The following is a 135691-nucleotide window of genomic DNA, read 5'->3' as shown; positions in this document are numbered from 1 at the left end:
ACAATACAAGATGTAAGCAAGATGTAAGTAACAATACGACATAACATTAAGGAGCAGTTTTAGTTTTTTATGCTTATGTGTTGCTAAGAAGACACCCCAGAAGATGGGTCACTCAGGTATAGTTCCATCATTGTTCAAAGTCAAAGAATAACTTCATGATGTTAGTTGTAATAAATAAATATATTTTAAAATCAAGTACATTTCTCTGGCATTTATAGTTTTCGACTGTACCGAAACGTACCGAACCGTGGCTCCACTGTATCGTACCGAACCCAACCGTGAATTTTGTGAACCGTTACACCCCTAGTGGTAACATATAATTGGATAGATGCCATTTCAAGTTACTCGCGTGTTACTTTACATTTGTTTAGTTCCAAGATCCTGGATGTGTGGTCTATTGAAAAACACAGCCTCATTTCCGCAACACATCATTCGATTGTACAGATCACCTAAAAAGTGTTTAAAATGGCATGGTGTTTCAACCCGAGGTGGAAGAAAATACTGAAAATCTGTCATTCTGCAGACATTGTAGGAAAGGTTGTCATTTTTTGGGGCTTTTATCAAATTACCTGCTTGTTCATCAGTGCAACAAATGTAAAAAGTTAGTCTGGAGCCCTGTTCAGCATTGTAATTCAAGTGGTCTGAGGGTAAACTAGACCTCCTTGCACCTCCGCATTGGCCAATCACAAGTTATTTCAGAGAGAGTAAGTGTTGAGTTAAAAATAAATAACTTTTTTTCATGTTCGTGACATCTTCTACAGATGTAGACATCAAATGTGCATGTAAAATCAAGCAGATTTAAAACACTTTCACCCAAAAGCTCTTTATTTTGAGTGTGCAATCGGATGATCTACTTACCCATCAATCCTAAAGCCAATCCAGCAAACGATATACCCATTGCACGCCCTCTCTCCTTGTCTTCTTTGTACTCATCAGCCAGCATACTCATTCCTGAAAAACAAAAGTAATACTACTAATAATAATAATAATATCATTAGTCGGTTAATGGGATCGATTTTTTTTTCTCTTCAAATCTTTTTGAACATGAACATGAACACTAAAGCCCTAATTAAATCACTGATCTGGCCAGCAGCAGTAAAATGAAGCTAGATGAAAAGGCAAACACTTCCAAGGAACAAGTGAAGATTAGATTAATAACACCCAAGAAATACGTTTCTGTCTTTGTGGGGAAAAACAATGTGTTAAATTTTGACATTTTTGACTCTGTAGAAAGAATCAAATGTTTCTATCCATTGAAAAACTAAATACAAGACGCCCAGGGTCAATTTCATCAAGGCCCCCCAAAATATCTGGTTCAGAAGTTTATTTACCTTCTTGACCTGTTACATTGATAAGCAGCATTGTATTTAATATACTTTAATTCTATGACAGCAATCTTAGCTAACATTACTGGTTCTCAAGTCTATGACAGCAATGTTAGCTGATGTTCCTGTCATAAATATGTCAGTAATGTTACTTTTTGAACAACGTTAGCGAACGGTACTGCTTCCAAGTCTTTGCTAACATTGCTGGTTCTTAAGTCTGCCAGTAATGTCAGCTTTTTCACTTTCATATATACCAGCAACTGGTTAAATTAATCTTTCGCCCCTATACCCAGGTCGGGCGACCGATTCGCACGTCAGGACCGCTACGGGCCTCCACCAGAGTTTCCTCTTGCGTCGCCCTGCCCAGGCGTGGTTCACCATCTTTCGGGTCCTATCGCACAAACTCACTCTCCACCTCTGCGACGGTGCGGGCGAGATGGGCCGGTGGTGCGCCCGACCCCACGGGGCCGGTATCCCACCTCACCGGGGCTTCACCCTCGCCGCAGACCCCTGACGCCTTTTACTTGAGCCGATCCCCGGCCTGGTGACGCGGCTGGGCCGCACTGAGTACAGTCCGCCCCCGTCGACAGTCGCGCCGGGAGCAGGGGCCCCCGTCCCTCCCCACAGGGAGAGAGGGCGCAGCGAGTACTTAGTCCACGGCCCCGGGAAGTGGCGAGGTCCGAACGGGGAGCCATGTATGTAAAGCACCCATCCGGAGCCGTGAGCCTTTCCAAGCCGACCTAGAGCCGGTCGCAGCGCACCGCCACGGAGGATATTCGCCCGTCTTGAAACACGGACCAAGGAGTCTAACGCACACGCAAATCAGAGGGTGAAGCAAACCCCGTGGCACAATGAAAGTGAGGGCCAGCGCGCCAGGTGAGGTGGGATCCCGACCCTGCGGGGTTGAGCGCACCACCGGCCCGTCTCGCCCGCACCGTCGGGGAGGTGAAGCGTGAGTTCCTGCGGTAGGACCCGAAAGATGGTGAACTACGCCTGGGCAGGGTCAAGCCAGAGAAAACTCTGGTGGAGGCCCGTGGCGGTCCTGACGTGCAAATCTGTCGTCCGACCTAAGGTATAGGGGCGAAAGACAAATTTAACCAGTTGTTGGTTCCCTCCGAAGTTTCCTTCAGGATAGCTGGTGCTCACAGTTTTCCCCACTGCATTCACATGGATTTAGTGTATAGCAGTGGTGGGCCGTGCATTTTATACCTGGGCCTTCACTGCTGTCCTGCAGCTGAAATACCATCTTACACCCTCGTGATGGCGCCACAGCTATTATTCGTTTCTAGGGCTGTAACTACTTGTCAGAATGCCCATTTTTTGATTGGCTGAGCTGCACCACGTGATCGGTTCACGATAGTCACGCGCTCGCCCACTGACCAATCACAGCACACACTGAAGAGCCGCACATGGAAACTGAGCTGCACGTAATGCTGACGTACTTGTAGGCCAGTTTGAAGGCTCTGACACGTCAAAGAATACGCCCAACATGTAAACTAAAGATCTGATTGGTTGAACACTATGACAATCAACAATATCGTCCCCCTTCACTTAAACTGCAAAGGGATTCACTTGTCAGTCTGCAGGCCTGGGGCCTCTCTTCTTACCTAGAGAGGTGGAATCTGATTGGATAAAAGCTCTACTTAAAACAAGCTGCACTGGAAGCAGAGCAACTGAGGAAGACAGTAGCTGTGCAATGAGAAAATAAGATAAAAAAATATTTTTATGAATTATAATACATGTAGTGTATTTCAGAAAAATTATAAAATTATAAAATAGCTATAACTTTGTGATTCTGTTTAGGCCAGCAGAGAAGGCCTTGCAGGCCCTGACGGCCCACCACTGCTGTATAGAAAGTGTTGAATCATAACTCTCGCATTGCCTGAAGGCAACGTGGTTGAGGAAGTCCTCAGCCTTCTTTGTTATGCTGTCACTCATGATTACACCCCCCTCTCAGTTGATGCCACGCCCCTGAATCTGAAAATATTAAATCTGAAACTGAAAAATACAAGACCTCAAATATCGAAATATATGTGAAAGTGAAAAATGAATAAAAAAATGTATTTGAAAAAATTCCAGAACTGAATAAAAATTACATTCAACCCAAATAAACTTTTCATTCACTTATTTTTATTTTGAATACATTGCTGTATTTTCCAATGTTCAAGACCACAACTTGAACTTTCAGGGTCAAATTCTTTTTTTCAAATGGTCAAAACTATTGACCTGCATTTGGCTCCATACATTTGTGGGGGCGTGTTATGTCACATAAAAGACGCCAGAACTCTGCACAGCTGTATATAATACAACTCAGGGTTTTACAAATCACTGCTGTATCATCTTTGTCCTTGAAGTGTTCACACAGTTTTTTACATGCAGAGCTGTTGTCTGAATGCCCTCTAATGCAATACTTACAGGTAGTCGCAAAGAAGATTATGCAGAAACCAGCACACACTGGGATGTGATATCCAATCCTGTAAAATATACAGTGCATAAGTAGGGCAAAGTGAGTCATGTATTTTGGAGCTTGATAAAAGTCTGCGTATTTCCCACAGATCAAAGTCACTCACCTGTCAGTAAGTGGCCCCATAAAGGGGTTAATGATGAGCTGTATGGTGGACTTGGAGGCCAACAGCAGTCCTACTTTGATGTTGACTTCATCCAGATGAGCATCTGCATAAGAGCAACTTGACTTGGGGAATTTCTGGGCCTCGGTAGAATCAATGGAGAGAGCTGGGGTCTGGTGCGGAGGTGCAGATGTGGAGCCCAAAATCACTGATCTATTATTCAGTGACTGGTTGACGGGAGGATTCACTGTTAAGTCGGTGCTGTTCCCAGGAGTGATGGTGGGAGCCTGGCCAATCATGTACAGGTAACTTGGAAGGATGGGTACTGTCAACAAATAAATACACAACAAAATCTTCAACTCGCGGTTTGATACCTTCAGCAGCATTCCCAACAAATGACATGCAGCGTTGTTATCTCTGCCAGGCATAAACCTTGGGTGAGGTTCTATATTCGGTTGTGTGTTTGACTGTGTGAGTCTGATTGTCCGTTGGTGGACCTCCGTGTCTGTCCACGGCTAATCTTGCATTCTACTGTGGCAAACTCCATAATATTTGGAGGCCGCATTATGGCTGCATGCTCAAGGACCTCTCGTGGTTTTGGTGACTTTGGAACTTTTTCAAAACACCCCTTATTAAAAGCTACCTGTTGGCTAACCGCTAACGGTACTCCCAGTGCACACACTGCTGTACCTCGCCGCCACTCAGCCACTGCTTAGCGGGCTTTACAGTTGGGTAAGTTTATTGTATGAAGTGTATTGTACGACGACTTCAGGTCAGTGGGTGCCTTGTCGCAGATCAGCACCTGCAAGCACAAGCACCTGCAATGCAATAAAATAATCTACAAAGTAACAAATTTGAATCAATTTGGGTTGGGAGGGTGGGGGTCATAACATTATAAAGGTACCTGAGCTACCATTTCAGTGGCTGACATCATGGCAGCAAGATTTAGTGAGCAACAGGCCCTTGATCTGTACTTCCAAGATGAGGAGGTTGATAGTGATTTGGAGGATGTGTCAGAGCAGGAAGACAACGTGGAAGAAAGCTCTGATTACTGACTGATTATTGACGAGTTTATAATAAGCATTTTATTATGTAATGTTTTGTATTCTAAGTGGTAAGTGTTGAATTAATATTGATAATTATGATTTCTTATGAGATAGCAGTTAGGACAGCGTTTAATGGTTGCAATGATTAAACATGATTATATTATGAATTCCAACAGTTCCAGAATGGTCATGCCATTTTCAAATTCAACACAATATATTTAAATCATTATGGCTTTTATGTTTTTATGTCTTATGTAAAACAGGACATGATAATGTGTATTAGTAGATGTTTTTGTCCAAAAACGAATGTTGTAAAACTTAAAAAGTTCAAAGTTCAAAGTTTGCTTTATTGTCAATTCCACAATGTACTGAACATACAGGGGAGTTGAAAAGACGTTTCTCTCTAGTCCAACATAAACATATAAAGTGAATACAGTGCAATAGATTAAAAAACATTAAAAAACATTTAGACAATAAATATATATAATAAGAGAAAAAAACAAAAAAAGCTATCAATCTGTATTTAGCAGCAGTTGGACATGGGGAGTCTTAAAAGAGAGGAGGGAGAGATTCCAGAGAGTTCAGCTTCCTAACAGCCTGGTGGACGAAGCTGTTTGAGAGTCTGGTGGTGCGAGCACGGAGGCTCCGGTATCTTCTCCCAGAGGGCAGGAGGCTGAAGAGACTGTGTGAGGGGTGGCTGGAGTCGCGCACAATCATGGTCACTTTGCGGGTGAGGCGAGTGTCATATATGTCCTGCAGGGAGGGGAGTGAGGCACCAATGATCCTTCCAGCTGTGTTCACTATGCGCTGCAGGGCTTTCCTGTTGTAGTCAGTGCAGCTTCCGCCCCACACAGTGATGCAGTTTGTCAGGATGCTCTCAATGGTGCCTCGGTAAAAGGTGCACATGATGGGTGGTGGTGTTCTTGCCTTCTTCAGTTTGCGGAGAAAGTAGAGGCGCCTCTGGGCTTTCTTTGCCAGTGATGTTGTGTTGGCTGTCCACGAGAGGTCCTCACTGATGTCCACCCCCAGGAATTTGGTGCTGCTCACTCTCTCTATGTCAGCACCATTGATGGTCAGTGGTGGGTGTTGAGTGTGGCCTCTCCGGAAGTCAACAATAATCTCCTTGGTCTTGCTGCTATTCAGAAGGAGGTTGTTGTCTCTGCACCACGTGGTCAGAAGGCTGACAAAAATACACTCTCCCTGCTCTCTGAAACATTTATTAAGGATTAATCATACATTTATGAATGAGACATAAGCTATTTAGACATTCTAAATGTATCTGTAGTTTAAAATGAGGTATCGACACTTACTATGAGGGAATTCTTGATCTGGGTCAAAATTGACCTGAACCATACTGTGAAGGTATCAAATATAAACAGTATGTAAGGGTTAAAAGAAATCAGTTTGACGATGCGTTGGTCGTTGCAGACACACCTGACGGAGATCTTCACTCTGCTGAAGGCACCTTTCTTGTTCATGACCATGACCCGTTTTCCCTAGTTTGAAGTAAATTGTTAAGTTCATGCAGGCAAGTCCCCTTTTATCCATCAACACATTATTCTACATCAATTTACAGGTATAGCAAGCTTCAAAATAATATAAATTATTCAGAATAAGCCATTGTAGTGGGAAAATACTATATCCTTTACCTATTTATTGAACTAAAGGTAGTCACATTTAAATATGTTGAATCAAAGAATACTGGAATTAACTCAAACTGAAAAACATATTTAATTTAAGTAAAAACAATTGTATATTTAGCAAATTGTAAAAGTATCAACAATAGTATTCATGCAGATAAATGGTCCCTGTTGGTGTTATACCATTATATTGTATCATATTTTTAGCACCGCATCTCCTCACTGATACAATAATGTTTATACATGACATTTTGCATGTACCACCAAAATATGGAAAAGTAACTTCAGCTGTCAGATAGATGTAGAGGACTGGAGGAGAAGAGAAAAAAAGACAAAAGACAAAACAACAAAATTGATCTGTATCGGCCGTTATGGCTCATCGACAATTGGCAGTTGATATCGCAGTCATAAAAACAATCGGGGGCATCTCTAAAAGTTATAACATTATGTTTTATGCTGATCTGATCAGTGATTCAAAACAATGATAGCTCAGTGAAAGTGGAAATTAAAACTAAAACATACAGTATTTTTATCGCAGTTTCAGGGAAAATTGAGGTTTCAAGTTAAGAGTTTTATTTCAAATCTGCCACAGCACAAACATTTTTAACACATTAAAATCATGTTGTTTAGTATACAGGAAATCAAATATTTTTTACATAAAGAAACAACAATGGCATTTTGTAAACAAGCTGGAATTAAAAGGTTACATTTCTGAAAACGAATGAATTTTGGTGATGATTAAATATTCAACGTAACGGACAATAATATTCATACATATTGTTTGGTAGCATTTTTTTACACTGACATTCTTGTCTACTAAGGACATGAGAAAATCATTTGTAAAGGAATGCAAAAGGGTTAAGTGTTGAGATGTATTGCACAACTGTATGTCTGAACCTACCAACCACTGACAGTAGCATATTATCCAGGAACAAGGTGAAGAAGACAACAACCAGGATCATCTTCTTCAGCTGGGCCTCCTGTCTCAGCCAGGTTCGTAAGTCTAGGTTAGACAACAAACAGTATTTGTCATTGTATTCCAGCTTCAAATTCCAATTCACTGTTGACATCTGCTTAACATGAAAGAGTAATTTATATAAATATGTCGTGTAATAATGTCCAGCGTGAATAAAGGTTCAAAAATCTGTCAGGTAATCGTTATCGGTAATCGGTTTTTAGTTTTCTTTGGCATCAAAGTAATCCAGTGATAACTTTCTTTACATCCATGAATACATTGCAAACAGGAACTGCTTTTAAAGTCTTTCCTTTATTTCTTCCATCTAACACCCACACTCGATTTCTAGATAGAGATTTCAACAGTCAAATCTCTGTTAAAATAGGGTTAAGATACACAGTTCAAAATATATATTTTACAATGTTTAAATCAATTTCCCATCAAATTTTCACAAATAGGAAAGAAACAATAAATCTTCAAGGGGAAAAATAATGTACTTATTTATTTATGTAAGTAGAATACATCACAGACAACAATTTCAATAATAAAGCCTAGAAAGAAAAGTATAAGAGAATATAGTTGCTCAAACTTACCCATATTTTCAGTTTTCACAAAAGGTAGAGAACAAGAGTTTAGTGTGTGACAAGCTTGCGATGTGTACAGTCGGACAGCAAACTGAGATATGGAAAGGTTACACCTTATCCTGTTGCATAGGTAATTGCATTATTAAAAAAAACCATTGGCATTAAAGCTTGACTGACCTGTTTAACCATTGGCATTAAAGCTTGACTGACCTGTTTAAACATTGGCATTAAAGCTTGACTGACCTGTTTCACTGTGTTTTAAAGATAGATCTTGACTTAGGCTTAGACAATAACAATAATGATTAACAATATTACTATAATGTGTTGGGGAAAAAACTAAGGAATGTTCTGCGTCTCCAAAGATCTGTGTCCTCATGTGAAACTTTGTGTGAACTTCGTTTCACACTAAGTGTCTCAGCTGGGTTTGTGATTAGGTATCACAGCTGCCGACTTGATGAGCATTTCATCTGTTTGTCCTAAAGAAGATATAATAAACCTGTTCAGCATGACAGTGTTTACGCAAGGCTGATTTGCAACCATGACTTTTCCTGATTAGGATGAGATGACCTTAGACGGATCGAATTATCAAAGAAACGGGTCCAAACAACGTTCCAGACTTTATGGAAATCATTCTGTGCCAACGCACTTGTGTGTTATCCTTAGTGTCCAGACCTTATGCAAATCATTCTGTTTCAATGCACTTGTGGGTTTTCCTCAGCATATATAGCAGAGACTCAGAGACAGACCTTTGAGCAGTTACTTGATGCATTAACTTGTATGTGTTCAACCCTGTCTCCTTCTTGCGAGAATAAATGTCCTGTGTAATGATTTTTACATCGGTATCGAGTACATTTTTGTAACATAATGATTAGAACCACAGCAAGATTCATATAGCAGTGGTGCGATGATGGAACAAATAACAGACAATGTCCCTCAGACATACGAGAAAGGATAGGGATGGAGAGGAGGTGAGGCATGGACTGTAGATAGGAAGTGGACGTAGTTATCATGACGTCACCTTTTGGTTTGTGGACTGGAGTTTTGAAGGCGCCAGTTCGGCATTTTGGCCATCACAATCTTGGACTTTGGCCGTTGCCATCTTCGTTTTTTGCAACCAGTGAACGGAAGTGACCATATATGGTCTGCGGAGGAGTTGCGTAGAGACAATCACAAGGCTGGTTTCCCTAACGCATACCACACTTTATGGTCTTTTTGACTCTAAATGGGACCATCATTTACTAAATGAACACCATTCTCTATTACAGACTAATTATAACTTGCGGTTGAGACCAACATGTCTTGTTCACAATGTTTAAAAAAACATAAAACATTTATGATAACTGTCAAGTTCAAGTTTGTTTTGCCTGGCTGTTTGTCTGAATTTATTTGTAGAATGTAAAAGAAGAACGTTTCCGTTTTCTCACACAACCTCTCTGGTATCAAAAATCATCAGATCATTTGTGAATCGTGTTGCTGCAGAGGCAGTGGGGAGAGTGTATTTCTGCTGGGTTCTACTTGCTTGCATATTCTAGGCGAAATAGTGGAACCTCTTCTTCATGAAGCGCTGTCATTTAGCAGGTGTTTTTCTGGAAATGGTCACTGCTCAATCCACTCCAAGTAAGTTAACCATACCGGTAGGGACAGTCACTCCTCCAGGATAACGACCTCTCGCAGCTATTGGTCCCCTGGGAGTTCTCTATATCAGCCATGGCTTGGTGGGGGCAGGGCACTAAGGTAACGCCGAGACCCTTCACCCCCTCCAAGGGCGGTTCTACTGGCGCAGCTGTCAACAAGGTGTGGTGCTACACATGGGCTGCGGTCGAAAAGTATTTTTGCAAAAGAAAGTTCCTAACTGAGTGAAATGACCCGGAAGTATCTAAGTGGTCGCTATGATAAGAGCTGTTCGAATTTCTCTAAATGTTAAGGAAAGGTGCTTCAATGCTTCCTTTCATAGCTCCTTTGGCATGGGAAACACCGGACCTTCCTTTACGAAAGGAAAGAAGATAATGCCGCCCCACAATTCCCTGCGGAGGCAACATTTACAGTGACGCACCATTCGGCCGTCCATGAAAACCGATGATATGCCTATTTTGCTCAGGTTTAACAATTATTTTCATACGGTCATAAACTAATGGGATTAATGTCGATGAATATGAATAGACAGTGTCAACCATTTTGTTTAGTTTTGTATGTATTTATTAGGGGTGCAACGGTTCACAAAATTCACGGTTGGGTTGGGTACGATACAGTGGAGCCACGGTTCTGTACGTTTCGGTACAGTAGAAAACTATAAATGCCAGAGAAATGGACTTGATTTTAAAATATATTTATTTATTACAACTAACATCATAAAGTTATTCTTTGACTTTGAACAATGATGGAACTATACCTGAGTGACCCATCTTCTGATGTGTCTCCTTAGCAACACATAAGCATAAAAAACTAAAACTGCTCCTTAATGTTATGTCGTATTGTTACTTACATGTTGCTTACATCTTGTATTGTTACTTACATCTTGCAAAAGAGATTTTTTATCTTAAATAAAGGTTTTTCAAAAAAAGAAAAGAATTTTTTTTTTTAAATTGTTTTATTCAAACGTATTCGGTTCGTCATGCGTACCGAACCGTGAGCCTAGTACCGAACGGTTCAATACGAATACGCGTATTGTTACACCCCTAGTATTTATTGATTTGACTTTACATTTAACAAATAAGTAAAACAAAACAAGAATAAGAAATCAAATGAACAGTAAATATAGCACACTGTCAAACAAATTCTCAACAAGATAAATAAACAAGCCAGGCCTACAATAAATGTAATTATTAAACTGTTAAAAAGCTAAATATTACAGAACAGTTGAATCTACATTATTGCACAAAGGAAATATTGATATTGAACAGTTTTATTGATATTTCACGAGAGAATTGTTTCTACTGAAGCATGTTGATTGTTCAGTGTGATATCAGCAGGAAGGAAAGAGCTCCGGTTTCTATATAAAGAGGAGCTCTTTATATAGTCTGCATGCTACAGTTTGATTGATTTCACGGGGTCATATTTTAGTTGCCTTTTTTGTAGTCCTGTGTTGTAGTTTCACCATGGCAGACCTGCCCATTTAGAGAGCATTTCCTCATGCAAAGGTCTAGAACATCACAATATTGTCTAACTTGCAGGATTTAGTCCCATATATATTGAAGTAGCGTCTGTACGTAGTCAACAACTGACTGTCAAATCAAAAAAAGAAAGTTCAATTAAATAATATCTAAACGATATTTATTGTCATTTTTCAAATTGAACTTGATGAATTATATATAATAAATACTCTAATACTATAATAATACGAAAATGTCAACCAAAAAAACATATATTCTCATCTTCTAATAAGAGATATTTGTGTGCAGGGATTACATCTGTGGTTATTAAAACCACTTGTTTCAGCTCTATTCCTCTCTGTTAACATCTTTGTTGGTCAGCGAATTCATGTGTTAGGATTCTGATTATATTGGGCTCTTAGATTGTTTCTTATCTGTGACTTCATTTTGGATGTGAGTGGGTACGTTTGCTCAAAATATTTGTTCTTTGTCTCGTAGTGGCGCTTCACATTACCGCTTTTAATAATCGTCACGACCTCTGAACATATGAGACATACTGGTTTTAAACTGCCCGTGGGAAGAATGAACATATAAGAGTGTCCATTCTTGGTTAAAGACTCTCTGTCCACTTTTCTCTTTTTGAAGAACGTCATGTCAAATTACTTCTGACTCACGTATTATTCTCCGACTACTCGGTCTCTCGACCCGTTTCCCCCCTGTGTGTAAATTTCACTCAAGTTGAGAAGTTTATCGGAATACCGATATTTGATTGGCCGAGTAGCATCACATGAGATGGTTTACAATGCATGTTGTGTTTCCTGGACCACCACTCCAGTAAAATTAGCCTAAAACGCATATCCAGTACCCTCTTCTTGAACCATTTGGAGTACATGCAGGGTCTCTTTTGAAAGGTAACACTCTGAAGTGTTTAGCCCAGCAGTCAGAATCACTGTAAGTGCTACTGGCATTGAGTAATATAAGTTTGAACACACATTTTTTGCAAACAGATGACTATAGCTGGGACTTATTAGCTGGTAAACACAATGGGACCACAGCATGAAGCCTTACCTAGTCCAAGTTCAAATTTGATAACAATACCACAGAAAATGAATATTTTACACATGTTTTACGAAGAGTATGTCTAGACGCTTTCCAAAAAAGGCCATTTGGAGATGGTAACCATGGTAACATACCTAGGCTGTGTAGAAATGTGTACTCATAATTCAAACTAAAGCTTATTTATGTCGATATACAGTAATCTATAAGTTATTTTGTCATTATTCCGTTTCCTAATGTCTCCAAAACTCTCAAAAACCACACAAGACTAAAGGCATGCGAAAACAGGAGTCAGTCAGTTATCTGTGAAATCTTTGCTAATGGGAGTGCCGTTTTACCTTTGAAGCTATTACATACTAAACAAATATTTGATGGCTGCAATTCTCTGAGAAGTGGACGTACTTGTTATAATTGTTTACTTACTACCGCTGTATTAACGGCACTGTTTAATCAGATTGACATGGTCATAATTTCCAGAAACAGACATTGCTGTTGAGTTCTTGAAATGTATTTGTTCGGTGCTTTGAACACTAAAAAACCAAGTGCCATATAGTCCCATTGTATTTGAGAGAAAGCAGACAGCTCCACGGCCGATATCTTCAAAACTAGGCAACTCACGCCAAAACTATCGAGATTGATGAATAGCACTACAGGTAAGAGGGAAAATATGTATTTTTTATTTTGGAGTGAACAATCCCTTTAAAGACCCAGACAAAACCTGTTTTGGGTTTTACACAGGAATTATACAATCCACCCCTCTCCATTCATTCATCCATCGTCATCAGTTAGCAGTAGGCTAAGCAAAGTACTCCATGTATCCCTCTCCCCAGCAACCTTTTCCCATTCTTTCTGGGGAAGGGTTAGGGTTAGAAGGGTTCCCAGTTCAGACAAGATAGATAATCTCTCCAGCGTGTTCTGGGTCTACCCTGAGGCCTCTTACCAGTCGGGAATGCCCAGAAAACGTCTGAGTGAAAAACAACCAGTAGTCAATGTGCAGGCTGCCAATTGAATGGTGATTTAAGATACTCTATATTGGGTTCATATATTTGTAAATCTGACTATGAAAGAGTCAGTGGCTCACCAGCCACGAACCTCACCACACGTCACTGCCTCACATCTCCGAAATCTTCAGAGCAGATTTTTAAGTCGGCTGAATCTTGACAAACCGACCACAGATTTGACTCAGTGAGCCTGCTCACCGATCCCTGTCTTTCCTTTCGAATCATCTTTCCTTCCTGAGTTCGTTGACCGGCAATTCTGACACCATGTCGTGTTTTTTACATAAACATATAAGCACGTGAGAACAACTGCTCTTAACTGCAATTTCTTTATTAGCATAACTCCCTCATGCACGTTACTGCAACAACACAGCTCCTAGCTTGCCATGCCTGACTTATGTTCCCCTGAGTTTATGTACCAACATACATTGATAACAAATACCACACTAGCAAGGTACCGATGAAGTATTTGAAAGAGAATCCAGCTCTGTGTTTTCTTTGTTGTGGAGAAGCAGTTTGCTCATTTGAAACACGCTTTGGTCGATAACAGGTCAAGATCCAGCTGATGCTGTCCCTCGGAGTGACACCTGACAAAATCATTTACGCACACACAACCAATCTTCGTCAATTTTCTATTGATGATTTGCAGCTGTGCTGCAAGTCAGTGTGCATAACTGTCTGCTACAGTGCATTTTTTGATACAACCACTGGGGGACACCAAAGAGAAATATTACACACAGTGGTCATAAATTATACCAGAATGCTGCTGCCAGTTGTGGAATGTGCAGTAATCAAGTACATTTACTCAAGTACTGTATTTAGGTAAAAAGAAACAGAATTCAACGCAACTTTATGCTTCTACTCCACTTCATCTCAGAGGTAAATATTGTACTTTTTACTTCACTACATGTATCTGACAGCTTTAGATACTTTTTTTAGCGACAATAACCATACCCATCCTGTCCAGTTAAAACCATGTATCTCCAAATCTGGTTTGTGATGAACTGTTGGATGAAGTGTTGTTACTTTAAGTGTTGAGAAAATAAACTTCTTAATCAAAATAAACTATTCAGAAAGCCTCTTGGATCAGCTGGAAAGTGAATCTTCACAAAGATGAACAGAGGGCTGTTTTTCTGAGCTCATGAAAAGTTGACTTTTTAAAGATACTTGGTTCTCACGGATCATATGATGATCTTTTGGAATATGGTGTATTGCTGTAGACTAAACTACCCAACAGTGTTTAAAGGAGATGCAAACATTTACAGCAGTAAAATGCAACAAAGGTATGTAGATATGTAGGTACACATATCTAGATAAGCATGTCTGTTGTAGTGTACCTCACTTGTCATCTGTTGTGTAATTATTTAATTCAGAGGTTCCCAAACTTTTTAGGCAATGCACCCCCTTTTACATCCCGACCGGGTTCACGCACCCCCAATCCCCCACACCTTCAACAAAAAAAAGCAACAGAGCCTATTTATAGCTGCATAAAAATCGGACTAATGAGAGAACAGTTTGCTCGCGCGTGCCGTTTGTTTACAAGATAAAAAACACAAAAAAACTTCCTGCACCGTGCCTTCGAAAAGGTAACGGACGTACACCAGAAGATTGGCCACATCTGTAGACTCGTCTACTTGCAGAGAGTAAAACTCACTCTTCTTCACGCGACCGACTAATGTAGCCAGGATGTCTTCAGACAAAGCATCGATGCAGCGCGACACTGTTGTTGGACACCGGGATCACGTCCAACTTTTTGGCTTCTCTCTCTCCAATCATACATTCCACCATCTCTTTAACATTTTTTTCCCTCTCCACCACCGCCTCTCCTCCCTTTTACGCGGTCAGAATACTACCACAACACGCCGCCTGTCTCCGGCAGAAATGCGCTCATCCACGCACAGGAACAACACAGAGTTGTAATATTGTTAGGGTTTAAAGAGAAGGATGCGAGGCTCCAGCAGGCTGCAGGGAGATTTCTGCTTCAAGCTGCCTACTGCGCACGCGCATCAGAAAAACGGAACTGGATCCGGTTTCAAAATTACTGTAAACAATATTTAATGTACTACACAAAGTTCACTTACAAACTGAATCAACTATCAATAGTAATATTCTCGAGAACAGAAACCACAAGCACGCGTCCTCCTCACAGGTCTGGCTTCTCCAGGTGCTGAAAAAGAGGGGCGGATGTGGTCTGAGGAATGCTCTCCAGAAAAGTCTTTTATATGCCCCGACAGTTGGAAATGTCCGAAACAGTCATAAAACATCTGAATGACCCTCCGTGGCGATTAGTGATTGGCTCCATTTGAATTCTGTCCCCTCCCTGGATCGATCCTTTAGCGAAACAGCTTGGCTCCTTGCAAAACATCTTTCTTGGCTCCACCTCTGGTCAGTTGTCCTCCCCACTGACCACATCCTCCATTTGCTGCATGTCTCACTCAGAATCCCGATCTGACCCTCAAACTATTCTTAGTGTTTTAATACCTTTAGTGACTATACTTTTATGATTTAATACATTCAATTAGTTAATATACTGTAACATATAACATATTCTATTAGTAAGAATATTGTAAACATATTGTGACTAACATATTATTATTGTGACACTTCTACTCACCACTTAGGGGTGTTATTTAATCCTACTTATAATGTGTTTAATACTGAAATTCTACACAATATATACCTCCATAACACCCCGCCACTCTCGGCTCATACCTCCCCAGTAACGAGGCACATCACCCGGTCACAATACCGCCAGAATATCCCCCGGGTGAAATCCGGGACTTGGTTTTATGGTTCCGAGTGGCGGGCGCTCACCCGCTGCGAGGCACCCGATCGTCAGGTCTGTCAGCCCTCGGAACAGGCCGCAGGGCAACAACTTGTGGGTGGCGGGGTAGAGGCGAGGCAGATCACAGAAAAATAATAAAGACTCGAGTATGGCAAAGATATGTTGTTGAGAAACGTATTTGTAATACGTCAAACACAAACGTAATCAGGGAAAAAATACGTTTATGGTCAAACGTAATTGAGAATGCATTTTAGTTTTGGTTAGTTGGTGAACTGTGATGTAAGGTACAGTCCACCAAAGGTATAAAGTCAGACGTAGGCACTCTGACAATTTGGATTTGTTGTAAACATGTCCTTGTGCAAACAACAATAAACTTATCTCCGCTGGTTGCAACTCCATGAACTCTTCTCTTCATTTCTAATAAAACTCGAAGGAGGTCTTCTCTGAGCTCGAGAGAAGTAAAAAAAGACTTACTCTAATTTAAATATAAAGAAATATAATAGAAGAAAATCAGTTAGAGACAGTTTTTTGTCTCATGCTGCGTTCACACCAAACGCGTCGCGAATTCATTGTGCCGCATATTCGCGTCGCCGGTCAAAACGCCGGGGACCAAGTGTTCATTCGTGTGAATCGCGCGAATCGCTCTGGATGCGCCGGAGAGGGGGCGCGGCTTATCGCCCTGAAAGCCTTTTAACTGTCCGTCATTAGCCATGAAAAAAATAACCTCTATTTCTGCTTAGTACGTGTTGTGGAAGTCACAGATATCCCGGGAAACTAAACGCAGTCATGTCTGGGTTCATAATATTGTCCAGAGGAGCTCCATGGATTTTATCGAGCTGTATTCACTGTGCAAGCCACACGTCACCACAAGCCACACTGCCACAAGCCACATTGTGCAAGCCACACGTCGCTGTCGCTGTTTACTACAGCTGTATGAACACAAAATAAACTGATTTGGCTGTGATTTAACGGCAATAAACCGACAAAAAGGGACTCCGAAATAACTACGTAATGATGCCGATTTGTAGGCTACCTGTCTTCTCAATGGAGCAGGGATGGATCGGTGCAAGACTATGCTAACATTGTAGCAGCTCCACCAACAGTCAGAATAACGTCATCTAGACATAAATACGGCAGCGTCTATTCATTGTTTGTACCATATGGTTTACACACACACACATTTACACACATAGTTTGGTCCGGTCTCTATTGATATGAGGTATCGTAGAGCTCTGGGTGAACACAGACGGCTACAGGATTTATTTCCTGATTCAACAACAGCAGGACGTCACTGATAACAGGGGGAGCAACTCAACGCTGATAGGCTATCGTGCCGGGGTGTAACGCGAATATTTCGCAGAAGTTGAAAAATGAAAACTCGCGCATTGGGGCGATTTGGCGTTTGACGTGGATTCGCGTCAATAGCGCCGCAAATTTGCATCCATCGCGCCATCGCAAATTCGAGCCGCACCAGTCTCATCGCGTCTGTGCATAGACTTTGTATGTTATCTACTCGCGCAAATAATTCGCGACGCGTTTGTTGTGAACGTAGCATTAGGCAGGAAGCTATGCTAACTCAAGAATTTTTGTTTTACAGAATTCTAGTGAGCAGGAAATGATATTATACAGTATGTAATCATATACAATTAAATATGATTACTAGACAATAAAACTGAATATAATTTTGAAACTGAATACATGACTGCAACCATACACCATGCCACTACTGACAAAGACACCATAAAGGAGAGATTCAGAGGTCATAAAGGGAAGAGATATAATTCCCGATATACAAAATTTTTATTAAAAACCCTGTGTAAAGTTTCATGAGCCTCTGGTGGGAAAAATGGCCGGATTAAACACAGAGGACGTTTTGAGTGTGCAACAAGCAGCCCAAAAATTCTCTTAACAAAGACTTGAGTTCAAGCAATCAAAGTTTACACATCGTCAAAGGTTGCAGTCGAAAAAGATTTAAAAAAAAATAAAAATCTGAACAAAACCAGATCGACAGACTGGGACCACTGACTATTAATGACCATAAACCCGAGTGGCTTTGCATGATTAGCTTGCTCATATGATTATGAGCTCTTGGCATGTTTCCTCAGTGATAACGCTTTTTGCAATTGTGTAATCAAGCCTCTGTGAAACCGCTCATAAGAAATACATAGCATTATGCAAGATGCGTTTAGCAAATAAGTGGGTTGTAATGTTCAAAGTTTTGGTGTGAATTTACAACTGAGGCAACTCCATACAGCTTAACCTCCCATCTATCCCATCAGAACCATTAATGTGAATAGTAAATAAGTTAACTTCAGATCATAGATTCTAGACTGATCATGGAATTCATAAACAGAAACTGAAATACTGGACCGCATTGTTGCCCACCAACTAAAAACCCACCTTGACTCGAACCAACTGTATGAACCATTCTAATCTGGATTCAGATCTCATCACAGCACAGAAACTGCCCTGATCAAAAACACCAACAACCTCCTCCCCTCTGATGACCACTCCCTCAACATCCTGATACTACTCAACCTCAGTGCAGCCTTTGACACCATCAACCACTCCATCCTTCTTTCTTGGCTCGAGTCCTCCCTCCACATTACTGGCACAGCCCTCTCCTGGTTCAGATCATACCTCTCCGACCGTGGACAGTTCATTAGTATCAGTCTCTCAAGGTGTCCCCCAGGGTTCAGTGCTCGGCCCCCTCCTCTTCATCCTCAACCTGCTCCCCCTTGGCGACATCATACGCCACCATGGTTTCCATTTCCACTGCTACGCTGACGACACTACATATCCACCAAATCCATCACCAACTGCCTCACAGATATAAAAACCTGGATGCAAGCCAACTTCCTCAAACTCAACAGTGTCACGGGTGTGGTGGAGGACTCAAATGCAGACATGAAGAGAAGAAGAGTGAAACAGGTCTTTAATGAACCAGGAAGACAACAGGAATCTTACATGGAAAACAGCAGAGAAACCAATGACCGAGATGAGAGAGGGTGGAAATCCGGCAGCACGAGGGTGGAAATCTGGCACGACGAAGCAGGGCAGGGCAGTGAGTGGGAGATAAAGTGACAGGAGAGAAGGGGCAGAGCTGTGACAAACAAATCATCATCAATCCTCATCATTGGCCCCAAATCATGAAACAAATCCCACCACAACTTCTCCCTCTGCATTGATGGCACCACTGTTCCTGCTTCCACACGTCCGTAACCTTGGAATCATTTTCGATCAAACCCTCTCCTTTGAACGCCACGTCAATCATATTGCAAAAACACCTTTTTCCATCTCAAAAACATTGCCCGTCTCCGCCCCTACCTCTCCTTCACAGCCGCTGAAACACTCATCCATGCCTTCATCACTTCTCAACTGGACTACTGCAGCATCCCACTCCTTCAAAACCTCCACTGGCTTCCCATACAGCAAAGAATCCAGTTCAAGATTCTCTTCATCATGGTTTACATCTTACCTCGCTGACAGAACTTTTAATGTCTCTGTGGGTGATTTTGTGTCTGTTACCTCTCCATTGTCTTGTGGCATACCGCAGGGCTCGGTTCTGGGGCCTCTGTTATTTTCCCTTTACTTGTTACCTTTGGGACTTGTGCTGTCCTCACTAAAAGTTGTTTTTGTAAAACGTAGTTTTCAGCTATACAGCCAGCTTGACAATATATTTCCCAGCACCGTATCCTCCAAGGAACAGACAGGTTGTTGTATTTGGCAAGGTTTAATGGTGGAAAATATAATATTTTTGTAAAACTGAAAAAGAGCTCAAACAATACAAAACATAAGTGCCTTTGTAAGTACTTAATAATAGCTAGTACATCAGTATAAATGCTACGAACACAAACCAAAGAAATATGAATATAAACATGTTAATATAACTGTAAATAGTAACACACTTACAGATGAAGCCGATTTTGTGGACTTCTAGGCACAGGATTATGTGGATTGAACACTGAGATGCTCAGTCAATGAGTCCATGGGCACACGGCTCTTCTTGAACATCACTTCCTGTTACTCTGATTATTTACACTTCGCTCACTTCCTGTTGAGTTCAGCTATTCACAATCGCCACTAGGTGTTGCTAAAGGACATATAAAATTGGAGATAAAACTTAGCTGAATTTCAGGAGCAGGACCACACCTCCGCCACTGCCCCACTTCCGGCCACACTCCTACAAATACCCACCGACACTAAACCTCGGCTTACCACGCCTTTCGCACCAAACTGAAAACGCCACGCAGAAAGAAAAAAAAAAACCCTTACCTCGCCAACATTGACCTGCTATTCACCAGGCCTTCCGACGACGACAACCAGTTCCCCTCCCCAGACGCCACTCGCACATCCCGGGGAAGCACCCCACCGCTGCAGGCCTTCCAGACGCTGCCGATCGCCTCCGAGAGCGTCCAAGCAGCCCAACGCAGCCAAACCCGCCGACCAGCCACATCCATCGGCCGGAATCCCTCCCTCCGTTCAATCTGCCAATACGGGGACCCAGACCGACAGTCGTCTTCCAGCGAACCAAGTCTCCGTAGCAGAGGGAGATCGGCCACCCCCGAACGCAGGCAATGGACACGGAAGTCCCCTCCCCGCCCGCGCCCCGGCGCCCGCGCCCCGGCCAGATTCCCCATCGGAAACCGCCCAGGATCTCAGACTGGACCGTAGTGTGCCTGCTAAGAGCACTGCAGGAGAAGGGGATTCCACACAATCGCCGCAACAAGAAAGCGAAACTGTTTAAACTCCTCACAGCCTCCCTAACGCCTCGCCAAGCAACGATCTCTTCCCCAGCCAAAACACACTGCCGCAACGTCCGTGACGCAACCACGCACCACCTAGCCCCGCCCCGCCACCCACAAAGTTCCAGGTTGCCAGGTTTGCAGCGCACCACCCCTCATCCCCCTCCACCATCCCAAGCAAACCCAACTTTTCATAGCAGCACCGGAATGCCAACTCTCTTTTCCTCCCAACTTCCGCAGCATCCTACTACACTTTCCGGCTTGGATCCATCAGCCCGTACTTTCACTATACCCTTCCACCACACTTCCTCTGCCCTCTACCCTGGCACCGGGTTGCCAGGTTCCCTCTCCTCCATCCCCCTCCCCTATCCCGCTTTTCCTGCTATGCATGCTCTTCCCACTATGCAGATTCCTGGCACCGGGTTGCCAGGGTCCCTCTCCTCTGTCCCCCTCCCCTAGCCCGCTTTTCCTACTACACATGCTCTTCCCACTATGCAGATTCCTGACACCATCTGCTATATGGCCCCGCTGCCGGCACAGGGACGTTAGCCCCCCTCCTCCCTTTCCCCCAGTACCAATAACACACCCAGCAGTTCTCCTTGGCATCAGCGATCCCTCCCGCCTTCATACCAGCCCAAAAACCTTCTCCCGCCGCCGCGAACCTCCGCCAACAAATCATCACCGGTAAATACATCGACCTGGCACAACTCATTCTCCCTCCCCTCCACCAACACGCCGCACCCAGGGTGATCGACAGCCACGACAGCCTCATCATCATATGCTCCCCAGTACCGGCACGCTCCAAAGACCTAACCCCACTCGAGTTTGCATACGCCTTCTCCCTGTACAGAGACATTCTCTGCACCCCCTTTCCAGCCAGGAGGGCAGAGCTAGACAACTACTTGACCACAATCCTCGACCTGGCCCTCCGCTTCGGAGGGTCAAGGTTCTACCAATACCACATCCACTTCGCTTCAGAGGCCACAGCCCGGCTCTTCCAGCTCAACCAGGCCACCTACTAGGGCACCCTCGACCAGGAGCTTTACTGCCGCATCTTCGCCGCCCGTCCAGCCCTCCCCTGCAAAGCATGCGGTGCTCCTGCCCACCCCGCCACCACGTGCACCATCCCCATCCAACCACAACCCCAAAGCCAACCTTCACCCATCACTCACCCGCCAACCACGACCTCCCCCAATAACCCAACTCCCATATTCGCACCGCCCAAGGGCAGCATGCCCCTGCCCCAGGGCACCGACAGGAAAGGCTGACCAGTAATGCTCCAAGGGGACAGAACCATCTGTAACAACTTCAACGAGTCCGGATGCAACATGTCCCACTGCAGATATCTCCATACCTGCTCCTTCTGCGGCGGCGGCCATTCCTGCCCAGCGTGCCCCCATAACCCGACAAAATGATGACTACTCGCGTCCGTATCAACCCCCATAAACATCCGAGCGTTAAAACAAGCGCTTGCAAACCATCCAGATCCACCCTTCGTCAGCTTCCTCATCTTGGGCCTCCTAGAAGGCTTCCATCCGGGGACCATCTCCTCTCCTTCAGTCCCCTTCCAGTGCAAAAACTTACAGTCCGCCCTAAGGGAACCCGACACCGTCAACTCCTTACTAGCCACAGAGGTAAAAGAGGGATTCATGGCCGGCCCATTCCCACAACCACCATTCCTAAATGTCCGCATCAGCCCGATAGGCATAGCAACCAGGAAATACTCGGGCAAAAAACGCTTAATCATCGGCCTGTCAGCCCCCCACAGCGACCTAATGCCGAGCATAAACAGCTTAATCCCAAACGAAGACTTCTCCCTGAAATACGGCACCATAAACCACGCCTGGCTCGCCAAAACCGACGTAGCAAACGCCTTCAAAATCCTCCCCATCCACCCGGACTTCTGGCACCTCTTCGGCGTTCGCTGGAAGGATGCCTACTACTTCGGCGTGAGACTCACCTTCGGCTGCAAAAGCAGCCCCAAATTATTCGACTCACTATCAGTGGCCTTGTGTTGGATCCTCTCGAACAACCACAAAATCCCCCAGCTGGTCCACCTGCTCGACGACTTCCTCGTCATATCTCCTCATTCAGCACCTCCAGCCCACGGCCTTTCGACTATAATATCAGTCTTCGCTCAGCTTGGCATTCCTCTTCACACACCTTGGAGTTCCTCGGGATTACTCTCGACACCGTTCAGTTCCAAGCTTCCTTGCCGGTGGAGAAACTCCACCGGCAGATGTGGCAGCATCTCCTGTCCAACTGGAATGGCATCACCTTCGTTTACGACGACCAACTCTCCAACCCAGAAGACATTCAGCTCTTTACCGACGCAGCTCCTTCCACCGGCTTTGGGGGGTACCATGGCAGACGATGTTTTTCAGCCAACTGGCCAATTGAATTCCACAACTTCCTTCAAAACCCCCTCCGTTCATCTTCAGTGGTCCACGAAATATATCCCGTAGTCATCGCCGCTCTCCTGTGGGGGCACGAGTGGTCGAAAAGATCTATACTCATCCACTCAGACAACATCACTGTAGTCGACGTCATTAACAAAGGCAGGTCGAACTCTCCCGCGCTCATGCCCTTCATACGTCGCCTCACGTGGCTGTCGGTCACCCACCGATTCATCCTCAGAGCTAAACATGTCCCCGGCCACCACAACTCTGTCGCTGACTCCCTGTCTCGCTTTTCCTTCCAGACCTTCAGAACCTTAGCTCCAGATGCGGAGGAGGACCCAACCCCGGTCCCACCATTTTCCGACATGATATACCTCATCTGAAACCGACCATCGCAGAACTCGTCTCCCTGTCTCAACAAGCCATCATCTCCAGCCTAGCCCCCGGCACCCTCTCCACCTACTGGACGGCCTGGAATTCCTTTCGCGGCTTCCACACAGCGTTTCACCTCCCGTTCCCATCCTTCGACGTGGCCTCCCTATGCAGCTTCACCTACCATGCCCACTCGAATCTCCGCATCAATATAACCACCATCAAGGTCTACCTCAGCGGCATCAACTTCTTCGCAAAACTGCTCACCGGCTCCCCCACAACATTCCCCCAGTTGTCCTTGCTCATCAAAGGTCTCCAGCGCCGAACGCCTCCATCGACGCCTTGCGGTCTTCCGCTGACCTCCGACCTAGTTTCCCGCTGCATCGCCACCCTCCGCTCCGATCGCCTTCCCCTCCACCCGGCACATACCCAAGAATCCATGTTCCTACTCGCCTTCTTCGGCTTCCTGCGCTGCTCAGAATTCACGTCCTCTTCAGCCAAGTTCAACCCTAGCCTCCACCCTTGCATAGCCGACCTCTATCCCGTCTCCGAAGACTGCCAAGCCTTCCTGCTCAAACGGAGCAAAACAAACCAGACAAGTAACCCAGTCCCCGTACTATATTTCAAACTAAACTCACACCTGAGCCCCTATGAACCCCTCATGCACTACCTACAAATCAGGAAAACACAGCAAACTGCTCCCCACGAACCACTGTTCACTACCGAGACTGGCCGCATCGCCAACCGATCCTGGTTCCTTTCGCACTTCAGGAAATCCTAACCGTCTCCGGGATCATACCAGACTCCTTCTCTGGCCACTCCTTCCGCGTAGGAGCCGCCACCACCGCATTGAGCAGAGGAGTGCCAGACCACCTCATCAAAGCCCTGGGCCGCTGGTCCTCCCACGCCTACCAACTCTACACTCGCCACAGCTCCAACGACCTGCACAACGGGCAGGCAGCTCTGCTTCCTTAGGCGGGCTTCTTGGGGGTCTGCAAGGCCCGGGAGCCGCAGTGGACCCTCAACCTAGCCTTTCCCCAAACCGCTTCATCCAGGCTAACCTCCACCAACTATCCCTAACTCTCCAAACAACCGACTAAGGCTCTCCCGGCCGAGGTGGGGCCTAAGCTAGTGAATAACCAATAAATTGAATACAATACAGGACTGATTGTAAAAAGTTACAACGTTGCCTACCATTCATATGCAGATGATATCCAACTCCATCTGTCATTCAAATCCTCATGGACTGTGTCAATACCATCAGAGACTAGATGGCGGAAAACTGCTGACAGCTTAACGACAATAAGACGGAGGTTCTAGTTATTGCACCGGATGAGTTTGTCCCTGTGATCAGGCAGAGTATTGGTCCACTCTCCTCTGCTGCCCATTGCAACCTGCGCAATCTAGGGATTTTCTTTGATCGATCCATGTCAGATCATGTTTTTTCCACCTAAGAAATATCAGTAAACTAAGATCTGTAGTTTCAACACCTGAACTAGAGATGATCATACACACATTCATCTCTTCACGCATTGACTACTGTAACACACTTTTCACATCACTCAGTGTATCTGCTCTTAACCGCTTGCAGGTCATCCAAAACGCTGCCGCCAGATTACTCACCAGGACAAATCGACGGTCTCACATCACCCCCGTACTCCAATCTCTCCACTGGCTCCCTGTAGCATTTAGGATACACTCCAAAATTCTCACCCTCACTTACAAAGCACTACACGGTCAGACTCCTACATATGTGACTGAACAACTTCACCCATATTCACCCGCCCGCACTCTCAGGTCAAACGTTTTAGGTCTTCTGTCTGTCCCACGCACACGATTTAAGACCCGTGGTGACCGAGCCTTTGAGGCAGTAGCACCGAGGCTATGGAATGCTCTGCCTGCACCTCTACGCCTCACAGTTTCTGTGTGAACGCTTTTAGAAACAAGCTCAAAATGCACCTTTTTAAACTGCCGTTTGGGTAAAACCCGTGTGCTAGACCTGCTTTTTTATTTTTTATGTGTGTATGTAAATTATTGGCCCTATGGTCACATTGTCTTTTTATGCTTGTAATTTCTGCTCTGTTAAAGCAGTTTTGTGACTTTTGTCTGTGAGAAGCGCTCAACAAATAAATTGTACTTACTTACTTACTTACTTATTTACATACAAAGCCTTTCATAACCTCGCCCTTCATACCTTTAGATCTCCTGCAATGACACCTTCCCAACCGAAACCTCAGATCCGCCAATGCCAACCTCCTTATCCCCCCCCTACTCTGTCCAAGCATCAGACCTGGGGGAACAGAGCCTTCTCCATCGCTGCCCCCTCCCTCTGGAACTCCCTCCCCCAGCCCCTCAGACATCCTCAGTCACTTAAAAGTCACCTATTTAAATCTGCTTTTAAGCTGTAAAGTTAGTTATATATGTCTTTGTGCTGTTCCTTTCTGTTATGTGATTTATTTTGTTTATATTGTAATTGCTTCTATTGTTTCTGTTTTTACCATGTAAAGGATCTTTGAGTACCTTTTAAAGCACTATACAAATAAAATGTATTGTTATTGTTATTATGATTAGATGTCGACAAATCCCTCTCACTATAAGACCTATAAGAGAGTTTTCAATCAAAAAAGGCCAAAATAATCAGAATCAGAAGGGTTAGGGTTAGAAGCATTCCCAGGCCAGACAAGATATATAATCTCACCAGCGTGTTCTGGGTCTACCCTGAGGCCTCTCACCAGTCAGGAATGCCAAGAAAACATCTGAAGACAATGTGACCAAGAGGCCTGGGAGTTGAGGACCTCATGGACAGGGGCCTCAGCTGGACATTCCCAGTTCACCCTGAATACACTTTAGGTTTTACCAGGTCTGTCCAGCAGCCTCTCTCCCTGCCATCTGATCCAACTCACCACCATGTGATATAAAGAATGTCAGAATATGTGACGAAAATCGTTGAACTTCCACACACTCCCTGACTGCTCTCCCCATAACACCTCAAATGATTAACAACCAGAATAAACAGCTTTTGTTCCACTCTGGCATATTGCTGAACATCTGAACTGTGTGTCGTAGTATAATGAGTGGAGATTAACTATTGTAGAGAAATGTTTTCTTGAGGTAGAATGTTTTCTTATTGGCATAGAAACCGTGGGAGGGGTAAAGTGAGGAGGGACGGAACAAGCATCCGTCCAAGCAGGTTCTTGTGAGTATAAATCAGATGTGTGTCAGTACTTACTGTCAGACTTAATTCCAGGTATGTTTCATAGAAATACTGCGATCACACTGACTCTCATTTGAAACTTGAGATTTTCCGACTTGCAAGAAATGGAGGAGCATATCGGCCATGGTAAGATGTTTAATGTAATCTGTGATGTTAATATTCATATGTGCTTACAGTTTGGGCTTTTGACTACTGTATTAGTGTGGCACAATGTAGACAAAGCTGCTTTCTATTGTGATCCAGCCGTATCTTAACAATATTTATTAATTATTTTTCCTGCTAGTTATCCCAGCACCAGTAACTACGAAGGGATCATTTGTGCATGGTTTGTCCCCTGAGAACTGTGGCATTGACATTCTAGACAATGGAAGGACCATCAGAGACTTCCTAGACAGTAAAATAAAAGAGCGTGGTTCAGCGGTGAGTATCAGAGACATCATGTCACCTAAGCGTTCCTAACTATGAATCTCTGTGTAATTGCCTCCATGTATCGTGTGATAGTTGAGCTTTCTTGAGATGTGAACTAAATGTTGACTTTGCTCTATTTGTTCAGGACAATGAAGAGCCATTCTATGTGGCAAGTCTGGATAGTATATTTGAAAGGCACCTCAGGTGGCGTACTAACTTACCTCGAGTCACGCCTTTCTATGCAGTGAATATCTCTTAGTCACGCCAAATCCAAGTGAGTGAACAACTACTGATATTTTCTGCTCCTTTGTTGAGTTGATTATTGTTAAATTACCGATTTAACCGTTCCAGCAGGCCATCGCAGACGCCCGACGCGTCTTTGACATGGGGGTAAGTCATCGTCACAGCAATAGAACACAAATTTAGTTATGTAGTTAGTCCAATAAATATTTCATTCATGAAAGCTTGATCATTTGATTTGTGTGTATATGAAATAATAAGTCACTGTACACCGTGATAAGAACTCCATAGCAGCCCAGAGATTGAGACTTGAAGCTCGAGTTTCCAAATTCTGTTTCCAAAATTGAGTATTGTCCTAAATTATATCTAAATTATTTTCTTTAAATTATTTTACTTGAACTCAGTGTTTTATCGCTGAAGCCAGAAATGTGCCATGACTCTTTTGATACTAATTCATGGGTTTATGATCCATAATTAAGTTATTGATAACCATTATACTTGGATATTCATTAGTTATTATTTATTATTATTATGTGTTACAAGCAATAGCACTACAGTAAGTACAGTATAACATTTTGAATTGTATGACTGATTGATTAGAAACTTTTTCAGAATTTGCTGGGATTCCAGATGAGACTCTTTGATATCGGTGGAGGATTCTCTGCGATTGAGAGTTTTCAACAGAAATTTGAAGAGGTAACATTTTTCAAAAACATACACAATACGAGTGCTCATTAATGGATGTTCTGCATCTCCATTGTCCTGGTAAAACAAAGAGCAAAAGGAGCACAAACAACAAAATAGAATGACACGGATTTCACAACCTTTTTCCTGTTTTACCTTAAGGGCTATGTAGACCAGGGGTGCCCACACTTTTTCAGCTTGCTAGCGACTTTAAAATGACCTAGTCAAAATGATCTACCTACATTAAAAATTCTGAATATCTATTTATATGTATATATATATATATATATATATATACTGAGTATACTTTATATTTACAATATATGTTGCATAACTGCATGAACCCTTATGGCACAATACAATTCTGTACATTTTTGGTCATTACCTTACTCTGATGACTTGCACTGAATGGAATTGGCCAGAGTTGCATAGTCCGGACAGTAGCTGCTGGTAGCCGCCTCAAGCAGACTTCAAATGATCATCAGTCATGGTGGAACGGTGTTTGGACGTAATGTTCTTCATGTGGGAAAAGGCTGACTCACATAAATGAGTAGAGCCGAATAATGCAGTCAGGAAGGTATCACATGTCCTCATGTTTGGGGACTTTTCCTCTGTGAGAAAACTGTCCATGAGCCCTGGACTTCAGCTGAATGTCAGCTTGCAGTGTCAGAATCTCATCCTCCACTCCAGACGAGTTCAGGTGAAACAGCGTTGAGATTTTAGATGCGAGTGAATCAACCTCAATATCTTCCCGAAATGTGCAGCACATAAGTGTAGCAACTGGCTCGAGTAAAGCAAAGTCTCGAAAGCGTTTGTCAAACTCTGACAGACGCTTGTCAATCTGCTCTGTGTAGCGCGCACTGTCAAGTTACGCACACGCCTTCCGTTGAGTCTCATACGCACATACGTGGTGACCCGTGTGTTAGAAAATCAAGTGGCAAATGCCATGCGGACATCAAATTTTTTTTGAATGGCATGCGATCTACCCGCACTACCTCCACGATCGACGTACTGGGCACCCCTGATGTAGACTGTCAAGGAACCTTTAAATGCATACTAAAGAGGCAAACTTAATAAGGAAATATTCGGAGGACTTGCACCTCGCTGCCCCTGGAGGAACTCTCAGGTCCACAGAACACGTCGTTGCCCTTTCATTCGCTCGCTGCTAGCACCACATTGCTTCTTATGCCGTGTTCACACCTAATCGCGTCATTCGCGCCGCCGGTCTCGCCGGGGACTATTTGTGTTCATTCGCGTGATTCGCGCTGGACGAGCCTGAGAGGGGGCGTGGCTTATCGGCCTGAAAGCCGCCATCAACCATGGAAAAAATAACCTATGTTTCTGCTTAGTACGTATTGTGGAAGTCCCAGATATCACGGGAAACTAAATGCCGTCATGTCTTGGTTCATAACATAGTCCGGAGGAGCGCCATGTATTTTATCGAGCTGTATTCACTGTGTCTAGCAAGCCACACTTCGGCTGTTTACTACAGCTGTATGAACACAAAATAAATTGATTTGGCTGTGATTTAACTCCAATAAACCGACAAAAAGGGACTCCGAAATAACTACGTAATGATGCCGATTTGTAAATAACTTTTAAAATACTTGTTTTCTCAATGGAGCTCGGATTGATCGGTGCTAGGCTATGCTAACATTGTAGCAGCTCCTTCAACACTCAAAATAATGTCATGTAGACGTAAATACGGCAGCATCTATTCATTGTTTGTACCAGATGGTTTACACACACATTCACATCACTCCAGTCTCATCGCATCTGTGCATAGACTTTGTATGTAATCTACTCGGGCGAATAATTCGCGCTGCGTTTGGTGTGAACGCACCTTTAGAAGACGTATATTGCACCATCACTGTGGCCATATGGTGGCGCTGTTAATAACTTTATTCAAAAGATTTGTCTTGATCGAAAGAATCCAGCGTGAAAAAAAGAAAACCTCAGATTTTCACATTTAACCTTAATCTTTACTCACATACACATGTTGTTTGAAAGAGCAACACTTCACGTTTCTATCCGTACCAATTATTAAAACAATTCCAATATCATATATATATATATATATATATATATGTTCTAACAGTTGCTCAGTTTCAACCTTGCTTTTAAAAATGTGACCATACATTTCCCAAAATACTTAATTGAGAATGCAGTTTAGTTGTATAATATGGGAACATAATTTAGTGTGAGTCCTTTCCAAGCTGATGCACAAAAAGCTTGTTGGGATCTAAAGGAGCGTGTTTGGGTTATCAGCATTTAAGAAACTGAATTCTTGACATCAATAGAATTATTGATGTATGTAACAATTATTAATGATTATTAATAAAAACGGGGCACCACCCTGCGAACAGGGACCAATAACCAAACGATAAAACTAAGTCTCATAATTAGTAGTCACTCATAATGTCAATAGTCTGCGTATGACTATACATTCAGTGACAGAGTTTATTAAATCAAAATAATAAATGATCATATCAATTAATATTGCAACCAACAAACGTTATCATACAATTTTATATGCCTAAACTAAAGAATGAATAAAATGGATGAGGGTGTATGTCTGTGTCTGTATGTGTATGTGTGTGTGTGTGGGTCTGTGGGTGAACAGGAAGGAGAGTCTTACAGCTACCGCTAAAAACTACAAAGATGGCGGCGTCGAGTGACGCGGGCCAAAAGGGGAGGGGCCTTAAGAACTACAGCTAGAAACTACAGAGATGGCGGAGTCGAGTGACTCGGACAAAATGGCAGTTAGGCTGCTGTATGTAATCACGTGTGCCTGGGCAGCACGTGATGTGAGGCGCTCGTTTGAACGGGGTTCCCCAGGGGTAGAGCTAGGAGCTGTGTGTGTTACGTGAGAGGAGGAAAGAGAAAAAGGTGGGGGCTCATGAATCAAACTTCTGCGTGCGGTCCGCGTTGTAGTGAGAATGGGGAAGTGGCCGTATCGTACACAACGTGCCGTTGTCGGTAGAACTGCCAGCAGTTATGTACGATAGCCGAGATTCCACACTTCACTCACAGAGCTGATTGAATGAGGAGAGAATACTACACGAAGTGTAATAAAACAAATGAAAAGAAATCAAATAAATCCCAAGCAAACAGTCATAGTTAATACACCAATACAGCGGAGCTTCTCTGCTCCGTAAAGAGTTGCGTGATATCTCAATATCACACGACAGTAACTTAAACACAGAAAAACACGGGAATATCAACATATAAATGAATGGCCTGAATTAAACTTAAGTTAATTTAAGCTAAGCTATGCCCAGATGCCATGAACTCTTACTTTGAGATGCTTCGGAGCAAGGGAAGAGTGTTCGTGGAAGAGTTGTCCTGTTTCCTCGAGAGGAAGGGGGGGGGGCTGCTTCTCAGCGCGGCGTTTGAGCTGGCGCTGTTTCGGTCCGTCGTGGCGTGAGCTCGCTCGGGAGTGAAACGCAGACGTGATCAATCCTCGCTGCAGGGAGGATGACCTAACTTCGGCTGAGACGACGTGGTCCGTAGGTCTCCCGGTAATCATCGGTCAGGAGAGAGGTGTTGTCGTCTTTCCTTCGCCGGAATGTGTGCACCAAAAGAAAAAGAAACAAAAAGCACTGAACGGATCGCTGAAGCAGATTCGTTATCGCGGGCTGTTTCGTCCAGCGAAATGGCTCGTGACCTGTCAGGGTTTGAGTAGGGGAGAAGGGCCGTTGCGTCCTCGTGGCCTCGTTCGTGCTGGAGGGGGGAGGAGAGGCCGATGTATCTTCATGCGTCCAGGACGAAGGTCCGGGCGAAGAGAGCGTTGTGTGCTCCCTGTTCGACGGAGGTCGAAGGGAAAAAGCAATGAGGTGGGGGCAGCAGACAGTTTTATAGAACAGTGGTTGAACCACAGGGGTCCTGGGTTCTCTTGGCCTTCGGCCAATGAGATTGCAGCGGTTACCATGGTTTTTTTTGGGGGGGGAATTCACACCCGAGTGTGAAATTCCTTTGCTCTTATCAAACTACAAATCAGGATGAGACCTTTGCTTGACAAAGTGAAAGCCTGATTCTCTTTGTCCACAGCACATATTGAAGCCATATGGTCAGACCCCAACAAGCTTGTTGAGGAATTATTAACTAACACTCCATAAAATTACATTATATGATGGATACCACTGCTTGAAGTGTCTGAAGCTTGATCTTTCAACCATTTATCCATTAGATGTATATTATACACACCTGCATCCTTTCCATCATAAATGAGTGATATCTCTATCATCCTCTATTCTTAGCCTCTTAAATTACATCGGTCGTACTTCAAAGAAACACATGCAGAAACCTTTGTTGCCTTTACTGCCAGTGATACTGGCAACTGGTCACTTTGTAAAAGGTGTATTACATGTGAAATATGCTGTTAACCCATTGTGTTTTTCCTATAGTTTTCAGAGGTCATTAATAGAACACTGGATGAACTCTTCCCACCTGACAGTGGGGTGCAAGTTATTGCAGAACCAGGCCGATACTACGTGGAATCAGCTTTCACATTGGCAGTGAATGTCATTGCCAAAAGAGTAATCGGTAATGTCTTTTGAAGCCACACGTATCCAGTAATAAGACATAACTTTGCTTGTATTTAAATATGTCTTGATTTTAAATACAAGGAGTGTAGGTGACAGCTATCAGAGGAGTCTGTTGGCACTACATGGCAATGCACCACGACATAAATATGTATCCTCAATAGACAGCCATGCTCTCTGCTCCTCTGAGTGAGCATAATGACTTGCAGGGTTGTAGATAATCACTTTCTGCAGACCCACAGATACCAGGTTGCATCTTTATAAACATATAGCATATTTGCCATTTTATCATTTGCATTTTTTCAGATGATGACAACTGCCCTGACAGAAATATTACGTACTACGTCAATGATGGAGTGTACGGCTCCCTGAGTTGTGTTGTCTATGATGCTGCTCACTGCAACCTTCAACCATATCTTCACCGGGTTAACTATCAACCACATAATGTCGCCACATAAGAAAGCCAATATTGGATGATTGCGCATGATTACGTCCAATGCCAACGGTGTATATATATTTATACATATGCATGTGAGCCTGCCTCACATTTTATACTGTACACAGGTTGTTGAGAGCAGAGAGCAGAGATACCGGTCTGTTATCTGGGGTCCAACCTGCTGCAGCTATGACAAAGTAACCAACAGCTGCTGGATTCCTGAGCTGCATGTGGGGGACTGGCTTCTCATCGACAACATGGGTGCTTATTCTGTTAGTTTGTCCAGCGACTTCAACGGCTTTGAAAGAGCACACATTTACCCTGTTGTGACAGCCGAGACATGGCACACCTTAAACCTTTCTGACATCTACGACATCCGCCAATGATCTGATCTCTTCTATTGGACAGTGGCTCAATACGCACCGTAACAAACATAGGCAACGATTATTATAGAGCAGTGCTTCTCAACTGGTCTGGCTGCGGGACCCACCATCACCCCTCAATGACAAGCCGTGACCCAAATTGAGGAAAATTTTCAACTTCTCAAATGTATTTCATGAAAAGATGGTGCAGTTTGAACCTGAGCTGAAAATGTCCTCTGCAGTCGTATAGTAGGGAGCTCTCTTGTGCAGAGAAATTGTTCCTGTAAGTCCCCGTCCCACACGTGTTTCACGTAAACGAGTAAAACTGCTTTGTTTGTTATGTCTGTAGATTCGGCCATTTGTAATGCAAATTGACCACTTGACTAAATTCGAGCTGTGGTCTGTTGTTTGATGTCATCCGACATGTCTTCAATTCGTCTACTTATCGTGTCATATGACAGAGGTATAGTTTTCAGTTTATCCTCTGCTGATATGAGCATTACAAGGCATTAACGCCAAATATTAAGGAGTGTGAATAGACGGCACTCTGCTGCATAAAAAATCCCCTTCAAAATAAAAGCACAGAATATTTTTCTCCAGGCAAAGGCCTGCGACGTGGGTCCACCAGTTGAGAATCACTGTTATAGAGAGAGGCTTGAAATTCTATTTTATTTTAATTTTTTATAAATACTCCATCTTTAACCTCAATGAATATTTTTAAGGCCGATAAGCATTTTTCTGTTGAAAAGTTTTTTTAAACGACGATGTTGATTCAACGTTTTGACATTTTCACTGAAAGTTTTCATCCTTTACACTTTGCTAATAACAACATATTGTCATTTTGGAGCTTCATTAAAAAAACGGATCCACATTTCTTGATAGATGAAAGCCAGTATTGCAAATCTCGGTGAAATATGGTCTAAATGTGAATGTTCAGTCTTCAAATAGTCGGAGAAAAAAAATGGCAATTTTGAATCAGCTTTTCACCATAACCATTTTTTAAACGCCTTTTAACCTGAAAAATGCTCACTCAACTTAGGAGATCAAGAAAAATGGCACAGACGGCAATTATTTTATTATTCTATTACGTGTTATGGCCACAGCCTCTCCCCACTAAAGAGTCACAAAGTGGGACACGTCATCGCTAACTGCCCAGGTAGCCAGCGGACTCGGCCGTATTGCGGCTGAGTGTCGGCTGACTCGGCTGTGTTCCGGCTCGATGCGGCCAAATGTAAGCCAGCTTTGGCCCATTTCATTTTTGCCAAATCCGGGCCCAATCTGGCATTATAGACACGGGCCTATTCTGGCTGAGATATGGCAGCCGGGTTAATCGGCAGCCAGCACTGAAACAGGTTCTGGCCCGTTGATGGCTGCCAAATCCGGGCCCAATCTGGCATTGTAGACACGGGCCTATTCTGGCTGAGACATGGCAGCCGGGTTAATCAGAATCAGCTTTATTGGCCATGTGTGCTTACGCATACATGGAATTTGTCTCTGGTTTCCACTCCGCTCTCAATGTACAAACACAATGTACAAACACAAATTTACAATAAACAAGAAAAATATATGTATAAAGAATCAAAAAGGGCAGCAAAAAAAGTAGAACGGATGTAGGTATAAACATTTTGCTATAAGACAAGTATAAATATATATCCAAGAGAAAAAAGTGTGTATATATATATAGCTCGTATGGCCGATCCAAACACACAGCTGAATTCCACGAACATAACCCTTGCATATGTCCCTGGGGAGTCGAGGTGTTGCAGCATGTAATGCAGTCCCATGTTGACTGCATCATCCACCGACCTGTTTGCACGGTAAGCAAACTGCAGGGGGTCCAGCAGGGGTCCTGTGATGTTCTTCAGATGGGTCAACACCAGTCTTTCAAAGGATTTCATGACCACAGACGTCAGGGCGACGGGCCTGGAGTCATTTAATCCTGTGATGGAGGATTTCTTGGGGACCGGGATGATCGTGGAGCGTTTGAAGCAGGAGGGGACTTCACACAGCTCCAGTGATCGGTTGAAGATCTTTGTGAAGATGGGGGCCAGCTGGTCAGCACAGACTTTCAGGCAGGAGGGTGACACACCGTCTGGGCCTGGTGTCAGGATCCAGGATCCCTGTCTGACCCGGTGTGTGTGTCCCCTGATCTCCTCTCCTCATGTGTCCTGTCATTCCCCTGTCTGTTGTGGTGTACCATGTGCTCTGTTTGTCCTCTGCCTTCAGACACCTCCCAGGGCCGCACCCTTAATCGTGCACGGCTGAGGACACTCAAGCTGATCACCTCCTGCAGCCTGACACACCAGACTCAGGGCCCCTTAATGAGTATCCTGCCACTATATAAGCTCTGGCCCTGCAGTCTGGGAGTGTCAGGTCGTACCGTCTTTAACCGGCTGAAACCCCGTGGCATCCTCTGCCCTCCTTGTGTCTGTGGATTACACTCCGCCGCTCTGCCCTCCTTGTGTCTGTGGATTACACTCCGCCGCTCTGCCCTCCTTGTGTTTGTGGATGCGCTCCGCCGCTCTGCTCTCGTTGTGGTCTACGGATTACACTCTGTCGACTCCAGTATCGAGCCACGGGACTTCACGCCGTCAACTCACCAGCCCTCCAGTGTCGAGCCACGGGACTCACACCGTCGATCTGTCGCTCTACCCGCCTGGGGTTAAACGGACTACAATCGCCGTCAAGCTGCCAGGCCTCCGGTGTCGAGCCACGGGACTCACACCGTCGATCTGCCACTCGGGTGTCGGACCACGGGCTCCACACCTGCACCCACCTGTCTATAAATAAAACCTGTTGAACATTCACTTCTGTCTCCTGTGGTCTTGCTTTTGGGTCCTATCTGTGAACTCCCGTGACAGAACGACCTGACCATAATGGACCCAGCAACCACAGGAGCAGCTACGCTGGCCGGATATAGCACGCAGCTGGAGGCACACCAGCAGAGGCTCATGAAGATGCGTCAAGCCCTGCAATCCATGGAAGCTGAGGTCTCTGAGGGGGACCCAGCAACCACAGGAGCAGCTACGCTGTACAGCACTACCAGGCTGCTGGAGGAGACGAGACGTTCCCTGGAGGAGATGAGACGTTTCGCTGCTGAGGTTTCTCGGGTTGGCTGGTGCGGGCAGGAACTAGCCCGGACAGTCAAGTCTCCACCAGTTCCAGCACCCGCACTATTCCCGCCTGTCCTCGCTCCGCCGGTCTGGGAATCCCCCGTGCCGGCTCCGAGTCCCTATGATGGAACACTGGGGAAGTGTCAAGGCTTCCTGTTGCTATGCCAACGGGTGTTTGACCGACAGCCCCTGACTTTCGCCTCAGACAGGTCCAAGGTGTCTTACGTGGTCTGCTTACTGCGGGGAAGGGCTTTGGACTGGGCCATGTACACAGTGAGCAGCGACCAGCCTAATACTGTGGGGTATGTGGACTTTGTGACTGCTCTGATGAGAGTTTTTGACCCTCTGGGGAACTCTGAGTATATGGTCAAGCGCCTTCTCAGCCGGAGACTGAGCCATGCAAGGGTAGCGGAACACTCAGTGGCCCGGTCGACTCCGGCTCCCCGTAGTCAGACTGCATTGCAGCCGGCTCCTGTTCCTGTCACCTCTTCGCCGCAGCTAGCTCCGGTTCCTACCGCCTCTGCGGCACAGCTTTCGCCAGTCCCGGCCGCCACCGTCTCCGTACCGCGGCGACCTCCAGTCCCGGCCGCCGCTGTCTCCATACCGTGGCGACCTCCAGTCCCGGCCGCCGCAGTCGCAGTGCAGCAGCGACCTCCAGTTCCCGCCGCTGCCGTCCCGGAGCAGCAGCAACCTCCAGGTCCCGCCGCTGCCGTCGCAGTGCAGCAGCGACCTCCAGCTCCCGCGGCTGCCGTCCCAGAGCAGCAGCGACCTCCAGTTCCCGCCGCTGACGTCCCAGATCAGCAGCGACCGCCAGTTCCCGCCGCTGCCGTCCCGGAGCAGCAGCGACCTCCAGTTCCCGCCGCTGTCATCCCGGAGCAGCAGCGACCTCCAGTTCCCGCCGCTGCCGTCCCAGATCAGCAGCGACCTCCAGTCCCAGCTGTGGTCTCGGAGCCGCAGCTATCCCCGGACCTCGCGGCCGCGGAGCCAGAGCCGCTCTCTGGCCCTGCCGCCGCAGGGCCAGCTCCAGTTCCTGCCGCCGCAGGGCCAGCTCCAGTTCCTGCCGCCGCAGGGCCAGCTCCAGTTCCTGCCGCCGCAGGGCCAGCTCCAGTTCCTGCCGCCGCAGCTCCAGTTCCTGCCGCCGCAGCTCCAGTTCCTGCCGCCGCAGCTCCAGTTCCTGCCGCCGCAGGGCCAGCTCCAGTTCCTGCCGCCGCAGCGCCAGTTCCTGCCGCCGCAGCTCCAGTTCCTACCGCCGCAGCTCCAGTTCCTGCCGCCGCAGCTCCAGTTCCTGCCGCCGCAGTCCCAGTTCCCGCCGCAGCGCCAGCTCCAGTTCCTGCCGCGGCCGCCTCTACGCCAGTTCCTGCCGCCGCAGCGCCAGCTCCAGTTGCTGCCGCCTCTACGCCGCAGCCCGCTCCAGTTCCTGCCGCCGCAGCGCCAGCTCCAGTTCCTGCCGCTGCCACCTCTACGCCAGTTCCTGCCGCTGCCGCCTCTACGCCGCAGCCCGCTTCAGTTCCTGCCGCCTCAGCGCCGCAGCCCGCTCCAGTTCCTGCCGCCTCAGCGCCGCAGTCCGCTCCAGTTCCTGTCGCCGCCTCCGTGCCGCAGCCTCTCCCACACCCGGCCGCCGTCCCAGAGGCGCAACGACCTCCAGTTGCCGTCTCTGAGCGGCAGCGACCTCCAGTGCCCGCTGCCGTCTCTGAGCAGCAGCGACCTCCAGTGCCCGCTGCCGTCTCTGAGCAGCAGCGACCTCCAGTGCCCGCTGCCGTCGCGGAGCAGCAGAGACCTCCAGTACCTGCCACTGCGGCACCAGCATCCTATTCTCCAGAGCCCTTCCGCCCGCCCGGCCGTCCGCCGGAGCACCCGTGTCCGGAGCCCTTCCGCCCGCCCGGCCGTCCGCCGGAGCACCCGTGTCCGGAGCCCTTCCGCCCGCCCGGCCGTCCGCCGGAGCACCCGTGTCCGGAGCCCTTCTGCCCTCCCGGCCGTCCGCCGGAGCACCGGTGGCCGACGCTCTTCGGCGGCCCCGTGGCGGGTCAGATCCTGTCACCCCTCCTCCGGACCCCCGCCGCCCACCCTAGTCGGCCTTGTAGCTGTGGGGACATCCCTCCTCCGGACCCCCTCCACCCGCCCGGTGTGGTGTCTTGTGTTACGTCTGGAATCCGTTCCTTAAGGGGGGGGTACTGTCAGGATCCAGGATCCCTGTCTGACCCGGTGTGTGTGTCCCCTGATCTCCTCTCCTCATGTGTCCTGTCATTCCCCTGTCTGTTGTGGTGTACCATGTGCTCTGTTTGTCCTCTGCCTTCAGACACCTCCCAGGGCCGCACCCTTAATCGTGCACGGCTGAGGACACTCAAGCTGATCACCTCCTGCAGCCTGACACACCAGACTCAGGGCCCCTTAATGAGTATCCTGCCACTATATAAGCTCTGGCCCTGCAGTCTGGGAGTGTCAGGTCGTACCGTCTTTAACCGGCTGAAACCCCGTGGCATCCTCTGCCCTCCTTGTGTCTGTGGATTACACTCCGCCGCTCTGCCCTCCTTGTGTCTGTGGATTACACTCCGCCGCTCTGCCCTCCTTGTGTTTGTGGATGCGCTCCGCCGCTCTGCTCTAGTTGTGGTCTACGGATTACACTCTGTCGACTCCAGTATCGAGCCACGGGACTTCACGCCGTCAACTCACCAGCCCTCCAGTGTCGAGCCACGGGACTCACACCGTCGATCTGTCGCTCTACCCGCCTGGGGTTAAACGGACTACAATCGCCGTCAAGCTGCCAGGCCTCCGGTGTCGAGCCACGGGACTCACACCGTCGATCTGCCACTCGGGTGTCGGACCACGGGCTCCACACCTGCACCCACCTGTCTATAAATAAAACCTGTTGAACATTCACTTCTGTCTCCTGTGGTCTTGCTTTTGGGTCCTATCTGTGAACTCGCGTGACACCTGGTGCCTTCCTGATCTTCTGTCTGTGAAAGAGCTGACTCACATCCTCTTCGCAGATCCTCAGTGCCGGTGGGGGGACGGTTGGGAGAGATGAGGAGGCAGGGGGTGTAGATGGTTGTTTGATGGGGCAGGTGGGGGGGTGAGGGTAGGCTTATCGAACCTGCAGGAGAAGGCATTCAGGTCGTCAGCCAGTTGGTGGTTGGCCTCAGTGGGGGGGGATGGTCTCCTGTAGTTGGTGAGTACTTCCAGGCCTCTCCAAACTGACGAGGGGTCGTTGGCCGAAAACCTGTTCTTCAGCTTTTCAGTGTCGCTCCTCTGAGGGTATAAAAGGATCTGGACCACGTTCCTGCAATTTCTCTTTTTTCCTCCACCGACATCCGCATTTGTGGGAAGTGCAAGCATTATCAAATTGTTCTAATATGGTGGGAGGTATTTAACACATTTAGATATCAAATACTCGTTTTTGAAAGAAGCTCAATTCGTCCACCTGCCCCGTGTATATTCAACAGGGAACGTTAACCGCGCTTGTAGCAAGCTATCTAACCGTGTCATGAGAATACTATGCATAATATTCAATGAATGCTTGTTTTAATTACACTAAGGTTATGTCATTTCGAGTTGAAACCAGCTAGTACAGTGATTTCCACATAAACTACAGGGTTAACTTTTTATTTAGCGGCTCGATTCATCCAGGGATCGGCAACGGCTCGGGAGCTGCAACATGCGGCTCTGCAGCCCCTCTGTTGCGGCTCTCGAGTCGACATCCAAACGAATACGTTATTGTTTTAAACGTTTTCTAAATAAGTGGTCCCCAACCGGGCCGCGGACCGCTACCGGGCCGTGGATCATTTGGTACCGGGCCGCACAGAAAGAATAAATATTATATAATTTCTGTTTTATTGATTAGTCTGAAAGAAGTTTTATTTTGAAAATTGACCGGATTCTCTCGCAATTTCATCCGCCCGACACATGTCTCGCTCACGTGATAGGTTACCTCTTCCAAGAAAAATAAAGCTTCATTTAACAGACAATATCAGGAGTCTGATTAAATACCAGGAGTAACTCTGACGCGCCAAACCCGCTCAAAACAAACATACACATACAGTGGGCATGAGGGTGGGTGCCGGTGTAAACAGGAAGTAGATTAGTTGCTCAAAGCCGCTAACGTGACTTCAGACGGCCGCTCCGTAGGTCTGATTACGCCGCTGGACACGCTGCTCGCTCCAATAGAGTGGTCTCACCGACGTCACGATCTCCTTAGTTACGAGGTCTGTCCGCCATGTTGGAGTACATACAGATCCTACATGGCGGCGAGTAAACAAGGAAGTGCGGCGAAAATACCATACTTTGAATCACTGGATAGTGCATCAAAGGTTCGCTACCTGGCCAAATTGAAGGTTATTGGTAATTTGGATCCCTATACGATGAGTGCAGATCGTTTCAGTGCCGATCCTACTTATCTTCCATCGGTAAACTACGCCAACATCTACACGTATCTCGTGAACACCCCCAGTCCTTACACAAGTAGAATATGGGATGTGTGGTTCTATAAAATGGTGTAGAATTTACAGGGTTGAGAAGTCCGGCAGGCCAGTATAATATCTCACTTTTTCATCACTATTTTCGAAACATTCTGAATCAAACATGAATCGTTCATCGGAAAGTTCCTTTTTCAAATTCAGATTTTCCGAGAGTAGGCGCTGCATCTCAGCTTGCATTGCTGCAATCGTGGCCCCACGAGGTCTGTCTGGTTGGCTTGGTTATTCTTATCCTCGTCCTCATCCTCTGATGCTGGTGGGCTGTCATATGCATGATCCGACGTTAAACTCATATCAAGCAATGCTGAGGCTGCATCTATGTGTTTCGCCTGTTGTACACGCTCGACACGTCTCTGGTACCGACTGCTGTCACGGGCCGATGAAGCTTCGGTAACCTTCTCATGTCCAAGTTTTAGAGACGGAGACCAGTCTGGATTATCGGCATCTTGGAGAGTAGAGGGTTTACCTGAAACAGTTTGTAATAAACATTGAAATACAATTTTACCGAAGTAGTCTTATCGGATTCATTTATATTTCCTTCATTAAATACTGTTCACAAACGAATTAGTAAATAAAATCACTGACCACTTATAAAGTGATCCGCACATACTCTAGTGTACGCCAAATTCCATTCCTTTATATCTCGAGAGATGCGTGACAGCCATTTCTGGCGACGTCGCTTGGATAGCTCCTTCGTGTCATTTCCTTGATGTGTAATGACCGCTGGCAAACGAAAGAATGGTTTCTTGTCTCTATCAGCTCTGCTGCCACAACCAAAGACAGCACAAAAGTTCACCATGATCGATAGGTTATGCGACTCAGCCGTGCATGCCAGTGGCTTTGTGTGTACTCCAACATGGCCGACAGCTAAAACTGTGACGTCACACGAGACCACTCTATAACAGCTGCTTCCTCCGTAATAATGCAGACTTTACAGCTGATAGTAAAGACAACATGGTCAGTAATGCCTGACCTTAAATAAAAATGTTTTAATATACTAAAGATAGCACAGTATTATTGATGCATGCATGCACAGTGTTCCACCTCAATGGCTTGTAAATAAAAAACATGTGTATGTATATATAAAAATGAAGTACCTTTATACAAGAGCTCAGAGACGTATTGTGAATTGTATGAACTGTATAATATCAATGTCGAATGAGAATACTTAATTTAGAAATTTAAATCACAAACTGTTTTTCCAGGGCACATAAATCACAACAAGATTTTTGTTGTTCACCAAACACTTTGTCATTTGTGTCTTTCCAGACTCTACAGTTTTGCAGCCATCTTTATAGAGTTCCCAGTGACTACCTTCAATCACTTAGCTGGTCCTCTTACGGTTTGAATTATTTTTGTACTTTCATCTGTTCACAATGACTGGGCGTTACTCTGACTACATTGAGTCCTCTAATCTGCGTAGAAAGTCAGCATCCACCGTCAATAAGCGTCTGTAAACACTCTGTAACTTTCAAAGCTGCGTTACTGAGGCATTTGATCCCATTGACAGTTCAGAGAAAAATGTTGTTGACAGTGATCGGGAATTTGAAAATATGATTGAGTGTGGAGCAGAGACTGTGACGTTAAAAGTTACATGAAAATGAAATAACTACATCCTTTGACTGCAACAAAAGTGTTAAAAAGTTAAACAAGTGTACCACAACACACACACACAACAGAGTTGGCGGTAATTGGTTTGGGACACAGTAATTGCTGTCTTTTCTGTTGTGCCGCATCTCTAAATAATCAAGGCATATCGGTTTGTGTTGCAATCTATTTTTTAGCAATCCTTCATGAGATCCTGACACAGCTGGAGCAGCAAAAAGTTATACTGCTGCAGCTTCAGAGCCAGAGCCGCGTAGCCGAACTACCAGATGTGTCAGGATTTCCACTGTGTACTCTGGAAGACCTTCGTCAGGTGGAGACGAAGATATCGGTGGATACAGATTTCAAAGAGAAATTGGGAGACTAACATTTTGCATGTTGATATCTTATGAGACAATGAAGTATGTCTTCTTTCATGACTAATACGATTGAGGCTTGCCATTGACCCTTACATTTATATTTGACCCTTTAGTTTGTGACTTATTTTATTTTAGTATTCCAACATGACTATACTGACCTTTACAAAAACTACATGTGTGTGGAGATAAATTATAAGCCAATATTACTCTACTTTTGTCAAGTCTTACCAAATTTATGTGACAGATGTGGAATTTTTGGATGTTATATATATACTGGAGTTCCTCTATGTTAATATTACCAAAAAAATGTTTTTGTCTATGTGCCCTGCGTTATTAGTTAATCTTTTGTAATTTATCATACTTACTTGTTTTCGGGTTTGCCTATTTTTTAATTTTTGTCTTTCAGGTCACCTATTTTAGCCTTGTTGGGGGGTTGACCATTAAAGAGACAGTCTGGAGTCCTTGGCAAAATGGTGTCAAACACATTGGCAAAGACAATCAACTGGAGGGGGGTGAATGGAAAAACAGGCTTTGAGTCCCTTGGTTTGAAAGATGTTGTTTCGAGTCAGTATTTATTGGTTTCTTTCATTCTGAATCTTTAACACTTAACAGACACTAGTCTGTCAATACATCAATAAATCGAAAGTTACGAACGTAACTACGGTTCTATGAATCCTGGATGACCGCCAGAGGCAGTGCTTAACACTGAATGTATTCCGTCTCGCGCATGGGCAGGTCGAATATTTATATCAACAAAGTCACGTGTGACCTCGGATGACCACCGTCATCTATAAGTTCCGGTGTCATCCTGAGCTCAGTCCTATGGAATCTTCTCGCGAGTTCACGGGATTCCGAGTGACCAAGAACTCTGGCGGTCATCCAGGATTCATAGAACCGTAGTTACGTTCGTAACTTTCGTTCTATTTCATCCTTACTGACCGCCAGAGGCAGTGCTTAACACTGGATGACTTATACCAAAAGAGTCACGAGGAAGCACAGTAACTACCCCTTATAGCTCCGGCAGAGAAAATTGGCCAAGAACCCTCCCCAGTGGGTGAGGGTCGGCAACGTTAACTCTGTAGTGTTTGGTGAATGTGCTCGGTGATGCCCATGAGGCCGCCGCACATGTATCCCCCACAGGCACACCACTCAGGCTTGCCCTCGGTGTGGAGACACTCTTGGTAGTGACCCTTCACCCCGGATGGCCGAGCGCAGCCGCTCGCCTTGTATGTATCGGCAATGGCCTCCACTATCCAGTGGGACAGGTGCCGTTTTTCCTTTTTTTTTTAAAAAGGAGCACAGCCCTTCTTAGGCTCACCATAACTGACTATGCAGGCGGTGGCTTCCATATAAGCTCTGAGGGCCCACACTGGGCACAGCAGCCTTGACCTCTCCTCTCCCGATGGGGGAGGGGGGGGTCAACTTTGCCAGCTGGATAGGCCGGTTTATATGTGAACGTATCCACCCCCTTGGGAGAAACACTGCCTTAGGCCAGAAAGTGACACCCAAGCCATCTGAGTTCCACCTCAGACATGATTCTTCCACTGATAGGGCATGCAGCTCGCCCCCACATTGAGCTGAATTGACAGCAAGGAGAAAACCGTCTTGCTGATAGCCATCTAGGCTCCGCCTGTGCCAGGGGTTCAAAAGGACAAGCATAAGCTGTCCAGTACCAAGGGTAGGTCCCATGCAGGGGAGACCGGCCCTTATCCAGGAGGGACTGTAGAAACTCAGTACAGTAGGCACGGGGCGCTGTACTGGGACCTTGTTCTGAGCCGCACACTAGTCGGAGAACAGCTTCCACCTGTTTCTTGTACTGCAGGCAGGTAGACCGCGCACTGGCATTCAGAATAGTCCGTCAGACTGGTTCTATGCAGCCACTCAGCATCCGGTCGGGCCCTCCCGTGACCCCTAATTGAAGGCGGCAGGGATTGGAATGCCAAATCCGACCCTCTAGTTGCGACAGGAGATCCCTCCTGTCGGGGAAGAACTCTGACAAGCTTATAGCAAAAGCAGAGGGACTGGTGGAAAGGCATAAAGAAGATCCTCTGGCCACGTGTGAGCCAGGGCATCTTGACCCAGAGGGCTGGTCCTCTCCGTCAGGGAGACCCAGTGGGGGCAGTGGGTCGACACGTCTGGATGCAGCCGCCACTCTCCCGGTGGAGGCTTGTAACGGTACAGGAAAACCACAACCTTGTTCCATTCTCCTGGTGGGTACATTGCCCACAGGCTGGTCAGGCGAGGGGCCTCCCAAGTCAGAAGGCCACGGTGATCCCCGTAGCAACTTCTGCAGATCTGGTGCCCCATCGATAGTTCATGGGAAATCACAGCAGAGGTGCTGTCCACCGGACAAGCACATGCTTTCCCTTCAAACATGGAAGGAAGTGCTCGAGCGCTAGCTCTAGAACCTGGACCTGCGGTCTTTCAGCAGACAACTGCCCCCAGGCTGTCCCGTTCTGTCACCCTGCACCCGCCTTGAGAGGCAGGTAACTGTTGTGACAATCTCCTGGTGGAATGGAACCGAGCCCCTGGGGCTCGGTTCCTGGGACACTGTTCGCCAGATATGCACTCCCTCCATGGGGATAGTGAATAGATGAATAGACACTGTTTCGATAATATTATCGCCCTGTATCTGTGCCACTTGGCATCCAAGTGAAGGCTGTTCAGCCATCCGCACTGGGGCGACAGACAGGCCCTCATAGGGCCACCCTAATGAAGGTTATGCTCTGAGAAGGGCTCAGGTAGCTCCTCTCCATGTTCACCTTGAGGCCTACCGGGCCACGTGAGAGAAGGCGAGCAGTGTCCTGTGGCGCCTGAAGCCGGGACGGCGCCTAGGTCCGCCAGTCGTCTAAGTACGGCAGTATGTTCACGCCCTGCGATTGCAGGGGGAAAGGACAGCAGTAACACACTGTGGACACCCATGGGGAGATGGGAGAGTCCGAATGGAAGCACCCAGGACTGAAAGTTGTGGTGATGCACCATGGGAACAGGCGTCGATAGACGTGAACCACTCTCCCTTGGAAATCCGCTGATGGGAGAAAGAACCCTGACAGCCGGCCTGGAGACATCTCCTGGCACCCCTGCCGGGGGGGACGGGGACGTAAGTAGGGTTGTATAGGTAGCGGTCCGGCCTCTCAGCAGGACGCCGAGGCCTGTTGCGCTACTAGGGTAAGCTGGAGGCTGAGAAACGGCCTTGTGGGCCAAAAATGGGACCCCTAGGTCTGGGGGTGCAGGCATGTCCCTGCAAAGACCAGAGAACTGCTGCCAGGTCTGGCTAGCTCTAACAGTCCGCTGAAGCGCCTGTACAGCAGCTGACTCGAACAGCTCACCAGGCACCACTGGGACAGTATGGAGGGTCCTCCTACATGTCTCAGATAGGGGTGACTGCGCCAGCCAAACCTGGCGGCGAGTCTGAACCAGGGTGGACATCATACATCCACGTTCCCTCGATATGAGCGCAAACGCCTGCAATGAAGCATCACTGAGCAGAAGCGTCGAAGTAGCCCGCTGCAGAGAATCTGCGAGGGAAAGCATGAGGTGGGAGAGGGAGTTGTCGATACGGTGCACAGCGCTGCTGTGTCCTAAGCCCTGGATAGCAGGTCATCTTTGCCCCGACATTGGGTCGGGGGCACCTGGCATCGGGCCTCAGAGTCTCCTCAGGGGAAACTGATGGACGCCATAGTCGTCTAACTGGCTGGCATACGTGCAAGGCCAGATTTGCCACCTCCTGCATGGTCTGATGTAAGGCGGGAGAGAGCCCTGGTGTCTCCACCATGCACGCAACTCCCTCAGATATTCCTCGGAGGGAGGAACAGAAAAGGTGGTGAGGGCGGGAAGGTGCCTGAAGAAGGCACTCACAGGTGGATGTTCCAGCTGCTGTGTATGCCCGGCGTGCAAGCGCCATACAAATGACCAGGGTAGGTTGGTCTGGATTCAGCTGCCCTGACAGGGGGAGGTAGCCCTCCCGCATCAGGTGTTCCACTTCGGCCAGCCTAGCAGACCTTACTGCTCAAGGCGTGATGCCGCAGGTCCTGCCTGGGTTCTCCCTGCTAGGGCAAGAGGTCAGGGCCGTCCTCCGGCTGAAGAGGAGCTATACAGGTCCTACAGCCGGGAGAGTTTAACATGGCCGCGATTCTGGTGGAACCCTTGTCCCACTAGTTTATGCGGAATTCCAAATCAGTCCGAGCGGGAGCGCTCTGCTGAATGTTAAGAGAACAGGCAGGGGGCAGTCAGTGGCGAGTGATCCTTCGGACACTCTTCCCTTAGCCAGCCGCTGCGGATATTGGTGACCCACCAGTTAGCCTGAGCGAGAGCACTCTGCAACTGTGGAAACAGGTCAGGCAAAGTCCTTATAGTGAGAGGGGCGAGGGCACTCTCTAAGCCCACTCTCTTCACTAAGATAGTTGCTGCAGATATTAGTGTCCCCCCAGTTAGCTTGAGCGAGAGCACTCTGTTACCGTAAAAAACGGACAAAACAGAACACAGTCCGTACAGTGAGAGGGGAGCGAGGCCACTCTTCACTAAGATAGTTGCTGCCGATATTGGTGTCCCACCAGTTAGCTTGAGCGAGAGCAGTCTGCCACTGTGGAAACAGGTCAGGCAAAGTCCTTATAGTGAGAGGGGCGAGGACACTCTTCACTAAACTAATTGCTGCAGATATTGGTGTCCCACCAGTTAGCTTGAGCGAGAGCACTCTGCCACTGTGGAAACAGGCCAGGCAAGTCCTTATAGTGAGAGGGGAGCGAGGACACTCTTCACTAAGCTAGTTGCTGCAGATATTGGTGTCCCACCAGTTAGCTTGAGCGAGAGCACTCTGCCACTGCGGAACAGGTCAGGAAAACAGTCCTCATAGTGAGAGGGGAGCGAGGACACTCTTCACTCGGATAGTTGCTGCAGATATTGGTGCCCCACCAGTTAGCTTGAGCGAGAGCACTCTGCTACTGTGAAAACGGACAAAAAAAACCACAGTCCTTACAGTGCGAGGACACTCTCCACTTGGACAGGTGCTGTAACTCTTGGTGTGCTACCAGTTAGCCTGAGCGAGGGCACTCTGCTAACTGATATCCGCCACCGATATGTCCATAATGTTTACAACAATCAATGGACACACCGAGTATTAGCTTAGTCTAGTTAGCCGGAGCGAACTCGACAGCCGTAATGCACAACCTCAATGTTGATTTAGTATAACTAGCATTCACCGAGTTAGCCTGAGCGAGCACATTCCGCTAACTGTGATCGTTGTAATGCTACAAAGTTGATGGCCACAGCCCCAGTACCAGCTTTGTTTAGCTAGTTTCCCACTGAGTTAACCTGAGCGAGGACGCTCTGTTAACTGTGACAGCTCTGTTAACTGTGACAGCCGTAAGGATACAAAGTTGATGGACGCAGTCCCAGTATCAGCTTTTGTTTAGCTAGTTTCCCACTGAGTTAACCTGAGCGAGGACGCTCTGTTAACTGTGACAGCTGTAAGGATACAAAGTTGATGGCTACAGCCCCAGTATCAGCTTTGTTTAGCTAGTTTTCCACTGAGTTAACCTGAGCGGGGACGCTCTGTTAACTGTGACAGCTGTAAGGATACAAAGTTGATGGACGCAGTCCCAGTATCAGCTTTGTTTAGCTAGTTTTCCACTGAGTTAACCTGAGCGGGGACGCTCTGTTAACTGTGACAGCTGTAAGGATACAAAGTTGATGGCTACAGCCCCAGTATCAGCTTTGTTTAGCTAGTTCCCACTGAGTTAACCTGAGCGAGGACGCTCTGTTAACTGTGACAGCTCTGTTAACTGTGACAGCCGTAAGGATACAAAGTTGATGGACGCAGTCCCAGTATCAGCTTTGTTTAGCTAGTTTCCCACTGAGTTAACCTGAGCGGGGACGCTCTGTTAACTGTGACAGCCGTAAGGTTTACAAAGTTGATGGACGCAGTCCCAGCTAGCATCCAAGTTAGCCTGAGTGAAGACACTGCTAACTGCGAATTACGTCAGATGTAAAGATTAAATCTCCATGTACACAACGCCAATGCGGACTAGTGTCTCACAAAGTTTGCCTGAGCAGGAACACTCTGCTAACTGTGATAGCCGTAACACTGTGAAGGGCGGGCCGACAGCGTAATTCTACGCTCTCGTTAGCGCGCCACTCGATTACTAGAGCGGAAGCGCTCTGCCAACCGTGGAACAAACAACTGTTATAGAAAACAATGTTAATCGATCTTACCGATTGCTGTCATCACGACTTAGCTGACCCTTATCAGACTGGTGACGACCGATGATAGGGGCGTCCACCAGTCCGGGGCTCGATGTCCGAACGGCGAACACACCGTTCCCTCCGAAGAGGGACAGCTCGTCGCAGCCTTTGGAGGGCGAGAGAACCGCAACTCCGACCGGTAGTCACAAGGCTACAGCGACGAGCTCTAATATGTCTTGATCGTAGACACATCCTTGTTTAAGCTACCATGGTAGCTAACCTGCGACGCGAGAAGAAAAAAGGACTGAGCTCAGGATGACACCGGAACTTATAGATGACGGTGGTCATCCGAGGTCACACGTGACTTTGTTGATATAAATATTCGACCTGCGCATGCGCGAGACGGAATACATTCAGTGTTAAGCACTGCCTCTGGCGGTCAGTAAGGATGAAATAGAAGACGATTTTTAAATAAAATTAAGATTATTTCAATGCATTTTAAACACTATTCAGAAGTGCTCCACAGCATTGAGTAGTAGTAATAAGTGCAGTCACCAAGAAATTAATTACTAGAAATTAATTATTTCTACTTTTCGACTCTCAACATACCAGTTTTCAACATGTCTGAGCTCTAAATAGGGTATTTAGATATCAAACGTTTACAAGGTTCATCACTTTTTATAGTTTACATGTTATTCTATTCATATGGCAGACACAACACGATACACTATGCACTGAATTTATTACATTATACGTTTCTTAAACTCCTTTTGGTCCTTTTAGGGTCTATTTTGATGTAAAGCATACAGTATAGCACTTTGATGTGATTGACTTGACTAGTTTTTAATGAACATGGCCAGTGACCGGTGTATCTCTTCCTTTTAAAGAATCAGTCCGTCTCAATTCTGTTACAGCAAATGCAAGTGATGGAGAAACAGAGCGCTTTATAAAGCGATGGCTCCAGCTGGCATCCGATCGAGATGGAGGGAGAAGAGAGCGGGCCTTGAGGCAAGCGGCCCCTGAACCACAGTCTTAGTAAGTGTGCTTTCAATACTCAACACATTCTCACCCCAATGTGTCAAATACCGCAGTCAGTGCTACTAAGCTTCAAACAATGACTGTACGTTCCCCTCTAGTGTCAGTTTTGGATGTGTCAGGGACGCTCATTACATGCATACGTGTCTTATACAAAAAAAGAAAACAAGTTTGTGTTGGAAGCCTGGTGCTTCACATACAGTGTGTCGCACAGGCGTTGCTGGTGTCAGACATTTTATTACATTATATACAGACACGATATTTGATGCATAAGGAGTGAGAACGATTTGCAATGTTATTGATAGATTTACCATTTGTGTTTTGTAACTTGTGAGATCTCACAACTCTCTTTCTTGTCTCTGTTTCTACCAGGCTGCAACCTCCGGGTTTGAAGATTGGCATTTGAAGCCAATGCCGGAGTGACAACTTCTCTACCACGGTGTGGTGTTGTTTGGCAGTTGTTTGTGTTTTCATTGTAATTAAATGTTACCCTTTTAATACTGTATATGTTATAAATGCTTAAAACAGTGTGATCAAAAAAGTAAATAAACGGATTTGAATTTCATCAAGTTTCTCTTTGTAAATTGTACATGAACATGACTTTAGAGATTTACATCTTCTCAAACTGTTTTGTTTGCCGAGAGAGCTTTCAGTGTCCATGCTACAGGCTGTTATATTTGTCCATGTCGAGGCGTTTTTTAGCTCCAGGGTAGTCCCTGAAGCAGTTCCTTTCCAGCTGAAGACAGAGCCCAACCTTGCACTCCTCACACATCCAGTCATTCTGTCTCCTCCTGTCCATCCGCCTCCAAAAATGTCGCTGGACTTTCCTCTCCCTGGTAGATATCCTCGACATTGCTTCCACTATTTACAAAATGACTGTGACGATTCTGGGGCGTCATTCATGCCGAGTCTCAGACGAGTCGGCAACCGGACCCGGCCCGACGCGGTTCTTCCGGCGTGCCGGGCTTATGCCCGATCTGGGCCAGGTCATTTTGGCTACCTGGGTGCTTAAGCCTCAAGAGCAAAGAGCAGCAGCAGTCTACACAAAGTGTGCCACCGCCAAAAGGTAAAGGATTGATTAAAGCCGAGCACTTGGCTACTGATTCTGACAGAAGTGACAATATTGATGCTTGTTTCCCTCCACTGCCGAGCAGGCTGCTTGTGGTTGCGGGTTTGTATTTACGTGGTGGTGGATGGATTATACTCCCAGGCCAGTGCATGGTGTGCATATTTAAACTGGTCAATGGTTTCTTTCATGTTGCTGTTTCCCCCCTTATTGTTAAATAAAGGTGTTACTCTTTTAATGCATGACATTGCTGGTGGTAAAGTACGAAAGCACAGTGAAGCGTCTTGCTCAAAGCTGTTAATCAAACAGCTTCTTTTATTCAATAAATGATGTTCCCTGACCAAGAATCTAACCCAGAACGCGAAGGTGACCTAACCTTAAGACCAACAGGGAATGTGGTAACGGTTGTCCCGGTAACAGCCTTTCGACCTCTGTGCTCCGGTCTTGTGGTGTGTACGTGTGTGATGCCTTTCAGGTAAATTGTGGGTTTTAAGACTCGAAAGCTGGTCCAGGTTCCTCCAGCCAGTGTCCTGATTGGGGGAAATGTTTTTGTTTTAGATAAGTGAAAGCCCAAACTTTTCATACCGTCTCTTTTGGTTATATTGGTATCTTTGATTTGAAAACGGGTAATTCTTGCAATTTTGAAAACCAACTTCTTTTGAAGATGAACAGGACATTTTTCAGTTTCAAGTAATGACTGGGTTGCTGCTTTAGTATTGATCATGTTTTGATATTTGAGTCATGTTGTGGATGATCAGATGGAGTTATGATGGTAGCAGTCGCCCAATTGCAGATTCAGCTTGAGCAAAACCTTTGTCTATTGTGTTCAAATCAGGCCCATAGGAGTTTACAAGGCAGGTGTCCTTTCTCACAACACTGACCTGATGCATCAAGTGGATATTTTTTGCTGAACACAATATTATGCATTGGCCTCTTCATCCTCTAGTCCAGCGGTTCCCAAAATTTTTAGGCCGCGCACCCCCTTCTACATCCCGACCGGGTTCGCGCACCCCCCCCCCCTTAATAATAATTTTAAAAAAGCAACAGAGCCTTTTAAGCCTTCATAGCCGCATAAGAATCGGACCAATGAGAGAACAGTATGCTCGCGCGTGGCATTTGTTTACAAGATTTAGTCCGCTGTTAAATGTTGCAGTGTGAACACAAACCGAACAAAGGAGCAACTGCAACAAAGCAAACGAACTGAAGGTGTGAAAACGCCCTGAAACACTGCAACAAAGTTTCAATAACTTTCAGTTACACAAGGCGTCACTTTTAAAGAGCAATACGGATGCGAGCACACACGCACAGGCTCAGAGGCAGATTATCACATTTAATTTACAATCAATGAGCGACTAATGCAGCCAGGATGTCTTCGGACAAAGCATCGATGCGGCGCGACACAGTGTTGTTGGACACCGGCATCATGTCCAACTTTTTTGCATCTTTCTCTCCAATCATACATTCCACCATCTCTCTGGCAGCTGGCAAGCTCACGTCTTCGGCGATTGTGTGCGGTAGCCCCTTTCTCGCTATTCTGTAACCAGATATGAAGCCCGTAGTGCGTCATTTATAGACCCAACACATGAATGAGACTGCAGTTGTTTTTGGCTGTTTTGTAACTCCTCCAATTTCGATATAAAGGCTTTTGACTTGCACTGGCATGCTTGGTGTTCAGGTGGCGACGTAAATAAGAGCTTCAGACTGTTAGCCAGAACCTCACTGCACACCACGCACTGTGGCTTTGGGGAATCTGCGTTGCCAATCCAAGTGAAGCCCAGACACACATACTTTTCATCATATTCAATCTTTTTTTTCCCAGTCTGATGCTCACCCTCGTTTCCTCTTTTTTACCTTGACTCCGCGATGGGCCGATGTGCTCCCGATTTGTCTGTGCAATCCCTTCCTCCTTCCTCAGTCTCATCTTCCTCTGACTCCCGTTCGATTTCTTCTCCCGGTCTCCCCAACGCACCTCTCTGATTCCTCTCTCTCTCTGTCCCTCTCCTCTTTTATGACCGATAGCTTCAGATGTCCCACCTGACAGTTTCCCAGATTTCAGCCAGTTTAGCATATTTGCATGAATGTTGCTGAATGCATGAAGTTCGCTGTTAGCTGACGTTAGCTGCACAAGCTAGGCTCGCTACTTATAAACGCACTGTTACAACTCCTTCATCGTGTCATCTTGCTTTTCGGAGAATTATGATGATAAGTTCATAGTAGATGCAAAAGTATACTTATGTACAATATATTATGTTGAACATTGTTGCTCCTGGATGGATCACAGCCAACCCAATTATGTTCAACACAACTCCATGTCCTTGGTCATGGTGCCACAGCACTTAAAAGAATAAACTTCATCATTCTCAAAATTCTGACCCTTTGCTTTTTTATTAACAGCATTTACTTGTACTTTTACTTTCAATACTGAAGTACAGTAAATATCAGATACTTTAAGACTTTTACTCAAGTAGTATTGTAATAGGTGACTCACTTTTACTGGAGTCGTTTTCCAGTAAGGTATCTTTACTTTTATTCAAGTATGGCTTTTGGGTACTTTATACACCACTGCTATTATTGAGTACAGTGATCATGTGAACAGACACAAACTTATCAAAAGCCTCTCCAGCTGTTAAAGCCAACTGACAGCTGATCCAGCTGTGATCATCAGCCACCGTCATCAGAAACAGACGCAACTTCACGTGACGCAACTGAGGAAAGGACGTCTCATGTATCTTAAAACATATTTCCTCCTTCCTCTCTCCTTGCATGGTTTCCTCCATGCATCCCTGGTGGGAGGGACTAAGACACAAGGAAAGGACGCAAGTGAGGGAAACTGGGATGCAATTAAGAGACTTGAGAAGCACCGCCAGAGACGTGTTTCCCCGGCTTCACATTCTGCTTCCTGTCCTGACAGGAAGTCTGTGCCCAGATGTCCAGATGTTGCAGGATGAAGTGATTGGCCATGTCGACTGAATCGCGCTCAAAAGACGAATAAAATATGATGTGAAGCCAGGGAACTGTGCGCGATGGTTCCGGCTTCTTAATTGTAAAAATGTGCTGAGTTCCTATATCGTAGTAACTTGACAGTCTTTAGACAGGCTTTAGATTGGCAATTGGACAAAATGAGACATTCGATAATATCACCTTGGGCTGTACGAAATAATAACAGACCTTTCTTCGGGATGTCACCCAGTGCAACAGTGTGGCTCATTGATGTGTTTTTGGACAACAATAGAAAAGGAATAAGATTTACCAGGCTTTGTATACACTCTATTTAGGAGGGATCAGTTGTTGTTGTTTTGGTCTTTTAATACGAGTTGACTGTATGAAAAACATAGAATGTCACCAGAATTATTCTTTAACTGCAGTATTTTTTTATTTAATTCACCTTTACTCAACCTCACTCCTGAGTCGTGTCATCTTCATTTTCTTTTAATTAATATTTGACGTCATTTAGCCCAGGCCTACGTAACACAGTACTTGCACTCCGATTCTTGCTGCGAATACTAGTTGCGAGTTGTCTTCTGTCCACTAGATGTCCTCCTGCATTTGGTGACCGCTTCATCATGACAGTTGCTGTGTGGCCGGGGCATTATGTTGTTGTCTGTAGCACGCTCACACACACACGCACACTCATGCTCACACACTCACACGCGCATAAGCACATTGAGTTTATTGGCCACGCCCCTCACGTGAATTATGCATCACCTCCCGTCGACCGGAGGAGACTCGTGCCTCCGGGAGCAGCTCGGACGTCAGCTCGTGCTCACCGGTGGAAGGAGAATAACGGTCACAATATCGCCACCCGTCTGTTGCTAAAGGAGCTACCGATAACCCGGTAATGAATGGGGGAGTGGGGAGAGTCGGAATCCGCCTCGCGCACGACGACTCCGTTGGTTTCTACCGGGGATTTGACGGAGGAGGACACATCGAGGGCTTAGAATCAACCCGGCCGTGACCGAGCCATTATCTGCCGGCCTGGCGTTGTTCTCATCGCCGGTGATATTTGAGGGTGAAATAAACAGCCAAGGTACGTTTGTCGTGTTTCCCGTGTGTATTCGTGTATTCGTGTGTGTGAATGTGTATGCTCGCGCGCGCGTGTGTGTGTGTGTGAGCGAGCAAGGGAAGAAGAGATAGATGGTGTAGTAAGATGGTTTGTGTGTGTACGTGTGTGAAGGATCACTAATCGATCTCCTACCAGCCATATCAAAGAAATCAATAACATAAATATATATTATAATATAATTATCTCCTACCAGCATATATATATATATATACATATGTATGTATGTATGTATGTATGTATGTATGTATGTATGTATATATATATATTGATATATATATATATATATATATATATATATATATATATATATATATATATATATATATATATATATGTATATATATATATATATTGATATATATATATCTATATATATATATCAATATATATATATATATACATACATACATACATACATACATACATATATATATATATATATATATATATATATATATATATATATATATATATATATATATATATATATATATATATATATATAGAACCCTCAGTTCACTCGTGATCGTAAGTCAGACACCTGCACGGCGTTGTGGTCGTACTAGGATGAGTGGGAAAAAGACAAGTTAGAACATAACAATATAGTAAAGGGAGCATGGTTGTAGGAAAGGAACAGATTCTTACTGCCCCTCTCTGTCTGTCTCCCCCTTCTCGTTTCTGCTCCGTTTTCACCCACATTTTGGTCCCATTTCAAATTCCCACCGTCTGTTGGTTAACAGTTGTTTTGTCAAGAAAAACCAAAATCCTTTGTGTGGGAATGACGGGATTATCTCTCACAATACTGCGTCCATTACAATACTGTGTCTGTCGTTGGGCCAGATTTGCATGTGTTTGTAGAGGCTGTAGTAAAATCAAATCTGTCCGTCTGTCCGTCCATCTATCTGAGCTAGCTCCATTTCAGGCTTTTCAGGCCTGAAGTACAGATCTTTCTTGTGAAAACTTTGAACGTGTTTGTTCAGTTTGTGTCACTCTGACCAAGTCGTTTAATGCAGCCATATTGTTTTCCATGCGGCCAGAGTGAGAAGAGCGAGCCTGGAGCGCAGAGGGCAACGCACCGATCCTGCAAGCAGTCCGGTTTGCAATGTGTTGTAATGGGCATGTGGGAATGCTCCCGGTGTGCCAGTGATAAAGGCACACCTTTTGGTGACAATTAACGGTTTTAGTGTAAACTAGCTCATTCACAAAGAGTTTTCTTTTTTAATGAACATGAGAATGGTTGTCCGTGGCATGCGAGATTTTGCCACGAGTCAGGGTTGATCACTTGGAGTCAAATAAAATACAGAATAACGAGACGTTAATAACTTCTTAAAGCCACTTTCCTGATATTTAACGTCAGCTAAACTAGCTAGCGTTAGCTAACTTTGTATATTTAAATTTTTTGCTACTTTATGCTTCTACTCTCCTACATCATAGAGACAAATAATGTACTTTTGTTTTTATCAGACAGCATTAGTGACTTGTTTCATTGCATATTCAGATTAACAATACAAAATATAATCAAAAAATATATTATGGTATTTGTATATCTGTACAGCCCCCAGAGAGGAAATTCACAAGCTGCCTAGCGGCATGTAAAGTAATCTTTTAAGATAAATATGAATACATTTGCAATCATTAATAATAATCCATAACATAACGTATATTGTTCTGCAATACAACTTATTTGTTCATTAAAACAAGGCAGTTGCTATGGAACGTATCCTAGCTGCTTGCATATTTATTTTTACATTACAGGCTTGCGCTAAATTGATTTTATTATTTTGCTCTTCATTTACATAATTTTTTGTTTCCATATATTTTGTAACCACTGAAAACGTTTCAGCGTCAGTAGGAGGACTTCTGCTTGTACTAGGCTTGCCCTTATTTTTCAAGTGGAGCTGTGTTGCTTGGCGTGGCGAGGATGTTGCTCTACTTTATCCGGTCCCCGAGTTTCGGTTGAGGTTTCACACTTGTGGCCTCTTAATGATAATAATCTCTCTTGTGTCAAGACCCGCATCCCTTATGCTGCGTTCACACGAAACGCTGCACGAGTTTGCGGCGCGAGTAGATTACATACAAAGTCTATGCACAGATGCGATGAGACTGGCGCGGCGCGAATTTGCGATGGTGCGGCGCGATGTACACGAATTTGCAGCCAAATGCGTGAGTTGAAATTTTTCAACTTCGGCGAAATATTCGCATGACGCTGTGGCGCGATAGCCTATCAGCGTTGAGTTGCTCCCCTTGTCATCACTGACTTCCTGCTGTTGTTGAATCAGGAAATAAATACGATAGCCGTCTGTGTTCACCCAGAGCTCTACGATACCTCATATCAATAGAGACCGGACCAAACTATGTGTATACATGTGTGCAATGTTCCCTCTAAGCTGCGCGCTTGAGCAATCGCGCACTGCTCGCACAGTCTCAGCGCACAAGAAAATCTATGCAGCGCATAAAATAAAATTCAACATAAACGTATTAATTAATATCTAATATTAGTCCTAATCTTATCTAATCAATTAAACCAATAATAATAATAATAATTTTGTTTTCTGTACTATTTTGCAACGTAACTCAGTGAGTGACAGGTGTCCAGCCAATGATACGATTCGGTTCACTTACGCTACGCAGCCAATCATAGCATTGACACTATTGCCCTGCCCATTCGCGCCGTGCAGGTTAGCTAGCTAACAACAGTGCGGCGGAGTTACGAGACGCAAATGCTAACCCCTTATCATGGCGAAACGAACGGGCAGCGACACATCCACTCACCAAGCCATTGGAAAAAAGAAATGTGGTTCTTTTAAGATGGAATGGCTGTCGGAGTATGTTCAAATAGAAGAACAAGCGGTGAAACTGGGTGAGATTTTTTCTTTTTCGAGTGAGAAGGGTCTACTCTGCAAAACATGCAGCGAAGCTAAAGTAGCAAATGAGTTTTCCGAGGGAAAAATGTGGACTGAATGGAAGTTGGACTACCTCAAGCGTCACATTCAGCAGAAAAAACAAAAAATTAAATCAAAACAGCATCCAGAAATCGTCTTGAAGTGGCACATTTGGACCAGCTGATGCGCATAAAGTCAAAGCAAGAAGCAGACGAAGCCATCAACCTGGACAAAGTGTACAACCATTGGAGAAGTGAGAAGGACAGACGTGAAAAATAAGGTAACATTTAAGTCAGATTTGTGCATATTCTAGTGACATTTATTAAGATTTTTTACTTATGGATATTAATCATTAAATTATGTTACTATTAGATAATTTATGGGTAGTAGAAATGATAATAAAAAACTGAGTAATTACATATTTTACAGACAGAGTTACAGGAATTTACACTGTATCACAAGCTACAGCACACGTCATTGTGCAAAATGTGAATGTTTTAATGTGAACAAAATGTTATGTCTGAAAGGTGTATATGTATCATTTCTTCCAGAACAGGACCCTCACACAGGCCAAAGCAAGACTCTTCCCATGGCCAAGCAGGACTCTCACATAAAACATACTACACATCTCATGAACAACAAGATTTTTGTCTTTTTCCTTTAAAGTTTGTCAAATCACTTATATTAAAAGTAAACTAGTGAAAATTGCTGCTGTAATTTGATTATTTTAATAAGCCATGTAACTTGCTATGATCCAAGGTTTTGAACAGGTGTGATACTGGTGTGTGGCCACAGCGTGCACATCTGATGTTGCTCACAGTGGTCCTCAGTGTGCTCAGGGAGCTTGTGTGTATGCCCAGACACATGAAAAATTAGAGGGAACATTGCATGTGTGTGTGTGTAAACCATACGGTACAAACAATGAATAGACGCTGCCGTATTTACGCCTACGTGACGTTATTCTGACTGTTGGTGGAGCTGCTACAATGTTAGCATAGCCTAGCACCGATCCATCAGAGCTCCATTGAGAAGACAAGTAGCCCACAAATCGGCATCATTACGTAGTTATTTCGGAGTCCCTTTTTGTCGGGGTATTGCCGTTAAATCACAGCCAAATCAGTTTATTTTGTGTTCCTACAGCTGTAGTAAACAGCCGACGTGTGGCTTGCTAGACAGTGAATACAGCTCGGAGCTCCTCTGGACAATATTATGAACCAGACATGACAGCGTTTTGTTTCCCGGGATATCTGTGACTTCCACAACACGTACTAAGCAGAAATATAGGTTATTTTTTGCATTGTTAATGGCGGACAGTTGAATGGTTTTCAGGCGATAAGCCCCACCCCCTCTCCGCGCGATTCCCGTGAATCACGCCGCATTTGGTGTGAACACGGCAAAATGGTCCCCGGCGAGACCGGCGGCGTGTTGGACGCGAATTTGTGGTGCATTGAATTCGCGCCGCGTTTGGTGTGAACACGGCATCAGTTTGTGAATCGCGGTGCTGCGGAGGCAGTGGTCACTTCTCAGATTATGTTTCCTCATGTTAAACCCGCCAAATGGCTGTCCAGCCATTGGGGACTGCTATGGATTGAAAAGGTGTGCTAAGTGCGAAAATAGTTGTTCCTCCATCCTGGTGACAACGCCCATCATGTGTACATAAGTGAATACATGTGCTTGCGCATGGACATGCAGTACATTTAAGAGTCCCGGTTTGGGTGTTTTGGAAAATATGGTCACTTTACAAAATGTAGCCCAGTATGCTAAAGCCAGCAGTCGGGTCCAGTTGAGTGTCGACAAATGGCTAACGCTAGTAGATAGTACAACACAGTTTCACGGCAGTTTGTTAAATAGTCACAATTGCAATCTATGGGTGTTGTTTACAGGGACACAAATTGTCTGTATTTTTTGTGTCGCTGGTGAACGAAAAAAATGAAAGTAAGGTTTAGGCAACAAAAGCACTTACTTAGGTTTTGGGAAAAGATCATCGTTGGGCTTAAAATAACCACGTACAGTTAGGTTTAGGTAATTCAACAAATGTTTGGTTAAGACAACAAAACACGTCCTTGGGTTTTGTAAAAATGTCACGAACGTTAGACGTAGGTAACAAAACCATAATCATAAAACAAACACCGGTCGCGTGGTTGAAAGTCCTCTGGTTGCAGGACCCATCTCCACCATAAGTCTTTTGGGATATTAAATACTTCGTCACTTGCTCTGACTGTGGCTTGGTCACGTGGATACATTTCATTTGTGTGTCCACCAGGAAAAAAGGATCCTAGTTGACTTTCCATTGACATTATTTACATCCTGAGCGAAATTATACATTCACATATCATAACTATTACAGTAATATCTTTATCACTATAAATGACGATCTTTGGACGTTCAGAGCTGAGCAGCAACTTGTCTTGTCAATCTGTGCAATTGTACCGTTCGCTAACATTAAGCTAGCATTAGCTCAGCAGGTAAAGAAGAGAATGAAAGCTGTCAACAGGATCAAAAGGGATATCTTCAATTTTGATTGAAAGACGTGACTAACCACATGTACACTTACGATTTTTAAGCAAGTCAAATAATGAAAAGGTCATTTTTAGTAGTGTTGGAGTAAAGTAGCTATTTTCACTAAATGTGAGCTACAGTAAAACTCATCTGGTTTCCCTCTGGGTGTGCAGTTTTCACAGTTGTGACCCCAATAACAAAGTACCACTGGGCCCATTTGACCAGACTATCCCGGCTCAAACACTGTGATTTAAGCTGAGGCGGCAGTTTCCACTTGCAGCCTGCGGGGGCCGCCACGTGTGAGTCGGCCTCACGACAGCTTTACACGAAGAGTGTAAAAGTGCAACAATTTACAGAAAGAAGAAAGGGGTAAAAGTTGATCATATCAGCTGGTCCTTTTGTTTGTGAAGTTTTTTTTTGGTTTTGTTTTTCCACGCGCACACACTCTTCCTTCCTGTATGCGGGCAAGCTGAGGGAGTCCTGAGCGATTACAGGAAGTCAGCGTTGACTTCTCTGGGGAAGAGAGATAAGAGTCTGGCAGAGTGTGTTCGTGTGTGTGTGTGTGTGTGTGTGTGTGTGTGTGGGTGTATGTGTGTGTGGATTCAGCTGAAAGCAAGGCCATCTGCACTCAGCTATTGCTAATAACAAAACACACGTACAGTCACACAACCAAGCCTATAGTCAAACAAACCAACCCTGGGTGTGTGTGTGTGCTCTGGGTTTAGTGTGTGTAAGTGTGTTTCTGAATGTTGTGTGAATGATAACAGCCATTCCTCTGCTGATGATGGCAAGCAGCAAACTCTTTGTGTGGTTGTTAAAAGGAGAAGTGAGCTACACACACACACACACACACACACACAGATAATAGATATTTACCTGGCAGCAGGTGGAACAGGTAGTATCATTTAAATAAAATGTGCATGTTCATGTCTACTGAAGTTAGTACTGCAGATTATAGTCATCCCACCTACAAACCAACCTGAAGGGTTGATCACACGATGACGCGTTGCTACAGGTGCGACCACTTCAAAAAAACCTTGGCAAAGCAGTTAAAGGCAAAACAGCGTAATGCGCCTGTGGAGCGGGGCCGCGTGCATCCAATCCTGTGTGATTAACGGGAAATGGAATGGACATGAAACTATCACAACATGAGATATGAATTCCCCCTTCTTTCTCACGTACTCCGTAGCTGTCTCACAGCCCAACAGCTAACTAGCTAGCTAGCCCTACCACATCTACCAGCCACAAAACAGGAAGTAAGTGGTAAAGTAGCAAAGCCCGCCTCTTGCTTGACTTGATTGAAATGTGCTACCTCAGGACTGGCGCTTAAAAGTTGAGAAAATTGTAACTTTTGTGCACGTCTAAAAAGCTGCTAGGAAAATGCGGCACAAGAGGAGCGAATGCCAGGTGCAGCCTACGCGTTTCTCGTGACGGATCCCATTCATTTTCTATGTAGAGGAAGAGAGCCGGCCGCGAGTTGCACGATGGATATGACGCGGTGACTTTTACATCAAATTCTTCAACAGATATTCAACAAAGTTGTTTTGAGTGATGGAATTACTGTTTTTTAAGTAGGGAAAAAAGTAAATTTGAACTGATGTTTAGGTGTACGTATCACAATAGTAGCCTAATGATATGAGATGTTAATATTAAAAAGGAGTAATTGGGTTGTCCATCTGTGCTGTTTATGCGTGTGCTCTTGTGGAAATATAATGGAGCCCAGGCAGTGCATTGGCCGAGTGAAGCCAATGCAGAAATGTCTTAAAACCTGCATTCTCTCTACTGACCAGCAGGGGGCGACCCCTCTGGTTGCAAAAAGAAGTCAGATTGTATAGAAGTCTATGAGAAAATAACTCGAATTCTCTCTTGATTTATTCCCCTAGTAAACATTGTAAAAATGGGTTTATGGTCTCAATCTCTAGTTTCAAGTCTTCTTCAATACAGCATGATGTTCATTTTGTAAATGATGGTCCATTTAGAGTCAAATAGACCATAAAGTGAATTATGCTTCAGGGCGGGGCTACCTTGTGATTGACAGGTCTCTACCAGTGCCGTATACGACGTCTTTACATCACTCCTCTGTATTTCAACTATAGTAACTTCCGTTAATTGGTTGCCAAAAAACAACATGGCGATGGCCGCAATCCAAGATGGTGATGGGGGAATCAACTAACTTGAGTCTTCAAAAAGGCAGTCCACAAACCAATGAGGTCACGACAACTACGTCCACTTCTTACAGCCTGTGATGGAGCCACTATTCCGTCGGTGAATGTGCTAGCATGATAGCAGTTGTACGTTTGGGTTTTAATAATTCTAGCTTCCAACATGGCTGCTACCGTACCTAAACTTTGTGTTCTGCTGGACCGATGCATGGACTATATCGTATTAATTTGTTTTAGGTACAGCCAAAAGAGTATGTAAAATAAATACTGTGTAGAGATACAAATGTTTAGTTTTCAGCATCAGCAGGTAGTTGTGCTCAACAGTAACTAACACTCAGCTAAACACAGGATGTGGGATTTAGCCAAACTGACTATCCTGTATCTTTCATGCTTTTGTTTGAGTGTTTACGACATACAAAGTTAGAGGAGGTCAGATGGAGCTGTAACTGGTGACAGATGGTGTGTGTGTGTGTGTGTGTGTGTGTGAGAGCGCGTAAGAGTGTGTGAAAGAGAGAGAATGAGAGAGAGTCATGCAAACACCACACTTACTGTATCTCTCTATCACCACGTCAGCGCTGAGTCACGTTTACCGGCTGCAGACTGCCATGAGTCAGTTTCTTCATCATTTCCCACATCCCTTTTCATTTTGTATGTTTGAGGAATTTAAAACTTGAGTGATGAAAAGAAAGAAAGACATGGACACCATAAACATATGCAGTAAGATACACACCGGTGTGGTGCCCTGTTATATTATGTGAAATGTGAAATCAGCCGCTCGTAGTGATGAACCCACAGTCAAATAATCACCCAGCTCTGCACCTCCCCTCAGCTCTACTTTATAGCTGTCAGCTTGATGAGTCATTCACAAACGGTACGTACACAAACATCTGTACTTAAACCAGAGTGTACAAAGGTTTTATGCAACAATCCGGGTTTCATCAAGACCATGTGTACGCAAACAATGATGATGGCCTGGCCGGCTCTCTTAATGTTTCAGCTAAATGCATCTCATATTAAAATTGCATTAATTAACCATGCTTTAATAGACGGTAACATTTAAAACCGTGAACTTATTAATGCATCCTCCAAATGTATTAAATCACTATGAAATCGACGCCCTTTCATCCTCATCAATTATTATCTGACTAAAATGTATTATAGGCTATTTTTCGAAGCTTTTATTGAGGTTTTTGAATGAAGCTTTCAACAAATCGAATATCTAAAACTAACAAGAAGAATATGTTTTGATGTTATTGTGGTTATATAGATGTAATGTATGGTGCTAGATTGCTGCTCGACCGGCCCGTTAATAACGGAGTGCGGCGGCAAGCGGGAGAGCAAACTGCTAAATGCCGACGAATATGGACTGAAGAAGAACAACATTTATATGTTTGATAAATACATGTTGTGGATTTTGAAAATGAGTACATTCATCTTTTTTTCTATATTTTTACACTTTTAAACTTTACAACGCTCTGATGTAATTGGAAATGTTTGGAGTCTGTAACAACGCAGCCCATTCTACAAATAATATAATACTTATAATTATAGTGTGGCTTGATCTTTATCTGCAAGTGTGCAGAACTACAGAATGAATAATCTCTCTCTCTCCACGTCCTCCTCCACCCTTTTTCTTCTTGTCTTTTTTATCATCGTATCCCGTGGAAACACTTTGAAGAAATGTGTCTTTTCTGCCTTCCACCTTGGACACTAAAGTGTCAATTTCTATAGTAGTTGTTTTTTAAATTTAGGGGCCATGCTTCTCTCTTTTACAACAACTTCACTGCTTCCTCCGTGATAAACCTCAAGGAAAAGTGTTTCCTTTGTGGTAGTATGCTGATTGCATCTAGTCTCTGTTACCAGGAGTCACTTAATATTGATTTTCTAAATCTTTCCTGATCACCACCATGCTAAAAGTAAAACCGTGCTTCATATAACATTCACTTGAACAGCCATGTATGAGTGAGAGAGTGACGTTAACAAGACTAGTCTGTAAATCGTTTCCATTACTTCACTTTTCCCACACTGATGCAAGAAAATACATTTGCCAGTGATTATCTTATTTGCATATTACTCCAGTGGTGAAATAAATCCATGTCAGAAGAGTTTTAAGTCAAGTACTTGACTTAAATCCTGATTCTCTAGTCCAGGGAAAGGATTTCTATGGCACACAGTGACTGAATTTAATTGACGTGTCACAGTAATCCTTTTCAATTTGAGGTATTTTTCTCTTTTTCTTTCTACAAATAGGGTCTATTATCTTGTTTGTTTTTAAGAGGAGATAAGTACGTTTTTAATATTTGTTTTGGGTAATTTAATTATATTAATTGGGAATTTAAGAAATAATCTTTGGGCTCTTTGAGTCACCACATCACTCTCTCTCTCCCCCCCTCCCCCAACCAACCCAAAGCAGCCTTGCTCTATTTCCCCGGCGTCCGTCTAATTTGTCTCCGGTGCATTTACATACAACTCTTCCGGACACACGTGCATATGTCATATCAATACACACGGCGCCGCCGCTCTGCCATGCGTGGCGGCCTTGGTTTTCTAGACTCGATCCCTGCCGCTCGTCATCGAGGATTAGCACACTGACACACATTACTCAGCTAGCCTCTGCCGTGTGTTTGTCGCATCTACAAAAACAAGATGACATGGAACTGCTGCCACTAGGAGACTTCTCAGACAGAAACGACACGTATTCCTCCACTGACCGGGCTTCTGCTGAGACACATGCTGGGAAGGAATATTCGTCCTGTTGAATTCGTTTTGATGCAATGTTTCTCTTCAAGAATTACTGTAAACTCAGATATGAAGAGTCTTGTATAACCGATTTCACTCACTCACACACACACACACACACACACACACACACACACACACACACACACACACACACACACACACACACACACACACACGTAGCATCTCGGCACGGCGGAGTCACCTCTCTCTCTCTCTCTCGCTCACTCTGCACCTGGTTCGTGCAAGGCGTACACTATAAAACGCAGATCGGCAGAGATCTTTTCCTGACGTGGTTTGTGTGCGAGTAATTGCAGAATTGCGGCAGTGTATGGTTGATTGCGTGCAGCGTAATGTCTCAGGGAGACATGTGAAAATTACCTTATCAAGACATCAAGTCTCCGGACACCAGGATTGTGGGTAGCGTCCAGTGAAAAAACATGATATCTCTGCTTAGAGCAGGGGTGTCAAACATACGGCCCGCGGGCCGGAACCGGCCCCCAAGGAGGTTCGATCAGGCCCGCAGGATAATTTGAAAGTGGAAAAAATGCATAAAAGACATGGAATTAATATTTTTAATTCGCTGCAATTCATGGATTATCCGCTAAGGGGCGCACTCTTTCCATCAGAGTAGAAGACAAGCCGCATCACTGAGACAGACTGAAAACAGCAGACGGTATCAATGCGCCATCTGCTGCTTGTTACGACGTTGTTAATACCTTGGTCTCTACCTCTCCGCTACACCCTCATTAGCCAAAATGTCGTTATCCAAACGGAGAAAAGTAGATAAGGAGTGTAGAATTTTCAAAGAAAAATGGACCACGTCCTATTTATTTACAGAGATGCACGGAAAACCTTTGTGCTTGGTGTGTTTGCAACAAGTTTCGGTATTGAAGGAATATAATATTCGACGCCACTACGAGACTCTTCACAGCGAAAAATATGACGGCTTGCAAGGACAACTGAGAAGAGATAAGATTAACGAATTGCTGGCGGGTCTGAGGAAACAGCAGTCAACTTTCATCCAGAGCCGAGAAGTCAGTGAAGCAGCGGTAAAAGCCAGCTACCTAATTGCTAGCGAAATTGCATTAGCATCGAAGCCGTATTCCGACGGTGACTTTGTTAAACGATGCATGATGAAGGCGGCTGAACTTGTATGTCCCGAGAAGCGACAAGCTTTTGCCAATATTAGCCTGATGAGGAATACTATAGCAGAGAGGATTTCGGAACTATCGGCAGATTTAGACAGTCAATTGAAACAGAGAGTCAAGTCATTTATTGCATTTTCCGTGGCAATTGACGAGAGCACTGACATCACAGACGTGGCCCAACTGGCCATATTTATTCGAGGAGTTGATGAGACATTGACTGTTACTGAAGAGTTTCTTGAGTTGGTGCCAATGATGGACACCACAACAGCCGAGGACATTTTCGGCTCTGTCGTTGCTGCATTGGACAGAGTTGGAGTGGACTGGTCCCGCGCTGTCAGCCTGGCTACAGACGGCGCGCCATCCATGGTCGGAAAGAAAGCAGGTGTCGCGACAAAGTTCAAAGACAAAGTACAAGCCCTTAATGGAGGAGATCGTTTCTGGACATTTCACTGTATTTTGCACCAGGAGGCATTGTGTTGCAAGTCGCTGAAAATGGACCACGTCATGGAGGTGGTTGTTCGCACTGTAAATTTCATCCGGTCCAGAGGTCTGAACCATCGTCAGTTTGACAAACTTCTCAGCGACAGCAACATTACCCACAGCCTGCCATACCACACTGAAGTGAGATGGTTAAGCCGAGGCGCTGTGCTGAGGCATTTCTTTGATCTACGAGAGGAAATCGGACAGTTCATGGAGAAAAAAGGAAAACCGGTGTTGGAATTACAATCTCAGGAATGGCTACGGGACCTTGCATTCTTGGTTGATATTACTGAACACTTGAACAATCTGAACAAAATGTTGCAAGGCCGCAAAAAAGTTGTCACACAGTTTTCTGACAACATACATGCATTTAAGTTGAAGCTGACTTTGTGGGAGATGCAACTGCCAAATGGCAACCCTGCTCATTTCCCCTGTCTGAGAGATGTGTGTGTGACCAGACCTGATGCGGACATGAAACGGTACAAAGACAAAATTGCAGGACTACTGCGGGAGTTTGAGAAACGTTTTCAGGTATTTGGTGAACTTGAGACAGAATTTTCAGTTTTTCGCTCACCTTTCACAGTTAAAGCTTCTGATCTGCCGGTCGAAATTCAGCTAGAGATAATTGATTTGCAGTGTGATGCAGATTTGAAGGGCAAATTTGCCTCTGTAGGTCTGGACAGATTTTATCAGTATCTACTACCAGGGTACCCCAAATTAACAGCCCTGGCTGCTAAAATTTTGTGCATGTTTGGGACAACCTACCTTTGTGAACAAATTTTCTCAGTGATGAATATCAATAAAACAAAAATGCGTTCAAGGCTCACAAACAAGCACTTAAATGACATTCTGAAAGTGACAGCTAGTCAGGACATGACACCTGGTGTTGATGCACTTGTACAGGCCAAAAGATGCCAAGTTTCAGGAACAAATACAAGTCCAGACTAGACTAACACCTTTAAAATGCTGCCTTAGATACTGTTTGCATTGAAAGAATACAGCTCTGTGAAGATGAATCCTTACTGTGGTGATTTAAAAAATGTGCACTTAAATGTTAGTCAGCAGCTTCAAAACAAAAGTTGTGTGATGGAATTCTACTGTTCATACAACTCCATAAATTTTCAGTATGTATTGTATGTGTATGTATGTTTCATGTATGAAGTTTACAGATTTACAGGACAGGCGAACACTTTCTTCATTACACATTTAAAATCACTCTCCTTAGTTTGTAAGGTGTACGCAGGGATTACATTTAGATTTTATATGCGTATGTGTAAGTGGTTTAAAAATTCCTTTCTTTAAAAGTCTCATTTAATCTTAAAGTGCATTACTATATTTTTCAGTACCAATTAAAGTTTTGTGCCTTTGTACAATCAGTGGGATCAGTTGCAATGCATATTTGTGAATGATAAAAGTAAATTGCACATTTGTCTAAGGAAATATGAGGTGTTTCATGAAATGTTTTGTAAAAGGATAGTTCATTAAATTTCAATATTTTCCTAATGTTCTTGTGCTTCTTTACACCAAAACAAAGGAAAGACATGATATTTTGGTTATTTATAGCAGAGTATGGTATAATTTTAATGGTCCGGCCCACTTGACATCTCCCTAGGCCGTATGTGGCCCACGATGCGAAATGAGTTTGACACCCCTGGCTTAGAGTATCCTCGACGGAGTTTCTGTACGAGAGCGCAAATCTTGAGTTAACCGATGAATCGTTGATAACGGGCGAAGTTTAAAAGAAAGTAGCAGAGGACAGGTCCAGAGCAGAGACCTTGGCTACTTCAATTATTGTTTCAATGTATGCTTTAAATCTCCTCTACTTTTTGTGAAAATTACCTTATCAAGACATCAAGTCTCCGGACACCAGGATTGTGGGTAGCGTCCAGTGAAAAAACATGATATCTCTGCTTAGAGTATCCTCGACGGAGTTTCTGTACGAGAGCGCAAATCTTGAGTTAACCGATGAATCGTTGATAACGGGCGAAGTTTAAAAGAAAGTAGCAGAGGACAGGTCCAGAGCAGAGGCCTTGGCTACTTCAATTATTGTTTCAATGTATGTTTTAAATCTCCTCTACTTTTTATGACTGAATTTGATTTCTTACACTGTTTCTTTAATTGTTTTTAAATCTCCTTTTCTTTTGCCTTATGTTTTGATGCTTTTAATGGTTTTATGTGAAGCACTTTGAATTACCTTGTTGTTGAAATGTGCTATACAAATAAACTTGCCTTGCCTTGCCTTGCCTTGCTTGAGTTTTCAAAGCACCTGAGCTACTCTCCTGTGGATACACACACACTCGAGATTGTTTTTCCCAGGGGGAAATGTTGGTGTTGAAAGAGAGAGAAACGAGGAAGAGAGTAGGAGAACACACATGATCTACCTCATCTATCATGTACCTGTGTCTTTGCAGTGTGTTGTGTGTGTGTGTGTGTGTGTGTGTGTGCGTGTGTATGTCCATACCTGTCTGCGCAGCCAGTGTTATAAAGCAGCAAAAAACAGTAGCAGAAACCTCCAACATGAGCTTAATAGTGCAAAAAATCATTGGGAAACTATACACGGGTACGTTAGGCGTAGAAATCAGTCATGAAATAAAAAGGTTGGTCAAGACGCTGAGGCTCAAACCAGCAGATTGCAGTAGAAGTGGCTGTTGCGTATGTGGCACCACATTTCATATCAGCTCCACAATATTGGAAAAAAAGACATTGCAACTGCAATCATTTCCCTGCGAGATATATGATATATGTGAGATATCATGAGCACCAGGCTCAATGTCAGTGTGATTGAGGGTGCAGCAGATGGTGGTTTGAAGCACGCATCATACATATTTATAAATATATAAATATTATGTGTTGTTACTGTAATGACAATATCATGAAATGATTTGACAAAGGAATAATGTGTGGCCTAAGGCACCAGAACAGAGGAGCAGAAACAGAGACAGGGAATGAAGGTTAACCATGCTGCAGTGATCAGCGGTGGTCGACAGAGGGGGACAGAGGTCAGCGGTTACTGCACCAACACCTGATACTCTTTACCCTGATGGATGTGTGTCAGCTCATCTCTATTCATTGTATTTTTTGTGAATTTAGAAACATTTTAGACGAAAATAAAATAACTTATAAAACTTATTTTATTTTTCATATTTTATTGTCGTTGTTTTTTTTTGTATTTGTCAAGGATTTATGTGTTTATGCTGGGACAACATTCCAAGAACATTTTTGTTGATTTCCTGATTTGTTCTGTTAAAAAAAAAAGTAAGTGGGGAAAAGAACAGAAAAAAAGAACAAGGAAGCTTATTGCAACTGGGATTTCCTACATTATTAATGTCTCTCATATATTTGACTCTTCTCTCTCTCTCACACACAAATGTTTCTGTCATTGAGGACGACATTGTATTCACTTACATTAATAACTGATGAGAATTACCCTGACCGTAACCATTACCAACCTTAAACCAAGTTTAACCCTAAAATATAGCGCTATGCTAACGTTAAACACCAGCCACCCTGACCTTAACCCACAACCTGAAACTAAGTCTTCATCCTGAAATATAGCGTTATGCTAACGTTAAACATTTGCCAGCTACCATTTATACTCTGTTTGAAAAGGGAATTTACAACTATCTCTACCAAAAAGTGTGTGCGTGTGTTCTCCCTGTGTGAATTACAAAGAAGGAAGTGTTTGTGCTACTTTAATCTGCCATCTGCTCACAGCGCCAACCGATCGTTTTAAAATCGGCTCAACGTGAGAGATGAGAAGACAGACAGAGCAGCATAGACGTATCAGTGACAGACGAATACAAAATAATATCACTCGCTACATCTTTGTACGTGTGTGTGTGTGTGTGTGTGTGTGTGTTAGATATACTGTCAACTGAAAGGGTTGTATAACTGAATTAAAAGCTTTTAAATTGGGGGTTAACACACACAAACACACACATACAGAAGCAAACACCAGCAGCCTCAGTGGTTTATATTCTAATACGCAGACTCATTCATGCATTGCTTAGCAACAGCAGACGGTTGCCTAGCAACAACATTACCAGCCAGTGTGTTGGGTGTGTTCAAAAGTCACACTGTAGTAAAAGAAGAGAGTCTGTCGTGTGTGTGTGTGTGAATAATAATTCCACTGCCAGTTGGGAAAATTAAGCATTCTGCAGAATCAGCTATTTATACGCAGAATACTCATAAAGTACGTAATTACAACAAGCATGGTCATGCACACACACACACACACACACACACACACACACACACACACACACACACACACACACACACACACACACACACACACATAATAGCAGACTGTGCCCAGCGTCGGAAATACACGAGGGCAAAGGGCAAAACGGCCCCTAAGAAATATCATTTTGCCCCTGATATCACTAGGAGAGGGGCAAAAAATGCCCCCGAAAAAAACGGAGCGCTTCTTAATCAGACCTGTGACTGCGAGACTGCGGTCAACTCAGCAGACACTTACATGTTAGTGCACCTATATCCTGACATTCACGGTAAACTCATTTAAACGGCGCAGATCGGGAGCGAGGGAAGGACTTTGAAAGTTAATGGAAAGATTAACGTGAGACAACATCTGGTTTCTTAAGATGAACATCCGGTTTTCAGAATAAGATGCCAACAAAGTATACATATTGCATAATGGAAATTAGATTAAATTAATTATATTCACATTAAGTATAAAACATGCTACCTGCATCTCGTGAGTTAAAGGTGAAATACACCTAAATTGTGCGTAAAGTGTCTTTTATTCTTTGATTTGAGGGTTGCTGGAAATGAATAATACCTGACTGACAGTCAATTAAGATATTTTACTAAGTAAAAACTCTGAACTGAATTTGTACCTTCAAATGGCACAATTTTAAAAATGTTAAGGTGCTATAAAAATGTTTTTCTCAAAAATTCCACACAATGACTAATGCATAAGTTCAGGACAAAAATGGGTAATATCACAATATTTGAGGTGCTACAAACATATTATTTCTCAATAATTCCATACAATGACGTAATCAAGGCATCGTTGACTTAATAATTGTTAATAGTTGTTTAAAACATTTAATAATAACAATAAATAACCACAAAGAAATAAGAATACAATTGAATGTGATTGTCTGATTTGTTAGTTTTATGGTCAGTAAATCTAAAACACTTTGAATCTGTAGGCTATTGCCTAATAGTCTTATTTTTGCCATTTGATGACAATTGCTCATATATTGTAAGCCTAAATAAGTATATGTATTATTTTGAACAAAGGTTAAATGTTATTTCACAAGTTTCAAAAAATGCCCCCAATTTTTTGAAAATGCCCCTGGATTTCAGTCAGTGGGGGCAAAAATTGCCCCCTAAAAAATATGTGAATTCCTACCCTGACTGTGCCTCTCTAAGAACCAGTGTAGATTCTAGCCCACAATTAAAATGATTAGGAAATAAAATAATGTATTTCTATTGATAAAATATCTTGGAACTAGCAGTTTCAATGATGTATTATAAGCTGCTTAAATCTCGTGTTAGGACTATAAAATAGTCATAATTCATCTCTAATATCTATTTTATATTGCTGTGAAAAATCTCCTTCAAACAGCTGCATTCATTGAAGTTTCTCATCAAAAAACTACATTTTTACAAGAACACATCATGATAACAAATTTTTACTGAACAGAGCCTGAACGCATCATAATGTAACTGAATGGAACCTGTGTACGTTAGCGGTGCTGCCAATCTGAAAATTTGCGGTTTGATTCCCGGCTCCATGCTGATGTGTCCTTGGGCAAGACACTCAACCCCAAATTGCTCCTGTAGTTCCTGCCATCAGTGTATGAATGGGGGTGAATGGGTTTTGACACGTAGTGTAAAAGCACTTTGAGTGGTACATTTACCGTCAATTTCAACACAGATTTGTTGCTCACAATGTAGCATTATCAGGGATCTGCGAAAGCATTTAATGGTGACTTCATTATTGCAGAAAAAAATCTGGACGTGTGCAGTAAGAAAGAAGCGATACATTTACCAGAACCCCTGTAGCTGCTTGAGGCTCGAGGCTACATCAGATGCCACCAGCATAACGCACCGGAGTCTCTGACCAAACTATTAGTCGAGTGAAGGTGCTAGGTTTTTGACTCCAAGAAGGCATGGCATGAAAAAAAAGATATCTCTGGTTCAATGCATCAATTTTGAGGACCATAGGAGCTCTTAAAAATGATGAGCAGCAACAAGGGTGTCGCTGGGAGAACTCATTTTCCACAAAGACTTCACATCTTGGTTAAATCAACAATACCAGGAGGAGGTCAAACTGGTGCGACAGCAAATAGCTTCGGCATGAGGGTATCGGCAGAGTTAAAGTGAGAACTCTTTAGTGTTGTGGTACCTGTATGAATATGATCGGTTATTACCAATCAGCTGGAATGAAAACGATCAATTTGATTTATTTCTCCTTCCCCAGGGTGTGTTGACAGAAGGCGTCTGTGTGTTTGTGGCTTGTCGTCGTGAGCAAACATGTTCCGAAACAGCCTGAAGATGTTGCTGGGAGGCAAAACCCGCAAGAACAACATTGGTCAGTACTTCATTTGTCATTATGTATATAGTGGACCCCGTCACAGTCATGTCAGAAGTGTGTTTTACAGAAATGCACCTCTATTCTGATGTCTAGTTGGCAGTTTGCAGATATGGGCTTCGGGTGGTTTCCAGGATTTCATACGACGACGTCTTTCAATCTCCAAATTCTCTTTGATTTCCTCTCTCTTTCAACAGGCAGCGGTGGCATAGAGTCAGAGGGGCCAGAGGTCAGGATGATGGAGGGATTCAGCCGCTCGCTCCCCTCTTCTCCCCTCCTCAACCTTCGTCTGGTAAAAAGAGCTGGTAGGAGCATCTATCTTATCTGAGTCCATCTATCACTTACATGAGTCCAAAATGGGAATACACATTGACACAAGACAAACAACACAGCACGTGCATCAAACAGAAGGAGAAACGGATCTCCAGCTGAACTATTGTGTAGCTACGATGCTAACATTAGCAGAACAAACATGGCTGCGTGCCAATGTCACACATGGATGTGTAAAGACAACTGGATACAGCGTGAAAGGCGGAAACCTGGTTCATGCCTGTGAAAGTGGGGCATGAGGCCAAAAAATATTCCTGGGTGTGTAATAACCCGGATCTTCCAGCAATCCTCCGCACCCATTGGCCCACAGAGCAAGCGCATTAGCATTACCTTTAAACTCGCCTCCCAACTGCTCGGGCTCAGTCACACGAACAGAGGACGGATAATAACTCTGAATTCGGCTATTGTTGAATTTTAACGACTGTTAAAATGCTTGTTTTTCTGAATAGAGTTCGGATGGATCGGTGCTAGGCTATGCTAACGTTGTAGCTGCTCCATCGACACTCAAAATCACGACATTTTGGCTTAAATACGGAAACAAAGTTATTGTTTGTACAATTTAGACAGTTTGTGATTCATGCACATACATTTAAACACATCGAGTTTTGTACGATATTCTAGGAATAGAAGTACATTTTCCCGCTCTTGCGTCGCGTCATTCGCAACTTGGAAAGAGAGCAAGAGAGAATCAAGGAGAAACCACAACCAGGGCTAGAATAGTTTATTTTTGTCTCCCTTTCTGTCACACACACATGCACACACACACACACACACACACACACACAGCTGTGACCTGTTACACTGTGTCTGGCAGCAGAGGGGGGGGCCTTTGACCCTGCATTTGATCGTCCCTCGGTGCCTTAGTGAGAGAGAAAACACACAAGTGTAACCCAAGCCTCTACCAACCTCTCCTCGCCTCCTCTTCCTCCTCCTCCTCTTCCTCCTCCTCCTCCTCCTCCTCCTCCTCACGGTTGATCTGACACTTCTCCTAAACATAACCATGTGGAGTCTCTCTCCGACCCTCTTTCTGTGTCTCGCGCTCTTTCAAAACAGGAACGCTATGAGCCGAGGCAACTTCCCTAAAGTCAGCACACCATGCTCACACACACACACACACACACACGCTCTGATTTCAGTTTATTTCTCTTCACCCCTTTACCTCTTCTCTGTGTTTTTGAACTACCCCCTCCATTTTGTCTTCCTTCTCCTGACTCCTGTCATTGCTGTAACTGCACATCTGATTGAGTTAAACCCTGAATCTGACTTTTTGACATCTGATTTTCTATATGAAGAATTCTTATTATGGCGCAGCACTAGCATTCATTTAGAGTCATGTTTCTGGCCACCTGGTGAAGTCCAATATTTGATGAGGAAGTCTCTTAAAACATTCGCTCTACTGACCATCAGGGGGCAACTCCTCTGGAAGTCTGATTGTATAGAAGTCTATGAGAAAATGACTACTTCTCTCTTGATTTATTACCTCAGTAAACATTGTAAACATGAGTTTATGGTCTCAATCTTTAGTTTCAAGTGTTCTTCAATACAACACGATGTTCATTTACTAAATTATGGTCCATTTAGAGTCAAATAGAACAGTGGTCCCCAACCTTTTTTGCACCACGGACCGGTTTCATGTAAGACAATACTTTCACGGACCGGCCTTCAAGGTGTGGCGGAAAAACATGACGAAATAAAATGATACGATCGGCATGAAAACAAATCTAAAATGCATAAATAAATACAACTCACAATAACGCTGAATCAGTGGCAGCCCTGAGCTTGTTTCTCTGCAACGAGACGGTCCCATCTGGGGGTAATGGGAGACAATGACCCCCGAAGTGTGTTCCTTATGTCCAGTCTACTCCGTAATTTTGTTTTGATTGCCGTCACTGCAGAACATCCTGCTTCACAAAGAGGATGTGTGAAATGGAAGCAGGGTTTTCAGTGCTTTAGTGGCGATCTCAGGATATTCAGCCTTGATTTTTACTCATTTTCGCTAGTTTGTGGGCGTAATTTTTGAGGTAACGTAACATGTGACCGAGACAACCGTCTTGACATGTGTCAAGAGCCACAGGTGGATGAAATTGCGAGAGAATCCGGTAATTTTTCAAGATAAAACTTCTTTTAGACTCTGATAATCAATAAAACGGAAATAATATAATGTTTATTCTTTCTGTGCGGCCCAGTACCAAATGATCCACGGCCCGGTACCGGTCCGCGGCCCGGTGGTTGGGGACCACTGAAATAGACCATAAAGCAGAGTATGCTTTAGGGCGGGCCACCTTTTGATCACAGAGTTGTCCGGTCTGGGAGATGTCCGTGTCTACGTATTAGAAGTTTAACCCCTTTCAGTCTTGTTTTTAGTTCATGAAAGTCAATTGTAACAATTGGTCACCTGAAAATGTCTTATTCAGCATTCGGTTGTATCTGGATCCACCCTCTCGCTTCACTTCTGGTTAAAAAAAACCAAGATGGCAAAGGCCAAAAACCAAGATGGCGAAGGCCAAAACCCAACATGTCTGCTAACCAATGGGTGACGTCACGGTGACTACGTCCACCTCTCATACAGTCGATGGTGGATGCTGCAATTTGTCAGCCAGCCTGAAAACTTGAAACCTTTTTTTTTTTGCACAACTGCACCTCTCCTGTTACTGCTCTCTGCTTTTGTTGGCCAGATTTGCATCTGCCCCCCTCACTTATCTGTTTTTCAAGGACAGCAGGATGACTGTAAATCTTTCTATCTTCCCTCTTGTTGTTGAAAAAAAGTTTTCTGTTGGTTGAAAACAACTCTGATTTTACATTTTACATTTTTTTTGGAGCAGATTTTTATCCAGCAACATGGTGTTTAATTCAATCAGACTCTTTGTTCGAACTTTTCTTTCAGCATTTTTCACATTTTCTGGGCTAAAGTGGATTACACCCTTCCATCGTCACTGTGATTTGTGGTCAGACGCTCCTCTGTTCTTGGATTCTTGGAGGAGTTTAATTGCAGCATTTCTTTGGTCTGCCGAGTCTTCCTTCAGGGTTTTCTCTCCGGCTGTGTTTTTCCTCCGTTAGAAGAAAGAAGTCTGAGCTGTCTTCCCCAAACTCTCCTCGCGCTCCTCGACATGTAACAGATTACTCTCCCTGTTCAGCTCCTCCCGCAGTCTTTCCCTTTCTCTCCTCTGTGTGTGTGGGTTTTTTTGGGTTGGAGGAGGGGAGGTTTTGATTTGCTGTGCAGTCGAACGAGGGAGGTCGTCTTTCAGACCAGATATGGAGGCTGAAAGGAAAACTCTTCACAACACTTGGAAACTTTACTTGTTGTGCTCCTGATCAAAGAGGATATCAACTCGGGAGGAGATCTACTCTTTCCGCGTCATGCTTGAGAAGCTGGTTGCTCTTTTTCGCACGGTTTTGAGGAGGCTCTATCTGTGAATGAATTGCATGGATTGCTTTTTTCGGCTACAAAGGACAAATAACCAGATGATTACATCGTCAGGATCTGCTGTGTTTGAGCTTAAAAGTGCGTGGATTCTGGGTTCACCTCTGAAAGTAACAACGTACCTTCACTGAACATATGATGATTTTGGCTTTCTACCACAGCATTCGCATGTTTGACTATCCTGCTTACTAACGGCAGACATTCCGCTGCAGAATTTAGAGAACTTCTTGTTGATTTTTCTTCTCCTGAAAAGTCTCTTCCTCCTCTTATCTCATCATTCATCCTTCATCTTCCTCTCCTTTGTGTTCTCTGGAGAAGGAGGAGCTCAGGACCAAAAAGAAGATATTGACGTGTTTTTTTTGGGGGTAAAAACAGCCCTTTTGATTTGTTGACTGTCCTCTACATGGAACCACTCTGAACCAATCAGAACCCCACCGCCAGCCAGCAATGGACTGCACGGCAGCTATTCTAAAAGCGTGCGCCCGCTCCAGGACCAAGTGGTGTCGGCATGAGCGGTCTTCCGTCCGTCGACCGGGGAGACCGGCGGGCGGCTGTGGCGGGGACGTCGCCTCTTCCCTCCTGCGGCGCTTGCTGTTTTACGCCTGCTGTTGTCTGTCCCACGAGGACGTCCCTGACCGATGTCGGGAACGGTACGATCGTCCCGGTGGTGCACAGAGAGGAAGAAGAAGTGAGGAAGAAGGTGAGAGTGAAGGACTCTCTCTCTCTATGCTCTTGTTTCAAGCAGACGGCTTTCCACCAGGGTCAAAACTTACTATATTAGTGTCAGTATTTTTCACATTTACTAATGATATAAATTATACATTTGGGTTGTATAGTTCAGGGAAATGTGTGTTGTGAGTGTGGACAGTGAGAATCCAGAGAAAGTGGATGTCCGCTGTTAGCCTATGTTTCATTATTGTTCGTTGCCCAATGTCATTTTTCACAAGCCGTGTTTCCATTTATACATTTTTATGAACATTTTGAAGTTTTGCATTCGTAAAGCCGTATGGAAATGGCAAAATTTGATAAAACTTTCAGAATACATTCTAATGTAGCAAACATCTAACTCACATGACCGAGCAGCTGTTTCTGCTGTCGGCGTCTTGTCAGATATTCCCATAATGCGCAAATGCTTATCTTCGTCTCCGGACATCATGAAACATGGCCAATAGTAGCTGACATGAATAAACAATAAAACTTTCCTAATGGAAAGAAATTTCTCTCGTAGATGGTTAGATGGCCAAGGCGACTCTTTTGGTTTCCGCTTGACAACTTCTTCTACTCTGTTCAGCAGATTATAGCCAAGTGTAGCCTAAAACCCCATCCTCTGACCAAACTACGCTGTAGCCGAGTTTATTTGCTCCAAGCCAGCTTGGAAACGCGCCTAACTCACATTCCTTTTTTGCGTCATTTCAAAAGTTGGTTTAAAATTAGTTTGACAATTAAATGGAAATACTATAGAATGGCCAAACTAAATGGCATAGAGAAGGAAGGGACGGGACAATCAGATATGGGGATAAAAGAAGGAAAGAAAGAAGGAAGGAAGGACAGAGGGATCAGAAGCTACAGTCGTTAAAGAGACAGAAATGTTAAAGTCTCCGCTCTCCGTATCTGATCTTTCCATTTTATTTTTCTTCTTCTAAAAATGACTCACACACCCTGTTATTGGCTAACCACACACACACACGTGCAAGTACGTGCGTGTGTGCACACACAGTGTGCTCCTCGGTGTGTTTTGTGTTTGGTTGGATTTATTTTCAGTGTGTGTGTGTCTGTTTTTCTAGTATTTAGTCCTACAGTCAGCAATTTATAGCTGTAATTACAGACTGTTAGAGAAAGAGAGAGTACGAGATTTCATGCTGTGACTTACAGCCTTGTGTGTGTGTGTGTCTATTCTTGGCAAATATGTCACAATAGTGAATAGGTTAATGTGGAGATCAATTACTGTTCCCCACAAAATCTTCCCTGTGGCATTTGCATTCATGCTTTTTATGTGTTTTAAGTTCTTTTTACATTTCCTATATATATATACAGTATGTAGTGTAGGCAGAGCGTATATGAGGTCTCTACTTTTTGGGTTGTTCCAGTGGTCAAGTCTGCATTTCTGTCAGTGTGTTTCCACCAGTGGTGTACAGTAACGAAGTAGAAATACTTCGTTACTGTAGTTAAGTCGTTTTTTTGGATATCTGTACTTTACTTTACTACTTATATTTCTGTTGACTTTTACTTTTACGTCACTACATTTTGCAAAGAAAACTGATACTTTCACTCCGATACATACTTCGTTACTCGCTACAAAATCAAATCTATCTTGAGAAACAAAATGAATCATGAGACCAATGTCGGGGACTGTGGTGGAACACAGACTGCAAGCAAGCAGGTTTGGTGAATCAGTGGTCCTAGCAGCAAGTTAAATCATTGGTTAATCACGTTAATGCACAATTGCAAACAAGTGCTCTCAAAGCCGCGGTGTTTTGATGCCCAGGATGCTACATGCTATAAGCTAGCGAGCGACTACATGGGTAGAATTCCACTCTACGATGACTGATTTCATGGTGGAAGCAGAAATGGAAGCACCTGCTACTCCCGCAACAAACTACGGTGGTGACGAAGACCAACACCAGTGGATCGCTAGCGAGTTAGTGAGCTGAGGAAGTGTTGACAGTTGTGCAGCACTAGTTGGCTAACGTTAGCTATAGCTAGCCACCACACCAGGGGTCTCAAACTCATTTTCACTCTGGGCCACATCAGCATCATGGTCGCCCTCAAAGGGCCGGTTGTAAATGTAAGACTGTGTAAATGTAACTACTCCTAACATATTGGTAAATAACTGTCTCTGCATTTGATTCTTGTTTATTCAAGTGTAAAAATATTGTACATGCAGTTATATAAATGTAAACATATATTTAAGCACATTTATGTTATTGTAACTTAAATCCTTTTAATTTAGGGTTAAGAAACCCACATTACTCTATCAAAGATCAAACGATTACAGAAAATATCAAAGACAAATATCAAACAAGTTATTACAATAACTTTGTTCAAAGCTTAAAATCCTTCCAAGGGTGCGTTTGCACAATCCCACATGAAGTATTTAATGTGTTTTAACGCCACGTTTAAAGTAGTCTTCAATGTACTCACAATACCATGTCAAATGTACAGTAACCAGCCAAAGAGCTGCTTCTATGTTTAAGTATCTCATCTTTATGACTTTCTATCTCATAACTTCGACTTTCTATCTCATAATTTCGACTATGGGGATATTTTTATTATCAAGTCGAACTTTAAAAAAAAAAAAAAAACATTTTTTGTTTTGGTGAATTACTTCTTTTTTTTTTCTTCTTTTTTGCTGGCGGATTCGCGGGCCACATAAAATGACGTGGCGGGCCACATCCGGCCTGCGGGCCGGGAGTTTGAGACCCCTGCACCACACCATAGGATTGACAGGAGCCGCGAAAGCGCAGCATTGGGGTTAGCGTTAGGGAAATCCTTCCCAGCTGTGTGTGACGCTGAACACACCTCTACCTGCCTCAGCGGCCTGTGAAAGGATATTTAGCATCGCAGGACTAGTCTTCAGCCCAAGAAGAGAGAGACTGAATTTTGAAAACCAACTTCTTTTGAAGATGAACAGGACATTTTTCAGTTTCAAGTAATGACTGGGTTGTTCCTTTCGGTGCAGCTTTAGAATTGATCATGTTTTGATATTTGAGTCATGTTGTGGATGATCAGATGGAGTTATGATGGTAGCAGTCGCCCAATTGCAGATTCATCTTGACCAAAACCTTTGTCTATTGTGTTCAAATCAGGCTCACAGGAGTTTACAAGGCAGGTGTCCTTTCTCTAAACACTGACCTGATGCATCAAGTGGATATGTTTTGCTGAACACAATATTATGCATTGGCCCTCTACATCCTCTCGTCGGAATGAGTAGACTTATAAACGCACTGTTACAACTCCTTCATAGTGTCATATTGCTTTTCGGAGAATTATGATGATAAGTTCATAGTAGATGCAAAAGTATACTTATGTACAATATATTATGTTGAACATTGTTGCTCCTGGATGGATCACAGCAACCCAATTATGTTCAACACGGCTCCATGTCCTTGGTCATGGTGCCACAGCACTTAAAAGAATAAACTTCATCATTCTCACAATTCTGACCCTTTGCTTTTTTATTAACAGCATTTACTTGTACTTTTACATTCAATATATCAGAAAATTACTTTTGATACTTAAGTACTTTTGTACTTAAGTACAATCAATATCAGATACTTAAAGACTTTTACTCAAGTAGTATTCTAATAGGTGACTTTTTACTTTTACTGGAGTAGTTTTCCAGTAAGGTATCTTTACTTTTACTCAAGTATGGCGTTTGGGTACTTTATACACCACTGGTTTCCACCACTGCAAATTCAATTTGTGTGGCTTCATTTCTATTTGTACTTTGCAGCAAGGCCTTTTTGGGCCGTGATACAAAGCTGGTATTAAAGGGATAGTGCACTTAAGCGTTAAATGACAAGATTGATGTTGCTCTCGATGTCTGTGACCTGGTGCACTTGTGTTGAAGAAAATAAAAAAAGCTTTTCTTCGCTTTCTCCAGGTGAGGAGCAGGAATTGGGACCCCCACCCTCAGTAGACGAGGCGGCTGATGCTCTGATGACCAGACTGGGCTTCCTGCTGGGGGAAAAGATAGTCGGCGGAGAGCCGGGGTCCTCTTACCACGCCCAGGATGATGAACAGGTAATCAAACACTTACAAACATTTAGGTTGTTTTTAGTCCTGCTTTACCTGTACAACAATTTTAAACGGAAAAGGTTCTGTGCCCTGTAGCAAATTCAGATTTTCAGTAATTTCAACCATATTGTAATTTTTGGAGGTGTTGTTGTATTGCTTAATGTAAGTAAAGTGTTCCTGTTATTTTGTCTGTTCCCTTCGCAAATTGTATATACCAAATAAATATACAGTATGTACTCGAGATATTCCCAAAATCTGAATTGAATATTTGGCAAAGGACAAATAATAATATCACTTAAAACTCACCTTTTCCAGCTTTATTTTAGCAAGAAATGTTTGATATATTTAGCAATCCTGTCTTTTTCTCCATTTATGATTTTTGTTATACTGCATGAATATATTGTTTGTACATGTCTTAGCCCAAAACTTGAATATTAAGTAAAATATTTATTTGTTCTTTAAATTGCATATTTTGTCCTTTGTCTCTTTTAAATTGAAATTTAAAAATGCTTTTTCGGTATACATGACTAAAGACATTGTTGCATATACAGACTGTATACATACAAGACAGTGAGGATGAAACCTCATCTTTTCCCCCCACAGAGGATCTCTCCTTCCTCCAGTCTGGCCAGTAGCAACACCTCCCCTTGCTCCACACTGCAGCCTCCTGCAGGAGGGGAGGGAAACAACAACAACGACAAGCACGCCTCCCCCAACCACGCCTCCGTCACCTCCCCCACCTCAACACTGGAGAGCAGAGACAGCGGCATCATAGGTGACATGTCGTAGATACAGCTTCTTACAAAAACAACCCTTCCACTGCTAAATTATTCACTTTTTCTGTCTTTCTCTCACTCTCTCTTTCAGCCACGTTGACCAGCTATTCTGCTGAGTCGGCAGCAGAGCGGGACGACAGCGGCAAGTACCCCGTGGACGGTTACCACGGCAGCAGCCTGAATCTCTGGCAGCAAGGGTGCCGGCCGGTGGTGGCCTCCAACTCCTCTTCCTGTATGGTAGCAGGAGGAAGCGCAAATGACGGCTTCCTGTACAGGGTGGAGGACATCATGGCCGCCTCCACTTACAGCCTCAACAAACTCCACCCAGACCGAGGCCCTGGCTCTGCCCGCTCGTCAGGCTCCACCCACTCCATCCCACTCTACCTCATGCCCCGCCCTAATTCAGTTGCTGGTAAGATTTCAAATTGATGACACATAGAAATAGAATTCGATAAAAGAGCTCATTTCCATTTACATCAACGTAGCAGTTTGGTCAGAGTGGCGGCCATTATTATTTGTAATGTTGCCATGTTGACTGTTGTTGAAGTGAGGTTTTACAGTAACAACTAAAACAAGCAGTGCAGTAGTACTGTTACAAAGCATAGGAAAGCTAATTTCCACTGACAGATGAGTGACAACTAGCTAACTAGTGGACAGCTGGCTAGCTAGCTAGTTCGCCGATTCCGCCCTACTTTATTTATTACTACACTGCTTACAGAAAATGAACCCAACAGTAGACTTGTGGCCAGGGGCAGTGCGGGTCAAAAGGGCCTTTTTACACAGGACGCAGTTTGAGCTGCACTCGCGCTTGACTTGACACAGCGAGATACACGTCGTATGTCACATTACAGAAGCTAAAGATACCCTATCTTCTCTTACCGCAGCAGCTACAGGCCACACAGCTGGAATTGCCTGCATACGGCTCTCAAGCTGGAGATGTCTGAGCCGGTGGCTAGAAGCTAACGGTCTTAACAGCACAAACAATGCTGACAACACCAACAGTGGTGACAGAGCTATCAGTAAGCTGAGGGGAAACCGGGACGGTGGGTTTTACAGGCATCTGGCTGGACGTGGTAATCAGTATCTGTATGAGCACTGTGCAGAGCGGCGGCGATTAGCTAGCCAGTGGGGCACACACCCAGCTTCCATTCACATGATTAGTATCAAATGAAGTGCTCTATTGTTATCGGTATCACTTTACTGGTATTAGTACTGGCATCGTAATTTTTTTAACCGATACCCAGCCCTGTTTTTCATATAGTTGACCTATCTGTAGTTTTCTTTCCTTTTAGCTTTAGCAACACATACAGCTCTGTTCTTAATGAGACAAAAGAGCACAGATATCCCAGATTTATTTCCTATATTCACCCTAACCTTAAAGGAATCGTTCAACATTTTGGAAATACACTTATTTGGTGCTGCAGTCAAGACGTGGTTAGCCTAGCTTAGCATTAAGACTGGAAGCAGGGGGAACAGTAAGCCTGGCTCTGTTCAGATTGCGTACTAACATCTCTAAAAATAGTTATGAGCTCCTTGTTTGTAGGTCGTAATGTGCAGATACAAAACAACCAGGCTGAAAGACACAGACAGTGCCTCAGTAACGTGTTCAGAACTCATCCTCCCTTTCCTCTTTTTCCTCTCTCTGTGTCTCATAAAATCTAAAAAGGAAGGAAATGACATGTATGACGTTTCTCAAAAGACACACACACACAGGATACAAGGCACAGCCTGCACTGACATTCTCTTTGGCTGTAGCGGATTGTAACTGGATTGAGTGGATCAAACTTTGGGTAGGTGTCTGTCTGTCTTTGTCTGGAGTCGAGACAACTCAAAGTTAACAATATTCATGCATGTTTTGTTCGATTTCAAATCAGCTGTAGCTGTAGTGGAAATCATGACACAGCACTCCACGGGACAATGTCCTACAAATCCTGCCTGTTCCTCCCTTCACTAGCGATAGATCAGAAAAGGAATACGTTTCTTATCTGCAATTTTTAAAAATCCTTCTAAAAATCCTTTCAGTGTCAAAACCCTGTTTGTGTTTGTATTTCGATATTAGCTTGTTTTAAGTCTTCATGCAGTTGTTCCGACAGGATGTGGGTTTCTTTGTTGTGGTTGACCACTGGGCAGTGTGAAGCAATGAGTTCAGCAAATTGCAAGTTAACCTTTTGGACAGAACCAGGCTAGCTGTTTCTCCATCCTTGTGCTAAGCTAAGCTAACCATCTCACATTTCTCGTACAGACACGAGAGTGGTTTCAATCTTCTCATCTAACTCTCACCAAAATGCCATGAAGTATATTTCCCGAAAACTGTTACTTTAAGAACAGAGTTTGAGCATGGCATTGGATCCTAGTATGTTCACACCTTTAAAGCTTACTGGTTATGTATCTTTTTTTGTCCACACAAAAACAGCTACTTATCAGAAATGTTAGTTTATCTAATGGGATTGTGTAAATATATATAATATAATAATTTCACTACTCGGAACATTACTCAGGTGCAACCCAGCCCAAGTGTATAATCACGTCTCTACAATGTTTAAACTTAAACTTCCCCTCGCCATGAGCAGCCCAGGCAACATATTTTAAAGTTGTTAATGTTTTATACAAAATCCCCTGACATTTTTGATGTAGTGTTGTGTAGACATTTTTATCAAGGAACAAGGTAAGATTTTCTTGTACTGATGATTCAATCAGAAGGGTATTTTGCCCATCTAAAACTTTGTTTTTGCAAAAAACAAACTCTCATCATTCTCTCACTGCAGCCACCAGTTCTGCCCACCTTGAAGATCTAGCCTATTTGGATGAGCAGCAGAGACACGTCCCTTCAAGGACGTCCCTCAGAATGCCCAGGCAGAATTCTGGGAGTCGTAGTCAACAGGACCACAGAGGTAAACACACACACAAACAAACACATAAACACGACAAAGCCATACTATTTTACAACCAGTATTACAATGCTCCTCCTCACCTCTTCTCCCGCAGTTTGTTTCACTCCCTCCCTCAACCTGAAGCCCCTCCACTTTGAGGTTCCGGGTCTCTCGTCTGATTGGCTGTTCACCGGCAGGGAGTGGCTCTTCCAAGAAGTGGACGCTTGTCTTCGCAGTGGCGACCCGGGAACCAGTCGGGGCGTGGTGATCGTCGGCAACATGGGCTTCGGCAAAACGGCTATCGTCGCCCGTCTGGTGGCGCTCAGTTGTCATGGAAACCGTATGTCGCCAACTGCCACCAGCAACCAGACGGCGGCAAAACGTAAGCAGAGAGAGAGTTTTATATATATTAGTGCTGGGCAACGATTAAAATATGTAATCGCGATTAATCGCATCGATTTTTTGCGATTAATCGCGATTAATCTCATTGTTATGGCAAAGTTCAACAATGAATTCAAAAGTAGTGTATTGCGCACTTTTATTTTAAAAGTACTGCTATATGAACAAAAGGGCAATACCATTTGGTTCACGAGATGCAGGTAGCATGTTTCATACTTAATGTGAATATAATTCATACTTTGCTGGCATCTTATTCTGAAAACCGGATGTTCGTCTGAAGAAACCGGATGTTGTCTCACGTTAATGTTTCCGCTAACTTTCAAAGTCCTTCGCTCACTCCCGATCTGTGCCGTTTAAATGCGTTTACCGTGAATTTCAGCATATAGGTGCACTAACATGTAAGTGTCTGCTGAGTTGACCACGGAGATCGGAGTGTCTGCTGACTTTACCGCAGCGATTTTTTCCAGCAGAAAACGGCAAATTATGTACGCTTTCAGCCGTAATTTTAAAGATAATTTTTAGTGTTTCTTTTTTTAAACACAGTGTCCTTGGGCAAGACACTTAATTCATATCCTTAACCTGTGTTTGAATGGGTGTGAAATGTTAGTTAGACTAACTGACGGACAGGTGGTACCTTGCATGGTAGACCCCGCCATCAGTGTATGAATGTGTGTGAATAGGTGAAAGATGGCATGTAGTGTTAAAGCGCTTTGAGTGGTCGGAACACTAGAAAAGTGCTATACAAGTGCATTTATCATTTGCCATCTATTATTTCTACCACCCTAATAGAGCAGGCTAAAACCGGCCCTGATTTACAGTCAGATTAGACTCTACGTGTAGGCAAATCTGTAAGAACATGTACATTAGAAAATAGAATAGAAAAAAATTGAATCATTTTTACAACGCATGAAGGGGACATAGTGAATTGTTGGCAGGAGCCGACGTCGCATGCTTGCCAAAGGACCCCCGGTGAGTTATTCCAGCCATGAAGACGACCTCGATCAGTCTGTAGGAGAAGGCTGAGTCATCATGTAGAACCCAATAAAATCATTCAAGACCAGCAACCACACTCACGGCCGAGCCAAGCAGCAGGAAAACCCATTAAATCATGCAGTGGATAAAAGAAATAGCGTAAAGAAGCCAGCAGCCAGAGAGAAATACAGAGCTGGTTTGTGTCTTTCCATCTTTACTGAGATTTTAAAATGTACAAATATTCGAATATTTCCTCACTCCAGATGCAGAGGCCGTTTCTTTCACCCACGACTCTCTGGGAAGAGGAGGAGGAGGGGGAGAAGAAGGAGCGGGAGGAAGCTGTCCTGGGACTCCAGAGATGAGGAGGAGACAAGAGGAGGCGCTGAGGAGACTTGCAGCACAGGTACCATCCCCACTTCATTAATGTAGATCTACTGTACCACGCAACAGGTTACTAGAAAGCAGTAACCGAAAGTAACCAAGTACATTAACTCAAGTACTCCACTTGAGTACACTTTTTAGGTATTTGTACTCAACTTGAGTATTTGCATTTTATGCTACCGGTACTTTGAATGTGATGCACTACATTTCCTTCAGTCAAATTTCCTTCAGTCAAACTTTCTTGTCGAAAATTAGAAGAGAAGATTGATGCCCCTCTTTAGCCTGTGCGTTAAATGTGTACCTGGAGTTTGAGGATGCCTAGCTTAGCTTAGTTTAGCATAAAGACTGGAGACGGGGGGAACAGCTAGCCTGTTTTTTTCCAATGATAACACGATCCACCCACCAGCACCTCTAAAAATGTCCAAATTAACACGTCATTACTCACATCTAGGTCTTGTCACCCCCTTCAGGTTGCCAGACAACCAGCAAACACTAGGAGGTCACTGCACCCGGCCAAGAAATAGTCTGGTGCACAACCAGACTATTTCTGTCATATTCCACAAGTGCTCCAGTAATAAAGACAAAAAGTCAAGAAATTATGACAAAAATGTAACAAAATTCATGGGAGCTACCGGCCACAGCATGTACATGCGCCGCCATTGCCGTTGCTTTCCGTAAAGAAATGGAAGTGTATCAATCTCCTTACTTAAGTAAGCATGTATATTTTGGAAAATGAGAAAGTTTTCCTTTTAACCCCATCTAAAATATTTTAGATCTTATGGAGTTTTGAGCCACTATACTGCAGTTAGCAACCTGATGCTGAGTGCAACCTGTTGTTGCTCCGGTGAAAAGTTAAAAGGCTGGTCAAGAAATCAGCAACAACAAGCTCAAAGGTCTTGGTAAAATCCACAAACCATGCAAATATCTCTTCCTGTCTGACCTCGCAGGTAGTCGCGTATCATTTCTGTCAAGCTGATAACTGTCACACCTGCCTGGTCCCGGAGTTCGTCCACAACATGGCCGCGATGCTCAGTGATGCCCCCCAGCTGTCGGCCTATCGGGAGCTGCTGCACCGCACGCCACAGCTACAGAGCATGCTCAGTCTGCGCTCCTGCATCCAGGATCCGAGCTCTGCCCTCCAGAGAGGAATACTCGAACCACTGGACGCTCTCTACAGAGGTACACCGGGGATGCTCTGTATTATTGATGCTTGCTTCTCTTCTGTAAAAGTCAAGGATATAATACTCAATGTGTTCTGTTCTATATTGTTTGGGTTTTTTTTCCAGAGAGGAAGTTGCACGTGGATGGGGCGGGGCTTATTATCCTGATTGATGGGCTGAATGAGGCAGAGTTCCATCGGCCGGACTACGGCGACGCACTGACTTCCTTCCTTTCTCGAAACGTCCAGAAATTTCCTTCCTGGTTGAAGGTCATAACCACTGTCAGGACCGGTCAGCAGGTATACACACACACAAAAACAGAACTCTGACAACCACTGTTGGATGTTCTGTTAAACTATGCATTTATTAAAGCTGCATGTAAGTTCACCATATGTGGTGATCATCAAATTCTCTTCAAAGAATTACAGCAAAAATACTGTAACAGTGTGCACAGGGCTGTAGTGAGCAAAACTTGGTATCACAAGAGTTTGGAGCATGTTAGATTCATGTTTTTTTTATCCTTTCCAAAGCTAAAACGTGACACAGAGCACAACAACTAAACCCAATTCAAAGACTTTCAGTGTAAGGAATGCTTTGAACTGTGTGTTTATCTGCGCTAACGTTAGCTGCCAATATTAGCATAACGAGCTTACAGTAGTAAAGTAAAGCCTACATTAGCATAACGAGCTTACAGTGGAAAAGTAAAGTGTTGAAGCCAAGATAAAGAGATTTGTCATTACATTACATTAGTTTGTAGGGTTATGGGTTCCATTCAAAAAGCACATGGTATTTTCTCCACTGTGTGGAAGCTCGTTGTAGAAGATGCTATCAGAGATTAAGCTAACATGAGTGGCTGTGTTCTGCTCTTTATTGGATTCTGGAAAGCTGACACTCAAGCAGCCTTAGCCAACATTACCCGAGATTGCGTTGCCTTTGCCAAACATGTCGGTTACATGTCATCCCTTTTTTCCCCGCAACATTTAAAGTAACATTTAAAGAATATTCAACAGCCAGCAGGGTTATGACAGATAGGAATACATATTTTTCTTATCATACTTAAAGTAGCAAATATTTAAGACTTAAACAGGGTTCTTGTTTTAACACGACACTTTCGACAAACTCATGGAGCTAAACAACCTAAACTCAATCTTTTTTTCTGTGTTTTTGTCAATCAGGACATCGCTCGTTCTCTACCTTTTCACTGCATCTCTCTGGACAGGATGGAGGAGAACAACGCCATAGACCAGGACCTGCAGGTAACATGCACACAGTGTGTGTCTCTATCAATCTGTACATCTATGCACGTCTTTATTTTTTCTTTCTTTCTCAGGGTTACCTGATGCAGCGTATCCACAGCAGTGCGGAGATCCAGAGCAACGTGTCGCTGAGCAATGGTCGCCTCGACAACACGGCGCTGGCCAAGCTGATCGGCCACCTGAAGAGCCTGAGCAAGGGCTCGTACCTCTACCTGAAACTGACCCTGGATCTGATAGAGGGGGGATACCTGGTCCTAAAGAGTTCCAGCTTCAAGGTGGGGAATGGGTGGGTTGGAGGTGAAATGAAACAAAGTTTGTAGGAAAATAACGTTACTCAGGTTAGTCAGTTATAATAGATAATTACTTACGTTATATTTGTTTTGGTTATGTTACTTTGTTTCTTTTTCAATCATAGTTGAAGTAGCATTGGCTAAATTTTCTGGGGAAAAGTGAGCTAGCTTACTTAAAAAATCTAACAACTCTAAACATAACAAAACATTAATACAATTTCATAAAACTTTGTTTGATGTGAGCTCTTGTATGTGAGTTGCAGTTTAAGCATTGAAAGCAGTTGAAGAGGCTGTTAAAGTTGAGCCACTAAAAGGGTTTGAAGTGACAGTTGAAGTGCAAGAAAAATTGTTAGGCTTATGGCGGTTGAAATGTTATCTGACGAGTAAGTGTTGAAAGCTGTTTTTCAAAGCAATTGAACTGTTACTTAATTAGTTATTTATTTGTTTCAACACAAATAAAATAACACATTACTGTCTCATTTAGATGTGTGTATGTCATTTAGTTATGTACCAGTATAGTCTCTTAATTATTAGCTTTTTGTCTAGGCAGACATTCCCAGTATTAAGTGTGATATACACTCTACAGGAAGACTCTAAATCTCTGTGTGTGTGTGTGTGTGTGTGTGTGTGTGTGCGTGTGTGTGTGTGCGCGCGCATGTAGGTGGTCCCCGTGAGTCTAGCAGAAGTCTACCTGCTGCAGCTCAACATGCGGTTTCCCACCCAGTCGTCTTTTCAGAGAGTTCTGCCACTGCTCAACGTTAATGTGGCGTCGCTGCACCCACTGACCGACCAGCAGGTACGCACCGTGTGTGTGTGTGTGTGTGTGTGTGTCTGTGTGTCTGTGTGTGTGTGTATTACATTGCTCGAACCTTAACCTTTCCTCCAGCGCCATCATCTGGTCAAACTTTTTATTTGTCCAATTTGTTTTAGACCCAATGCCTGCCAAACTAATGACATTCCCATCAGCACTTAACATTAAACCTGCTAAACATCAGCATGCAAGTATTGTCATCGGAAGCGTGCTAGCACGGTGACGTTAGCATTGAGATAAAAGCATTGCTTTGCCAGAGTACAGCCTCACAGAGCTGCTAGCATGGCTGTAGACTTTTGGCAGTGTTAAAGTTGTCTGACATTCTGATTCAACAACGTCAGGACTTCAGGGACAACAGGATTCAATTCAATTTATTTTGTATATCACAAATTTGCCTCACAGGGCTTTATAATCTGTACACATGTGACATCCTCTGTCCCGGGACCTTCCCATCGGAAAAGGAAAAACTCCCCCAAAAAACTACTTCTTTTTTTTATTGACTTTGTATGCCATCACGCCACGTGAAAAGTTCCTCTTCCCGTTAAGTGTGAACACACCATAAGCCTTGTTGACATATCTTCGACATCTTGAAAATGGAATATGAATACACTTGAAATGTGACTGCAAATTCCAAAAATGCACGACTGTTTTCGTTTTGTTTGTCATGCTTTTCTTGTGTTGCAAATGGGCTACAACTGCGTCTTTGTTGTGCGTCCCCTGTGTTGCATAATGATAACAAATGATCCTTGAATCCTCCTCCAGCTGTTTGAGGTGGTGAACGCGGGCGCTCTGACCGGAGGGACGCTGCACTGGGGGGAGTTTACGCACCGTCTGGAGCAGCTCTCCTCCTTCCTGCTGCGGCGGAGCGACGGCAGCAGGATGCTGAACCACGCCTCCTTCAGGGAGTGGCTGATGTGGAGAGAGGAGGGTCAGGAAGACAGGTTCCTCTGCGACCCCAGGTACACCAACGGACAGCGTGAGAGAGAGAGAGTGGAAAAAGAAAAGAGGAAGAAAGTGAGGATGTCTTCACTTAAGCTGTCTGTTTTGTCTCTCTAGGAGCGGTCACACTCTCCTGGCCTTCTGGCTCTGCCGGCAGGAAGGAAAGTTGAACCGCCAGGAGACGCTGGAGCTGGGACATCACATCCTGAAGGCTCACATCTACAAGGTGAGCACACACATACACAGACAAGTGGCTCAGCATCAGGCGGCAACCTTCGGTTCTGCCGAGTGAAGCCGATGCCGAAGTGTCTTCAAACTTGCATTTTATCGACGGGAAAAAAAAGTCCGATTGTATAGAAGTCTGTGAGAAAATGACTCTACTTCTCTCTTGATTTATTCCCTCAGTAATAAACATTGTGAACATGAGTTTATGGTCTCAATCTCTAGTTTCAAGTCTTCTTCAATGATGTTCATTTAGTAAATTATGGTCCATTTAGAGTCAAATAGATCATATGCTTTAGGGCGGGCTTACTGTGATTGACAGGTGTCTCTATGTCACTCCTCCGCATTCCAAATATGGTAACTTCTGTTCATTGGTTGTGAACATGGTGACAGCCGAATCGAAGATGGCAACGCACATTATCGAGATGGCAACGCACATTATCGCCATCGAGAAAAACATAAATGCCAATGTCCTGTTTGCATGAACGATCGTCGGTAAAACGTAGGTGTTTATATGCTGTTTATAAATGTACACACGGGGGTTGAAATACCATTAAATCTCGTAATGGCTAATTTCTCACGACTGAAGTTTTGCTTTTGTACACTGCAGTCATCACACTGAGGTTTTTGCATCGTAACAGCAGGATGTTCATACACGCTGACGCTACTGATATACAGTAGCATCCAGAATGAGTTGGCTTCTGTGCATCTAACTATCATTCAGTCATGCTAACGTTACAGTTTATTTTTAAGATGCGTTACTTATCTTTATGCTAAGGTGACTTATATGCTAGCGTCACTGATTTTTAAGATAACGTTGCTTATTTTTTTGCAAACTTTACTTATTTTTATGCTGACCTTACTTATTTTAATGCTGACGTTACTTATTTTTAAGAGGTTACTTATTTTCATGGTAAATTTACTTATTTTTATGACATTCCTCACTGGAATTCCATGTGTCGTGTTTGTCATGTGTGGTAAAAACAATTGTGATGCGAGTGCCACATACAAGTTAACCTCTGAACAGTTTGTCAGCAAGTTGCTTTATTTATTAATACAGAAAATATCCATATAGATCTACCAGTCAATTATCCATCTAATAATTTTGTTTCTGTGGCATCTATTCTCGTCTCCTCAGGGTCTGAGTAAGAAGCTTGGGGTTTCCTCCTCAGTTCTGCAGGGGCTATGGCTGTCCTACAGCACGGAGAGCCTGAGCCCTGCTCTCTCGTCGCTGCGCAACCTTTACACCCCCAACATCAAGGTAACATTTTACACACACACACACACACATCCACACACACTTGCTAGTACGTGTGGAATGTAACTTGAATCCCTACTCGTACAGGTGAGCAGGTTGCTGATTATGGGCGGAGCTGATGTGGATTTCCGTAGCGATGTCCTCAACAACGCCCCCCTGCTGTGTGTCCACGCTCACCTGGGCCACAGTGATGCTGTGGCGCTACTGCTCGACCTCGGAGCTCAGGTACAAAAATACATATTTAGATTTTTTTACGTTTTTGTATGCAAACATTGTGATCGGAAGTTTGTGCCAGTATCGCAACCAAACGTGCTGCTTCTGTGTTGTTCTTTCCAGGTGGATGCTCAATCACAGGACGGTTTGACCGCACTGGGATTCGCTGCAGCGGCTGGACATCTGGACATCGTCAGCATGCTGAGTCAGCACGAAGCTACGGTGCCTGTCTACCTTTCTAGATGTTGTGACTTAGAAGATTTAAAGCCACCATGTGCAGAAATGTAAAATGTGTACTTCAGTGTCATCCAGTGGTCGTATCAAGAATGACAGCATCTCCGAAAATGTTTTTGTCATTTCTTTTTTCTTCCTCTTTATTTGTATTTATATGAAGAGATCAGTTGCAGCACTGGTATAAACATTACTTCTGACAAATTTAGAACAGCCATTACCAACAACCCCCTACATCTCCATAAACAAATAAAAACACCAACAATAATATGACATGGTGTTATAATACAGACGTGAATATAATACGTGAGCCTCGGGTTAGCGGGAGGTTAAATTGTTAGCAACGTTTTCTCTCCATCTCTGAAATGCTCTTCGCTACAATAAGGTGAAAGGTTAGTTTCGAAGTGTTGCCCAATGAGGCCAAAATGAAACTACCCCAGCTTTAACTGTAACCCAAGGATTCTCAGCCACCTCTTTGAACCTTTCTTTGCCCTCTCGCTTCATCTGAAGAAGCCCATGTGAATGTGTCACTAACCAATATAGTTCATGTGTTTTGTACAGAACACGGCATTCGATTTACAACTAATTTAAAGTCTTTGATGAAAATACCTGACTTTTTTTAGTCCCTGCAGTTGTCTAACATGAGGTTTTTGCATCATAACAGCAGGATTTTGATACACGCTGACGCTGCTAATATAGCATCCAGAATGAGTGGGCTTCTATGCTGCTAACTTGTATGGCAGGCAAACATCAAGAATTTCATTCATGCTAACATTATTTTATTTATTCATAAGATAACGTTACTTAATTTCATGCTAACCTGATTTATTTTTATGCTAGCATTATTTTTTTAATGCTAACATTTCTTATTTTTATGCTAACCTTACTCATTTTATGACAACATTCTTTATTGTAATGCTAACATTCCTTTGTGGTTACCTTGTAAACTTATTGTTTCCTATTTCGATTTCTAATATTGAGATTATTTGATAAATATGCCAATACAGAAGACCATTATTTGAATCCCTATAGTATAATTAACCACATTTAGAATAACGAAATAATAAAACAAATGGACTTCATGTCTTCAAAAACAGGTCTTGGTGTCCGAAGAGTCTTAATACGACTCGTAAATAACTTGCTGTGTTGGATGAGTTCAAACAGAACGGTGCGACAGATTTCCATTGTCTCTCAACAATTCTGCATCCCGTTAGCCCGGCCCGTCAGTACCGCAGTTTCTTGTAGCCACGCAATTGTAAGTGTTTAGGTAGAATACCCAACATGCAAACAAGCTTTCCATTGTCTCAGGTGCACAGGGCGCCTCCTCTAAGCCTCTCACTCTCTCTCTCTCTCCCTCCCTCCCTCCCTCCCCGCGCCCTGTAGGCGGGCCACATGGACAGCTCGGGCCGGTGCGTGCTGGTGCACGCGGCTCAGCGAGGCCGCCTCGAGGTGCTGCGCTTCCTGTTGAGGCGCGTGGACTGGAGCTGCGCGAGCCGGTGCCAGGCAGTGCAGCAGGCTCTGATCGCGGCGGCTAGCACGGGGCACGCCGAGGTCACCTACACACACACACACACTTTAATAACATGGTGTTACCGAATCATGATCTTCTATCTTCTCGTGATGTGTTTGTAACAGTCGTTACTGTGCCGTGTGTGTGTAGATCGTGTCGTACCTTCTGGATCTTCCGGAGGAAGACGAGGAAGAGGAGGAGAGACCTGAGATCAACACACCCGACAGTCTGTGGGGAGAGACAGGTACTCCAAGAACTGTCTACAGCAAATGTTCACGCTGCACGAATACTACGCTACTAGTCTGTACTGCTAATATTTTGATACCATGGGTATTTTGATACTTCAGGACTGTTGCTAATACTGCAATAATACTACTGATGTGATCAGAGTTTTACTAATTTACTGATCTGTATATTTATTACAAATGTATTAAACGTAATATCTATGAAGATCCGATATATATACATCATAAAGTGCTGCAGTTTATCTTACTTAAGGGGAGTGGTGGATTCCAGTGTTCACAAAGCCCTAGGCCACAACAGGCAGCAACTTCAGGTTCGGAAAAGTCAAGCCAATGCTGAAGTGTCGTAAACTTGCATTCTCTCTAATGGCCAGCAGGGGGCGACTCCTCAGGTTGTATAGAATTCTATGAGAAAATGACTCTACTTCGCTCTTGATTTATTACCTCTGTAAATATTGTAAACATGAGTTTATGGTCTCAGTCTCTAGTTTCAAGTATTCTTCAATACAGCATGATGTTCATTGAGTAAATTATGGTCCATTTAGAGACATAAAGCTCCACCATAAAGCGGGTTAGGGTTAGGCCAAAAACCAAGATTGTGACGACGAAAAACCAAAATGGCGACGGCCAAAGGCTTGAGGCATGAAAACTGTAGTCCTCTGCCTTTCTTCCCCCTTGTCGTTCTCTCCCTGGTGCTTCCGGGTGGGGTTCATGTCAAGTAGCATTTGTTCAAGTGCTCTGACCTGATGTCCTCCTTACATTTCTTTGGTAGAAGTAAGATTACATTAATTCTCGGGTGATTTTTTTTATCACTTTATCGTCATGCTAAAATCAACTGTAAATCCACATTTCAAAACTGATACTTAAAAAATAAAAAAACATCAGGACTCCCCAAGTGGGTTCAAATCTTTGTCGCATTTTTCACTCCTGATGAGTTTACACCACTGCACATACAACTATAGTCTGTAATAGCCTATGAATCCTGCACTACAACAGTGTAAAGATGAGACAAAACGAAACCCACTTGTACATCACTAGTACTAATACTGCAGGACTCCGAGCGATTCACTGGAAATCAACTGAATCAAAGCCGAAGTCACATGTAATGTTACATATTTGTATATATCTTGCAACACAATACAGTCGGTGAAAATGTGACTTGTATTGTCAGGGTTGACTGGATCACATTTGGCATTTTTGGCATTCACAGTACTACCACAAAGTAAATATACTTTCAGTCAGTTGCTACTGTGCTACCCTTCAATGTCCTCTCGTGGTGGAGGCTGAGCACTACGGTACAAATCTCGCCCGACGACACAGAAGCCTCAGTTTACCAGGTTCAGAACAAACATAATCAATCTTTGTATTGGTCTTACAGAAGCTACAAAAACTTACTTGAGAATAATGAAATATATCAAGTCAAACTTAAATTAATGGACAACTAAATCTAGTGTTCTACTTAGGAAGGTAAGTCATTTGGTTGTCTTCATGCCCTTCATTATTCTTGAATCTGTCCTTCTCATAGTGCAACATATTATGGAGTCCTGTATGTCTCCCCATCGTCTCACAACATTTTTCTCTTCAGAATTGCGACTCACTCAAGATACACACACCATTGTCTCCTTATTTCTGGAAACTCAATTTCTTATATTATGATATTAGTGTTTTTTGTCTTATTTGGTTGAAATATAATCTACCTTAAAGAATATATTTGTAATAGTTCTTCTCATGCTGTAACACAGTGGTGCCCAAGAGCTTTTCACCTCGAAGGACCCCTAAACTGAAAAGAATTAGAGCACGGACCCCCATTTGATAGGATTTTGATAAGATTGTGCATGTGTGCAAATAGGAAACCTGTCTCCAACTGTGTTTGTCTGTCTGTGTCTCTGTGTCAGCTCTGACGGCAGCGGCAGGAAGCGGCAGGCTGGCTGTCTGCCGGTTGTTGTTGGATCAGGGGGCTGCCGTTGAGCAATGCAACAGGCGGGGTATGGCTCCCCTCTTCAGCGCTGTGAGACGTGGCCACTTGCAGGTAGAGTGGAGCACACAGAACACACACACACATAGAATAAACACGTTTTAGTGTTGCAGAAATGCTGAGCGTCCGTCTCCGTTTGTGTCTCTCGATCAGGTGGTGGAGCTCTTATTGAGTCACGGGGTGGAGGTGAACATGGTGGACCAGCAGGGTCGAACAGCCCTGATGACGGCAGCCTCGGAGGGACATATGAACACAGCCCAGCTGCTACTGGATCATGGTAACACCCTAGCATTGACAGTATTAACAATCACATCAACAATAGGTGCAACCAGAGTCTGCCCTATGTGTAGGTGCTGTAGTGAAATGCTAGGGGCGCCATCCTTCCATAGGGGATGCCATCCTTCCATAGGGGGTGCCATCCTTCCATAGGGGATGCCATCCTTCCATAGGGGGTGCCATCCTTCCATAGGGGATGCCATCCTTCCATAGGGGGTGCCATCCCTCCATAGGGGATGCCATCCTTCCATAGGGGATGCCATTCCTCCATAGGGGATGCCATCCTTCCATAGGGGATGGCATCCTTCCATAGGGGATGCTATCCTTCCATAGGGGGTGCCATCCCTCCATAGGGGATGCCATCCCTCCAGAGGGGATGCCATCCTTCCATAGGGGGTGCCATCCTTCCATAGGGGATGCCATCCTTCCATAGGGGGTGCCATCCTTCCATAGGGGGTGCCATCCCTCCATAGGGGGTGCCATCCCTCCATAGGGGGTGCCATCCCTCCATAGGGGGTGCCATCCCTCCATAGGGGATGCCATCCTTCCATAGGGGATGCCATCCTTCCATAGGGGGTGCCATCCCTCCATAGGGGATGCCATCCCTCCATAGGGGATGCCATCCTTCCATAGGGGATGCCATCCTTCCATAGGGGGTGCCATCCCTCCATAGGGGATGCCATCCTTCCATAGGGGATGCCATCCTTCCATAGGGGATGCCATCCTTCCATAGGGGGTGCCATCCCTCCATAGGGGATGCCATCCTTCCATAGGGGGTGCCATCCTTCCATAGGGGGTGCCATCCTTCCATAGGGGGTGCCATCCCTCCATAGGGGGTGCCATCCTTCCATAGGGGGCGCCATCCTTCCATAGGGGGTGCCATCCTTCCATAGGGGGTCCCATCCCTCCATAGGGGGTGCCATCCTTCCATAGGGGGCGCCATCCCTCCATAGGGGCGCCATCCTTCCATAGGGGATGCCATCCTTCCATAGGGGATGCCATCCTTCCATAGGGGGTGCCATCCCTCCATAGGGGATGCCATCCTTCCATAGGGGATGCCATCCTTCCATAGGGGGTGCCATCCTTCCATAGGGGATGCCATCCCTCCATAGGGGATGCCATCCTTCCATAGGGGGTGCCATCCTTCCATAGGGGATGCCATCCTTCCATAGGGGGTGCCATCCTTCCATAGGGGATGCCATCCTTCCATAGGGGGTGCCATCCTTCCATAGGGGGTGCCATCCTTCCATAGGGGCTGCCATCCTTCCATAGGGGGTGCCATCCTTCCATAGGGGGTGCCATCCTTCCATAGGGGATGCCATCCTTCCATAGGGGGTGCCATCCTTCCATAGGGGGTGCCATCCTTCCATAGGGGATGCCATCCCTCCATAGGGGATGCCATCCTTCCATAGGGGGTGCCATCCTTCCATAGGGGATGCCATCCTTCCATAGGGGGTGCCATCCTTCCATAGGGGATGCCATCCTTCCATAGGGGGTGCCATCCTTCCATAGGGGGTGCCATCCTTCCATAGGGGGTGCCATCCTTCCATAGGGGGTGCCATCCTTCCATAGGGGGTGCCATCCTTCCATAGGGGATGCCATCCTTCCATAGGGGGTGCCATCCTTCCATAGGGGGTGCCATCCTTCCATAGGGGGTGCCATCCCTCCATAGGGGGTGCCATTCTTCCATAAGGGCCCCATCCATCTATAGGGGGTGCCATCCATGCATAGGGACGCCATCCGGTCATAAGGGTGCCATCCATGAATAGGGCCGCCAACCATCCATAGGGGCGCCATCCATGCATACGACACTAATGTACACTGAGATTAATCTCTCTCTCTCTGTCTCCAGGAGCCTCTCTCGACCAGACTGACAGGGAAGGCTTAACGCCGCTGAGCTGGGCGTGCCTGAAAGGCCATCTCCCATTGGTCAGAGAGCTGGTGGAGCGAGGTGCAGCCACAACCCACGTCGACCGCAGTGGACGGACACCTCTGGATTTGGCTGCGTTCCGCGGTGACCCAGAAGTGGTGTGTAAAACTGCAGTTGTCGTATTTACCAGATTGTAGAATGAATTTGTCGGCCCCTTACCTGCCCTGCAGAGTCTGTGATGTGTCCATATTCTAAGCTAAATGGGTACTTTCCTCTTATTATTTGGACTAATACTTATTGATAACATAAGCAAAAAAATTGTTTAGCTAAGAAATCTGAACATCACAAGCCTTTTTACATCACTAAAACATGTTGCCTTTCTTTGTGTCCTGTTCTGCATCAGGTGCAGCACCTGGTGGATCACGGTGCGTCGGTGGAGCATGTGGACTGCAGCGGGATGCGTCCTCTCGACCGGGCGGTCGGCTGCAGAAACACTTCGGCAGTCATCGCTCTGCTCAAAAAGGGAGCCAAGATAGGTAGAGACATGACTCAGCTAACCGGCTACTGGCGGTAGCTTCATATTTACCATACAGAAGTGTAGAGAATGGTATCCATCTTCTCACCTCACTTTTCGAGAGAAAGCAAATGTCAAAAGTCAAGATGGTGGTAAATGTGTTAAGAGGAATAAGGGCATGAATCTTGCTGATTTCTGTGGAACCAAGGAATCCACTTTTGCTTTTGACTGTCAGTGGTTAAAAGCCAAAACATAAAATGTTTTCAATTAAAGTGTTATTCCGCCAACTCATAGAAATAGGAGTGGACACCTACAGTAATCTTCTTTGCAGAGGTAATAAAATGTGCGTGTGGGTGTGTGTGTGTGTGTGTGTGTGTGTAGGACCAGCCACCTGGGCCATGGCAACCTCTAAACCAGACATCTTAATGGTTCTGCTCAGTAAACTGATCCAAGAGGGAGACCGACTGTACAAGGTAACACACACAGCAAACTCACATTTAATCAGATGTACACACACATTTATCTGATATTGTAAGTATTCTGTGTGTGTATTTGTAGCAAGGTAAAGTGAGGGAAGCTGCTCACTCCTATCAGTCGGCTCTCCAGAAGTTTCCCGGGGACCAGCTGAAGTCGTCTAGACAGCTGAGGGTGTGCGTGCTCCTCAACCTGTCTCGCTGCCACCGCAAGATGAACGTGAGTCTCTTTCTATCTCCCTCCTACACACAGAGGCACACACTGGAGATGAATCATCACATCATTTGTAGTTCGTGGTCTAAAAATGACCTGACCTTCTGACACATTGTTGTGAATTCTCTTCTATCTTCTTGCAGGATTTTGGCCTGGCGGAGGATTTTGCCACCAAGGCTCTCGAGCTGAAAGCTAAATCCTATGAAGCCTTTTATGCCCGAGCCCGCGCCAAACGTGGACACAGGTAACCACAGCGACATAAGGACAAACCAACCCTAACAAAATCATGAAGTGCTCCCTTTAGATGAACTGTGCATTCATGTAATAGGCGGGGTTTTTTAATCAACATCCAGCTGAAGGATATGAATGTTTTGGGCAGTTGTCCTGAGGAAACTGACTACCTCAGTCATGCTAAACTACAAAAATACTAAACATTAGTGTGCAATTGCCTTTTGACCAGGTGGCAACCTCCTCTTCTGAAGATAAAACCCCTGTGGAAGGCATTCCTTCAAATAGCTTCAATGACCAGAAGAAGTGTGGTTGTATAGAAGTCTATGAGAAAATTACTACTTCTCTCTTGATTTATTCCCTCATAAACATTGTAAACATGGGTTTATGGTCTCAATCTCTAGTTTCAAGTCTTCTTCAATACAGCATGATGTTCATTTAGTAAATGATGGTCCATTTAGAGTCAAATAGACCATAAAGCAGGGGATGCTTTTAGGGCGGGGCTACCTTGCGATTGACAGGTCGCCACTGCTGCCAGAGCTGTGTCTACACAGTGTCTCTACGTCACTCCTCAATAGTCCAAATCTGGTAACTTCCGATCACTGGTTGCGAAAAGTTAAGCTGGCGATGACCGTAATCCAATATGGTGACCACCGAAATGCCGAACTCAAGGCTTCAAAACGGCACTCAAACCAATGGGTGATGTCACGACAACTACGTCCACTCCTTATATACAGTCTATGGTTATGGCCAAAAACATTTTTGTGAGGTCACAGTCATCTTTGACCACCAAATCCCAATCAGTTCATCCTTGAATACAAAGTTTGTGCCACATTTGAATAAATTAGCTCAATGCTTTTTTGAGGTATCACAAGAATGAAACGGATGTGAGGTCACTGTAACCTTTGGTCTTGACAGCAACAACTTTTCGCAAAGAAATGAAAGACAACACGGACAAATGGACCGACAGTGAAGTCCAGAAGTTAACTCGCCCATCTCCCAGCTGTGTGCGAGCGGCGCCGGCCGGCTTACGTCACTTTAGCATTGCTATTGGTGTGGTGAGCAGAGAAAGAGCACTTGAAAGTATGTAGGGGGAGCTCCCCAGTTGGCAGTTCCTCTCAGGGAGTCCCCAGAACAGTTTGGTCATCTTCTGAAATCTTATTCCTCTCGATGCTTGTGCTCTCTCTCACACCATTCAGACATTTCCACGCTGCCCTGGAGGACCTGATTGAGGCCAGCCGCCTGAGCCCATCCAACCGGGAGATCCAGCGCCTGCTGTCCCGGGTCAAGGATGAGTGTCGGCAGGTCGCACAGCAACAGGACTCTCCCCCTTCTTCGTCACATCCCGTTTATCAACAAAATGCGGCCATGTCCATCAACGAGGCCAGGTGCAGAGACTCAGGTTGTCTGCAGGTGCAGGACAGGGAGGGGCTTACTGAGGAAGAGGAGGAAGAAGAAGAGGAGAGTCAAAGGGAAGGAGATGCTCATCGTCACCCCTCCTCCTTCCACCCTCCACCTGTGGTTCAAAGTCTCGACACCCACTGCCGCCCTGGCGTGCCATCCCCCTCCTCCCTCTCCCCCACTCACCTGTATCGTCACCTCCCAAGCCCCGCGCACTCCCCCTCCTCCTCTTCCCCCTGTCACCCTGCGCCTCCTCCTCAGTCCACCTCCTACCACCATTTCATCCCGCCACAGCGACCCAGCCAAATGTCAGAAAGTATGCCTGCGTTGTCAGGAAATGGAGGCCTGCACTACCAGCCGCAGTCCGTCTCAGCACACCACCACTCAGACCAGATCCAGGGGGTGCAGCAGCAACACCACCACCTGTCCAATCAGAGGTCCTTCCAAAAGCAGATCCCCGTTCAAGGCCAGTGGCTCCAAGCAGCCCAAGTCCAGCTTGTCCGAACCAGTCAGCCCAGTTCCGCTTCCCATTCCAGCATGCTTTTGGGAAGTTCTCCTTACTCCCAGTTTGGCCAACTGCCACAAGAACTGGCCGAGCTGGGGGAAGGCATTTGCCCGAGCCCCTTGGAGGCCAGGCCTAGCCTGCAGGTCCAGGCTGGTCTGAGCTCTGGATCGTATCCCCTGGATGATGTAGACGTTGACTTTGTTTCCCAGGCAAGACTTGCATCTGCCTATGGGAGAGAAGGAGGAGGGGAGAGGGCGGGGATGAATCTGTTTGGCCAGGCCCGTCACTTCAGTCGCAACCAATCCAAAGCAGCATACTACCCAATAGAAGTTACCGAGGCGTCAATGGGGACTCCTGATAGCCTTCCACTATCGCACGATTACCAATACCACCATCAGGGGGGACTACAACGCCCGCTCAGTGCCCACCCAACCTCCTCCCCCGCTCTTCCCCCAAGGCCTCTTGTCCACTCCCAGAGTATCAGCGTCCGTTTCTCCACCAGCAGCGGCAGCCTTGCTGGCGGGCAGCCCGCCAATCACGGCCCAAGCTTCAGGACGTCAGCCTCAGTCCAGCACATGGAAGCACCAGCAGATCTGGCCTCCGCAGGAGGGCTTACTGGCTACCACGACGACCTCTTTCTGATCTCCTCTCCCCAGTTGGAAACATACATGGCCGGAGGCGGGACTTATCCCGGAGAGGCAGGCCGGTCATCGAGGAACACTCCTTTTATGGGCGTCAGCGACAGGACCGCGAGGGGCCACCAGCAGTATCAACAACAAGCTCCCTCCAGCTCTGCGTCCTGCCTCAGCCCTTCTCGCTCCTGGGCCGTGTCTTCAGTGGACACGGTCGTCACCTCGCCCAGCAAAACCCCCACCAGTCAAGGAGGCTTCGGTCCACCCCAGCCATCCTCCATCGCCTACCACAACCGCAGCAACAACAACGCCCACAACGACAACCAGCCGGACTACTATCCTCAGCGTGAACGTTCAGTGCAAGTTGCAAGTCAGAACCCCTCCTACCTGGATGTGAAGCTGGCCAGAACGCTGCCGGTGATCCACAGCTGCTCAGACAGACCAAGTGACAGAAAGACAGGACCCACCTCTCCTGTCAAACCAAAAAGACCCTTCGTAGAGTCCAATGTGTAGAGAAAGGTTTAAATGTTAAGTAAAGACAAGGGAGGAGGGTTAATAAAGTGGTTAAAAAGAAATGAGTGCACTCATATATTCCAGTAGTCACCGGGGCTGTTGAATTATTAAGATCGGGCTACGCTTGAATTAAGCAGTTTGTACCACATGCAGTTCATATGAAGGTCAGAGGGGAAAAGCTTAATAAACAGCACACACTCTCCTTGAAGGAAGTCCCGGTGTTTTGGTTGCATGCCCTCGTACACACAAAATGTGACTGAAGGAAAAGGTAGCTTGAGATAGAATTTCAAATCCTGCATACGTTTTCACTTCTGCACACCTGGCCAATGGCCGCGCTAAGAGTGTCAGCAGACGTACTGACTCCTTTATTGTTCAGGAGAGTTATTAAGAGGAAAGCAGAAGTTAAACATACATGTTTGATAAGGAACATATCGCAAGGACAAAGGGAGTAAGGGAAGGACGAGAGTGCTCTTGCCATTACAAAGCACAATAAGGGAAGAGGAAGATTTGAGGGAATTTAGAAGTAAACTCAAAAAAGACATCAGTAAGCACAAAAATAAAAACCTTCCCTCCCTCCGTGTACATCTCTGGCTTACAGTATATTTCAAAACTGAAGTCTCTGAATTGCCCACAATGCACTGCACTAGAGGTGCGGATACTCTACTCTAGACGGTGACATTTCGAAACAAATCCACCGCTACCACCTTTTGTCTGCTGCGTAAATGAAGCGCTAACATGGAAATGACTCAACACTTTAAAACTCGTGCCACTGAGGTTCTGGCCCCAAGCCATAGTTTGAGAAACTAGAATGATGCTGTTGTTGCACAAGCACTGGCTTGCTGTATATAAAACAAAAACGAAGTGATATTTATCTTTTTTAAGTTATATCTGTATTAAGCTGTACAAATATTTTTTCTCTTAACTGTATATTCCTTTTGGATATTATATGTTCAGTTTGAGGGTCTTTCACATAGAACATAGAAATCCTCTTTTCAAAGATAAAAAATAAAAAGCAAAGTCAGTTCAACTTTGCTCAGTTTGGGGTTTACATGTTTTCCAATAAAAGTCTTGTAAAAAAAAAAATCCTTTTCAAGGTTATTGAATTTTTTTCAGTTATTTTAGTTGTTTTGTATTTTGTAGTCATAAACGTCCACAAGGATCCCAACTGATACAACACGTTGGCTCGGTTGGCTCCTTGTACTGTCTGTAACTCAATAAACTCACCTTTGGTTTTCACCCCTCCCCCCAAAACAGTGATTGTCCAATCAGAGTCCAGCAACTGTTGCTCGGCACAGCAAAGCTCTGGATGTGTCTGTTCTGTTGAAGAATCCATACTTGAACAGTGCGTCTGTCAGTTGTGACATCATGCCTGGTTAACTACCACTGCAGTAGCGTTACGTCCTCGACCAAGCAGCATTTTATGAACTAACTACATCAGTTTGTAGAGTTAAAACTAAACCAAATGCCTAGTTTTTTTTAGCACCATATCACGTATGCAGCCGTTTAGTGCAGATTTGCGATCGCTTTAGCAAGAGTCTTTTTTTAGAAAGATTTCGCTGGTAAAAGGTCTGATGGAGTTTTCATGTTTGCTTGATTGAGGCACAATGCGGCACCACTGTGCTCTGCATCACGTTCTTTATAATGGCTTGCGTCGCGCCACGGCGGCTTCTAGCTGCATTGAGCAAAATAAGGGTTTTACTTTGAAGTCTGAGCTTGTATCGAGACCTTTGTCGGTAAAGCCCCGTCTCAGAAACACATTTACCACCGAGTCGGCGTATCAGGTGTGCTTAGCAGGGCTAGCTCTAGCGCATGCTTCTTAGCGTGGGACCAATGCATTATCGTTGCTGGCGACAACAAAGTACAAGTTTTTCAGAGTCGGTAGTCGTCTACCTGATCCATGAGCCAAACAGTGTGCATCATTACCACCATTATTTGCTTCATTATTTTTGAATTAGTTTTGTCCTCGGTATGGGGGAGTGTTCATGGCAGAGCTGATTGAAGTTTAGCTAGAGCTTAAAAGTGAATTCTTCACGTCCATTTTGCGTAACATGCTGATGATTGAGCTTTAAAAGTTGCTGTTGTTACAGGTCCCAGCTTGAAAGAGCCTGATAATAGATGTATGCCGGAGAAATGATTGAGACAGGCAAATGTGTGGCTTCTTCATTCAACGTCTTCTCAAGCTATATTTATTTCAGACTTTTCCAAGTGAAAACAATTTCCTGTATACATGTACAGGAAAAATACATTAAATTGTCTCAAATAAGATAATCAAAGTTTACACTATCATTACATGAACAAGTTGCATTACTATGTTTAATCAACACATTTGTTGTCGCTTGGGACAAAATCCTTCCTCACTGCACTTTTGCAATGTGCTCACAGCTACTGTGGCGTAGGTGAGGAAGACACTGTTTAAAATGCCGGCGCTGCTCCAACAGCATTGCGAACCGCTAACGAATGCTAACTAACATGCACAACACCCATATACATCCTTCATATATACAATAACATATTTAGTATGAAACGACCTACCAGAACACAGTCGATTTGATTTACTATGAACAAAAAGTACAACGTGTAGGAGCCAGAAAGAAACAAGGGAATGTAATGCAAGGCTACTATCAGTTTAGCTAGCGTTAGCACTCGACAGTCAGTCTTAAAACAACGTAGCTACTAAACAACCACATGAAACACAAAGTAATCCATGAACATGTTCACAAAAGATTGGTCCCCAATTCATTTGTCATATTTGGTGCACTTTACAAGGTACTAACCTGAGAAAAGAGGAAATGATTGAGACAGGCAAACGTGTGGCTTCTTCATTTAACGACTTCTCAAGATATGAGGAGACGCTGCACGCGCAAGTCCAGGGCCGCGAGGCAAAACCACAGCGCTGCACTGCCACCTACTGGGCATAGATAGGAATACACTTCAAAATAAGTTTTATTATGATTAGCAAATCACAGAAATTTGTTCTATCAAATATTCATCAAATAAACAAAAATGTGTGCGTCACACTGTCGTACTCTTTCCAGACTTTATGCTAAGCTAAACCACTGCTAGCTGTAGCTTCATAATTAACAGACAGACGTTGAGGAGTGGCATCGATCTTCTCTAAATCTCAGGAGGAAAGTGCATTTTTCAACATTGTCAAACTTGTAATGTTACAGCTGGTTGAGGTGGGTCTATTTTTTGCACTGTGTTGATAGTTTAATGTGATGCACCATCCACCATGTAAAATTATTTGTATGTGCAACATACTCTGGTGAAATAGACGGCACTGATTCAGATTCAAATTTTATTTAATTTATTTAATTTGCTTATATCTGAAGCTTGAGTCAGGTGAAAAACACAACTGGACCAAAACACTTCAAGATGCTACACACATTTATTTACTACAGGTTACATTACCTTTCATTAAGACTTCCCTTTCAAAGATGACACTATCAAGAAGTACATTAGACAGAAAACATTCAGCAGAGTTCAGTAAGAGCTTTGTATTAGGCACTAGTGCGGAGTCCTGAACTCACACTGTACAGATATTAAATATTTAAATACAAACAGCTTGCTAATGGACAAATGGAATATATTTAGCTTATGCATCTTGCGTTGTGGACAAACGGTACTGACTTCACTTGGATCTGGGACAGTTATAGATACTGCTGGGAAAAATGAAATGAGAGGACAGACTTTGTTTTTCGAGATCAAGAAGTAGTGTTGTGACCCACAAAAGTAGTGTGATGTAAATTATTTTCCAAAAAAGCTTGTTTTACTAATAAATATTATTATGCTCCGTGACTTGTCAAAATTGGGAAAATCAAGATGGCAGATGTGAGTGGTTCCAAATTGGAATGTGTAGTTCAAAGAGAAGGTCAAAATCGAGCGCGATGTTTGGCATCAGTTTGACTTCTGGTGTGTAATAGAGTCAAACTGTAGAAAAGCGGGGATATCAGCATCAAGGCTTCTTCGCCCTCCAATCAGATACTTATATTTACCTCGACGACACAGCCTACCAGTGCACACTCAAGTAACAACTTAATGCAGTCAAAAGGACATTGTTGTGCCGAGGATGCTCGATATACAACATTTGGCACACCTGATACTTCAGGAGCTACTTGATCCAAATACTTCAGAAGCCCTGAGAGGCAAGTCAGTGATTTTCTGGTGATCCATTTTCTAAGACGTGTTTCTAAGTGTTTAAGAACAAGAGAAAAAAAGGTTTTGCCCGGATAATTTTCCAAAGTTTAACTTTTTTTTGTCATTTGTGAAACAGGTGAAAAGAAAGTTTTGGCCGGTGAGTTGAAGGGACTTTTGTCTAGATTAGTGCGTGATTATTGTCATACTCGTTTTGGCCACAAGAGGCTAACATGCACCACTACCCCATGTTCTAAATAGGATTAAAAGCATTCTTTTTTTTAACTCTAAAACACGAGGTTCATATATTGTATAGTTTGTAATATAGTGTTATCAAGTTATGTACACTAAAACTCACCTGGAAGAAAACATAAATGCTTTTGGTCCTAAAACCTGTTTTCACAGATGCAAAGAAAGTAACTATTGTTCTTGGCAAAACTTTCCCCCCCCCACCTGTTTCAAACGTGGAAAGGAAAATGAAAGCAACAATTGGAAAGATTATTCTGGCATAACCTCCTTTTCTCATTTGCCTCGCAGGGCTTCTTTAAAATACTGAAGGTCCTGGATTGGAAGTATTACATTGATCACCTTAAATAATCAATATGATGTGCATGAATGTTAAACTCCGAACACCGATCAGCTGGATTTATTTTTACCGGAGAAGACGTATCACTCCGTTGATGTTGTTGGGACTAGTAGAGATACTACCGAAGATACTGTAGGAGCAAAAGCAGTAGCTCCAGGACAAACAGTTTCTGAGCTGCAGGCACTCTTTTTATATATTTATACTTCTGCGTGGCAGCTGTAGGCACGGCGCCGCCTCAAAAATGTAGCTTCCCATTGGGGCTCAATGTGGAGACAACTAGGAACTGTGATTGGTAAGTCTGGGCTTCTTGGGTTCTCGATTGAGGGCAGACGAAGTGAGGAAGCGCCAGACCCCTTGCTATTTCTCTGTTAAATATCGTATATTAAATCTGATTTGTTGCGATGCTATTTTCCTTTTACTGCATTGCGCCTTTACAGTTCAGCAATCTGAGATCGGATGGATCGGATTGGTCATTAAAGCTTGTCCGTGATTTTATTGATTTTACTGAACCAAACCTAAACTTTTAAAAACTTTTATTTGCTGTCACTAATAATAACAGAGACTTGTAACACCAGCTAGTCTGTTGGCAGCACACTGTATCAAGATGAGGGGGGCGGTGTTAAGACGTCAGCCTCAGGTTTAAGGCATAGTGGGCGACCCCCCCTCGGTCAGGGTCTTGAAGTGGACGGACAGCGACTCCTCCTCTGGGTTCGGCGGCCGCCGGTACTCCTCCCTGGTGATGAGGTAGCCCAGCAGCACCCCGAAGCACAGCAGCAGGATCCCCAAGACGTTGGCCAGCACCCCCTCAGGGGTGAACAGAGAGTAGGTTGACCTGGGGACACGGAGAGAGACGGACACAGTGAGGAAACCCCATTCACCTCCGTTGTATCGCTGTGCTGGTAGAATGCTCAGAGACAATTATCTCAAAAAAATGATTATAAAATGAACTTTTTTTTGTTTTGTTTGAATGACATGATTGAAGAAACATACTTGATGCTGAAGAGGAGTTTCTCCGTGATGCCGAGCAGGCTGCTCCCTATGGCCATAACCAGCAGCACCACACCGCAGAACCCATGGATGGGGAGGTACGAGGCTCGTAACCATGACGACGCAACAGGAAACAGGAAGAACAGCAAACCCATCACCCACTGGGGGGGGGGGGGGGGGAATGGAGGGATGAAAAGTTATTTTTTACTGTTTTAATCTATATTACACTTTGTGTGTGTTTGTGGGTTCGTATTACTCATGTTATGGGGACCTATTGATAAAACAACATTGTAGGGACTCGCCTTCTTTTTGGGGACAAAATGCAAGTCCCAATATTGTAAATCCTTATATTTTAGGGTCAAGACTTGGTTTAAGGTTCGGTTCAGGTTTAGGATAAGGCAAGTAGCCGTTATGGTTAGGGTTAGGGAAAGTCTCCAGGAAATGAATGCAAGTCAATGTAATGTCCTCTAAAGTGATAGAAACATGACTGTGTGTGAGTGTGTGTGTACCTGTACGCAGAATAAGACCATGGTAGCCATGCCGCACCAGCTGTGTAGAGAGTACATGTCTGGAATCTTTGCTGCTCTGTGGAAATCAAACACAGCTACAAAACCTACACACAGACAGAGAGAAACAATGATTAAGGCATCTTTTTCTCTCCATCTCTCTCTCTCACACAGAAATACACACTGGAATTAGCTTCTTCACATTCACAGACGCACATTCCTACGATGCCACACTAGGACCATTGTAGGCTTTTTTTTTAATTACAGAGCTTGGGGAGGGGAAAGATATTCCGAGAGAGAAAATCTGAAATCTGAGATTATAAAGTCACAAATTTTCAAGAAAAAAACCCATGCTTTACTTTAGAAGGTTGGATCAACGGAAAAAACTGTTTTCTTCTGGCTAATGGATGCCTTTATAATCTCAGAGAATATTAGAGATGTCTTTCTCATAAATCGGTGGGTATTTTCTCGTAAATTAACCACTTAAATCTCAGAGAATATCAAATTTCTTTTTCTTGTATATTTTTTCTCAGAATATTATCCCTCGCCCCAGACTCTGTAATTCGTTTTTCGTTATTGTTTTATCTACAATGACCCTCATACACCGTCGTACAGCTCTCGCTTACCTATGATGCTGATGATGAGGGCCAGCAGGTGAATGATGCCATGAAGCATCTTAACGTTCCTCTTGGTCTCATGTCTAAATACTCTGTAGACCAGGATGGCTGCAGAGAGGGGGAGAAAGAGAGAGGCGAATTTACCAATAATTCAATGAACTTCGTCTTCAGAAAACACCGTCAGCACTGTTTTTATGTGAGACGCAGCGTTTCAGTACCGGCCCTTCGCCATTGAATTCACAATGTGAAATGACACATCTTTATACAAAAGCCACAGGCTGTAACAACCAATCAAAGAGGGGAACCAAAACACAGACTCGCATATCATGATTGATTTTTAAAAAGACACAAAGAAAAACGGTCCGTCAGAAATAGATGAATACAGATAATAACATTTAAAAGAAAGTTTCCTAATACAGGATTATATGCGGAATGCAAAAGAGTGATTTTGAATGACACCAACAAATAAGTTTGACCACACTGAGAAAATTGAAAAATTTAGTGAACGGACTAATATTACACAAAATATCTCGTCAATATTTCAAGTGAAAACTATCAATTAAAGAGTGCAACATCCACAATATCCTCAACATATGGCCAGTATCTTAATGCACTAATATTGGAGACCGTTGTAACAAAAATGTAAATATATAAAGAGCAGCAGAAGGAAAACACTGTATAAAGAACCTCTTTAAATTAGTAAAAACAACGTAACTGAAAACGGGAACATGACAGTTTGCAGAGGCACTGTCTATATATTTATATATTTCCAGTAAATATGCAAGATATGCGCTATAATAATGAATGAGACATGAACATATACGAACGTTATGTGATTACAGCACATATAAAAGGTGTAAAGATGTGCCTACAGAGAGCATACATGCATTGTGTGCAGAAAGCGACCCTTTTGAGCCATTTTCTTTCATTTGGAGCAAAAGGTTAAACCGAACACAATTGTTAATTGTGTCCTTTTTAAAATCCTTTATTTAAGCTAATAAGCAGCTTTAAGCCGTTTTCAATGTGATTCAGTGCTTTCAGGGGGGCGAGCATGAAGACTGCAGTGTGTCTGATTCCAAAAAGAAACGATCACGTGACAATTATATGTGAGGTCTTTTAGAAAAGAATCTTTTCGCTATGTCCACTCTTCATGATTCAGGTGTTAAAATATAGAGAGCTGTAGACGTGACGTAATTCTGACGGCTGACTCAGGAAGTTAGTTCCCTCGACAAAAAGCCAATGAGATGTTTCCATCAGATCATTGCAGAAAATAACATCTGTGGCCAACAAATGTTTATGATACTCACATTTTCTCCAGCAACATAATCTTCACAAATGAACACCACTTTTATGATTTTTTTTGGAGCGTGAATGCAATCTGCAGAAGTAGAAAGCTAACGTTAGTCTGTAAACTTTCCTCATCTGCCGGTTGGATTTGAGACCGTTAATTCTACAAGCCCAATCGCTTTTTTTAAGATAAGCAAACTCCTCTAATTGCGTTTTATATATAAGATATTGGTTGTATTGTTTGTTTAAATAATTGCATACTGTACTTTTACTGTGACGACCATGTTTTCTGTTTATTATTTACAGTGGCGGGCCGTCAGGGCCTGCAAGGCCTTCTCTGCTGGCCTAAACAGAATCACAAAGCCATTTATATATTTTTTTAAATAATAATTATAATTTATTTTATAATTTTTCTTAAATGCACTACATGAATTATAATTCATAAAAATATTTTTCCCATCATCTTGTTTTCTCATTGCACAGCTACTGTCTTCCTCAGTTGCTCTCAGATCTCACCTCTATGTGTGTCTATGCCAGATGCCTGCAGACTCGGCTCTGCGGTCAGTGCAGATTAAAGTACATGGGGACGATATTGTTGATTGTCATAGTGTTCAACCAATCAGATCTTCAGTTTGACATGTTGGGCGTATTCTTTGACGTGCAGTGGCGGCTAGCCGCCTATAATGACGTCAGCATTGTGCAGCTCAGTGTTCATCTGTAGCTTTCCCGCGAGGTGCAGTGTGCTGTCATTGGTCAGTGGGCGAGCACGTGACTATCACGAAATTTAACAGCCCAGCTGAGGCTGATGGGTAGTGAATCACAACACGTGATTTAGGTCAACCAATCAAAATGCATTCTGACTGAGATGAGCTGCACCATGACACAAGATGCTGAGAGGAGGAAAGACACTGCAGAGAGGTGCGTTCAAGATCCATGTTGTGAAAGTAAAATGTCACTCTCTTTGGCTCGTGGCTTGTCATTAAGGAATGACAGTTCAGACCAGCTGAGAACATTATGTTTTCCTGAATTTAGGCTTTTGCATTCTCTAAATGCTCGCTCGTTATTCAAACGACTCGTACCCAACGGTTTAATACGAAGCCATACATTGTTACAGCCTTAAAAATGAGCTGTGGTATTTCAGCTGCAGGACAGCAGTGAAGGCCCAGTTATAAAATGCACGGCCTGCAACTGATTATTTATGATTGATGAGACTGTACACCACATGGCTTCATTTTTTTTTTAAAGCAAAGCAGCTAAAACATGGCATCGATATTTACATTTAAAGTTACTTCTTTTTTTTACAAGAAACATTTAAAATTCAAGAAAAAAAAAAAAAATGAAAAACAGGAAAATAGAAAACATGTTAAGACCAGACGCAACGAGGCTGTGAAGGCGGACTAGTCCGGGTGATGCCGTTTAGTCACTTGTTAGAAACTGTCTTTTCTAAGACACCTAGAAGCTTAAAAATTCACAAGACAGGTATCTACTGTTGTAGTTTATGTCTGAGACAGTCTGAGAACAAAACATTAAATTCTCTTAAGCTTGCTTGCTACATTTATCTGGCAAGCTAACCGCTAACCACGCCAACAATCGAGCCTCTTTCTATTTTCTCTGTCCGCTTTTTTTTTCAGGACTGTACATAACTTCATTCAATTGAGAACTACCGAAGAGAGAAAAAAACTCTCAAAGCTAACAAGCTTGCTAACTGTTGCAAACTGTCGACAAGAAAGCGTGTTAGCTCGGTCGCTATGGGAAAAATAAGTTCACAGTTAATTCGCTGCTGTCTCAGAACTTTAGCAGTTTATACTGAGACAAGAGAAGGTGAAAACAAAGTTGCAACACTGCTCATGAGATATATGATAGCTTTTTCCATTTTGTACTCTCGGGCTCTGTCCTCTGCTTAACGTTAAAACATTAAAATCTCTTTGGCTTGGCCACAGATATTATTTCAGGCATCTAACCAAAAACCCATTGACTTTGAGACGAAGGAACCTGAAGTGCTAAATGCTAAGTATCTGCAGCACGCTATATTTTAAGAAGCCAGAGATGCTGATTACGTGTGTATAGTATATACTGTCAAATGTATCCACATTAGCGTGGAAGTAGCCTGAGGCAACAAACAGACTTAATCACAGGGAATCAGCTTTGAGGTGTATTTTTGTGAGTGTGTGTTAGGACCCCCCCCCCCTCCCCCTGGGTATTTCCATAACCCGCCTTGTCCCCGTCTAATGTCCAGCTGACCTTTTCACTTTTATCACACTAATGCAATCCAGCTCTGCAACAGACAGCTGTGAACCAGTTGAACTAATCTGGTTACTGTCATTAGCAAAAGTACCCAAGGGCTGCAGGCACGAAGCGGAGAGCAGGAAAGACGGCGACTTTGTCTTTATTTCCAGGACCGCATAGGTCACTGGGGATTTGCTGCAGTGTGTATCATAAGACAGATCATAACTTAGCTGAGTTACAGTTTCCTCCCACATGTTCCAAGTTATCAAAGAGAAAGAAATAGAGAGGGGCAAAACACAAAAGGCTAATTGTGAAAGCACACTTTTGGACAGTCTTCATTTCAAGACCTACTATAAATTCAATTCACAGGTTCACTCTTACTCAACTCGTCAATCTTCACATCTTCATCCTCCTAAGTTACTGACTAGCTGTAAAATGTTTTAAAAGATGCCTAAAAGAAAATGTGATTGCTGTTTTGTAACAGTTTGTTTATGTATTAGTTTTCATGTCTTTCTTGTTTTAGCTGTTATATTACACACAGGCTCACTCACACTCGACACAATTACATTCTTTTTTTTTCTTCTTTTCTTTCTTTCTTTGTTTTGTTGTAATGTAATGTCTTATGCATATTTTATTTTTTCTTTGTAATTTTGTAAAATTTGAATATTATATAGGTGGAGGCTTCAAATAAGCCAAGTTGGCTTTCTGTCTCTTCCTGTACTGTGATCAATTTATTTCTGTTATGTTTGATTATTTTAAATTTTATTGTTTGAATTGTGCAAAATAAATAACTCTAAAAAATAACTCTGTTATAGCTGATAAATGGTGCTTAAATTGCCTGGTCACACCAGGAAGTGGCACAGTGAATTTCCTCCGCTCATGCTGGTGAATTATTTGGTTCTAGAGGCTTAGTGACGCTACTCACGAGGCTAGTTGGAGAACTACTGTAGCTGGCAAGTGCTAGCCGGTCGCAACAGCTCGTCACGTTACTTCCTATTTTCTCTGCCTGTCTCTTGTTTTCACGACTGTACGTCACTTCATTCAGTTGAGAACTACTGAAGAAAGGTTTTAAAGCTCACAAGCTTGCTAACTGTTGCTAATTGTCAGTTAGCTTGTTAGCTCGGTCCTTAAGGGAACAATGAGTTCAGTCATTTAGTTTTCGCTGTCTCAGAACTGTAGCAGTTTATACTGCGACAAGAGAAGGTTAAACAAAGTTACGACACTTCTAATGAGATAGAAGTTTTTTATAACTAGAACTGTTTTTGCATTGATCTGCTATGGCTTCACTCACCCCTCCATCCGACTGTGTCAGCTGCGCCCGCCTGGTGGATAAAATCACAGAGTTGGAGGGAAGAATATCCACGCTCTACAGGATCCAGTATGCCGAGAGCCTCATGGACACCATCATTTTCGGTCCATCACAGACTGACACAGCCAGCGACCGCGTGCATGAGTCCATCGCTTCCAGTCCTGCTGCCGCGGCCCCTCCTCCGGTCGCAGCTCCTGAGGCCTCCTGGCTACGGCTCGGAGCTAAGCCCAAAGCCCTGGTCAGCTCTACTCCATCACATCACGAGCCCTGGTCCCTGGTCTGTGCTCGCGGCAGCCGGAGAGGGAGACGCTCATCTCCTACACCCCATGGCTTCGATGTCCAGCTGAAGAATGGATTTGACGCCCTTGCCCTGCACGAGTTCCCTCCTCTGACTACGGACTCCCAGCTTCCTACATCATCCCAGCTGCCGCCTCGGGGGACCCACAGCCCCGGGCCCACCGACATCCCTACGCCAGTCATTCCTGAGCCCTCCTCTCGCCCCAGGACACGCCGCTCCATACCGTGCTTTACACCAGCACCGCGGCGAGCTTCGGTCGCCCGTTCTCTCAGTCCTTGCTTGTCTGCTCCGCCACCACTGGTTGAATCCTCGCCTCCATCCACGCGTATTGCACGCGCAGTGTTGCCGCCTCGTCCCCTCTTCGCCCCGACGACGCTGATAGTCGGGGACTCAATCATCAGGAACACCCGTTTCTTCAACGCGGAGACACACTGCTTCCCCGGAGCAACGGCTCCAGACATCCTGCTGACACTGCCTGGCCTGATGCGCGCCCTCCCGTCTTCCATTCGGCGAATTATCGTTCATGTGGGAATCAACGATACAGCCCTCCACCAGTCCGAGTTGACCAAGATGGATTTTACAAATCTTTTAAGCTTTTTAAACAGCTGTGGACTGTCTGTTTTTATCAGTGGTCCAAGTCCAACACTCGGCCGTGGATCACAGCGGTTCAGCAGAGTCCTCAGCCTCCACACCTGGCTCCAGGCCGCCTGCAGGACCAACAACGTGAGCTTCATTGACAATTTTAATCTGTTTTGGGGCCGCTCTTCCGCTTTTAAGAAGGATGGTATTCATTTTAACAAGCTGGGTAGCCGCCTGCTAGCGGCTAATTTACAGCATGCTGTTCATTCACATGATTGACTGTTTACACCTGGATCCCCTGTCCGCTGTCACTCTTCCTCTACGATAATTCATCAGCCGCATTCATCCCCTACAAGCAACACCAGCTCCCCCTGGCGGCATGGAGGATCTCCAGCCTCTAACGTAACTTCCACTCCACGACCCATGAGCATTCCCGTGAGAATCACAGACTCGCGCTCACGCCCTAGTTATGGTCGGTTTCGAGGTGCTGCACGAGTGATCCGTCATGTTGCACATACCCCCAAAGCTTCCTGTGCTGATGACGACACAGTGTCTTCCCCCATCAAAATGTGTCTGATTAATGCACGCTCTATAACAAACAAGGCTCACATTTTAAATGACTTGTTCACAAGTCATAATTTGGCTTTTTTATTTCTGACCGAGACCTGGCAACAGAATATGGAATGCATCCATTTCAATGAACTCTGCCCTGTGGACTGTTCTTATGTTGGGACACCGCGTCTGACAGGCCGCGGTGGAGGCCTCGCCGTGGTCTGGAAGAATCAGTTTTCCTGCCACTTGGGGAGCACAGAATCCTATGCTACTTTTGAACTACAGCTGACTAAAGTGGGCCGGCTAAAGCCATTTTACTGTTTTTTAATTTACCGACCTCCAGGTCCTGCAGGTCAGTTTTTATCAGAATTCACAGACTTTCTGACCTCTATTATCAAGCTAGACAAAGTGCTTCTGGTTGGTGATTTTAATCTGCATGTCAATGATACCACAGACTGTATAGCTACTGAGTTTCTCAATATTACTGAATCTTTTAATTTCACGCAACATGTTTCTGGCGCCACTCACAGGGGTGGTCACACCTTGGACCTTGTGTTTTCTCTGGGTCTTGATGTTGATAATACCTGTTGTGAGGACCTACTGATCAGTGACCATAAATGTATTTTCTTTGATCTTTCTGTCAATGCTGACCCCTTGTGTCTGAAACAAACATTCCACTCACGCATTATTACTCAGAGTACAGCTCATCATTTCTCTATGCACTTCTGCTGTGATATGAACACAAATCTCAATGATGTTGAACACTTGATACAGTCCTTTAATGAACATTGCACCACTTTGCTGGATAAAGTGGCACCTCTTAAGGAAAGGACCAGGGCTGCCTATAACACTACTCCGTGGATGACAGAAGCTGTGTGCAGCGTGAGACAGAAGTGTCGCAGGGCAGAGCGACTCTGGAAAGCTACTGGGCTAGAAGTGCATCGTTTATATCTCAAAGACCTCAGAGTTTCTTTTAATACCACAGTAAAGGAAGCTAGAACTGCTTATTTTGCCAACCTAATCTCTTCTTCAAAGAAAAATCCCAAGATTCTGTTTGACACAATTAGAGGAATTGTTTCACCACCTGTCTCCACTGTACCATGCTATTCTGTTGACGATTGCAACAAATTCCTGATCTATTTTAATGATAAGGTAACAGGTATTAGGTCTGGCATTCGGCCTGGGATCTGTTCGGCTACTTGTAGCTCCTCGCAATCTCCTGCTGTTATGGGCTCTTTCCAGCCTATCAGCCTTCAAGACCTGATGGACTTAATTAACAATACAAAGCCATCAACTTGCCCTCTGGATATAATTCCATCCTCTCTATTTAAGAACGTTCTGTTAACTATTGGCCCTGCAGTAACATCTATTGTCAATTCCTCATTGTCTACAGGAATTGTCCCTTCCTATTTCAAACATGCCACTATCCAGCCCATATTAAAGAAACCTAACTTAGATCCAGCTTTGCCCATGAACTACAGGCCCATATCAAAACTGCCTTTCCTGTCCAAACTTTTAGAGAAAGTGGTGGCCAAACAACTTACTGCTGCACTGGAGAGGCACAACATGTATGACAAGTTCCAGTCTGGGTTTCGTAAGCAACACTCTACTGAAACCGCTCTCCTGAGGGTTTCAAATGACATTCTCATGTGTGCTGATGCAGGTGACTGCTCTGTGTTGGTTCTTCTGGACCTCAGTTCTGCATTTGACACTGTAGACCATGACATCCTGATTAAGAGGCTACGTGATTGGGTGGGCATAACTGGCATAGCGTTAGACTGGTTTACATCTTACCTCAGTGACAGAAGTTTCAATGTCTCTGTGGGTGCTTTTGTGTCTGTTACCTCTCCACTGTCTTGTGGTGTACCGCAGGGCTCGGTTCTGGGGCCTCTGTTATTTTCACTTTATCTGTTACCTTTGGGACCGATCATAAAAAGCTATAATGTGTCCTATCACTTATATGCAGACGACATCCAACTTCATCTGTCATTCAAACCCAGCGAGGCATTCACATTAACTAGGCTCCTGGACTGTGTCAATGCCATCAGAGACTGGACGGCAGAAAACTGCCTGCAACTCAACGACTCTAAGACGGAGGTCCTAGTTATTGCTCCAGAGGAGTTTGTCCCCATGATCAGGCAGATTATTTGTCCTCTCTCCTCTGCTTCCCATTGCAACCTGCGCAATCTTGGGATTTTCTTTGATCGCTCCATGTCATTTGACCCTCATGTTAAGCAGCTGTCCAGGTCATGTTTCTTCCATCTAAGAAATATCAGTAAACTGAGATCTGTATTATCAACGCCTGAATTAGAAATGATCATACACACATTTATCTCCTCTCGCATTGACTACTGCAACTCACTTTTTACATCACTCAGTGTATCTGCTCTTAACCGTCTGCAGGTCATCCAAAATGCTGCCGCCAGATTACTCACCAGGACAAACCGACGGTCTCACATCACCCCCGTACTCCGATCTCTCCACTGGCTTCCTGTAGCATCTCGGATACACTTCAAAATTCTCACCATCACTTACAGAGCACTTCACGGTCAGGCTCCGACTTATGTAGCTGATCTACTTCGCCCCTATTCACCCGCCCGCACTCTCAGGTCAAATGCTCTAGGTCTTCTGTCAGTCCCACGCACACGATTTAAGAGCCGTGGTGACCGAGCCTTTGAGGCAGTGGCCCCGAGGCTCTGGAATGCTCTGCCTGCAACTCTACGCCTCGCAGATACTGTGGATACTTTTAAAAGCCAGCTAAAAACCCACCTGTTTAGGCTGGCGTTTGTGTAAAAGTAAACCCATGTCCTAGACCTGCTCTTAACATTTGTTTTACATTTTTATTTTATTTTTATTTTATTCTTTAACATTTTTTATTCACTCTGTGTATGTAATTTATTGACCGTAGGGTCACATTGTGTTTTTTATGCTTTTAAATGTCTGCTCTGTTAAGCACTTTGTGATAGTACTGTCTGTGAAAAGCGCTATATAAATAAAATTCATTCATTCATTCATTCATTCATTCATTCATTCATTCATTCATATACGTTAGCGTCCTCCATTTTGGACTCCTTTGCTTTTCAGAGTTCCTGTTGTTTTTTTACACATTATAAATCGTTTCTGTCAGATTGACCACAAAGCTAAAAGGTCCAAATGGTCTCCAAAGCTTTCATCATCCTCAGGGTGGCAGCGTGTATGCTAAATAAATAATAAAAAAGCATGCAAATAACCATCAAAACTAGGAGCTTTAGTTTGTGATGTGGTTATACGTTCCATAAACACACACACACACACACACACACACACAGACACAGACACAGACACAAAACCGGCATGTTCAATGATTCAAACCATTTCTGCTTATCTCTGTTTCAATCAAACTTTCTGGTTGGGGGTGGGGGACTGATGGATGTCTGGGTAGCATTAGCTTAATGCAACAGGTCAGCAACACGGCGCCCGAGGCTAAGACAGACATGCAGACACTCATAAGCAGAGACACACACCAACAGAGTGACTACAGCGTCCACGTAAAGCTGACCTCTGCTTCCAGTTTCACTCAATTTCACGAAACTTACGTGGTGTAACCATGATTACCAACTGATGTAAAACCAGCCGGGCTAATCTGACTTAACGATGTTATCCCGCAATGCAAACAAGAAAAAACAAGAGTGTAACCTTGTGTGGCCACCATAGACTATATGAAATATGGACGTAGTCTCCGTGACGCCATTTGGGATTGACTCGCTTTTGGAGCCAGCCATATCTGACATGTTTCTCGGAGGCCCCCTAATATATTTTAAAGTTGAAGCCATGGATTTTAAACTCCGACTCCAGTGTCACATCTTAAGTTGCTAATTGGACTGTAAACATCGAGCAGCGCATAGAAAAGGGAAGTCTTGTCCCGGGTATGCGCTGGCTACACTGAAAACCCTTGTCCCAATAGAGGCTTATCTGTCGTCACACATTGCCGATGGGTTCCGAGATTAGCTAATTGGTAATTGGCCCGTTGGCTACTTTGCTGTAGGTTGAAGAAATAGTTTTCTTTTCAGCCGTCTTTCATCACTGTGAAAGGATTTTGTGAGAAGAATCCACAGAAAACACCCAAACTGGATCACGGCGTGGTAGCGAACAAGGTAGCCACGCCCTAAAACATACCCTGCTTTATCGTGTATTTATATTTAAATGGGACCATAACTTACTCAATAAACATCATGCTGTCTTGAAGAAGACTTGAAACTAGCGATTGAGACCATAAACTCATGTTTACAATGTTTACTGAGGTAATACTATGAGAAGTAGTCATTTTCTCATAGACTTCTATACAATCTAACTTTTTTTTGCGACTCAAGGAGTCGCCCCCTGCTGGCCATTAGAAAGAATGCAAGTTCATGGCACTTCTGCATTGGCTTCTTGCTTGCTCCAAACTACATTGAAATGTTGTCCTGTAATGAAAGATATCCTTAAAGATGTTAAGAAAATAAATGAGATGATGAAACAGGAATGAAAATCATACCCCATACAGCACAATCTAGCAGACCTAGGTAACGTGGCCTAACCTAGGTAACTCTACATTTTCCTCGCACCGATCGGTGGCCGACTCACCGTCGCCCTGCAGGAAGACCAGCCCTAACACCATGCACAGAGGGTGCAGGTTAAACTCCAGCGCCGAGCCATCCCAGGCGAAGCCGCCGCGGAAGTGGCCCATCCACACGCCAGTCAGCACCACCGCCGCCAGACCCACCACCTGCGACGCTCCCACCAGCCACGGGAACACAGAGCGAGCATGACGCAGGGCCGCTTCATCCATGATCTGAGAAAGATTAACAGGAAGGTTACTGAGGATCTATTTTTTTTAAAAAGAAGAATTTACAATACATTGAATTATGAATCTAAGGCTGAAGTAATCCAGCTTCTTCAGCAGAAATGTAGATATGCCTTTATTTTTTTTACCCCCCTCTTTTAATGAGAGTAAGTACAAGTAGCCAAATCTACTGAGAATAACTTGAGTACTTAGCCTACTTTCAACTCAAAATCAAGTTTGACTGGTTTCAGAACAAACAATTCGCAAAAAGTACAATTAGGCCCACGGCTACTTAACCGCAGAAAACAATATCACAATCATTTTTTGAGAAAGTAATTTTCAGTGAAATACAATGCGCAGAGCCTCTTCAAAATAAAACGTATTGAGGAGACAACGCACGCACGCGCGCACACGCGCGCACACACACACACACACACACACACACACACACACACACACACACACACTGCTTTTATCTCGTTTTCCAGCAGCCGAAAAGTCCGACAATACAAACGCGACGTGGAAAGAACGCGGTAGGAAGTGACATCACTGACGGGAGTTACACAGGCACAAATTACCCAAAACCGAACGGACACCCGTCCGGCTCGCCACATCATCGCAATACGCTTTTGGTGGCAAACACCACACGGCACAGCCCGATGTAAAAGTCGTTATTATAATTATCATTCATGCAACCATACGTTAACGGGTATTGAAGGAAAAATGACAGTGACATTACAAGCCACCGTCACGTTTACGCCGTCACCTGTTACCTGTCACTTTCATTTGACTGTGTTGTTTAACTTGTGACGGTAGTTCCATTAAAAAAAAGAAGAGGGGCAAATGAGTAGGAATAATAAGGAGTCAGGTACTTACTGCGCTGTGTCTCTGCTCTGCTGAGGAAGTCCTGACTGTTTCTATCTGCAGATCCGCCTTCCTTCTCCCTCTGACCGTGCAAGACTGTGTGCGTGCGTGCAGGCGCGCGCGTTTGTTTGTGTGTTTTGGATCCCCTCCCGAACAAGCCCAACCCATGTGACAGCGGGACTAAGTAGGAAATGACAACGTGCAGTGTTATACAGCCTATTACTATTATTAGTTATTTCTTTTATCATTATATTATTATTTATTTCTTTTATCATTATCATCAATATTTTCATTATAATTTTGTATTATTATAGCCTTCTTTTAGATTGCTACGTCCTTATAAACACTGACTTTGATGCAGTGCAATTCATATATATATATATATATATACATATATATATATATATATATATATATGTACATATATATATATATGTATATATATATGTATATATATATATGTACATATATATATATATGTATATATATATATATATATATATATATATATATATATATATATATATATATACATGTACATATATATATGTATATATATATATATTATATATAATAAAGAAACACTTGAAACCATAAATAAATGTAATAATGACCAAGGGCCATTGAGTCCGACTCGTGATGAAACGTCACAATAACATCGAGAGAGAGAGAGAGAGAGAGAGAGAGAGAGAGAGAGGGGGGGGGGGGGGCTACGGGGATTGATGACTAACGGCTCCAGTGTAAAGGGTTGTTGCCTTGACAACCCTGGATGGGAGGGGAGGATGGGAGGAGAGCGAAAGGAGGATGGGAGTGTCTGTGAGTCGTGGCTGCTCAGAGGACAATCAGCGGCTGAGTGAATATGTTGCCAAGACACTGCTTATACAACACCTCAGCTCGTATCACCGCAACAACCACCACTGCTCACGAGACCACCGACACAGGAATTGGAAATTATTCTTTTTTTTAAATGAAATGATTTTTAAACAAAATATTGAGAAATAGTTGAGGAAAAAAAAATCTATATATTTACATGTATTTTTTAAGATGCCGCTTACATTTTTTTCCCTTCAAATAACTTGTGTGCACATCATGCACACTGACGGGAGTTTCAGTCCCTCCGGATTTTCCTGAAATTCTACACCACGTGTCCATAACAGCATATTGTTTGGTGATGTATGATATATTTGGGAAGCTATGCTGATATGTTTTATAAAGTTGATGTCAATGTATATTTTTGCCTCCAGAACATTTTTCTCCAGACGGGCAGTTTTCACTGTTTTTCTCAGCTCATTAAACATTAAACATGCGTCATATTTTATTTGCTGCTGTCTTGCGTGTTGCGTCTTGCTGTCTTGCGTCTGTTAAATCTGAATCTGCACCCTAACCACTGACCCTATCAGTAAACAAGTCCAAATTGTGTTCATTTATCTATTTACAAGTTATTTGACAAGGACTACATATAATAAACACACATTTGAATACATAAAATCTGATGCATTATACAGAGATATATAGCAAAAAGAACATCATATATAACTACTGCTCACAATGGACATAGTCCTTGTTAAAATATTAAAAATGAAATCAAAATGTATGCCTGCATTCCAGATTCTCCCACAATGTAAAGAAAAACAGTAAACATTTGAGGGAAGTTTTGATTTTGGAATATGTTTTTGCAGCTTTGATGTGCTCTATGTGAGGGCAGTTGGGGTAACAGCATCCCAGCATCCCATGCAGTGGTGGCTGGTGGAAAATGTTCTAGGTTGGGCCATCTTATCAATTTCAGCAAACATCCCAGTATGATTTCATGCAAAAAAAATGTAAGTATCAAACACGCATTATTACTTGGCAGTTAAATATTTAACATGTATTCCAACACGAAAACGATCAGTAAATAACACTTATATAATATAATATAACATGTTCATTTATTGAGATGCCCCTATGGACCTTGTTATAGGAGGTAAAGATCAGGAGAAGTAAACATGAAGTGTAATTATGAATACTGATGTTAAATTAAGCTATGATGAGTTTTCACTGTTAATTTAACATCTCTATTACATGTTGATGCCTCCATGACCAAGTTAAGCAGATGAGACTGAGGACAACTATGTAGAATAAAAGATGTTCACTTTGTCTAACATGTAGCTTGACAGAGTTCTCCATGTGTGTCCTGGTGTTCTCATGTTTCCTTACCTCCTCATCCCTCACTCCCTACCCTGGTGTTCTCATGTTTCCTTACCTCCTCATCCCTCACTCCCGTAACTGTCCATGCTGGATCCGTCCCCGTTGTTTTAAAAAGCTAAATACGTTATTAGCATGACGTCATCCAGCTAGCCAAACCTGTCTGGTGTACAGCTAGTACAGAAGCTTCGCATGTACTGCTTCCCTTTCCCGCGAGTCTGCTGTCTGATTGTGAGGTCAGGCTGATCTGATATCAGCTCTTTGGCTGCAGAATCTCCGCCAAAGTTCTCCTCTCAAACGGGTCTTGGAGGAGGAGTGCTCGCGCTGGCGCTCGCGCGTAGAGACTTCTCCTGACGAGAACGCACAGCTAGGGGGGCCTGATCGTTCTGGCCCCAAGCTGAATCTATTTGAGGGCGCTGATTGGCTAAATTGTATGTCACTCATTTATATCTTGAATCAGCAATTGGCTAAACTGCTTCATAGCCCCGCCTCTTTTGGGCCAAAACGATCAGGCCCCCCAAGCTGCGCGTTCTCAGAGTGTCGTGCACACAGACAGAGAGCACGAGCAGAGAGCACACAGGCAGAGAGGACCAGCAGGAAAAGCATATATTTTGCACAGATATCATATTTTACACACATTACTGGGTACATTCCACAGTTCAAAAACACAAATATTAACAATTTCTATAATTCATGATTATTATAATTTTTTGTTTTTGTGTGGCTCATGGTGGGGCCATGCCCCATGGCCCTCTATTGACCAGCCGCCACTGATCCCATGACAGAATCCCAGCATCCTCCCTTCCTCTCCCTCTTGGGGGCACTGTGGTCTTGGACAACTCGCTCCGAGAGCAGCGTGAAGTGCAGCCATTCAGTGCAGCAACAACAGCAGCAGAAGCAGCAGCAGCATAAGCAGCAGCGTGGGATCAGCGGTATTCACCCTACGGTCCGGGGACCCGTTGGGGGACTCGAGGTTCAACGCAGGATAATGGAGAAATGAGTCAGATGCTCATCTAAAGCCTGCGGAGGTAACGTGTGCTGATGCTGTTGGATTCCTGAGAATGTGTCGGAAGAAGCGCGTTTGGTGAAAAATTGATTTGTGTGTTACAGATTTTAGAATGTGGGGGGACGGCGAGCTCAGTGTGTGTGTGTGTGTGTGTGTGTGTGTGTGTGTCAAGCCTTACACACGTACTGTAACTCCATAGGTGGAAGGAGAACAGTTGTCAAGGTTCATTAATGTCAGAAAACTTGTGTGTGTGTGCGTGTGTGTGCACTCTTTTTCTGTCTGACATCTCTGATTTCTCCTGTGACTCACAGCAGGAGGCTGACTCACCGCTGCTCCTTTTGCTACGTGTGTGTTCTACATATTGACATGTTATTGGTTCACCCCATTCTCTCTCTCTCTCTCTTTCTCTCTCTGTCTGTCTCTTTATTGTCTCAATGACACCAATGGGCTTGTTTTCGCCACAATCTGTCCAGTATATTTATCAAGTCTCTAAATATGACTTGACACATTTCTACCTGTGTGGGTTTTGGACCCTGACGGTCTGAGATTTATTTCCCTCCCACTGGTGCAGCATGAGGTCACAATGACAAAAACACTGCCTTCAGGATGGAACCACATGACTGTGTAAGAATGGTTTGTGGAATGACGTTTTTTAAGCATCTAGTTTGACGATTTCGCCGTTGCCATCTTGGATTACGGCCGTCACCATGTTGGTTTTTTTTTGCAACCAACATATGGAGGTTACCATTTTTATACTATCTTGTGAATCGCAGTCAATCACAGTGTGAACGCCCTAAAGCATGCTCTGCTTTACGGTCTATTTGACTCTAAATGGACCATAATTTACTAAATGAACATCATGCTGTATTGAAGAAGACTTGAAACTAGAGATTGGGACCATAACCTCATGTTTACAATGTTTACTGAGGTAATAAATCAAGTGAGAAGTAGAATCATTTTCTCATAGACTTCTATACAATCACACTTCTTTTTGCATCCGGAGGAGTCGCCCCCTGATGGCCAGTAGAGAGAATGCAAGTTCTAAGACACTTCCGCATCGGCTTCACTCGGCAGAACCTGAGGTTACTGTCTTAAAGGAACCAAAACGGTGTACAATTTTGTGAATTTCCATTTGAATTTCCATTTTGTTCCCCAGCTACCCGCTAACGTTAGCTGTTTGGTTGTTTGGTGTTGATGTTGATAGAGTGCGGTGGGTTTTTAAAGCCAATTTTCAAAAGTGTAGAGATCATTTGTCAACTCATTATTCAGAATAAATCTAAAAGGCATAATACATATCTGGAGTATGGGTTGTCACACCTACCGTGAGCAAAGGGCAACAGCATTCATTGTTAAACATTCGTTAGTGCATAAGCCTGAGGTTTTAGTAGCACATCAAAACTGTGAAATATGTTATAGCATAATTACTTAAGAGGTACCTCAGGATGTCAAATATAAAGCTTTGTTGACTAGTACTGTATCCCCATATGTACCTTACAAATACACTAAAAGTATCTATAAAACACCCCGTACCCAGTTGTGGTGACATTAAGTCCTGTACTTTAGCCGCTACTGGCTGCTAATTGATCTGAATTGTTTAGACGTGTGTTCCGACCAAAATTATACACAATGCATGCCAATGCTTTATATATCATTGCATACATTTTTCCCATTGGTGTCCACAAGTGTTCGTCACTTCCAAGAAGCTCGGTCAGAAAGTTTAAACAGATAACGCCGCAGCAAACGGCAAAAATATTCAGATCAGTTAGCAGCCGTTAGCGGCTAAAGTGGAGGACTTTTAGTCACTGCAATTAGGTCAAGAAAACGTTTGCTTCTTTTCCCATTCAATCACACCTTTAATTACTGACATATTACACAATTCATATTAAACACAAATCAAATACATGGCTCCTACACCAGTAATTATTAAAATACTTAAATGCAACTTATTTCTCCTTTCCCCTAAAATTCCGAAATCTTACTCCCTTGATACGCAATACCTTTTGACACAGTGAACCACCAGATCCTCCTATCCACCCTCGAGGGGATGGGCGTCTCAGGCTCTGTACTCTCCCTGTTTGCATCCTACCTGACAGGTCGATCCTACCAGGTGACATGGAGGGGGGCCGTGTCGGAACCACGCATGCTGACTACGGGGGTTCCACAAGGTTCAGTCCTGGGCCTGAGCCTTCCACTTAGCACTTATTGTATTCATATTAGTTTGTTGCATGTATTATATTTGTATTAGTTTGTTTCTGTACTGTACTTTTGCTCTGGTTTATGCTCTTAGATGCTTGTTTACTAAAGGAGATGCACATGACTTCTAGTAACTATAGTAGTTATCTTGAATATATATGTTGAATACACTTATTGTAAGTCGCTTTGGATAAAAGCTTCTGCTAAATGACTGTAATGTAATGTAATGTACCTTTATTTAAGGACCAGCAAGAACCGAAAGTATTTTTTCATGTACTGATTCACACGACGAGGTAACACCATGAGTTAAGATGAAAAAACGCTGTGACTCACCAGCAGCGTTATAAAGTGACCAAAATACTGCGCATGGCCCCTTTAAAGTTACAATCGAGAAGATCTCCGTTTCGCTCTCTTCGGTGCCCCTATGGCGAAAAGCGGCAACTGCAGGCGTGTTTTTGGGATCTCACTTACCAGAGATTCCAAACGGTGTCGCCTTTTCTCTGGGAATGTTGCTACAGCTGCCAACTTTGTTATTCTGCGAATGCGTCGGTGGGCCACAGACTCATTCGCCATTGTGTTTTGGGAGCTAGATATGACTTAACAGATATTTATCTCAATGAAAACAAAGGTCTCTTGCTCTTGAAGGTTGCAAAGGGCTTTTCTTTAAACAGAAAACAGTGCGTAGGTGTAACGTTCAAGACGTGTGTTTGGCATTGGTCATCATTTCATTTTTAGCTTCATGTGAATTGAGACAGAGATTCACAAGCAATGGAATGAGGAAGTAGAGAAGAAGGGAGGAGATGAGGGTAATGGGACGCAATGTGATGACCTTTGACCTTCACCTATCTCAACAAATCAATAGTGCTCCGTTTCAAAAGGCCTCCGCCAATCAGTGACACGCTTTTAAAAATACCCACGGGGCACCTGTGGAGTAGTCTGACTGAGCGCAGCGTCTCCATGGCAACAACATCATTACCAGAATAGCTCTTTCTTTCTCTCTTTTTCTCTATTTCTGTCTCTCACTCTCCCTTTCATTCCACCTCCAGCCCTCTCTCCATCGTTTCTACCTTGTTCTCTTCCTCTGTTCGTGCAGAATATTTTCCTGCTGTTTTTTTTCTACCCTCGCGTTTCCTTAATTTTTTCCCTTCTTTCCCCATCCTTCCTTCTCTTCCTTTCCTCCCTCCCTCCATCTCTCTCCATCTTTCCTCCAATCCCCCTGCTCTGTCGCATTCTCTTACCTTCTCTCCTCCCTCATTTTCCCAATCTCCATCTTTTCTATTCCCTCCACCTCCTCCGCAGTCACTTTGTGCTAAGAGTGGAGATATTTATAGCTCCTCTCCTCTCCTTAAATTATAAACAACGATGAATAAAAGAGATTTTTGCCTTTTTCCCCACCTCAAACCTTGTCACTGTTAATTCTGACAGTTAATTTGTATGCTTCAGGATTCCAGATATATCAGTTTTGACAAACATCACAGACTTATTCCAAAATGAAGCTGAGGCCCCACCACAGTTCTGTTATGCTATGGACTCCACAATGTTGCTGTTTCACAATGTAATTTGTATTTTTCTTCCGTAGCAAAGACTGTTGGGTACACAGTTGCTAAAGATAACACAGCGTTGCTAAGATTCAGGGGCATCTAAGTGTCCGAAATGCTAGAATTGTACAGTAGAACAAGACTAAGAGTCAGCTACAGCCATGCTAGTAGCTCTGTGATGCTGTACTTGACCTAAAGGCTAATGTCAGTGAGCTAACATGCTAGGAAACTGAGATTCTGACCTGATGATGGCGCTGCAGGTGAAAAGTCGGGTAGTAAAACAGGCTCTTTCATAAGGCCCTTCATGTCAGATGATATCTTGCTTTAGTGGTACATATGCCCATATTTCCAATGTATCAAATCACCAAAAAAACTATTTGCACACAGTAAAATGTGGCTTTTTGAGGCCCCTGGGGGCCTGGAGCCCTGAGGCAGGTTGTGATCTAGCTCCCTTTTATGTCACTCAATATTACCTTTACATTCTAGCATCCGCGGGAATATTTATTCATCCAGATGGTTTAAAGAGACTTCGAGGATTCTGAAAATACCCTCAGATTAGCACGGTGTTGTTCAATGACCATCTGGGTATTTGCAAAGATTGCGCGGGTATTTATATTTTTTCTGCAAAATCTGATGCTTGGCTCTGTGACTCAAATGTAAATACATTAAAAGGAGCAAACATGTAAAACCAACCTAGAGAAAAGCAGAAGACTGTCACAACTGAGGGGCTGAAGTGTGATGTTGGCCATTTTGTACAATAAATTATTTTAAAATATATATATATGAATTGTTTTTAATAGTTTTACAATGTTTTCTTTTGACTGACCAGTTGATTAATAAACGACTTGCTTCAACAATACTTGTAGGCTGCTGCTCAACTCACATGAACACATTATTTGATGCTCTTTCAGTGCGCGGTCCTTGCTCATGTTACCTTCAGGTCCCACAGCGAGCAGCCAGCCCAACTCTATAGTGTGTACTGAGGCACAATATGAGTAGGAAACAAGGGAAAGTAAGGTGAAGTAGGAGACAAACTAAACTGAGAGTCTGTCTGCCTGTCTGCCTCTGTCATGTCTGTCATGTCTGTCTGCCTCAGTAGGTTTCTATTGGGTCTATTTTTAGCCCCAGCAGACTGGTCACGTGGCAGGAGGAAGACGTCAATAATGTTGTTGTTGGTGGTGTAAGAGAGAGAGAGAGAGAGAGAGAGAGAGAGAAAAAGAGAGAGAGGGATAGAGAGGCAGACTGTAAATATGGAGGAGGTTAAAACGATAGGAGGCGAAACACGTCCTGCTCGTTGAAGTCCACGTTTTAATGTATAAATAAAAGCGCAGAGGAGCTCTACCGCGGGGGGCGAACACACACCGAGCCTCGGCGGAGAAACCAAAGCCGAGAAGAAGCGACCTCTGCGCCGATACGCGTTCCAGCAGGAGGACCCACCAACATCCACGGTACCGGGAGAGCGTGCGTCCGTGCGTGTGACCGTTCACGAAGGGATATACCGACAGGCAGTTTTTTAAGGTTTGTCTTCGAAGCAATGGTCGCAGAGTGAGAAAGGTGACATTTTTGTGTGCTTTTCCTAAGCCATTGCCTGCACTACAGTTATAACACAATAGCTAACTTAGAAACAGTTGTCACACGGTTAAACTTACGGCTAGCTAAAGGACACACGCTGGGCACCTGACAGACACAACAGCTAACAAACTAGCTAAGTTACTGAACAGGTAACACTTTACGGAATGCCATTATTCGCTTTCACGCAACAGTTGCCTGTGTTCTGGCAGTTATTGACCGGGGGAGTTTACGTCACAGCTAACGTCAGCAGCTAACGTCACAACTAACAGCTAACAATTAAAAGTGACAAACAGCGGTTGGTAGTTAATCCTTCAGGATGGTTTGTGGACGGCTAGAAGCTGGCAGTGACCGGTGTAGTGCAACCAACCGAACAAGCTAACAACACAACAGCTACTACCAGTGGCGAGTATCATAACCCAGTAATAAGCAAATATACGTACAACGTTAGAATTGTGTACTGTATTATCTTGTCCAATCTACAATTACATTCACGAATGAGGTCCCCTTATTAGATAGAACCTGACATACGGGTACATTGCGCACTCATTGCTCTTCTTAAAACTGTGTCTGGCACTTTGCAGAGGCTGCTTGCAGTTGCATTGTCCCCAAAATGATCACGTTGATGCTCAGCATGAAATATGGCAAACTTTTGCTCGCTAACATAACTTTAGAAATGTATATCTTGCATGGTGTTGTTCATGTTGCTGTCAAACTTCATTATTATCGGCTGCCACGCTACCTGGCACACATGCCACCTACCTGGGTAGGCCAGAGGCCAGTTGTGGCCCTGGAGATCAGCCTACGCTTGTGCATGGTGAATTGGATAGCAACAGGGCATAGCTGACTCTCAAGTATTTGTTTTTGATGTCTATAATTGTCAAAAAATCAGCCTGGTACAAATGGGCCCAAAAAGGTAGGTATAGTTACAGCCACTGCTGCTGCTGTAGAAACATCTACAGTCACGACTCGGCTGTATTTGGCCAGTGCAAAGTACGGTTTGCCGCTTGGATTTAGAATATCCTGCAAAATGCTCCTGCACATTCTTGTAGCCATAGAAATGGAGCGAGGGGACCTCCGCCGACAGACAATCGTCCCCTCAACCGCAGTTGTAGCCTTGAGTAGTGTTTGTTTATTTTCATTAACAGATACATGAAGTCTCACCGAGGATTTTGCCTCAAGGTGGTAGTTTAAGAAGGATGCAACTTCCTTCCAAAAGAGGTGGACTGCCGGATGGCACCATAGCGTATGAGAACGAAACCTGTAACTTGACGACGTCTCTCATTTTTTTGGCTTTCGAAGCGAAGTAACGGTGACGAAATAGTCTCTGTTCACATTTCCTGGCGTGCCACTGAAGGGGAATTTCGGAAATGTTCCAGCAAATCCTGCAAGTTGCCAGCCTCAAGGGATTTTTGAACATTTCACTTCCTCCAGAAAATTGGATGGCCATAGTTGGTTAGGAAGCTTTGCGCGGGATGCTTTGTACTGTAAATACCGTGTCAGCTTGCGACCCACCCGAAAACATTGTTTGTTATTGGGTAATGATTACCCGCGGTGTCAAATTTATTCACAGCGATGGATTGTTGATTGATTAATGATGAAAGTCCCCAGTCTGGGTAACAGCTTGTGCCAGTCAGAGGCCACACCTTTTCAAGTTGATTGATGCAAATTTTAGCATGTGCATATAAGACAAAACAAAAACTCTAGATCACAATTTCCTTTTCAACAGAGTGAAAAGTACCACAGTGCTTTGGAACATGTACATGCATGTTGATTTGGTAGGTGACAGTTAATCACAGATTCCGCCGGCTTAAAATCACAACAAACCATTCTGTTGAGGTAGATAGAAGGATGAATATAACCTCTTGTTGTTCTGATAGCTGTTGTAACAGGGTCGTTTTTCACAGCATCCTCCTCACATTATACTTCTCGACTTCACTTTTCTTCTTCCTTCTTTAAATTGCCTCTTGCTTCATTCTTTCTCTCCTTCACGTTACTAAACATAGCTGCATTGAGATATTATTTTCATCCTGGCTGTCGGTAGATTCAACCAGACAAGGACGGTCCCAAAAATGCGGAAGCCCGAAGAGCTTTTTTTACCGATGTGCTGGTTAGTTGTATCCAGTCCTCTTAATACATCCATGGCCCCTCCTCACTCACGACAAAAAGCCAATGGGATTTTTCCCATTGGATTATGGATCATTGCAGAACTCTCTGTGGCAAACAAATGTTATGATAATTACACATTCTGTTCTCCAAGATTGCTTTAAAAAATGAACACCTCTTTAATGCGTTTTGCGCAATTACAATCGCCAGAAGTAAAAAGCTGACGGTAAAAAAAAGGAAAGGATGTAAACAAACCACGCCACGGTCGCATGACTTCGCTTCACCACCGCTCAGCTAAAGGCGGACTAGTATCTTGTGAGGCGATGATGATTTGTAGTCTTGTTCAGCCACCTGTTAGCGACCGCCTTTTTAAAAACATGACAAACTTCAAAAATTCACGAGTGGGATATCTGCCGGCATATTTTATCTTGTAGAACCACACGTTAACATCCCTTATGCTTGTGTCAACCACATACCATATTTCAGGCATGTAAATAAAAGCCATTGACTTCGAGATGATGGCACTTATTTCCGGATTTTAGCACTCATTCCGGCAGAATTATCCGTTCTGGTTGGAAAGACGGTGGAAAGGGATTTGCAGCTCTGTCATGCACAGAGGTTTTCAATAAAGCCCAGAGATCAAACCTCACGGGTCAAAGGTCATTCCATTAGTTACATAAGAGCTTTAGGGCCATGCCACCAACTTTCAACTTCAGTGTCTGGATTGTATATGATACCTTTTATATTTTATTCTATTCTGGGTTACATGTCAAATTTATTTTGCCTGTTAATAGTGGTTTTACAAAAAGTCTTGACATGCTACTCGCTAGCTTTTCCTTCGGGTTATGGGTAGAAAGGATCCGTCTTGTGTAAAACTCTTGTGAGAGTTTGTATATGTGCACGAGAGTTTGTGCTCAAGTGTTTACGTTCGACAAGAAAAGTTGAGGGGAAGGTGGCGGTAGGGCTGCATGATTATGGCCAAAATCATAATCGCAATTATTTTGATCAATATTGCGATCACGATTATTTCACGATTATTCATTCATTTTAGGGACATCTTTTTATTGCACTTTCACGTTTAAATGAACAAGAACACTGCTTCCACTTCCATTGTTGTGCTACATTCAGGCTAATGTACAACTCGGCACATAGCGATTAGCATTAGCTTAGTGATTACTATGCGGACACAACTCGAACGCACTCTGTGCATATCTTCCAGACCACGAATGATGATCCTTTTCGAGGGGCTAGCTCCTCGCCTTCTGCTCCTATATGTTTGATATTTGATTTAGCAGCACGGCACACGGTCACGGCCGTCTGCTCTCTGTTCTGTTGTCCGTCTCTCTTCTTCTACTAATAGCGGAGTCTGCAGGGTGCGCGCATGACACCTCCCATCTCGTTCGCCCCCTGGTGGTCGGCTGACTGTTAGTTGAGGAAGCGCTTGATTTGATATGGAGCAGAGCACGCATTTTAAACGTCAATATCGCAGACGATCATGCTCATTTAATCGTGGCAGCCAAAATCGTGATCGCGATTAAAATTCGATTAATTGTGCAGCCCTAGGTGGCGGTTGCAGTTATTTGAGTGCTAATTTGAATGCAATGTGTCAGTGTGCTGGTCGCTGATGGAGGACCCCCCCCCCCCTCTGTATTCTGAGCTGAAGAAGTTTTCTAGCAAACCTGCATGATTTCTCGTTGACTTACAGTATATATCGGTCATATAGGCATCAGTGTTACATTGAGACTGTTTCATAACCAGTTGAAATCAACATACAACGTTAATACAGCTGGAACAGTCTTCATAAATATATATAATATAAATCCAATGTATCCACAATATAAATAATCTATGCAGTCCACTGTGCAATATTTACACCCATTCAGTTCGACTAGATCATATTTTAGTTTTTGTTT

General features: G+C 44.1%; 2 protein-coding genes across 3 annotated transcripts; one reads left to right on the top strand and one right to left on the bottom strand.

Moving 5' to 3' along the window:
* The first annotated feature begins 55247 nt into the window (after positions 1-55247).
* On the top strand, positions 55248-105506 carry tanc2a (tetratricopeptide repeat, ankyrin repeat and coiled-coil containing 2a). 2 transcript variants are annotated; one of them, XM_079281848.1, is made up of 29 exons: positions 55248-55303; positions 73707-73817; positions 74015-74122; positions 82172-82311; positions 82909-83080; positions 83173-83493; positions 85847-85972; positions 86067-86333; positions 87586-87725; positions 88651-88882; positions 88990-89162; positions 90039-90119; positions 90194-90394; positions 91071-91205; positions 91983-92179; positions 92277-92385; positions 93520-93642; positions 93727-93864; positions 93976-94074; positions 95467-95634; positions 95744-95837; positions 97731-97864; positions 97964-98087; positions 99939-100114; positions 100360-100492; positions 100852-100943; positions 101029-101163; positions 101301-101401; positions 102585-105506. In XM_079281848.1, exons 2-29 carry the CDS (start codon positions 73760-73762, stop codon positions 104434-104436), a joined length of 5829 nt encoding a protein of 1942 aa, XP_079137974.1. In that variant the 5' UTR covers positions 55248-55303; positions 73707-73759; the 3' UTR covers positions 104437-105506. The 2 variants fall into 2 exon arrangements, with proteins under 2 accessions (XP_079137974.1, XP_079137973.1); XM_079281847.1 differs by lacking the exons at positions 55248-55303; positions 73707-73817; positions 74015-74122 and adding an exon at positions 77858-78268.
* Positions 105507-107805: 2299 nt separating this feature from the next.
* On the bottom strand, positions 107806-123264 carry cyb561 (cytochrome b561). The gene is made up of 6 exons (XM_079281279.1): positions 123195-123264; positions 122120-122327; positions 111276-111374; positions 110653-110756; positions 110147-110304; positions 107806-109988 (listed from the first exon to the last, which is right to left on the bottom strand). Exons 2-6 carry the CDS (start codon positions 122322-122324, stop codon positions 109796-109798), a joined length of 759 nt encoding a protein of 252 aa, XP_079137405.1. The 5' UTR covers positions 122325-122327; positions 123195-123264; the 3' UTR covers positions 107806-109795.
* Positions 123265-135691: the final 12427 nt, after the last annotated feature.

This window comes from Melanostigma gelatinosum (genome assembly GCF_949748355.1).
Source record: "Melanostigma gelatinosum genome assembly, chromosome: 13".
NCBI classification, from domain to species: domain Eukaryota; kingdom Metazoa; phylum Chordata; class Actinopteri; order Perciformes; family Zoarcidae; genus Melanostigma; species Melanostigma gelatinosum.
Note: the sequence above shows the minus strand (reverse complement) of the source record. Positions and strands in the feature narration are given on the sequence as shown.

Bases quoted from the DNA above. Each gene is read 5' to 3' on its own strand.
- tanc2a (XM_079281847.1), top strand. From the start codon at position 78,016: ATGGACTGCACGGCAGCTATTCTAAAAGCGTGCGCCCGCTCCAGGACC. The intron at 92,180-92,276 runs GTACACCAACGG...TTGTCTCTCTAG, and splicing joins AGGTTCCTCTGCGACCCCAG to GAGCGGTCACACTCTCCTGG. The intron at 95,838-97,730 runs GTACTCCAAGAA...TCTCTGTGTCAG, and splicing joins CAGTCTGTGGGGAGAGACAG to CTCTGACGGCAGCGGCAGGA.
- cyb561 (XM_079281279.1), bottom strand. From the start codon at position 122,324: ATGGATGAAGCGGCCCTGCGTCATGCTCGCTCTGTGTTCCCGTGGCTG. The intron at 110,757-111,275 runs GTAAGCGAGAGC...GTCTGTGTGTAG, and splicing joins CCTCATCATCAGCATCATAG to GTTTTGTAGCTGTGTTTGAT. The intron at 109,989-110,146 runs GTATGTTTCTTC...CCGTGTCCCCAG, and splicing joins AAACTCCTCTTCAGCATCAA to GTCAACCTACTCTCTGTTCA.